The sequence below is a fragment of the Oryctolagus cuniculus genome, chromosome 20 (genome assembly GCF_964237555.1).
Source record: "Oryctolagus cuniculus chromosome 20, mOryCun1.1, whole genome shotgun sequence".
NCBI classification, from domain to species: Eukaryota; Metazoa; Chordata; class Mammalia; order Lagomorpha; family Leporidae; genus Oryctolagus; species Oryctolagus cuniculus.
In genome coordinates, this window is record NC_091451.1 from 31,328,084 (window position 1) to 31,472,262 (window position 144,179).

The 144,179-nt window shown below is 39.7% G+C and overlaps 1 protein-coding gene across 5 annotated transcripts; it reads left to right on the forward strand.

The window, feature by feature from the left end:
- Positions 1 to 3,388: 3,388 nt before the first annotated feature.
- Positions 3,389 to 106,647, forward strand: FLRT2 (fibronectin leucine rich transmembrane protein 2). 5 transcript variants are annotated; one of them, XM_051825963.2, is made up of 3 exons: positions 3,436 to 3,898; positions 58,676 to 58,804; positions 99,835 to 106,647. In XM_051825963.2, exon 3 carries the CDS (start codon positions 100,214 to 100,216, stop codon positions 102,194 to 102,196), a length of 1,983 nt encoding a protein of 660 aa, XP_051681923.1. In that variant the 5' UTR covers positions 3,436 to 3,898; positions 58,676 to 58,804; positions 99,835 to 100,213; the 3' UTR covers positions 102,197 to 106,647. The 5 variants fall into 5 exon arrangements, with proteins under 5 accessions (XP_008270175.1, XP_051681923.1, XP_069921769.1 ...); XM_070065668.1 differs by lacking the exons at positions 3,436 to 3,898; positions 58,676 to 58,804 and adding exons at positions 6,699 to 7,352; positions 7,457 to 7,607; XM_008271954.4 differs by lacking the exon at positions 3,436 to 3,898 and adding an exon at positions 6,699 to 7,352.
- Positions 106,648 to 144,179: the final 37,532 nt, after the last annotated feature.

The window sequence follows — 144,179 nt, forward strand, 5'->3', positions numbered from 1 at the left end:
GATAGTAAGAAGCTCCCCCTCTGCTCTTTTTTCCCAAGACCCATAAACATGAAAGAACAGACAAACCCAAACTCAGAAATATACTACAAAATACCTGGCAATTATTTCTTGGAGTTCTTGAGGTCATGAAAAATAAAATAAAATAAAATAAGGAAACACTGAAGAACTGTCAGCCCAGGAGACACAGTGACTAAATACCATGTGGTGTCCTACATGGGATGCTGGAATAGGAAAAGGACATTCATGGGAAAACTGATGAAATATGAAAAAAATCTACAGTTTAGTGACTTGCAATGTATAAATTTTGCTTTTTCAGTTTGAGAAATATTCCAAGATAATGTAAGATGCTAACATTATGTGAAACTGACAATATCTAGATGAATATATATTACTTACATTTTGAAGACTGGGACTGTGCTGTTATCATTAACAATAACAACATGTCAAATTTTAAAGCACTTCCACATATGCTGACTCATGATGGAACAATATTTTTAGGGTAGTAGAGTAGGGAATTTTTTATGTCCACTTTATAAATGAAGAAGCAATATCAGAGTTGAACTTACTCAGCATCGGAATTGTTACTGCCTTGATAAGAAGCTATGGTGTTATTATCCAGATACTGTTTTGGTTTTATTTTCACCATGTATTAGAAAGACAAGGGAAAGTGTGTGTGTGTGTGTGTGTGTGTGTGTGCATGTAAGCTGATGAGGAATTATATAACAAAATTGTGTGTATGGGGAGGTGCAAAGACTTTGAGATTGCAATCAAATTTTCATGAAGGGACCTGGGGCTTTGTGGCATAGCAGGTAAAGCCACCACCTGTGACATCCCATATGGGCACCAGTTCATGTCTGGCTGCTTCACTTCTGGTCCAGCTTCCTACTCAAGCCTAGGAAAAGCAGAAGAAGATGGCCCAAGTACTTGGGCCCCTGCTACCCACATGGGAGACCTGGAAGAATCTCCTGGCTCCTAAATTTAGGCCTGATCCAGCCCAACAGTTGTGGTTATTTGGAAGATCAATCTCTCTCTCTCTCTCTCTCTTTCTCTCTTTGTCTGTCTCTGCCTCTCTCTCTGACTTTGAAGTAAATAAATAAATCTTTTTTAAAAATTTCAATTGAAATGAAAACTCCATTTTAAGGAGTGAAGTTCTAGGAATAACTAATGAACTGACCTCTTTTTTTAAAAATATTTATTTGTTTGTTTGAAAGGCAGAGACACACAGAGAGAAGATACAGGGTCGGGGTGGGGGGGGTGAGGTAGAGATCTTCCATTCACTGGTTCAGTCCCCAAATGGCCACAACCTCCAGGGCTGGGCCAGTCTGAAACCATCAGACAGGGACTTCTTGAGGATCTCCCATGTGGGTGCAGGGGCACAAGGACCTGGACAGTCTTCCACTGCTTTCCCAGGCAGGGAGCCAGATGGGAAGTGGAGTAGCTGGGTCTCATATCGGTGTCCATCTAGGGTGCCAGCACTGCAGGCAGAGGCTTAACCTTCTACGCCACAGCGCCTGCCCCGACCCTCTGCTTTCTGAAGTTCAAAAATTTGCCTTTTGTTTCTTTCTTGCCCATCTCTCCCTCCTAATGTCAAAGTGTAATTTCTCAATAAAGTAACCTATTTTTAACAGTTTTGAGAGTGTGCAAAACGATTAAATTTTGGAGCCCTTGAACTACACATTTCCTATTCTTTTGCCTTCTCTGGCCCTATTGTCAGTTTCTAAAGCTGACTCATAGGTCCTGTGGATAAGAATTTTGTTGCGATGATTCTGTTCATACATACGATGTGGTATTTTCCTTGTCTTGATTACAACCACAGCACCAATAGTCTTCCATAGGGAGCACATCGTAATATTGTTTTCTTATAATGTAAAGAAAGCAGCAATTTAAAATACAACTCTGCAAACAACTTCACTCGCCTTTTTGGTCTAAACATTTTCCAGCAACATAAATCAGAAAGTAAAACCTATACAGGGCTCTATTTTTGCTTTAAGCAAAAATGTCTTCTCAAAGAGGAAACCGTTACTGTGTTATCCCAAATCAAGATTCAGAAGGAAGGACCTCTTGGATAATTATATACATTTACATAGAAAAATGGATGTTTAAAAGCAGGTAGATGAGTATTTTTCCAAAATGTGGTGTTCCTTGTCGAATCGGCTGCCTGAGAAGCTATTCCTATGCTCTGCTGCCACCTTGGTAAAACAGAAGGATTTACAACAGAATTCTTCCCCCGGGTGGCTGGAGGCAGCCTCCCCACTGCCTCTGTGCACCGGCAAGCTTAGGAGAGGCATCTGACGGCTCTTACCCCCATTGGCCGGGGATACGTTGTACAGATAAGAACATCCATCCGGTGGGGAAGCATGCTTTCTCTTTTCAAAATGCCTCGGTTTCAGCGAGATTCACTTGTTCCTGTAGAAAAGCTTTTCAAAGGCTCAGTAATTATTTCTTTAGTCCGGAAGGGAGACCAAGGAAGCCGTCCCTGTGAGGATGTGAGTTTGCCCTGGCTCTTATGTGTGCGTCGGTGACAGCAGAAGTGCTCTGCCCACGGGTTTTTCTTGCCTAAGTTTCCATTCCGCGTCCACGAGATGACTCGCTCCCGACCCCAGTTAACTTCTTGGGAGTTCCAGAGCACGGGTTTGCAAAACACCACGGCTCTGGGCGCCCAAGGCGGAGGTGTATTCTGTGTGAAGCCTCTGTCCCAGAGTTAGGGAAACAATCTCTGGTTTAAATCTAGGCGCTAAATCTGACCTACTGCTTTCAGTGTTGGGACTTTTTCTTTCCTTTTCTTTCTGCGTCCTCGTTCTGTTTCGTTTCCCCTTGGTTATTCCCTTCTAAGCCTCCTGTCTCTCCCTTTCATCCCATTCACAAGTCAGACTGACTCATGTCCCCGCCGCAATCTTCCAAATTTGTCAGATATTTCAATATGTGTTATCTGGCTTACTCTGGCACTGAATGCATGGGTGGGATGCAGCTTTCCTGGAGGGCTCCCTTACATTTGGCATGGACAGTTGAGTGCCGTCCCCAATTCGCGCCACATAGGGTTACGAGCCAGAGCTAGAAGGAGCGAAGAGTTCCAAACCTTCAAAGCGCATCTAGAAAAAAAAAAAAAAAAAAAAAAAAGGAAAGAAATATTAAGGAGGGGGAGCGGAAGAGCAATAAACGAATAAAGACCCAACTTCGCTGGCAACTTCAATAAATCCGGTTACTGGAGGCAAAAAATAGATTCCGAGGGCTGGGTCTGGTCCGGATGAAACGCTCAGGCTCCTTCCCATCCCGGAGTCTGGAGCTGGAAACCCGCCGCTGGCGTCTTGCCACGCGAGTGCCCCTAGACAACCACACAACCGCTGGAAACGCACGTGAACAAAGCGCTCGCTCCGGGAGCGGCCGCCTGTGGTTTGCTATTCCATCGCTGCTCCTCCAGGGAGTGCGGGGCGCACACAGGGTTAAGTTAGTTCCCTCCTTGGTAGGAGGGAGAGGAGGGGGATGGGGCAAAAGCAGCCTGGAGTTCGCAAGCTCTGGTACCTCGCAGTTAGTCCTACGTTCCAAACCTGCCGCCTTCACTTGCGAGTCTGAACCCCTCTACCGTCACCGCCGAGGAGCCAGCGCTCGGAGATAACCTCAGTTCCCGCACTCTGCGCCAAGGCGCTGCGCTGCTCCCGCCCCGGGGTGCGCTTCTGGGGCCCCGGCTGTCCAGCGGCGGAGAGCCAGCACCTCCGCGTCCACCGGAACCCCGGGACCAGGGCGGCAGTTCCAACGATGGGCAGGAGGGACCTTGGCGGCGACCCCTAAAACAATACCATGCCCCGGGAGCCCCGCTGCTACCGCGCCGGCTTCTTCCCTTTCCACCTCCCCGACCCTGTCGGATTCGGATGAGCCCATTGCGAGGAGACGTGGCCGCCAGGTAAAGGGGCTGCGGTGCAGGTGAAGTTTCCAGCAACCGCCGGAGCTGTGGCTACGCAGGAACCACGCTGTCGCTTTGGGAGAAACCGCTTCTTATTTATTTATTTATAACCAGCGGGGCGGGGGGGCGGGAGGTGGGGAGCTGGTCATCCAGGTGGCTTGTCCTAGTCTTTTCTCTTTCCCTGGGAAAGAAAATATTCTGCTGAGCTCTCCTCCGACTTCGGGGGACATCCATCTATCTGCGGGTCGAACCCAGCTCCTCCGAGGAGTTTTATAACTGAGTTCTGGGTCCAGAAACAAATGAGCTTGCCCGCTATAAGCGCGGATCCTAAACTGGTGTTGCTAGAGCCCCTTACGCGTGCAGGAGTCCAGCCTCTCACGTGCCAAGACTGAATCTCCTAACTTCCACGAGTAACAACCCTTCCAGCTCCCACCATCTGCTGTTAATGCCACCGGGGTTATTAGCAAGTATCTGAAGCCGCGGCCACGCACCCCTCCCCCCCTGCCCGCAATCCGGGATTGATTAGCGGCCAGGACGATGCGGGCTGTGTTAATTCCTTTCCCTTCGCGTTCAGCGGGGTGGGGGTGGGAGGAGGAGTTGCTCTTTCCAAAAGCAAGTCCCACTAGAGTCCCGCGGGTCGCTGAGCCGGGGCCACCTCCCCTCCCTGGCTCCCAACCGGGGTGGCCGAGGCGCCCAGAACACAGGAGGCTGAGCTAGAGCTACTTTTCCTGCGCCGCGTGCGTGGGGCATAAAGGGGGGGGGGGGCATGTAACGCTCCCACGCGCCGGATACACGGGCGAGGAGGAGATGAGGGTGGCTGGGTAGGGCCTAGCCAGCTGCCACCGCGGCCCTGTAGGGTCTCGGGGGCCTCCTGGAAAGATCCCTCCGCCGAGCTGACCAGTCCAGGGCTCGCCCCCGCGCCTTCAGCGCCGGCGCGGTCACTTCTCGTAATCAGGCCCAGGATCACGGTGGCCGGGTTGAAGTCGGGGCACTACCCAGGGCAAGGAAGCCCTTGGGGAAAAGGTGACAGGAACTGAACCGGCTGAACCCATGGAGGAAGCCCGGAAAACTCCCGGAGCGTGCGGGACTCCCTTTGAGCGGCTGCGGCTGCGGGTGGAGGCTGAGGCCACCGCTCCTGTCGTCGTGGACCCCGGGCTTTGGGCACCTCCCAGCAAGATGGCACTCACGGTTCCCCTCCGATTAGCGTCCCCAGCCGCGCCCCCGTGCTCCCCGGGAGAGTTAGTTGGTAGTCTCGCATTTGAGTTTGGAGAGAAGACGGTCTGTGCATGCGTAAGTCAACGCGTTTTCCTCGCCGCCATCGTTTAATGGAGCAGGAACAGCGCGCGGCGACCCGGGGGCTCTGTGAGCGCGTGTGAGCGCCGGTGTCAGCGTGCGCCTTGGCGCGGGCGTGCGTCTGGGTGGACCCTTGCGTGGCCAGGGAGGCAAATCGGGCGTTTCTCCAAATCGTCCTAACAGGACTTTAGGCGCTTGGATTTGCGAAGGTAATAGACACAACAGGGATGCGGAGGAAATACAAACAGTCGGGGAAGTGGTGCCAAGTGACTCAAGCTTTGAACTGAAGACTGGGAGTGCGGGCGCGCCTGCCTTGGGCGCGTCAGGAAATCATCCCTAGTCTGTCTCGGGCCCCGCCCCACTCTCCTAACCCCGAGAGCTGAGCGGTGTTAGGTCCTGGGCTGGTTTAAAACTCGCCGTTTGCTTCTCGCGTGGCCGTACCGAGAGCGCGACTCGGAGCAGCCGAGCGCTTGGCGCGGGCTCGCTCTCCCTCTTCTGTTCGGATCCAGTCTCTCTCTCCGGACTTGTTAAAACATGACAGCAACTTACCCGAGGCAGGAGCAGCAGCAAAGAAATAAGGCGAAAACCAGCGCGCGCGCGCGCACGCACGCAAACACCTTCCCCCCACCCTCCCCCCCACCTGATTTTCCTACATTACTCTTGAACCTTTGAGAAGGGATTGCAAGGAGAAACGTGGCCTGTGTACCAATGAGGCTTCTTGAGCTGTCAAGCTTGTCTCCCCAGTCTTGGAGACGGGGTCTTCAGTTGTCCGCTGCCATCCTTGGGGACAGGGAAATGGTCCTCCTAGCAGTAGCCAAGGGTGAAGAGAGCAAGACGAGTTGACATCATCACGTTAAATTCGGGATTATTTCCTCCAGTTAAAGTTATTTAAGGAGGTCCGGGATGAGGGACCCAGCGATGGGGTGGGGCACATAGCCACGGTTGCCTGTATTTGAAATATCGCCATTTTGGTTGAGAGGCTTCTATCAATCCTTACCCTCTAATCTCCCGTTTCGATCATTTCTCAGTGTTTAGGTAATCTCCTGCCGGGAAGTACAGTATTGGGCATGTACGGGCGAAATCGTCTTTCACGGCTCCATTGGTGGTGTTTTCCTTAGGAGCTGGGGGTAGGAAGTGCAGGACAGAGCGGGAGAGCGAGAGAGCGAGAGAGAGAGAGGGAGGGAGAGAGAGAGAGAGGCGTGCAGGGTCAAGGTGGCTTCCGCAGGGGTGGCCCCGGAGCTCTGCGACTCTCTTCAGGCAGGACAGGGTTAAAAGCCGAGACCGACTTTGCCTCTTAGAAAGCTTTGGGTTGCAGCCGCTCCTCCCAAGCATTCTTGAAACCCGAAAAGTGGGAGGGACTTGCGGGAGGGAGGGAGAGAAAGAGGGCTCGCAGAGGGGAGAGCGCCAGAGCGCGGGGGACGGAGGGAGAGGAGGAGCGCGGGAGCGGCGGAGGCCATCCCGCGAATTCATTACAGTAAACATCTCCCGGGGGGTGTCAGGAGGGGTGGGGCGGGGGCCGCAGCGCCTACATTAGCCGGACCGCGTCGGATCCAGACAGCAGTGTGGTCGGAGCCGCCTCCCGCCCCGCGCCGGGCGGGCGCAGCACTTGGAGCGAGCCCCGCGCCCGCCCCCGCGCAGTCCGGCGCTGCGCCGCGGTTCGCACACACGCGTCGGAGGTCCTCCGTCCGCGAGAAGCCCCGGCGCCGCGGGCCCCTGGCTGGCCCCGCTCGCCCTCCTCGTTCCGGGGTCCGTTGGCTTGTCGGAGGCGGAGAGGGGGAGGCGGAGGAGGAGAGGAGGCGGGAGCCGCGGCTGCCGGATCCGAGAGAAAGTGGCATGCCCGAGCCCTGGAGGCGGAGGTGGCGGAGGACGGGGGAAGACGATGCCGCGGCTCCGTAGGGGACGTAGGCGAGAGCGAGCGAGGCGAGCGGGGCGCCCGGGCGCCAGCAGACTGCGGGGAGGCGCGCGCCGCTCCGAGGCTCCGGCCTCCGCTCCCCTGCGCCCCGACGCTGCGGGCGACAGGGCTCGGCTCCAGCAGCAGCCGCCGCCGTCGTCGCCGCCGCCACCCGGACAACCCGGCAAAAGTTTGGATCTGGGGGAGGGAGCGGCGCTGAGCGGGATTACCACCACCAGGGCTGGAAAGAGACCTCGGGAACCTTCACAGGTAACGCGCACCCACCCCCACCCCTACCCCCACCTCCCTCCGTCCAACCTCTCCCCTCCACTGCGCTCCTGCTCGCTCTCTGCTCCTTTCTTGGCGCTCGTCAGGTCTGACCCAAAAGGAAGAGGCAGGCGAAGTTCAAGATCCCGGGGATGGGCACCGAGCGCTCGCAGAGCCACAGCTACGTTAAAAGAGCCCGCGGTGCGCCTCTGCCCGAGGTGGGCAGCCGTGCGGGCCGGCGAATCCCTCCAGGAGCGGGTGAGAACCCTTAGCCCCAGGTGGTGTCTCGTCCCGCAGCTCTTCCAAAATCTGGAATTGGGAATTCAAGGCCCTTTAGTGTTATTCGTCCAGGGAGTTGATTGATGGGCTTCTCTCAGCCCCCCCACCCCCAACTCTCTCCTTCTCTCGCCGCTGTTTAGCATCTTGAAAAATTTGATTCGAACCCATACTCATTCCCCCGCTGCGACACGGGACCCAGGACTGCAAATTTGGGGGTGGAGAGTTGGGGGTTGAACATTGCAAGCTAAGGGAAAAATAACCTTCTCCCCTTTGGGCATCCCTAGAGTCCTCCCTCCGTTCGCATTCCGGCGTCAGAAATACGAACTTTTTAATTGAGAGGGGAGATGAGTCGTGCTAGTCGTGGGTGATGCGAATTCGCAGTTTGTGTGTGTGTGTGTGTGTGTGTGTGTGTGTGTGTCGGGGGAAGGGGGTGCGTGGCGCTGCAGAGAGGCCGGCTTTCCTTGGTGGCCCTGATGCACCCTGGTGCCGGGGGCAGTGAGAGGCCCCGGGTGCGCGCCCAGGCGGGGGTCCACAGAGAGGGACAGTCAGCTTCTCTCCAACAGCAGCCTTATCTAGGCTGAGAAAATCTGCTGCTCACTCCCATGGCAGAAAGATTACAGCCCCAAACCCCAGCACCTCCTTCCCCACCCCCACCCCCACCCCCGCGTGGAGTTTTGCCGCTGCTATCATCTTTATGATGATGGTCATTATTTATTCACCTGGAAACTCATCGCGCCCTCTCTTATGAATGGAAAACAGACCCCGAGAGTTTTTGATTAATTTTAATGGAGGGAATCTCTTGTAGAGCTTACAGTAAGCTAATCAAGGAAGTGCAAGGCACAAATCCGTGTAAATGCTCGCGCAGGAGTGCAAGGTGCTGATTAGATTTCTTTACATGCTGCATTTGCTATGCAAAGCCTCTTCTAAATGGGAGCTATTGCTTCCTACTCAGCTGGGAGGCTCTTTAATCACACAGGGTTTCAGGGAGCTTTGGAGCATGTCCACTCGCTCACAGGCTTATTGCTGAATTTATTATGTCTAACTTCCCCAGCCAAAAGCTAATATGAAGCTACCCTGCGTATCGGGGAGATATTGTGTGTGGATTTAACTGGTATGACCTTATTCAATCTCCAATGAAAGGATCCCCAAAACATTTTTGAGGTAAAGAGAATGCAGGTTGGCATTTGTCCAAGGATATATTTGGTTGTTGCAGTGTGAATGTGAAATTTTAGGTCGGTATCTGAAGTCTTCAGACTCCCATTATTAGTACATTTTTTAAATCACTAAGCAACCAACATGCACCAAATACATATGATCGACAAGCCACCATATTAGAAGAGAATCAATCTCTGGATATTACGTGTGCCCTGAAAAGGTGCTTTTTATCCCTAGGACGTGATTCCTTCTGAAAAGACAACTTTTCTTCCTTCCTTCCTCAAAAGCCTGACACAGGATAGAGTTAAACTGTTTATGGCTATTAATAATCACAAAAGGCAGTGCAACATCATGCTGTCATGTGTGCTTGCAAATATCTGTGACTGAGGAGGTCCTGAGATGAAATTTCAAGCATTACTCCATGTCTCTGCCAGGAGGTTACGAAAATTGTAAAAAGAATTGGAGTAGCTGTACTGTAGGAGAACCTATTAGAAACCTAGCATGGAAGGAATGCTTTTTCTTTTTAAAGCCCATGTCCTAACACTTCAGTAGTTTGCTTGCAGTTTTAGAAATTCCAGAAGATGCTGTTAACAGAAGAAAAGTAGATTCACAAATGACACCATGCTGGGCTACCCTGGAGTACCCAGGACAGCCATGGGTTTTCCCGCATGCTGGGTTTCAGGTGATGTGATCTTAACAGAGTTTAACTTTGACTGGCTGGATCTAATTTGAACCTTCTCTGATGCCCGTTACATTTATCTTCGGGCCTGCTGGAGAGTTTGATTTAGGATTTAGATGTGTCTCCCTAAAGCAACTTTATATTTTCCCAGTTTGAAGCTGTGGTTTCCAGGAAGGCTCAAGTATGCAGGAGTGCAGAGTGCAGAAGCCTTACTCTGCAGGGACTCAGGGTGAACATCTGATCTAGGGAGACTCTTCAGCCTTGCACTTTGGAAGAGAGAATTGCTGCTTCTGCCATCAGCAGTGTCTAAAGTTAAAAACCAGCAAGGATGTTGGGCCTATTTTGGTTTTACTCTATTTATATGATTCATAAAAGGCCAAGGTGATGGGGAATATTTCTAATCAGGGCAGACCTTTTTAGATAGTCATCTTTTGGCACCTTTAATTTCAATTCAAGTTCATTTTTCACTAGATTACTTTAATAACTTTGTGGTTTCTGCCACAGTGATTCAAATTCAGTCCATTAGTGACCTCTATCTGTGAGAAGTGAATACTCATTGTTTTTCTTCTCATCAGAGAATGCAGACTATGTGGTGGGGAAAAGCCCCACCAATCCTGTAGTTCTTTCTGAATATTTTCATTTTTATAATATGATTTTTCTAATACTGAGTTCAGTATAGATAATGATATTTGATGACAGTAATAAAAATGTTATGGGCTAAGAGACTACTAAATGGTTATTCTATATAGTACTGACATATGATCAACATAAATAAAATGCCAGGGTTGTTCACTGCCAATAAAAGGATTGTACAGTTGGGTAGACTGTTTTTTGGAACTCACAATGCTGCTGAATGAAAGGGAAATTATATGCCCCTGAGTGCTTACATAACAAGGGAAACCTGAGACTAGCTCAGAACATATCCGTGGTAAGTAGACTTTATCATAGTAGTGTGCATATGTCTTTAAATTGAGCGGTGCTTCTCCTGTGAACCTACAGTGCAGATCAAGGACGAGGTGGAGTGTGAGAAGGGTATTTATAAACAGATGGTCCTTTTAAGGAGACTTTAAAAATCTGATTCTAACCCAGTTTTGTCCTCTGACTGTGTTCAAATAGAAAAATTTAATTTTAGTTGATTATTCTAAAGGCTAATTGAAGACAAAGTTTACTGAATTTCTTAGATGGGTGGATGCCATTATTTGACATTTACCAGATGATTTTATTTCTTTGCCCTTGTGCAGGTTTCCCTCAAAATACATTTTAAAAACCAATTATTACTATTACTACTAAAGATAAACAACATAGTACCCTAGGCAACTCTCTTACATTTCCCACCCTACAAATTTCTTTGCTTTCTGTGAAATTATGTTTTTCTTCCCAAACTATATGTTCGGGAGAACTATCAGTATCTTTTTACTCCTTTCAGTAATAAGTGACCTCCCATTAAGAATCTGTTGATGATAAAACACACACACACACACCCTAACAGCCATGTTAAAACAGAGATTCTTTTCAAGGTTTTAAGTATGTTCCTTTTTTAAGGGCTATGACACAAATATTGTAATAAAAATATCCTGTGTTCTGATGAATACAGAGACTTATTTCAGTCCCATGAAACAGTAAAACACTGTATTAGCAAAATAATCAGTGGTATTTTGAGTACATGGTCAAAATCTGTTAGAACTTTCAGGTTTTTTTTTTCTTGGCGAGTTTCACATCTACTGGTCTTTTTGGTTTTCTTTGATTCCTTCTACTGTGGCTCTTTGAAGTGATTCAAAATTAAACAGTAGCTACATTTTCAGGGAAATTCATCACGTTATGTTCAGGATTCCAGAAGAGTTAATGATGCAGAAAAAGTCCTGTAAAACATCTTTCTAAAAGAAGTCCTTCTCTTGCAGGCTTCCCACTTACTGGCCTCCTGTACCATTTGCAGTGAATTGGAACTCCGTTATTTATTTATTTTTTAAATACCAACTCTAACTTAATTTAATGTGGGATGTGTTCCTGCAAAAGTGAGCAGCGCCTTGTGTCCTGAGTCGCCTGAACAAAGCAGTGTCCTTGTTACTGATCTGTCATAAGGGAAGGTCAAAGAAAATATCCTTGTACAATTTGGGAAGTCAAAAGGCCACATTCATGATTCTGAAACACTGGTCATTTATTTTGGTAATACTTAGTGAGGATGCACTTTTTGGGCAGTTTAGTGGTTAAAAAATTATTCTGGAATAATTCACAAAATAAATCGCTGGTGCTAGTAACTATTATGTGCTCATTAGAACTGGATGATTTTTTATTTTCTTCTCAAGGTGCTTTTAAGGGATTATATGAGGAATTTGGGGAAAGGTCTTCTCAGTTCACAGATCTTATTGTTATATTTTAGTTCTCTTTATTAGAAGTTTCAAAACTTAGATAAGTGAACCTCCCCCTCTGAACCTTTGAAGAACATGAAAGTGTTTAGTCCCAAATCCATTGAAAAATTTCAGGACTCAGAATTCCTAGATGCTGTTAGGCCTCAGAAAGCTGAATCGGCTGCCATCAGGAAGTGAAAGAACAGTGCCTCCCTAAACCAGTTCATGAGGATACTGTCTGTTAAAGTCAACAGAGGTCATTTGACTGAATGGAAAACATTAGACACATATCAGTCCTGAAATAGGTTCACATGCCGGTGTCACTCTTAGCCCCAGCTGCCTTTGGGTGTCATTTCCATAAGAATCCAGTGTCAGAACAGCCTTGGTCAGAGTTTCTTTTCCCACATTGCTCTTGAACTTAGTTTTGATACATAGGAGAAGGAAAGGATGTGTGGAATTGGACTGCTCATCACACATGGTAGATAAAGAGGAGGCGAGAGGTTAGGGGAACAGTTAAGGTAAGTACTGTCCATGAAACTTCTGAGGGAGCTCTTTTTTAAATCTAATATTCATTTGAAGTCAGAGTTACAGAGAGACACAGATCTTCCATCAGCTGGTTCAATCCCAAGATGCCACAGTAGCCAGCGCTGAGCCAGACCAGAGCCTGGAGCTTCATCTGTGTCTCACATGGGTGGCAGGGGCCCAATCATTTTTGTATTTTACTACTGCTTTTCTGAGACCATTAGCAGGCAGCTGGATCAGAAGTGGAGCATCTGGGACATGAACTAGCGCCCATTTGGGATGCCAGCATCTCAGGCAGTGGCTTTACCCGCTATGCCACAATGCTGCCCCCGCCCCCTGGGAGCTCTTTTAAAATTTGATTTACAACTACATTCGTATGACTGCTTGTTCCCTTGACCCCTAAATTTTCCAGTTCTCACAAACAGGATTTCACTTATTCTTCACAACTCCCTTTGTGCCTTGTTCAAGAAAAGTCCTACCTACCTAGCTTCTGACTGAGTAACTAGAATGAGAAAGAAGGTAATGGTTCTTAACACTGTGCAGAGTTAATGATGGACATTTATTTTACACTTTATTACACAGGTGTAGAATTCTCCAAGTGCAGTGTGGAAGTTTCATTCTTTACGAACTCACTCAAAATGATGAAGGTAGATATTTTATTAAAACAGTAAAAAATATTACAATCTAGAAATACGTATGCTTGAAATAATCGTATTTCACTATCCCTCCAACGTTATATTGGATTATAAGTTTGCCTGTTTTCAGTTCGCTTAAGTTTATGGTGTAGGCATTTGGCACTTTAACTGCGATGAGGAATGAGATATAGAGGAAATTTTCTTGGAGGAAGGAAAGGAAAAACCTACATTCTCATGTCAGCACACTCCTTTCTACATTTGACCTTGTATGAATTACTTAATATCCTGGAGACTTAATTTCCTCTCTGCAGAGTTCAACAGAGTTGTTGAGGGGTCAAATAAGATTAATGTGTGTGAAAATGCCTCAATAACAATACAGTGTTATATTCTCATAAAGAGGCATTATTCAAATTGATAACATTTATCACCACATGACTACCATGTAGTCAGATAAGCAAGGTGTTGTCTAATTAAAATGGTAACCAAGCCAGAGTATCCTGTCCTGCCAGAGTTTTCCCTCCTGTAGGTGGGGTAGCCTCCAATCAGTGAAGTGTCTGGTGCTCCCTGCATCATTTCTCTCACTCCTTTAATGATGAGTTACTTCCTTTTGTGGATTTGATCTATCTTGACACACGTATCCTTTTCAAGGATGAAGGGTAATTAGGATGAGTCAAGTTCAAGGCCCAAACTTCCCTCTCTTGACAGCTTGGCATAATGTTGGAAACTGAATATTTCATGAATGGATTCCATGGAGAATCTTTTTTGGAAGAAGTGAGTGTTCCCTCAAATAAGGTTGTTTCTGTTTGCCATTGGCGTTTTACTTTAGCTGTTCTAGTTACCTTTTGTGAAAACACTGTATGGCAAACTAGTGCAAAAGACTATATTTTTACTACTTTGGCAAATCCATTACCAATGAATAAGAAGACCTGATTCATTACACCAGCACATATTCCAAAGCTTGTGTTATTTTGATGATGTTAGTATCATTGAAACTTTGATGAACAGTTCCTTGCAGCCTCTTTCTGAATATTTTTATGGTTTTGAGATTTGAGATGCTTATAAGTGTTCCAAGAGTGAGCAGGTTCATTTTACTTTTTTATTTGTTTACATTTAGACCTTTGTAAAGGTTAATTGTTTATTGTTTTGGATGTCAGAAAATCCACATCTGTGTGAAGTGTGTGCTTATGTGGTTAGATCATCATTCTTGATAAGAATAAGTATTTCTATCAGTGATTGGATCTGTGAGTCTGTATCAAACTTCTTTTCAGTTTCTCATTTGCTACTTGCCAAAATCTTCCTTTTTTCCGCCCTCAATTGAGTAGTGCATTGTAAAGTGCCTCACCATAGAACTATATTTTAAAATGAAAGATAATTTTTGTAGTTTGGTAAAGTTTATCTGTGTTCCTTTAGTTCTGATAGGGATGAATAATATGATACTAATTTTTTGCACCAAAATAAACTTATCTTTTAATTCCATATTCTAGAAACTTTTTTGAAATACCCCCTACTTGAAGAAGGAAAAAAAAAATCTTTGCTACTATTTGGAAGAGTTCTAATAAAATGAGAAAATGTGTACATACAGAATTGGTGTGTGTCATGTATCCTTGAAATACAATGCAAAAGTAATTATAAGTCTTAGATACGTTAAGATGACCTCATGCAGCGGGAGTGGGTTACATCCTGAAGTTAGGTGGTGCCAATTTAGCACATATGCCCCTACTTCAGTAAAATAATGAGATTTAAATTGGAGGTGTTCTTTTCCAAGTTGGTCCCAGGGAAACTATAAATGAAGAAAAGCACAACATTGAATAAGAAAGAAACATATTTTGTATGAATGGCCTGGTACTCGTGAAGATGCTGTTACTCCTGTAGAGGTAAGAGGTAATCTATGGACAGCAAAGACAGCTTATTTGTTCATTCATTTTTTTAGTACTTACCACGTACAAGGCATAGACTTCCTTCCAGACCAGATAATCCAAATGCAGATAATGTAGGATCCTTCCAGCTGAGACTACTGAGGCTAATAAGGAGAGTTGGAGACCTAATTGCATCGCGGTTCCATACTCGGTTGAACACAGTGCACTCAACACCAAAAAGCATGCCAGGAATATACAGTGAAAGCAAAAAGAGCTCTGTATTTGGAGAAGGATAGTCCCAGGTTCTACTGCTGGCTCTGCCACTTGCTATTTTTGTAATCTTGGCCAAATTTTAAAATGCCTTTAAGTCTTTGTTTCCTCAAGTAGAAAATGAGGCAAAGCACTTTATGCTTGTAGAGCTATTCTTCAGAGGATTGCAATAATTATGTAAACTGTCTACCTGTTCTGGCACATAGTAGAGGCTTAATAAATACTGACAACTGATCCTTTCATCTTCCAAATGACACTGATTTCATTGTGTTACTTTTATTCTCTACACATATTTTCTTGCCATTTTCTCTGTAATCCCAAAGAATGCTTTTGACTTTTTTGAGCTTGAGACAGCCTCTTCTGCAGAATAAAATTTCATTATTTATGCATGTAGCAAAGCATGAAAAGGACAGCAAAGGAAATGAGCGTTTCACACAGTGGCAAAAGGAGCTTACAGCTAGTGGTGTGTAACATGGGTGATGGTGTGACAGAGGAAAAGGGAAGGGAGAGAGGAGAAAGGAGAGCTTGTCTCAGTTTAGGGAATCACGGAGTGATGTCAATGAGGTCCTGCCTAATTTTTTTTTTTTTTTTTTTTTGGCTGTTGTTTTTCATTGTAGTCATAGCTTTTGGCAGTTGAGAGAGTCATATCTATGCTCCCTGCACTCTGGGCCCTGTGTCCTTCCTATAATAGCCAGTGCCTGCCGATTGCCAGGAGCCCTGTGTCTAGACCATGATGCTGAGCACAGGGCCTGTGATCAATATGCCCTCACCAAGGGACAGACATTTTCATCAAGATGACTGTTAAGCACTTGCTTCACACAGTTGATCCCATGATTCTTGGTGGAGTCATGAAGATATTTTATTGTAGAATATTAATGTGAATTATTGGTGTGCTTATGCAATGCTTATTCTGACCTTAGAGGGATTTTCCTTACGTAACGATGTATGTTAGAATCAGAATGTATTATTGTGTTATCAGTCCAGTGTGGAAGTATTTCTTTCAGAACATAATTTCCAGTTCATTTAAGTAAAGGAGCATCTCATCACCTCTCTGGAAGATACTTCTAAACCAGTACCTGCTCAAAAGCATTGGTCAAAATGCATAATACTGGGATTAGTTTTCATTTATCATTATAATTACATGTCTTCATATTATAATTTCTAAATTCTACTCACCAGGTAATGTTTTCTCTTTATCTCTCAAAGCTGAATTTTTAAATTATGGATGCAGGGAATTTATATTTAATTAGCACAGATCTCCAGGTTGGGAAGCACATCACAAATTCTTCCAGTTAAGATCACATAGTATGTAACATATAATGATATGTAACATATATACATATCATTAATCATAGTAGAATAGAGAAATGCAGGACTATAGTACATTTGTAAGCTGTTAACTAAGTAGCTTCTGAATCAATATTCAACCCAACATAAAACAATAAGACCTTGTTTTGCTACTTTTGAAAATCTAAGAGATTAAAATTCTTTGTGAAATAGTTTTTATTTTTTTTAACCAGATAGGTAAGGAAAAAGTTCAACAGTGCTGACAGTAATGGAATTTAAAACTCGATTCTAATAATCTCTGAGTCCAGAGGAATGCCAAGCCAACATCCGTTGGAGTCATGAGCTTATAACTGAGGATTTGACAAAGATTGAGCCCTTGCCTTGTACCAGGCACCATGCTAAGTTTTGTACTAGGCACCTGGGATATTCTTTCAAACAAAACCTGGTTCCCCTGCTCACAAAGAAGTCTGATGGGCTATCATTTGATTACCCTTTTCCTAAACTGACACATCCATTGACATTAACTGGAGGAACTGGTTAAAAACACAGATTCCCAGCCTGTAGGCCTGGAGATTCTCATTGGTCATGTCTGCAATAAAGCCAAGAAATAATAGATAATTTGTAGATACTTCTTCTGGTCCAGAGATTTCAGTGATTTTACGTATCTGCTCCGTATCACTTGTGAATTTCTGGGAGAGGTTTTTTTTTTTTTTTTTTTTTTTTTTTGATTGTATTTTATCACATAATTTAACCCCACCCTTCTAGAAATGGATCTTCAGAGGAGCTAGATAGCAAAATGTCACTCTTGATAACCACAGTCTCCTGTGTGGTCTTTCCATCATCACTATCCTAGTGCTTTACTGTTCTTGGTGTTGTCAGAGTTAGTTTCCTTAAAACAGATCACATCTTGGAGGTCATTATTCACTAACGTCCTGGATCCCCTCTCTCTGTGTGTAAAGCTGGTCCAAATGGATCAAACCAGCACCCAGACCTCAATCACAAGCACCCATTCCCTGCACCTCTGCTTTAACGACTGTAAGGCAGACACCTTTTGGTCCCAAGTCTTTCCCATGTGATTTAGAGACATTTTCTGCTCACTCTCCTTTTAGATAACTCTTCTAAGAGTTTTGTAAAAGAAGAGACATCATTTTCTCTCTTAATATTATTATTATTAATTATACTAATCACACTTTTCTTCTGGCTTCTATAGCATTTTGTTTGAACCATTGTTAGCTGATTTTTCCTGGTTTATCATAAAGTGCCTATTTACATGTGTGTCTCTCTCATTAGACTCCAGGAACCTTGGCTCATTTGTTTTGCTTCCTTAGTGCTAACAAAAGAGCCTCAAACACATCAGGTTATGCATAAATGTAATTAAAGAGCAATTGTGTTATTGTAGCAGCCAGTCTTAGAAGACAAGATCTCCAAAACCTGTTGAGAGGGACTGCTTCCACAGAAGTGCTTTTTGATTTCCATAGATTGATTGCCTAATGGGCATGATACAACCACCTTTCTGGCTTCCTGTAAGCAGGTTTGTCAGGCAAATGCTTGCTGGTTAACCCAACCCTGATCATATCAAGCTCTCTAAACCACACATGAAGTAATTCAGATGCCACACTGAATAGATGTTTAAAGAACAAATAATGTCATTTCATGATATATCTTTCTTGGCACTGATTAAAAACTGTTGGTTAAGTAGATGTTCACACAGATGTGGTTTTCCATAGAATGAGAAATTTTAACTTATAACATTAACTCTGTGTATCTGCCTTAAAGAGAGCAAAGGAAAGAACTTGTGAAAATTTGTGCATGTACTCTCTTTTGTATTTTTTGCTCCTTGTTTTTGTTTATTTTATCCTAGGTAGATTATTTCCTGATGGAGATCTCTGAGGAGTCAGAGACCTCTAGAGAAGTGAAAAGAAGACTAGAACTGACAACTCCTTACTCATTCTGTCTCTAGAAAGCAGGATCCATCTTAGACTTCAAGATTTGCACATTGAGTACAACAAAGAGAATGTAAAGGTTACAATAAATTCTAAACTTTTATAGTTTAATGAGATCATGGTGGCTACAGAAGTTAGACTTTGGGTCTTTCCAGTTGGCCAAAAGACATTTTTAACAATGATTTGTTACTTTCATGATGGATTATCGATTGATGGACAGAGATGACTTGCGTGCAAGAAGTGTGAAATGTTCAGTGTATTCCAGTCTGCTCCCTCTTCCAGTATACCTCTTTTTCAGTGGCTAAAAATAGTAGAAGAAAATGAAGTACATTTTGATGTGTTCCATTCTTGACCCCGGTCACCTCTTAGTTGTCTGTGTGTTCTCATGTCCACACCATGAGACAGACATGAAATAGCAAGTCAAGTGATTTTTGATAAGCATTACCCTTTACCACTGGAGGTTTACAACACCACCCCGGTCTTTCAATGTTAATTTATAAAACTGTTTGGGTTAAATAATTTGCTCTCTTGATTCTTTATTTATATGGAGTATTAGTCAGGATGCATTCTCATCCAGGAATTCCATATAATAGTAACAACAGCAACACAAAAATAATGCAATTGATTGTAGATAAAACTAGAGTGCTATTTATTTAGTCCATCTATATTATCATATGAAAAACTTCAAAAAGACCCTGTAAAGTAGGCTCTGTTGATTAACTTTGTTAATTAGTCTCCATTTTACATGCAGGGAAACTGAAGTAGAATTGCCTTGGGTTGCTTATTTTATAGTTATTGTTAATTATCTTTATAGGACAGTTAAACTCTGGGTAGTTTTCAAAATCAACTCTAAGTTTATTTATCAGTGATTTCAGACCTAAAGTCAGACAGTGGCTCTGTGTCCACTGAGTACAAATGATAAGCTGCTGACCAGTGGTTTAACTTTCCATATTTGACTTTGCTAATAGATAACTAAAAATTCACCATGTAGCCTTTGCCATTTTTGAGTGAAAAAGATTCTTGGGTTTCTCAGTATATTTCTGTATAATGGGAAGAATGAAAGAAATTACTATTTGAAAATGAACATGAGAACTTTTAGCACATTTTTAGCACTAATGGAAATCTGTGGCTAAGTGCCTATGATTAAGGACTACATTTATTGTAAAGAGCACTCTCCGTTCTTTGCCTCTACCCTTTTACCAGCACTACTAATAAATAGTTAAATGGATTGATTTGAGTTTCACCTCTTTTTCCCTGTGGAGGTGATAATGGACAATGAAATGACCAGAGGGCAGATAATAGCATATAGCAAGTAGCTTCTCAGAGGACTTGGAATAATGGAGAATTGACTGTGTTATAAATAGGTCAGATTCACTCCTTTTCTAAACCTATGTAATTTCTCAGCAGTAGATTTTTATTGGGTGAAAAAAATGGCTCATAGTTGTGCTGGGAAAAGCTTGTTCCACATTGATAATTTGAAAATAAGCATTCTATGTGCTTGTGAGTCTTAACCCTGTTGAATTGGACTTTGAATTTGGGGTTGTAATTACGATTCTCTAACCCATGGACACTATTATCTAAATTAAGTGATCCATACTTTATTTCTTTCACTTTCTTTTTGGTAGTCAACTCTGGTTTCTGTTGTTTATATGTTCTTTTGTCTCACGTACTCATTTTCTGTCATGAGGCAGCTTACCTAGGTCAGTCTAGATGGCTCTTTGATGGGGTTGTTTTTGGAAGTAGGTATCAACCGGGTGTGGTAGCCATTTGGTGAATGGTTCCTTAGCCAACCAGCTCCACAACCACATGAAAACATCAACGTTGTTTAGCCCTCCGGTGAATTCTATGGTGTTTCTTTCTATGGTTGTGCAAGTCTATCTGAGTTGAGTGGAACCAAAACATCTACTACCTGCAGTTTGCAACTGAAAATTCATCAACCTATGTAAAAGAAACTTGTACAATACCAGTGTTGGTCCTGCTGGAAGTGGCCGCTTGGTTTGTTTGGATCACATGTACCTGCAAAGGATCAGCATATGTCATAGTATCTTACTTCCCTCCACATTTTGGGTACTGAATTTTCTGCTAGAATGCAGTGTTTGTGTGGTTTGGAATGAGCTAATGTTTCCCAACAAAGACATACTTTAAAAAAGAAAGTACTTATTTACTTGAAAGAGCTGCAGAGAGGGTGGGGGGAGAGAAATCTTCCATCCATTGAGTCACTCCCAAGATGGCCACAATGGCCAAGACTGAGCTAGGCTGAAGTCAGGAGCTTCCTCCACGTCTCCCTCATAGGTAGGAGGGGCCCAAGCACTAGGGCCATCTTCCACTGCTTTTCCCAGACCATTAGCAGGGAGCTGGATTGGAAGTGAAGCCGCTGGGCCATGAACCAGTGCCTATATGGGGTGCCAGCATTGCAGGTAATGACCTCACCTGTTACACCACAATGCCGGCCCCAAGATACATTTCTGTTTAGTTCACATTTCTTTTTTTAATCAAGATATCCTGCCTAGAACCACTATAAGTAAATTTTGATTACTCTGTTTCACTCATTTTCATCAATTCTGTCACCTGTTTTATGCATTTTAAAAATATTCTGTTCCTTCTTGGCCCTTTTGCTTTGGTTCCACTTGGCTATTATATTAACCCCGTAGGAGTGTCTCCTTTCATCTTTCCCCTCCTGACCTACATGCCAGTTACATTATCTTCCTCATTCCTGTACTGATAACTGTGTATCCCATTGCTTGCAGAGTCAAGTCTAATTAAACTCCTGTATCTGACACTTCAAGATCATCCTTTTTGAAGCCTTTCCTAATCTTTCCAAAGAAAGCTAATTTTCCTATCTTCTGAACTAGCTTTAGGGTGTTCCCTTACTTTTATCTCCGTGTGTTATTAATCTCCTCTGAAGGCTTTGTCTCCAATGTCTATGAGCTTCTTCATGGCAACCCAGTGAGTTTTGAGGAGTTGAATGGAACTCAAGTGTTTGGCTCTAATCTACCTCTGTGAAAATTACATATAGTACAAGACTGTGTTCAACCTTCTATAAAAGTAGTTCTCAGATTTCAAATATTGGGTAAGTAGATATTTACAAAGTTAGCACAGATAACTCTTTATGTATATGATTTTTAGATGATCTCATAGAAAAAGTTTCTTTTGTTTTTTCCATAGAGCACTTTGTCAAAGCAGTGCAGTCTCTTACTTTGAAAACAGGAAGGTGGAACATTCCAACAGCATCACAAGTCCTCCGTTCATGTTTGTGCAACCTGTACCCTTTCCAGGCCTCTAGGCAAAAGCAAATAGAAATAATCAGAGGCATTAGAACTTGATTATGTTGAATTGGATTCTTGTAACTGAGGCTTGATAGCCAAATTAGTGGTGTGGCAGTTTATACTGAAGGAGATTCTTGAGATATTACACAACCATAGACTTGCCGGAGCCTTTGAAGACATCTGGACATTTTGAAAAATGCATCTCATGCTTTTCATTATCTCTGTGATTGTATTCTTAAGAGGAAGCTGTATCACAATGGCGGGTGGGGGAAGAGGGAAAGTCGCAGAGTCTGCATTCAGATATTTTGGATTTGAATCCTCTTCTGCCTCAGCCAGCTAGGGTGACTTTAGCATGCTTCTTCATCTTTTTCTGTACTGCATTTATTGTACTCATTGGCAATATTTTAAAATTTTAATTGAAAGGCTGAGAGAGAGAAAGAGTGAGAAAAGAAATGCCTTCCATCTGTCGATTCATGCCCTAATGCCCACTACAGCCAAGGCTGGTCCAGGTGTAAGCCAGGAACCAAGAACTCAATTTGGGTTTCTCACGTGGGTGGCATGGACCCAATCACTTGAGCCACCACTGCTGCCTCCCAGAGTGCAAATTAGCAGAAAGAGCTGTATCAGAAGTGAAAAATGATAGAAACAAATGCTACTTAGAGGATTCTCTGATCAGATTGGATGGTGGCACACATCAAATACTGGTATGCATGAATTCCCTTCCCGTTTGTCTTCTAACCTGAAATTATATGTATACTGTGGCTTATAAATACCTATCTATATATTTTTTTTCTGCATAGGTATGGAAGTTTTGTAATTTGATGGTATTGTTTCCCTAAAGGATTCATCCTCTGTGGGGTTACAGTGACTCTGACCTAATTCTTCCATAGCGGTATTTATTTCTAGGGTACAGAGAATAAGGTCTAATAGTAATAGTCACCACTGTGTTCCATTAGGACACTCATTGTTCAAGAATTCTTAAAATCCCTTCTCTTTTTGGAAAAACAATATATTTTCAGCAGACTAATCAATTTAAAAACAGTATGTATCATGGATTACTGAAAGGAATTACCAAAATAAAGTGCTCTTCAAAATGACTGCCTGTGGAGAAAGTTGGACACGAAAATTTTTTTCTGCTAAATTTCATCTTGACATTAAATACAAGAAAAAGAGCAACGTTCGTAATATATTCTATGGGGACAAGGCTGTGAATGTTTCCACTAGGTGGAATTAATCAAGTAGGATCTTATGGAGTGAACATTTACTCTTAGAAAACCCTGGGGAATGTCTATTAGGAGACGGATAAACAATAAAACGCATGCTGTTGTAAAGAAGGAAGCAGAAAAAAAGGCAAATCAAGCAAATAAATTCATTGCAGACCATACTGTGGAAAACATTTCTTGATATGACATGCATTTCATTTAGCATGAATGACCAATGTCATTATAATGGGCTAATGGATGTTTTTTTCTTTTCTTTCTAATTTAAAATAATTCAATGTTACAAAGCTGTCTTTATAAATCAAAATCTCACAGTCCTGAAATTAAAGATATTTTTATGCTACTTTGATAGAAGTTAGCATTGTTTTCGTCTCTATATGGATTTCAGTTGAACAGTGTGTGAACTGAATGTTAGAAGATACAGAATATTTCTGCTAACCTCAAACAAATGCATCATAGAGCTTATGGTTGGTTATAATTTTTCTTGTGTAGAGATATTATCTCCCTGTGTGCCACATTTTGGAAATATAGAAGGGGTTTCTTGGGGGCCAATTTTAGGATTTTCTTCATTAGAGAGCTTTAAAATAACAAGAATAAGGGCCTTTCTTTGGATGCAGCAAATTAAGCCACTGTTTGCTACTCTGGCATCCCATATGGGAGTGCTGGTTCAAGTTCTGGATGCTCTGCCTGGGAAAGCAGCAAAAGATGGCCCAAGTACTTGGGTCCTTGCCACACTCATTGGAGACAAGGATACAGTTCCTGGCTCATGGTGTTGGCTTGGTTCCTGCTGTTTTCACCATTTGGGGAATGAAGCACTGGATGGAAGATTCTCTGTCTCTCTCTCTCTCTCTCTGCCTTCCAAATAGATAAATCTTTTTTAAAAAGAAAGTTGATAATGCTTCCCTCCCAGGTCCATGATTTTAGATTGCTAGACCACTAATGGAATTGCTGTGAATCTATATGGCAAATAGATTCCTGAAAAAAAAAATAGTGTTTAGATAATTCTTCATTCTTAAGTGACAGATACTTGTTAATCGTAATATCTAGTGAGAAATCCCTCAGTTCACTTACCACTAGTTTGGATGTGATTATGATTCTACATTTTTCCAGACCTCCGTACAAGAAGATAAAGGATTGTAAACTTCAAGATCCATTTCCTTCTCTCTTCAAAACTAAGAGCATCTTGCAGATGGAAGTGTGGTATTGAGTATCTGTGAAACAGGGTAAATGAAATCATATGATAATGGAAATGATGGAAGGGACGGAGTTTCTGGAAAGAGAATGGAAATATTAGAGGAGAAACTTGAAAAAGGCGGAGGCCTGTCACTGGTAGAAATAACTTTCTAGGGTCTCCTTTGTGGTTCCTTACTCTGAAAAGGGTAAGTAACTCCCACACTGCAGCAAAATATTTATTTTCTTCGTGTCCCTCCAGAATTTAGCTCTTTAAAACTGAAATCATTCTAAAAAATAAATTGAGCTGTAAATTAATTGTAATCTTAAAAAAAAAACCTGAAATCATAACTTTTTTAAAACTAACGCGTCACCTCCAGTTGTACTGTTTGCTATGAGGGGGAAGGGAGAATGTGCCAGTGATCATTGGCATGGCCAAGCATGACCCTATTTAGATGGAATCTCAAGCACAGCATGGTTAATCATTGTTGTAATTCCATGAGCCTGCCTTTGAGTTCTGCTACTCTGGGACTGTGAAACTTTGGGCATATTATAGATTTTATCTGTTCCTCTTCCTTAAAATGAAGATACTAATACTTTATAGAGTTCTTATAAAGACTAATTGAAATAAACTGTGCAAAGTGTTATGCATAGTAGGGTTTTTCTATATCGTTGTTGGCATCATATGTGTTTGGAACAATATCTTATTCCCATGTTCTTCAATGAATAAATGCATGCATTTTTTACATGATAGATGCATGTGTTAAATTATGTTATAATTGTAATTAGTTAGAAAGTTTATTTACTGAGAAATTAGAAGATGGGAACTGTTCCATTTTTGTAACTTTTTTTTTATTTTTTAAAGTTTCCAGCCTGGCTTTATCATTTTAGTTTCTTATCTTCCATAGTAGGTAGGGCATATGTAATTATCCTTATTTCTAGATTCTCAAAGAGGAAAATGAAATGCTGAAGGTGATCACCCTTTCCGTTTTAGGCAAAGTATACTAAATATGCTTGTTAGAAACAGTTGATGCCATGAATTGTGAATTGGATGGTATAAACAGTGTAGTATACTTAAAAAGTCAATAATATGTGGGCAAGAGAGCAGAATTGTAGGGTTTTGTGCTACCTTTAAAAAAGAAATCTTTGATTTCTACCACGGTATTTCACTGTGAACCTCAATTTGTTCATCTGTACAAGGCTCACCAGTTCTAATAATTCTCTGGTTCTCAGAATCTAGGGTGCTGGCATTATTGGCTTGGAACTTGGCTCTGGGTTTAATCTCTTTGGATTTGGATTTGCCTTCACTGCTTCACAGCTTTGTCACTTTAGCAAGGTATTTGACTTACATAAGCCTCACTTTTACTTTTTTAAAAAATATTTGATTTATTTGAAAGAGTTAGAAAGAGGGAGGGAGGGAGGGAGGAAGAGAGAGAGAGAGAAGAGCAATCTTCCATCCACTGATTCATTCTCCAAATGGTAGCAACAGCTTGGAGCGAGCCAGGCTGAAGTCATGAGCCAGGAACTCTATCCATGTCTCCCACATAGTGTAAGGAGCCCAAGCAGGTATGCCATCTGCTGCTGCTTTTTCAGGCACACTAGCCAGGAGCTGGATTAGAAGTGGAACAGCCGTGACTTGAATTAGTGCTCATATGGGTTGCTGGTGTTTCAGGCAGCAGTTTAACTCACTGAGCCAAGCCTTACTTGCTTCATCTGTACAGTGAGGATAACAAAAATAACAGCACTTTAGTACCTTGTCTTGAGGATTAAATGAGATAATACACAGGAAGCACTTAGCATTCTGCTTGGTGCATGAGAATGCTCACTGAATGTTAATTAGCAGATCACCCAACAGGGCTTATTTTTTTAAAAAAAGATTTATTTATTTATTTGAAAGAGTGACACAGAGAGAGAGGAGAGGCAGAGAGACAGAGAAGTCTTCATCTGATGGTTCACTTCCCAATTGGCTGCAATGGCTGAAGCTGCGCCAATCCGAAGCCAGGAGCCAGGAGCTTCTTCCAGGTCTGCCACGCGGGTGCAGGGGCCCAAGGACTTGGGCCATCCTCTACTGCCTTCCCGGGCCACAGCAAAGAGCCGGACTGGAAGAGGAGCTACAGGGACAGAATCCAGCGCCCCAACCGGGACTAGAACCCGGGGTGCTGGTGCCGCAGGCGGAGGGTTCGCCTAGTGAGCTGCGGTGCTGGCCTTGGGCCATCTTCTACTGCTTTCCCAGGCCATAGCAGAGAGCTGGATCAGAAGAGGAGCAACCGGGACTAGAACCAGCACCCATATGGGATGCCGGCACTTTAGGCCAGGGCATTAACCCACTGCGCCACAGCGCCGACCCCCAAACAGGACTTATTCCAATAAAAAAGTAAATTATGTATAACTGATGCCTCCAGGAAGCAACAGACATGAACATGTTCCAGTTTTGCTGGCCCAATAGCCAAACTTGTGGCCGGCAAAGCTCCCCAAAGGGCAGAGCCATCATGGCTAGTCCTGGAATGTCCCCGTGGTCTCTTCAAAGAGAAAAAATGGAACTCAGCAATTTGAGGATGATATTGGTGATTCTGTGGGGGTTTTCTGGTGTTGACAGGTAAGCCATGAAGACCTTTTTGGGTTTTTGACAGGATTTGAAGGGCTGACTGTGACACCTTTGATGTGAGAGAGCTATTCCTGAAATCCTTCTGAGATAGCTAAGCCACTGTAACTAATGAGTCTGGTTGTTCATCTTTTTGATGCTTCTGTCACCGTACTAAGTCTCTGAAAAATTTACCAGCCTAATAATATCCAGGATGTGGCTTTAGAATACTGTAGGAATGATGATATTCTTCATGCAAAGCGTAACATGTAACTCCCACACTGAATGTGAGTGATGGGATTTTGTGAGTTAAAGACCTTCAGGCAAACAAAATACAGTGAACAAGACAGAGAATAGGTAGTGAGACTCTATCCTCTACCTGCTGGCTCTCTTCATTCAATTCTAGTAAGAGAATCTGCATTAGTCATGGTTGTGAAATGTGTATGTATCTCTCCTTTGAAAATGTTCAGACCAAGCAACAGGATTCAGTGAATAGTGCAACAATTAAGGTTTGTTAGCCAAGAAGCATGATTAGCCAAGCATGTTAGCCAAGAAATCTTAGAATGCAACAGATAAGTTTTTAAGTATCTTCCTCCAATAATCCACTTGCTCTACCTCTCTCTTAGTGGGGCCTTGGCACTGAGATCATCTTAGGGCTGTTTGTCCTTGTTGAACTCGTTGGGTTCCATGGACATCGGATTCATACTTTTGTTCCTAGATCCTAGTGCTGATTGACTGTTCAGTTGGGAAGGGAAGAAGAAGGAAGGAAAAATTGAGGGAGAATAAGAAAAGGGAAATGACTTCCGCTTGTTTCCAACAGGTGATTATAAGTAGTTTATTATTGTTGGTTTTTCATCTGCTTTGTAATTTTGTAGATGGGTAGAGTCTTCGTGTTATTAAGAAGTAGCATTGACCAACAAGATTGAGTACATTAAAGCTCAGCCTTCTTATGTGCTAGATACAGTTATCCAAACTACTACAAAAACATTTTGGATCCCATTTTATGTCATTAGGTTTTAGAGACAGATAGACACTTGTCAAATGTGATTTTTGTAGGGTTAGATTTGGAAGAATCTCATCATACAAATAAAGCAAAGCATTCCTTCTTTTCTCCTATAGAAAAAAAAAGGGGGAGAAATTATTTTTTTCTTTTTCAAAGAGCTTAGTAGAGGGGTTTATATACACTGCAAGATAGATACCATGTATATTTAAGTAAAAAAAAAGTTTCATGATTGAGCCAGCAATTTATTCAAGTTTCAAATACTGGAAAGTTCTAAGCACCAGTTTAATAGTCTTGCATAGGGATTTAGCATTTTCGTTTTGCAAAATACTATGTAAAAGATAAACATTTATCAGCAAACTTTCATAGGATGCAGTGCCCTTACTGCAGAGTGGGAAACATGTACTTCATTTCCCATATATGTGAACATGTAAGAAATAGTTGTCGCTCCCCGTCTTCGTGGAGGAACGACACAGGACCCTGTGTTGTTCTTTCGTCTGCTCGGCCCTTCCCGGGTTTGCTGCTGGTTCTTCCCGGGTTGGCTACCGTCCCTTCCACCTCCGTGGAAGGGCGGTTCCCCCTGCCACATTCCCCACTTCCGCGGGGGAGCGGCACACCGCCGGCCGGCTCTCTCGGGGGCTGCACAGGTGTTCCTTCAGATAGATGTTCCTGGTGCATGTTGTCTCTCTCCTCCTTTATAGTCCTCTTCCACCAATCCCAACTCGGCTGCCCACACGCCGAGTATGCTGCTCTCCTCCAATCAGGAGCAGGATCAGCTCCTGGAGGTCATCACTCAAGTTGGCAAGAGGCAGCTGCGTAGAAGCTGTTTTCTCCTCTCCCAGCGCCATATTGTGGGAGAGCAGATGCATAGAATAAGTCTTAATTCCAGTAACTTAGTCTAGTCCGGGTTGCTCCCCACAATAGTCTAGGAAGTACAACATTTTCTATTTTCACTTCCTTCCTTCCTCCCTCCCTCCCTCCCTCCCTCCTTCCCTCCTTCCTTCCTTCCCTCCCTCCCTCCCTCCCTCCTTCCTTCCTTCCTTCCTTCCTTCCTTCCTTCCTTCTTTCCTTCCTCCTTCCCTCCTTCCCTCCTTCCCTCCTTCCTTCTTTCTTTCCTTCCTACCTTCCTACCTTCTCACCTTCCCACCTTCCCACCTTCCCACCTTCCCACCTTCCCACCTTCCCACCTTCCTGTGGAGAGTGACAGTGGCCTACAGCTGATTCTCAGGTGTTGTTAAAACATTAGTGTGGTTTGTGTACCTCTTTTAGATCCTTCCTCCTCTCCTGAAATCTGTTATTCCAATAAAACCTGACTACATGTGAGTTTCATCACCCCCTCTAAGGTTGAAAGTGCCTACTCTTTAGGTTGTGATGTTTTTATTGGATCCGTTGTGTGAAAAATTTAATTTTTTGAACAAAACCGTTCAAATTATTAATGTTAGTGTGGTTTTTTAACCCAATCCAAGGAAGGGTTACCTCTCTTCTATTATTCTTCCCTAAATGTAAAAGTACAGAGTTGCTGCTCTGAATTTCAGTAAATTTAACCTGGTTCAAAGGACAGTTCCGTGTCCCTGCACTATGGCTGATAGTCTGTCCATTTTTCCTGTTGCTGAAGATAGGGCTTGCTGTCCTGCAGAGCCAAGGGTCAGCATCACAATACCCTCTCACCTTGGGTAGGCATCACACCCCCCATAATGCCCTGATGTGAATTAAAGACCCATAACACCATGTAATCATGCCTGTCTGATAGAGATAGGCATTGTTCTGGTAATGTAATTTGGGTCCCTAGAGACTTGGTATGTACGTTAGAAATTTGATTTTATTCCTTGTATGAAAGCTATCTTTATTGGAAGGGAGAGAAGGAAAATCTGAAGTAGTAACATTGAAGGTTAGTTTTTTACTTCATATTTCACCAGACGTTCAGTTCTCCATCTAAGGGGCAAAGAAGGCCAGCAGTTCCAATCATCTTACTATGTGAGTGCCCTCCGAATCAAGCTTGTTGGCATGTCAGGCTATCCCTAGACTCCTGGAAGGCATGACAGATAAGCAGTGTAACTATTTCTCCTGTATCTGAGATCTTAAAATGAATCTGGTAAAGAGAGAAGAAAATTGGAAGAAAGCCAACCAGAAAACTAGAAGCCATTTTTAAGGAATAGAGGCAGAAAAAAGCACAAGTATGTAAACATGCTTCTATTTTCCAGCAATGAGATGTTAAGGAAAATACAAGTAGAAGCAATGTAATTAAGAAATTTGCTACTAAGTAAATTCTATTTTGTGAATATATATTTTACTTACATGAAATGGCATAGAATATACAGCTGATTCTCTTAAAGTTAAATCAAAGCAATAATAGTAAGCTTTCTGGAAGTTTTTAAAAGATTTTTATTTGAAAGGGAAGGACAATTGGAGGGAAGGAGAGAAAAGGGAAGAGAGGGAGAGAGATAATACTTTTGTCTACTTCCCAAATGTCCCCACTGACCTGGAGGCTGAAGTTGGATCTCAGAACTCAATCGGGATACCCAGGAGCAGGTGGCAGAAATTCAACTTCTTGAGTCATCACTGAGACTTCCAGGGTCTGCATTAGAATGACAATGGAATAAGAAGCCACAGGCAGGAATCAAACCCCGGCACTCTGGCATCTTGACCACTAAGTGTACACCCCATAGTGTTCCTTTTAAAGGCATTTTTAATGAAATGACGATGCTACTAGCTATACCTAGAGAGCAGAAGTTCCAATCATATTCATCTCATAGTATTTCTGGAGCACCTGAGCACTGAAGTGATGACTAAATCTTATTTATGTCTTTCTGCCATTTACATTATGAGTATGAGGTGTCATGAGTAAGGCAACACCTTGATTTTCAAAAAGGAAATAGACTAGATGTACATACACAGGCCCAGACAGAGGATAAAAACAAAGCAATCTCTTCTCAGAACCACTTTACTTTTACCACTAGTTTATATTAGAAGAAAAATGATGATTGTAGAAATAGTCAGAAACCCTTTTCAGGAAATGAAGCGCATAATGGACTTCTGTGGAAATGTTTTAAGAACAGATCATAAGGCTAATGAAGGCTCCATGTATTCTGCATTGCCCTTGGAATATATGTGGCTATGCATGTGTGCATACATACATGTGCATGTGTATGTCTTCAGTTGGGTTATGTTGATGTTTCTATTTTGTAGGCAGAATGAGAGACAAAGGACTCTCATTTGTCCCCATAATTATACTCCAGTTTTTTCAGATAACTTGTGTTTTTACCCCGCAACATTTATCCTTGCTTTAAAAATAAATTTTAAAAGTAAGTGAATAAGAATAAGCAGAACAAAAACAAACTGGGCAGATGAAGGGAAAAGGGAAAGTTGGATCACAAGAATGGGTGGGTGCTTAGCTGTTTTCAAATGAGAAGTAAAGCAATGGACGATGTTCCTGGATAAATGTCGATATGCATTATTAAATGAAAAAGCAGTAAAATATAGACTGTCAAAAGCATTTTTCTTCTAGAGACACGGGGAGAATTGAAATGCAGTTTCAAAGGAGAAGTCTCTTCAGTGTTTCTTCAGTCATTTTCTGTTTGAAGCTTTAATTACAGTGCTCCTTGCTACCTAATGTTTTCAGTTTAAAAACGTACCACAAAAGAGAAGAGAGGATGCAGTTGCTCAGAAGAGCATCTATCGCAATAGCATCAGGGTGTTTACTCTCCAGGGAGTTCCTGCTACATGATTCCTTTCTAGATCAACATTCTGTTTGGGAAATGTTTTTGTTTCATGCATATCTGACATACTGTTTCGTTAGAGTGATGGCTGTGATACTGCTATTGGCAGAGCAGATAATAACCTTTGGGAAATAATGTATTCTGAAATAAAGGAGCTCAATATTTGCATAGCCTTTTCTGAATTGGATAATGTGCACAGGGTGGCTATTGGCTCCAAGGGATTTAGTGTTCTAATAAAAGAAATTTGTGTTTAAAATGTGTTTTCAAAGGTAGAAGCCACATAGAGGCACTTGTATACACATTGATAGGTGCAAGCACATATACATACATATGTGCACACATAGATAACTGCCACCATTACTTATATGGAATAAGTTGTTATTCAGCCACACCAGCTCTCAGCCTAAGGATGCAAGTATGCAGAGGACTGAGCCCTGTCTTCAAGTTGTTCACCCCTGGTGGTACAGACATGGGTGTAAGAACCATAAGCTGGATTGGGTGTGAACACAGCAACCTGGGAGGAGAGTAGAAGTGGGGAACCTTAGGCAGATTCCAGGAGATGATCTTTGAGCTAATCCTTAAGGAAGGAATAGGAATTAGCTAAGCAGAGGAACAAATAAAAGGTATATTAGAAGAGGCAGGTAATCACTTTGGGTGAAATTTACACTAAAACAAAAATGAGTTCTTTCATTTCCAGATAGTTCAATGTTCTTGGAATGCACTGTCCTCCCTGCTCAGAGGAGAAGGAGTCAGGGAGTTAAAATATAGTTGCTTGTTACAAAGGCTATATCAAATATATTGTATGTAGTAGATACATAATATGTCTCTACAAATGACTCTATATATCTGTAATATATATCACATACTTGCAATATATATTATGTTGTTTATAAAGTGCTTTTATGCTTCTTTTCCCCTGTAAGCTCACAGCAGCTCAGTGATCAGGTTAATGTGAACATCGTTTTTCAGATAAGGGAAGGCAGGTGCAGAGTGAGGGTCACCTGGCTTACTGCAGCCTCCTCCATCCCATGACATCCTGGATCTCGTTACTCTTGCACAGGTCTGTGCAGTCCATTATGACCTTTAGGTTAGGTAGCAGGTCCTGACCCAGAATCTCCTGAAAGCATTTGCAGTATTTAGTTGGTGACTTTCCTGAGGCTTCCTGGATCACTGTCCCTTTATCTCTGTTGATCTGTACCAGGAAGGCCATAGAATCCGACCAAAATGTTGACTTCCTGGGAGCCCTGCCAGGGCTCTCCCCTTGTCATTCCAGGAATTTCATCAACTCTTAGCTTCTTTATTTCTGTGTTTCAGAGTGTTTCTGCCAGGCATACCTTGTCTGTTCCAGGTCTGACTCTTGGAGGATGAGTAGATTCATTTTTTAATTCTCATATGTCTTCTTCCACATGGGAATTTTTCCTCATTTGTGTAGGTGAGGAGGTTTGAATCTACAGTTGATGGAAATGAAGTCTAGAATCAGGAAGAATGCAAGAGAAACACATCTTAGCCTATCAGAATTAGAAATGATACTATTCACACAAAAAAGAACTGACTTCCCATGAAGACAGTTTTCCCACATAGAACCTATGCTTTGTGACCAAGAATTTGAAACAGCTAAAAGAGAAATAGTTATTCATAAGAAGAAAAAAATGGAAGGAGCTATGTGCTGATGTAGCTTGTCCACCTGCTTCTGGGTTTTGTGATGCTTGTGGGAAATGAAAAACAATAATATGAAGAATGTTCCTTTTTCTCCTTTTTTCCTACAGTTAGGTCTTCTGACTAACAAAAAATGCAGAAGAGCAATTACTCTGTTACTTTAATTACTCTTCTAATTATAACTATAACCTTGTCATATTATCATAATTCCTGAAACTTTAGAAAGTGCAAGCTCCAAATTGTACCAATATTTGGTAATTTTACCTTGTTAACGACTGTCAGTATACAGAAGACTACATTTTTTTCTCATTACCTTTCTGTTGCACAGTGTAAATCTCTTTGCCTTGGAATATTCTGAACGTGTTTATATTCTACCACCCCATGATTTGAATACAGCTTTTTAACATCACCTCACAGTTTCTGAAGCTATCATGAGCAGTAGGTGATTCTTCCCTGGCTGTTTGATGGTAATGGGGACTATGGATGTATCCGGAAAGAACAGAGAACAGCCTGTGGTGAGAAAGTAGCTATTTATCAAGGTATATTATAATCTCAGTTTATGTTGTTGTAAAATGTTACTGTGCATGTTTTGTGAGATTGTATCCACTAGAAATTTGTTAGCCATTGTCAACATACTGTAAGGAATAAGGATGTGTATTATTCTAGGCAACTTAATTTTATTCAGCATTTCTTTGCCTTCATTTTCAAAGAGAGTAACTGTTAGGGACTCTTGCTTAATGGAGCCATTTGTTATTTTGAGATATACAGAGTGGGCACTGGATATATACACACCCAGAATCCTGGCAGGTAGGTTGTAAGGCATCTTGATGGTAAGGCTCCTGTCAGCATGAAAATTCTCCCACCATTATTATAGCAGATGGTATTGTTGACAGCCTATAAAGTTGCAGAATAACTGCCTACTATACAATGGTAAGGTAACAATGAGATAAAATAGAAATATGCCAAAAGCCTTTCCAAATAGAGTAGCAAATTGTCCTTATTTTTGAATGTATAATAATGTAACCTTCAACATCCTTAGTTCCTCAGGCTCCCCAAGACTTTGGTAAAATTATGAAATAATTTGTTATCTTTGTATTGTGGACATGTTGGTGTTTGGTTTTTGTGTCTAGAAAATTCCAGAGCCCCCCATTCTTTCACCTGTGGGACACATTGTTCATCATATGTTTCTGTCCCAAATTTTTTTTACCTATGAAACTGGTCTCAAGATAAGTTGGAGACACGTTCCCACTGAATGTGACTGAAACTGATGCTGTTAATTTCCTAAAAGTATTATTTCAAAATCATGAATAAAGCTGGGGACCAAATGTATCTGCTGAAGTGGAATGCTTGGTAGCTGCTCAGCAACTGGACAGGAGTATTAGGGGAGGGCAAGCATGGCTTGTTTTTTTTTTTTTTTTTTGACAGGCAGAGTGGACAGTGAGAGAGACAGAGAGAGAGACAGAGAGAAAGGACTTCCTTTGCCGTTGGTTCATCCTCTAATGGCCGCCGCGGCCGCATGGCTTGGTTTTGACCAGGCACCTGATCAGCTTTGTGAGTCCATGTGACCCACTCAGGTTCCCAAATGGACATCCCATTTTCACACATACATGGACATTTCTGAAATTCAAACCAAAAATAATTGGAATTCTCTGTAAATGATTGATGATGATGATGATGGTTATTGGACTTTTGGCTGTTGACATCAAGATGACCCAAGTTTTGTACAATTTCTGCCATGTTTTGCTGTGAGGATCTAATGCAGGTTGCTTGACTTTATAGAACCTCAGTTTCTTCCTTTGTAAGTTGACTTAATGATACCAATACATGAACTTTTTTTAAGGATCATATGAAATGCTAGAAATATCAGAGTGAGTAGATGAGTATACAGTGTCAGCTACATAGGGTGTAATTCCTACATCTCTTCTTATACTACCAGTTTTTTTTTTCCTTTGTAATCTAGATTCAAGGTCTCTAATTTATTTCATTATTACCTTAAAGACTATGATGCTATTGGGCATCAATTATTTTTCTGTTCTTTAGTACATTCCCAGGTCACAACAGTTCAGTAACAGGAAAACATCATCACATGATTGTATCATGTACTTCAAAATGACATCTACTGATGGTTGAAAAGTATAAACAGAAAAGAACATAATTGGTCAGAATGACCCAGGGGAAATAGCCCAATGAAATTAAGCAAAGGAAATTTTATACTGTGGATTACAACAGAACTGTGTAAGAAAAGACAAAACTCTTTTGAGTCCTAGAGAAACGGGTGCTTGCGGGTAGTGGGGATCAGGGACCAGTCTTCTTGTTCCTTTTCTCCAAGACTGTTTCTAAAGTGTTAAATATAAATATAAATACTAATGGCCGGCGCCACAGCTCAATAGGCTAATCCTCTGCCTGCGTTGCCAGCACACCGGGATCTAGTCCCGGTCGGGGCGCCGGATTCTGTCCCGGTTGCCCCTTTTCCAGGCCAGCTCTCTGCTGTGGCCAGGGAGTGCAGTGGAGGATGGCTCAAGTGCTTGGGCCCTGCACCCCATGGGAGACCAGGAGAAGCACCTGGCTCCTGCCATCAGATCAGCACGGTGTGCCAGCCGCAGCGCGCCGGCCGCAGCGGCCATTGGAGGGTGAACCAATGGCAAAGGAAGACCTTTCTCTTTGTCTCTCTCTCTCACTATCCACTCTGCCTGTCAAAAAAAAAAAAAAAAAAAAAAAAAGATACTAATGACATGTGATGAGAAGTTTTTTTTTTTTAATAAGACTTCCAGGAGCATCTATACAACATCCACTCCCTAAAAGGGACACATAACTTTTTTTTCAAAGATTTATTTATTTATTTGAAAGTCAGAGTTACACACAGAGAGAAAGGCAGAGAGAGAGGTCTTTCATCTGCTGGTTCACTCCCTAGATGGCTGCAACAGTAGGAGCAGCGCCGATCCTAAGCCAGGAGCCAAGAGTTTTTTCCAGATCTCCCATGTGAGTATAGGGGCCCAAGGACTTGGACCATCTTCTACTATTTTTCCAAGCCATAGAAGAGAGCTAAATTGGAAGTGGAGCAGCCGGGACTAGAACCAGTGCCCATATAGGATGCCAGCAGTGCAGGTGATGACTTTACCCACTACACCACAGTGCCAGCCCCAGACACATTACTTTTTTTTTTGAACAGGTAGAGTTTACAGAGAGTGAGAGAGAGAGAGACAGAGAGAAAGGTCTTCCTTCCATTGGTTCACTCCCCAAATGGCTGCAAAGGCCAGAGCTATGCCGATCCAAAGCCAGGAGTTTTCCTGGTCTCCCATTTGGGTGCAGGGGCCCAAGGACTTGAGCCATCCTCCACTGCTATTCCAGGTCACAGCAGAGAGCTGGATTGGAAGAGGAGCAGTAGGGACTAGAACCGGCACCCATAGGGGATGCCTGCACCACAGGCAGAGGATTAACCTAGTGCTCCAGGGCGCCTGCCCGGACACCTTACTTTTGAGAATTAGAATTTTCTGCACACTGCTACCTTTCTCAACTATCACTACAGAAGCCCCGTGAAGTCAGAATTATAACAGTTGCATCCAGTAAGATTACTGCAGATCCTAGCACCAGCAGATCACACCAAGATGTGGTAAAGCTTGAAATGGGACCCAGATGTCTTTGACTCTGGCGTCTATGTCATTTAACAGGTGCCAGATGGCACTGAATCTTTCCACCTTTTTTTGAGTCTAAAATATTTCTGATTTTCTGTTATCACCAAACCTTCATACTTTATGTGAGCTTGGCAGAGAAAAACAAAAATAAAAAAATAGTGTAAACATCTCAAAAACTTAAAATGTCTTACACATTTCTTCCTAGGCAGAAACCATGGATATATCTTTTATTTGTACGTAACTCAATGGACAATAGTTGACTCTTAAGTCCCAGTGAAGTGCTGTAGTTGAAAGGGAGATAGATGATATTTGCTACATGTAAAAGTCCTAACATGAAAAAGCCATAGAAAAAGATAGTCCTGCATTTGATACTTGAATGGACTGCTGAAATCAGGGCATTGGTAACCTTCCTACGTAAGATCCTTCCTTAACATGGAAAGGACAGGGTGGGAAAAGGGTTTTGCTCTTCAGTGGCTCTTTTATCAATGTTTACATGGCACAAAATCAAAGTGGCACTTGGCTATCTGCTTTTTAAAGACTGTACATGGAGACTATGTCAGCCAAATGGTGTTTTTTCCCACTATCTTGTGAATTGATTTGGACAGTGACTATCTATTTCTTGAATGTGTGTTGCTTGGATTGGCTTGAATTGCCTATCAGGTTAGAAGCTTTATCATTCTTTAATCCATTTCTCAAGTAGCAATTGGGGACTGTTAAAAAGAACACTGGTTTCTCTCATTTTACTACAACTGGATTGTCTTAGAGAAATAGAGTATAATAAGAAAATTAAACCAGTGGGGAAAAAATCACTAGCAACCTGAGTTAGAAATATATTTAGGGGCCGGTGCCGTGGCTCACTAGGCTAATCCTCCACCTAGCGGTGCCGGCACACCAGGTTCTAGTCCCGGTCGGTGCGCCGGATTCTGTCCCGGTTGCCCCTCTTCCAGGCCAGCTCTCTGCTGTGGCCCGGGAAGGCAGTGGAGGATGACCCAAGTGCTTGGGCCCTGCGCCCCATGGGAGACCAGGAGAAGCACCTGGCTCCTGCCTTCGATCAGTGCGGTGCACCGGCCGCAGCGCGCCAACCGTGGCGGCCATTGGAGGGTGAACCAACGGCAAAAAAGAAGACCTTTCTCTCTGTCTCTCTCTCACTATCCACTCTGCCTGTCAAATATATATATATATATATATATATTTAGATAATTAAAAGCTTAAATCATTACATCAACATTGAGCCAAATTGGGCCATTCCTAATATATTTATGGAAGATCTATTTGAATATATTTTGCTGTTGGCATATATGGCTAGTTTTCTGGTGTGGAACACTCTCCACACTAACGGTATTTGAAAGTAAGATTTTTATCTTACACACCATTTTCTATGTCTTTTGTAGACACAGGTTACACTATTACAGAAAAATGATGCTATTCCTATCATGATTGAAAGAAATGATACATAATTTAACACAGTGATTCTTAAATTGTGCAGCTCTGCACTCTCTCTGCAAATCATCTGCTTTGTGTGTATGATGAGGATTATACTAGTGCTGATCTCAAAGGTTTCTTTGTAGTATTATGAGATTACATCTAACAGTGATTTGTAAGTTGAAGAGTCCTACTCACATGTAGGTCCTACTAGTGATAATTGCTCTGATTCTTTTGTGTAGTTCATAAATTAAACCATGTTTCATGTAGCTGATCTGAAGTTCATATAGTAATACTCAATTTAAATTTATTGCCTTTTGTCTCACAAGATTACTCTCTCATCTTTCCTGTATAGTCATGAATTAGTTGTCAAGAGCAAGCCTAGCCTTACAAAAACAATTTCTTTATTTTTAAATTTTATTTTATTCATTGGAAAGGCAGAGAGATAGAGAAACAGAGATCTTCTATCTGCTGGTTCCCTCCCCAGATGCCTCCAAATATCCAGAGCATGGCCAGAAGGAAGCTAGGAGCCAGCACTCAATCTGGATCTCCCTCATGGATGTCAGGGACCCCGGTCCTTGGGTTATCCTCTGCTGCCTTCCAGGGTGAACCTTAGCAGAAGGCTGGAATTAGAGGCTGAGCCAGCGCTTGAGCCCAGCACTCTGATTTGGGATGCAGACATCTTTGTGTCTTTGGGGACTGTTAAAAAGAACATTGGTTTCTCTCATTTTACTACAACTGGATTGTCTTAGAGAAAGAGTATAATAAGAAAATTAAACCAGTGGGAAAAAAATCACTAGCAACCTGAGTTAGAAATATATTTAGATAATTAAAAGCTTAAATCACTACATCAACATTGAGCTAAATTGGGCCATTCCTAATATATTTATGGAAGATCTATTTGAATATATTTTGATATTTGGAGGCATTTGGGGAGGGGACCAGCAGATAGAAGATCTCTGTTTCTCTTTCTCTCTGCCTTTCAAATGAATAAAATAAAATTTAAAAATAAATGTGCTTCTCCAAACATTGCCCTCCCCCCAAAGCAATTTAATCTTGGTTCAATCAAGTCTTTGGGATTTTTTTTTTTAAACTTTTATTTAATGAACATAAATTTCCAAAGTACAGCTTATGGATTACAATGGCTTCCCCCCCATAACGTCCCTCCCACCCACAACCTTCCCCTTTCCACTCCCTCTCCCCTTCCATTCACGTCAAGATTCATTTTCAATTCTCTTTATATACAGAAGATCAGTTTAGCATACATTAAGTAAAGATTTCAACAGTTTGCTCCCACACAGACACATAAAGTGAAAAATACTGTTTGAGTACTAGTTATAGCATTAAATCTCAATGTACAGCACACTAAGGACAAAGATCCTACATGAGGAGTAAGTGCACAGTGACTCCTGTTGTTGACTTAACAAATTGACACTCTTGTTTATGGCCTCAGTAATCACCCTAGGCTCTTGTCATGAGTTGCCAAGGCTATGGAAGCCCCCTGAGTTCACAGACTCTGATCATATTTAGACAAGGCCATGGTCAAAGTGGAAGTTCTCTCCTCCCTTCAGAGAAAGTTACCTCCTTCTTTGATGACCCGTTCTTTCCACTGGGATCTCACTCACGGAGATCTTTCATTTAGGTTTTTTTTTTCCCCCCCAGAGTGTCTTGGCTTTCCATGCCTGAAATACTCTCATAGGCTTTTCAGCCAGATCTGCATGCCTTAAGGGCTGATTCTGAGGCCAGACTGCTGTTAGGACATCTGCCATTCTATGGGTCTGCTGTGTATCTCACTTCCCATGTTGGATCATTCTCTCCCTTTTTTATTCTATCAGCTAGTATTTGCAGACACTATTCTTGTTGATGTGATCCCTTTGGTTCTTAGTCCTATCATTATGATCAATTGTGAGCAGAAATTGATCACTGGGACTAGTGAGATGGCATTGGTACATGCCACCTTGATGGGATTGAATTGGAATCCCCTGGTATGTTTCTAAGTCTACCGTTTGAGGTAAGTCAGCTTGAGCATGTCCCGAATTGCACATCTCTTCCCTCTCTTATTCCCACTCTTATATTTAACAGTGATCACTTTTCAGTTAAGTTTCAGCACTTAAGAAGAATTGTGTATTGATTCCAGTATTCAACCAAAAGTATTAAGTAGAACAAACAAAAAAAAATACTAAGAGGGATAACATATCAAGTTGCTCATCAACAGTCAGGGTGAGGGCTGGGATTTTAAAATGTTACTCTCTTATTTTTATAGAAAATTAAAATCCATAAATTAAGAATTCAAACTCCTAAATATATTTCTTCAGTATAAAGAGAATTACAACACCTAATCTATATGATGTTAAGAGGGAAGCTATTGAATGTATGCTGGTCATTACATATTTTGTTGTTGTTGTTCAAGATTTATTTATTTGCTTAAAAGAGTTTTTGCTGTTTCACCCCTCAGCCACAACAGCTGGTGCTGGGCCAGGTCAAATCCTGGAGCCAGGAACTTCATCCAGGTCTCCCATGTAGGTAGCAAAGGGCCCAGACACTTGGTGCCATCTTATGCTTCTTTACCTGGGCTATTAGCAGCGAGCTGGATTGGAAGTGGAGCAACCAGTACACAAACTGACACACATATGGGATGTGATGTCACAGGTGGTGGCTTTAGCCACTACTCATCATATTGTAAGAAGGAGGTAGGATAGTTATCTTGTGATCAGTAGTTTCATTATGTTTTTCGTAGGATTTCTGTGACATCAAGAAAGGAATAGCAGAGTTATGAACTGTGTCAGTCATAGGTTCAGATTTAGAAAGACAGCATATGGAAGAATGAAGGTACAAATCCACAGAAACTCTAAACTGTATTTTAAGCTAGACTTCCATTTTTGTCACCCCCATTCCTTTTAGGAATCTCAGAACAGGAAATGAAATATCTTACTCTAAATACTGGTTTTTGTTTTTGTCTATTTTCTGAATGAGGGTGATGAGAGTCTTCCTGACCCAAATGACTTGCAGCCTGGAATGTCTTATATTATCTTTTACATAGGAGTGATATTAATAACGTCAGTATGTATGGAGTCATAAAAATAGCCTTTGTCATAACATCACTTGTGTGCTATTACTTTTCTTATAAGAAATCTGTCACATTTATTTCAATTTAAAATGTGATTATGACACAAGTGGAACCTACAGTTGTTTTAATGGAGTGGGTGTAGAAATAATGACCTTGATGTAGCTATACAGAGTATTCTGTAGGATCTGAAGCTCTCATAGTTTCTTAATCTTATTAATAGGAATGTCACCACCTCTATTACATGCACAGTTTAGTGATCCAATTTGTTTATTTTTTCTAAATTTTCAAATGATTTTGAGAGACAAGTTCAGGCAGCTATATTAATGTATATATACTTAGAGTCCTTGCCCCCAGGTTATTGGTTTTAAAATACAGCTTGTTAACTTTTAAAATAAAAGTAGCTATTTTGGGTTGTCATGTTTGAAAGATACTTGGAAGTAACATAAAAAAGCTTCTAAAATGAAAGAGCTGTTGCAAGCCATGAGGGAAAATGTGCTTGATATAACACTTTTGTGTTCCTACCAACTGAATCTATGGGACCTTGGATCCTGTGATGGAATTTGTTATAAATACCCACCAACAGGCATTATCTTAAGGGAGAAAAAAACCACATTTTTTTGTTAGTCCCTCATACAGAAATGTCACTGTTTCAGGAGAGACTTCAGAAGGCAGTGAATTGGCAAAATGTACCAGCTTTTGTATGATACCCCCCATCCCAAATCATTAGAATGAGAAAGATTAATCTTTGCCTAGTGGTAAATCCACGTCATGCTAACAAATAAACCAGTAGAAAAATGACAAACTCAAGGAAATTTGCAAGTGCTACTATATCAGCAGTAGTGTTTTCATGAATTACCTAATGATTCACACTTTGGAGACTGGAGAGCAAAGTTTGTTATACTTGGGTATAGATTCACTTTCATAATGATACTTGCTTTCAATTCCAGTTTATGGCTTTATTATTTTTTTTGACAGGCAGAGTGGACAGTGAGATAGAGAGACAGAGAGAAAGGTCTTCCTTTTGCCGTTGGTTCACCCTCCAATGGCCGCCACGGCTGGCCCGCTGCTGCCGGCGCACCGCACTGATCCAAAGGCAGGAGCCAGGTGCTTCTCCTGGTCTCCCATGGGGTGCAGGGCCAGGGCCCAAGGACTCGGGCCATCCTCCTGTGCACTCCCTGGCCACAGCAGAGAGCTGGCCTGGAAGAGGGGCAACCGGGACAGAATCCGGTGCCCCGACCGGGACTAGAACCCAGTGTTCTGGCGCCGCAATGAGGAGGATTAGCCTAGTGAGCCGCGGCGCCGGCCCAGTTGATGGCTTTAAAGAACACATGTGAGCCAATAAATAGAGTCCAGGTGTGTTAATGGGAAAAGTGTTTTGTCTAAATGTTGTGTCTTGAAGTACCTTAATGAGGCATGTAAGCATGCAAGGGTCAGGGAAGATGGTATCCACTGGATCATTGTTGAGTTTGGAGAAATTACAAGGGAAGGTTTTACTAAGAAAACACAAATGGACGTAAGACTAAAATCAGGGACTGTTCTTTGCGAATAAAATTACTTTCCAAAGGAAGGGAGAAAACCATCTTAATTTTTCAGCCCATATTATGAACAGTAGGTAAATTCTCAAGTCTAATCCTGAAAGAGCAGTCCTCACCAGTCTCGTGTGTATGTGTGTGTTTGTGTTTATGGTAGATAGTGCTGCTGCTGTCTTGGAGCAAGCATTTTAGAAAATGCAATATCTGTTATTGTTCAGTAGTTGATCCAAATATACAAGGATTGTATTCTTGGCCTAATTGCAGGGAAAGGAAACGTCATCTGGTGGCTGGAAAACAGTCTGAGTGTTGGATACTCAAAAATCTTTGGCATTAAAAAAGGGAACATATCCCTTCTGTGTATCAGCTTCCAGGGAATGAAACAAGCGTAAATATTTTTCAGTTTGGTCTTTTCCGTATTAGTCATGATGAAAAAGCAGTCCATTTCTGCCAGAGGAAGGATGGTGCACCACAAAACTTTGCGACAGTGTTAATGTTTGTATTGTGATGAAAAAGTAATGAAAAGAGTGTCTGTAGAGCACACACCATTTCTCATGATCCAGTGTTGTTGAAAGTCAGAGGAAGGACTTGTCTGTTAGAACCTGTGTAAGTGAGGAATCTGTTAGTATTTGCACTGAGTGGTAATTTTTTCAAAGGTGCCGGGATTTGAGAAAGCATCAGCAAATGTGTACAGGAATTACGTTTATAGAAGTGGTTGAAACCATCCCAATTCAGTTCCTATACTTGATATGTCCTCTTGGAACTGCGTGGACACCTAGACAGTTTGAAAACCTACGACATCTCCATCATCAGCATGATGCTCACATATAATAGAATCTCCAAAAGTATTTGGGAACTGTGAGCTTCCTTCTGCATCCTTTCTTTATGGGACCAAGATGGAGTTTTCTATAATTGTGATGTGCTTGTTTGTCCTATCACCATGTTAAACTGGAGTCAGATTGCCTTGGTTCCTATTTTAACTCTGTCACTTAGTTAAGAGCTTGTGCAAGTTTGTTTAACACCCTGTCTTGGTATCAGTACAATGCAGATAATTATAGTATGTAACCACAGAGTCCTCTTGATGATAGAAGAAGTTAATAGTATCTGTAAAAAGTATAAAATAGAGCCCAGCACACAGAAAGTGACTTTTACATGTTTGTCCCCCTATGGAGATCAGTTCCAGGTTTAGCTTGATCAGCTTTTCTGGTGTGATTTACCCTCCTCTCTTACAGCAAGTTACAGATGCCCTGAACAGTCCCACTAAATAAGGAGCCTATTATTTATTTGGAAATTAACTATCTGCACTTTCTTGTGATGAGTTCCCTGAGAATTTCTCCCCTTTTCTTCTTCATAAGTGGATGAATAAGAAAAATGTACAGAAAGGTGGGTAGGTACTTCCTTTATTCATAAAACCTTGCTCATGTGCAGAACAGAGGCTGCTGGGGTTGAACATGGACCTTAGGCACAGCACAAGATGTTTTTCCTAGTTTTGCCCTAAGTAAGTAATGAGAATGACATTGAAATCGTAAAATGATGGGACAGTCTGAGAGGCCATATGTGAGGCATTAGTACCCAGACAACAGTCATTGCTGGGAAAATTTCTCAGTGAATTTAATTTTCTTCTTGTTATTTGATGGAGGTGTAATTCATATTAAGGACGTACTCTTTGTATGGGCAGTGTAGCAAGTTAAGCCACTGCCTGCAATGCCAGCATCCCATACTGCTGGTTTGAATGCCAGCTGCTCCACTTCTGATCCAGCTTCCTGCTAGTGCACCTGAGTAAGCAGTGGAAGATGACCCAAGTCCTTAGGCCCCTGAAACTCATGTGGGAGACCTGGGAGAAGCTCCTGGCTCTTGGCTTTGGTCTGGCCCAGCCCCTGCTGTTGGCTGCCATTTGGGGAGTGAACCAGTGGATGGAAAATTTCTGTCTCTGTGTTTCCCTTTTTCTGTAACTCTGCCTTTCAAATAAATTAAATATTTTTTAAAAGGGAGTTATGCTGTCATTCAAGAAGCCTGGGCCAGCTCTGGAAAAAGAAAATGGTAAAAGAATTGGTATTGGGCGTCAAACCCAGTTCACCTCCTCTTTTCTTTTTTGTCTTCTCTTTGTTTCCATGAACTTGCTCAGAAACCAGTGTCCTCATCCTGATCCTTCCTATGGATTCCTACCTTGACTGCTCTCTAATTCTGTTCTTGGGATATGTATCTTTGTCCTGCAGTGATCGAACTTTCTGAAACCCAGTTTCAGTGTCTGGAAAGTGGAGAGGCCATCATTGCCTTCAGAGGTTAATGAACATGGTGCAGTTGGCTTTCTGCATCTGTAGGTTTCACAGCTATTGATTCAACCAATTCCAGGGTGAAAATATTTTGGGGAAAAATTGCATAAGTACTGAACAAGGACAGACATTTTTCTTGTCATTATTCCCCAAACAAGATAATGTAACAACTATTTTTCAGAGCATTTACATTGCATTAAGTACAAGAAGAAATCTAGAGACGATTAACGTATACAGAAGAACTGCTTAGATTATATGCAAATATTACAGCATTTTACATAAGGAACTTGCATATCTGTGGAGTTTGGTGGCCATAGTAGGGGGGTCCTATAATCACTCTCCTGTGACTACCAAGGGATGACTGTATTGTAAACTGTCTAGCCTAGCACCAGGCATGTACTAGCCGTATGTCCCTCCCTCCTATTTCCCCTTTACATCAATCTCCCATTCTCTTGAGGATTTATAGCTCAATCTACCCTTTTTTTTTTTTTTTTTCAGAAATCCTAACTATGATACTGGTTTATCAGTAAATCTTTCATGGAGGAGGTTTTAGCATTGTGACAAACTATTGAGGGCTGTTTAGGGGGAAGGAAGGTGCTGTGGTTACTACAGCTGACTGCTATTTTGCATTTGAGCTCTGTTATTGGATTTTGCCTGGGAGAAAAAAGGAAATGTGTCTGCCCAAAGCAGCTCTGTCATTACCCCTGCATCCTTGGCAGCAGAACATTTATTGTCACAGCTACAACTGTCAAAGCAGGGTTTCTTTTTCCAGCGTGGCATGGAGTGAAGGGAAAATTTGAGCTCTTCTGGTTGCCCTGGGTGTCCAGGAGTTTGCACTAGAGGCAAGAAGGTGGACAGTTTGGTGTGGAGTCTTCTGTCCTGGAAACAGTAGGACCAGGGCAAGGCAAGGACAGCAGCAATGAGAGACTGTTTCGTGCATCCACACTAGCTGTATTCAACTCAGCCCTTAGGGATACAAGGGACCATTAGGAACCAGGACATTTAAAGTGTGCGTTAGAGTTCTAATAAAAATCTTCAGAGAGTCATAGTGAAGGGTGTGATTTAAGAATTTCAGATGAAGTTCATTTTGTTCCTATTTGCCTTGATTACTATGATTTGTTTTGGTTTTATCAGAGCTACTAAAAATATAGTTATCTTGCTAACCAGTGATGAAATAATGGCAGGATACCAGTTTTAAATAATGTTATTAAAATAATGTTTTGGAGGGATTTTTGCATGAATGGTAAAAATAAGTCCAAGTGTTGTCATGACCAAGCTGTTTTCTTTTAAATATTTTGGCCAGATTAAATTTCAGGGTCATGTTAATTAAATGTGACAGTTAGTCTTAGTGGTTATTTATCAAATGCTGTTAGGTCCATTTTGTCTACCATAGTATTCTTTAAGTAGCTTTTTCACAAATTGGGTCTATCATCTTTCAACCTTAGAAAAAATCAAGAATAGAAAATGACAAACTTTTGTACCGAACGAGACTCCGTATTTCTACTACCTTCATTCCTCAGCTTCTGGTATTGACAGCTGTCATCCAGGAGGGTAGAGTTGTCATTTTGACACATAAATTATACCTTGGCTCCTTCAAAGACGTTCTCTTGTTTCTTTGCCAATTAGTATTGAGTGTTTTAGGTGAAAGGCCTTGGTTTTCATAGGTTTCAAATTCCCACTCTATGTTAGAATCTGTGTAAGGATATTGTAAATAACTCAGTAAATATGTATGTAAATTGAACATTTAATAATTCAACTCTTTTTAGGCATTAAAATTCAGTCTTACTCCTCAACCTGAAGACAGTACTGGAGGCAGCTCAATATTTTCATGTTTAGAGATCAATTATTTTTTTAAATGTTGCATAGCTGTGTTTTAATTTTCTCAGTTAATGAAGGAGCAGATGGCAAAGGGCATGGTTTTAAAGAATTTTTTATGTTTTCTCCTTAATTTCTCATTATTTCATTGAAAATAACTCTAACAGCTTAATATATTCCATTGTACTTTTGCTTTCATCACATTTCAAACTACTGAGTCATGAGTTTGTTTGTTTGTTCGTTTCTTTATTTATTTGAAAGGCAGAGTTACAGAGAGGCAGAGAGAGAGAGAGAAAGATAGAGAGAGAGAGAGAGATCTTCCATCCACTGGTTAACTCGCCGAATGGCCGTAACAACTGGGGCTGGGCCAGGCCAAAGCCAAGAGCCAGGAGCTTTTTCTGGGTCTCCCACAAGGGTGCAGAGGCCCACAGACTTGGGCCAAATTCTGCTTTCCCAGGCCATAGCAGAGAGCTGGATTGGAAATGGAGCTGCCACACTCAAACCAGCACCCATATGGGATGCCAGCACTGCAGGCAACAGCTTTACCTGCTATGCCACAGCTCCAGTCCCACCAAGTTTAGTGTTAAGACATTTGGGCCAAGCATTTAGTACAGTGATTAAGATACTTCTCAGAAGGCTTGCATCCCATATTCAAATGCCTAGGTTTGAGTTCCTACTCTGCTTTCCATTTGACCTTCCAGGTAATGTTCACCCTGAGAGGCAACAGTTGATAGCTTAAGTGATTGGGTCCCTGCTACTCTCACAAGAAGATTGAGGTTCTGGGTCCTGGCTTTGACCTGACCCAGCCCTAGTTTGTTGTAGGCATTAGAAGAGTAAAATAGTGAATAGGAAATCTCTGTTTTTCAGAAAATAAATAAATAAGAACTGAAAAAATTTAAGTGTGTACAAGAATTGTCTTTTAAGCAAATGTCTGTTTATAGTTGTCAATAGTATTGTGTCTAGGTGATGTAAGATAAAAAACAGTGGATTTGGGGCCCCTGATGATAACTTAAGGATTTGTAGTGCAGGGCTTTCCTTCATCTGCTTTTCCCAAACTAATGTTTAGAATGGAAATATTTTACTTCAGCACATTATGCTGTCTGCTAATGTGTTTCTATACGAGTTTGTCACTTTGAATGCAATGACATTAACTTGCTGTCTATTACAGTTTTTATGTTCTAGAATTTATTCTAAAGTGGAAATTACCACATTGTTGTATATTCATTTCAGAAACATTTTTGTTACATATTTTATTTTAAAGAACATATATGTGTCCTTTAGACTATAGTAATGATACAATAGTAGTTACAGTATACCTGTACATGTGATTCTTTAAATGTTAAACTCAGGGGTGACCATTTGGCAGAGGGATGAGGATGTCTGTCTGGGTTCTCACATCCTATATTAGAATGTTGGGTTTGGGTTGCAGCTCTGCTTCTGATTCCAGCTTCCTGCTAATGCACACCCTGGGATCCAGTGGTGTTGATTCAAGTGCTTAAGTCCCTGCCACTGTGTGGAAGATTTGAATTGAGTTCCTGGCTCCTGGGTTCAGCCTGGCCCAGCTCTAGCTGTTGGGGGCATCTGGGGACTGAACAAGTGAATGTGAGATCTATTTATCTCTCTGCCTTGTAAAATTAAAAATCATGTACATTACAATTTAAATGATGCAGTAGGGGGCAGGTGTATGGTGCAGCAGTTAACTTGCCACTTGAGACACTTGCATCCAGTATGTGAGAGCCTGAATGGTGTGCCAGCTAACTGCCCTGTCAAGCTTCCTTCTAATGCACACACTGGAAGAAGGCAGCAGATGATACCCCAAGTACTTGAGTACAGATTGAGTTCTTGGCTTCTGGCTATGCCTGACCCAGCACTGGTTGTTGCAGGTTTTTGGAGGACTGAACCAGCTGCTTTTTAGTTAAAAAAAAAAAAAAAACTTGAAAAAGAAGGCAATAAGAGTGTCAAAAATACAAGGAACATATACAGTAGGAAAAAATATCCAATTAAGATAAAGAAAGATTTTTCAGAAACTCTTAACAAAGAGTTAACACAAGGTTGTGGGGTAAAGTAAATATTTAATTACTAGATCACACCAAATAATGTGTAATGTGGTATTTTCACTTAAGTGCTCATGATTAGCGATATAAAGAGTGTAACCCAGTAGATAGGTGATTGATGTAGGCATAAAAAGTGAGAATTGATTTGTCTAATCTCTGACCTTTTTCCTTCCCAAAGGCCACACCAAAGTTTTATTTGCAGAAATAGAATCAAATGCAATGATTGCCCATTTGGTATTGAATATTTCCTTAAGTTTGCACTGTGGTAGAGTGGGAAGAATTGTAAGAGCTAGACGTGGCTGGATCAGCGGCAGGGCAGAGACCTAAAGCCAGTCTCCTTTTCTGACTCTCTGTGCATTTGATGTCTGAAGAACACAGTTAACACCTACTTCACTTATCAAGTGTCTCACAATTTGGATCTCTAGAGGTCTTAGTAGCTTCTGTTTCTCACAGCAGCAGCATAAACTCTGTGTCCAGATACCAGTGTGTTTAAATAAGTGAGAGAAATGTGACTATGTGTGTATTCTGGGGGTTGGGGTAAAGGGAAAGGATAATGCCTGTTTACCAACATTTCCATGTAGTCTACCACCAATGTTATGTATGCAATCTCAAATATTTTCTACTGGAGCCTGGAGCATAATCACTGTTGTTATCTAACAGTTGCACAGTAGTGAGACAGAGTGAAATGTTGAGAACCAAAGGTCTAGATAGCAATGGTCCAACTCTTTGGCCTGACATTCAGTGCTGTAAGCAACTTGATAATGCTCTATCTGTCTCCTAATCTCTGAGTCCTGTGTTTTCTCATTTGCTTGACTATTTGTATCATAAACCTAGGATTTCCTCTTCTCTGCTTATCTAAATGCTATTCCCCTCTCAAGGCCAATCTCAAGTAACTTATCTTCCACGAGGAGTTCCCATACCACTGTAACTCATGGCTATTTTTTCCCTCTGTGAGCTCATAGTCTTTATCAGTTATACAGCTTTTGGTTATGCATCAGAAATTGCCATTTGTACTTGTATATTGTCCTATTGTAGTTAAATAACCATAATTTTCATTAACTTCTCAAGCAAGTATGTATTATCTCCTTAACGAAGACATGAAGAGGAGAACAATGTGTCTCGGAATTTTTGCATCATGTACATAATCAAATCCCATGTTCATAACAGTGGTTGTTATTGAGCACAGATTAGTTAATTGATCATAAGACACTTGTGGGTAGATGATGGGTTTTGGTATTCTTTTGTAGCTCATTTGTGCTATATGCAACTAGGCACAGAGTACATTTGTGCTAAGTACTGGCAAATACATGAAAGTCCTTCAAGAAGTTCATGGAAACATGGAATTAAACAATACAGTGCATTTTTCTGTGGGTGTTTTGGAGATGTCTTATATGGTGGCCAACCCACTGGACCCACAGAAACCAACATTCTTGCTTTTCATTCCTGTTACTTACTGAGCCTTGTGCCCTGACCTGTGGTGGGTGCTTTCCATGTTGACTTGCTGTTCTTCACAGTGTCTCTTGGAGTTGGCTGCTGGTATTCATATTTTACAGATGACTGTAGGGGTTTGAGTAGCCTGCTCAAGATTTCATGGCTAGTCAAGGTAGAATGTGGAGTTAAGCACAGATCCAAGTAGCTTTCAGGAGAATGCTCTTAACACTCACTGCCTTTCCCTGTCCTTAATTCTTGCTGTGTACACACTCTGCTTCAGTTTTATCTTTTCAGTTCCTGGCCCCACATATCACTGATGAGCTACAGGTTTTGTGCCTATATCACAGGCAGTGGCTTAATTCATTATACCACAACACTGGTCACTAGTGCAACATTTTTTGAAATCCATTCACATGAGATGTCTTAAGAAAGCTCATGAAAAATGCATATTGGGAAAAGAAGTATGCATGGATTTCAATAAGTTTTGCACCAAAGTAAACATTTTTAAATTTCAGTTTCCATCAGCTTTTTGAAGTTCCTCTTTATCCCAGAGATGATATTCTGCTGATGGAAAGAGGAGACACTGTCCTCCACAACGTCATTCCTACCCACTCGCCCTCCATAGACACACACACATACAGTGCATAATATTACAAGTAATGGAGTTTCATGTTCAGTGTAGTGCAATTAGATTTTTCCTTATTTACTTTTAAATGTGGTGTTAACATTTACTGATAAAATGAAGAGGCAGTTTACATCTGTTAAGATATAATTCCTGATTCAGACGTGGCTTTCTTCGTGTTTTGCTGTGTTTGGGCAGTTACTTTGCAGTGAAGTAATTTGCACTTTAGCTAAGGGTAGAAAAATGTCTCAGCTCCTTCTGTTGGGTGTGCCAGCTCCTTCAGCTGTTCAAGAAACAGGATGAAGGAGGAATTGTTTAGCAGTGAGAGCATGGGGTGAATTCTGGCATCAGGTGTCAGAGGTTCTATTCTTGGTTGCACTTCTGAATGGCTAATTTAGGGTGAGGATGAGGTTTCCCTTGGCGTCCTCATCTGGATAATAAAGAGGTGGTCTCACAATATTTTCTCAATGAATATCTGGGCTTATGTTATTTCCTTTTAACATTATCAAATTAACACTGTCTTAAGGTTTGTGACTTCTAAACCACCTCTAAAGCCTGACTTGAGCCATCAGATAAATCTGATTCTGACTTTCTCATTTCTTTTTATTAGTCTGGGCTATAGAAGTCATTCTTAAATGAATGCGCATCAAGAATTACCTGGGGCTGCGGCTCTCTAGGCCAATCCTCTGCCTTGCGGCGCCGGCACACCGGGTTCTAGTCCCGGTCAGGGCGCCGGATTCTGTCCCGGTTCCCCTCTTCCAGGCCAGCTCTCTGCTGTGGCCAGGGAGTGCAGTGGAGGATGGCCCAAGTGCTTGGGCCCTGCACCCCATGGGAGACCAGGATAAGTACCTGGCTCTTGCCATTGGATCAGCGCGGTGCACCGGCCGCGGCAGCCATTGGAGGGTGAACCAATGGCAAAGGAAGACCTTTCTCTCTGTCTCTCTCTCTCTCACTGTCCACTCTGCCTGTCAAAAAAAAAAAAAAAAAAAAAAAAAAAGAAGAATTACCTGGGAGCTTTTAAACACAGTGATGTGTGGCCCATTAGGAGACCTGCTCTTAAAGGGAAGATCCCAGTAGTCCTCATTGTCCAAGTGCTTCCCAGGAAACCAGAAACACATGAGTGACGGTTGCACTGTTAACCAGCTCAAAAATAGTTCATTCAAAAGTTGACCAGGATTGTTTCACTATTCTATTATCAGGGGCAACAGATTTGATAAATAGAAAAACACAAGTCCAATTTTATATAATTTCTGATAAAGAATAAATAATTTTTACATACATATGTCCCATGCAGTTTTGGCACTTTGTTTTTATCTGGCAATCCTTTATGCCATAGATTCAGGAATATCTCAGTTCTTTCACAAGTATTAATATGCTTAGTGGTCTGAAAGGGCCCCAAGACAAAAGGGCTTTAGTGGAGTTTTTGCTACTGCCCATTAGCATATATCATGAGTCCTTTTGGAAAGTATTATGTTAGAAATTTGGAGATACCATTTTTTTTTTACTTTTCTGCTACATTTTGCCAGGATAGCATTCACTTTTTAGTCTTTAAATAAATTGAAGGTTTATTTTTTTATAGTGCAAAGGAATTTAGCCACATGGCTTCTATTAAGCCATCACTTCATATGGAAATATGTTCCAAGTTTTCTCAGGTGGGTACAACCACCTTGTCCTAAATTGTGTAACTTTATTTTGACGTGAGGCTTATAAGGAATCTAAGCTTTCCCCATGGACCAATTTGTTGTCTTCTCAAATAGTTATTCTTTAAAATGGAAATTTTGCACAGTAGTTGAATTGTATCTCTTCAGAATCCTTTGGAAATGGATTTACCCAGGACATACAGGGCAGTGAGGGAAACAAAGGAATTGGCCATTGTTCAAGAGCAAACCAGGTCAGCACCAACAGTACCAGGATTCATTTCCACTTAAATGGATCCCAGGGTACCACCTACACGTATTACAAACTGACTTGGCAGAAAAGGGCTGTGGCCATTAGATAAGCAAATATTTTTGCTTTGGGTTTTATTTAATAAGTTATCAAATGTGATTTTCTGTATACTTAATAGGCTCATTTGTCTTGTGAAGATGACAGATACTAGTCTGAAATAGGTGTCTGGGATGGCCAAGATAATAGTTCGGCTGATGGACCCAACCTTATGATCAGTATAAGATGGTTTATTTCCAGCTTTTGTCTCAAGCTTTTACCGCCTCACTGTGATTGAGAAATATAGACCCAGATTAACCTACACAACAATGCCTGTGTCTAAAACAGACCCGAAGTTAATGTTATTTTCAGGTAAATGTTAATTGTGTGTATCTGCTACCTCTGAGGGGTGAATTAGAGGACTCTGTGACTCTTAGTACTCTATTCTCCACTTTCTGGGACTGAGGGCAATTTGATTAGTTCTTATTGAAATATTTCTTCAGACTCAAAAAAAAAAAAAAAACAAAAATCACTAACTCTGTTTTCCCCTTAAATATTGTTTAAAAATTAATCAAGAGGTTTATGCACCTTTTTATTAAATGTGAGTTAGGCTGGAACTAGGGAAATGAAATACTTTTCTGCTTTGGAACTATCACATTGGCCTCCCCAATGATAATTACCTGCAAAGTGTCACTAACTGGAGTAATGAGAGATTGACAGTTTGGGTCCCCGAGGCCCTGGTCCAACAGCTTTTTTATAGCAAGTATTGAAAACTATGCTACAATATATACCTTTCCATAAGGAGAATGATATAATAAAGAACATTCAGTGAAAATTTAAAATCTTTTCAGGCTGAGTATCTCGTCTCTGAAATGGTTGGGATCAGCTGTTTTTCAGATTTTTGGATTTGTTTAGATTTTCAAATATTTTCATGTACACCATGAGTTGTGTGAGGATGTGACCTGAATCCAAGCATAAACTTTGTTTATGTTTCAGGTACATTTCATACACCTGATCCAAAGATAATTTACAGAATATTTTAAGCAATTTTATATATGAAACAAAATTTTATGGTGTGGAATTTTCCACTTATTTTGTGTTGGTGCTCAAACATTTTTAGATTTGAGCATTTTGGATTTTTAGATTAGGGCTGCTCATCTTTTTTTTTTTTTTTTTTTTTAGAGAGAGATTTGTTTTATTTATTTATCTGAAAGAGTTACAACGAGAGGTAGAGACAGAGAGTGAGGTCTTCCATCCACTGGTTCACTCCCCAGATGGCTGCAATGGGTAGAGCTGTATTGATCCGAAACCAGGAGCCAGGAGCTTCTTCCGGGTCTCCCACGTGGGTGCAGGGGCCCAAGGACTTGGGCCATCTTCTACTGCTTTCCCAGGCCATAGCAGAGAGCTGGATCAGAAGAGGAGCATTTGGAACTAGAACTGGTGCCCAAATGCGATGCCAGTGCTTCAGGCCAGGGCTTTACCACTGCGCCACAGAACCGGCCCCAGGGCTGTCAAGAGTGATGGTGTTTAAGAGGAAGTACAGCCCCTTTGGCAATGTTCTAGCCATAGTTAGAGGTAAAATTTAGGTGAAGGCCTTCACATCTGAGTGTCAAATGCTCATTTGTGAGGAAATGATAATACTGGGCTGTGGAGAACATTAAAGCAAGTAATACGTGTTAAGTGCGTAACATTGACCTTTAAGGAATTCTATAAATCTTCATTCTCTCTTGCCTTTAAGGCTCCATTTGTGAGAACATATTCTAGAACTGGAAAGGATATTTATTGTACTAACTCTTTTTTTTTTTTTTTTGACAGGCAGAGTGGATAGTGAGAGAGACAGAGAGAAAGGTCTTCCTTTGCCGTTGGTTCACCCTCCAATGGCCGCCACGGCCGGCGCGCTGTGGCCTGCGCACCGTGCTGATCTGATGGCAGGAGCCAGGTACTTATCCTGGTCTCCCATGGGTGCAGGGCCCAAGGACTTGTGCCGTCCTCCACTGCACTCCCTGGCCACATCAGAGAGCTGGCCTGGAAGAGGGGCAACCGGGACAGAATCCGGCGCCCCAACCAGGACTAGAACCCGGTGTGCTGGCGCCGCAAGGCAGAGGATTAGCCTAGTGAGCCGCGGCGCCGGCCTGTACTAACTCTTTAAAAATTATTCATGGGCTTGTGTATTTATACACTGCATTTCCTGATTAATGACCTACCATTGTATTCACCATGACCAATCATTGGGTAAACTGGTCTTCCTTTATTTGTGATCTACTATATTTGAAAATTCTATATGTCAGAGGAAGTCTCAGAAACTCATGAAAAATCCTTCAGTTATTTGGGTGTCTTGAATTTAAAGATGTTTTGAATTTTGTGTGTGGTGTGTGTGTTATTTTCTTTTCAGGATGAACACTGTATTTTCATCACTGTGTTTATCATTTGATGCCTCAAAGTACTTGGCTCTTTCTCTCTAGTTGAGCATAGAGACAGAGACATTATTATTTGTCTAAACCTATTTACTAACTCCAAACAGCAAACAGAATGACTTGCATTTATAAAGTACAACATATTAACATTGTTTTGTGTTTAGTGCTTGCAAACTCAGAACTTTATATGTTATTAAAAGCTTTCAACACTTTCTTTTCCTCCTTTGAAAAATAATCACCATATTGCTTGCCTCTAGCATTTTTTCACAGAAAGCCAAAGACAGTGATTTTCAATTTCTGAAAATCTAATTGCAAATGCAAAGGCAGTACAAACCAGTTGTACCTATTGAGGATCAGCTAATGAGCCATTTGTCCTTTTAGTTTTTAAACTCATTTTAGATTTGTAGCACACCATAGTAAAACATTACTTGCTTGATGTTGGAAATTTCTTGATGACTGGAAATTGGAGAAAAGATATTGAAGATACACCTTAAAAATATTCCAGGTGCTCCCATGAAGGCATTGACACAGTGCTCAGAGGGCAGCAGGAGCTCTACTGACAGACTCAAATTCTTGACGGGAAATTCACACAATGTACACATGTTTTATATTTCTGTAGATAAAGTGGGAAGCCAACTCTGCCCATGTGTGCTCCTGATCTTAGATATTGTTATTCCTCCAAATATAGTTCAGGACACTTGTCAGCACACTGTGAAGCTCTTGTTAAAAATAAAATGGAGATTCAAATCTCAAAATAAACGAAGAGCAATTTGTAATACATTGCCACTTGCATTTTTCATTGTGGGCTGGTGAATCCGAGGCCTGTGAAATTCTGTTATGAGTGACCCCATTAAAATAATTATTCAATGGTTAATAATTATTCTGGGTATGTTTGCTATTTGAGTAGAAAGCTACAAAGCTGAATTGATTTTTAAAGGGTGTATTTTTATATTTTGTCAATATATATAAAAATTAAGGAGAGGAAGTAAAATGATTCATTTTAAATGACATATGACTCCAATTCTCTGTGCTTTGCTGATACAAAACTCCTATTGACATTAGAGTTGAGTGCACGCATGAAAAGGAGAATTCTAGTCACAAGCTCATTGCTGTTTCTAAAAGGAGATGCATGGATTTTTATTAATTCCCTGCAGCCATACCCATCTTCAATATTTTTCTTTCGAGGCAGTATACTCTTCAATCTGTTTGTCAGCCTACAAGGACCAGCTCCTGTATTCCATACATGTGCTTTGCTTCTGTTATTTTCAGTAGGACTGCAGTGGGAAGATCAAGGACAGACTTTGTCCTTTACTCAGTAAATGACCATCACTGTCCTTGGAGAAGTTGTCAGACTGTAGTTGAGGACAGAAGGGCCAGACAATTTTAATGTTGCATTCCGTGTCAATTTTTTGTTGTCAACTGTGCACAAAGGGTCATCAGTTTGTTGTTTCAAAAAATACATCAGCACCTGTTTATTTTCCCTGTTCTACATGTAGCCATTCAAGAGGCTTCTAAAATTCCATTGCAGCTAGCTTTTGTGACTTGTGCCAGAAAAGGAATCATGGGCATGTGATATTAACTTGGCAGTGTAAAAGCATATTGCAAACAGTATTATGAAAAGAGAACACCATTGCAGGTCTATAATCATTTTGAATAGTAACGGCAGCGGTAATGATGAGAACCGATGGATGATAAACTGAGAATGAATGGCTAAGTGGCTCTTTCCAAGAAGTCAGCTTGTAAATCAGAGGCACAGCGGAGGGAAGGATGCATGGGCTTGACGTCCAGACACAGCCTTTGACATGGGGCAACTGAATATATACCATAGCAATATGCAGTACAGGTATGGGAATATGACAAAACTATTTTAAGAAATTTTCCAATTATCTCATGATTTTTGTTATGTAGCACAATCCATGGGCACTCTTTTACAAAAAGAATGTGGCTTCAAATTATAGAAATGCACAAAATCACAGAGAGCCAGATTGGAGTATGACATACTGCTCGCCTGTCTTGGTAGAAGTAAATGGAGTCTAACTGACACCTGGTTGGTTTTCCTTCTCCTCAAACACAGACTGACACTCCAGAAACTGGGGTCGTCTGACAAATTTAGGAACTACCTGACCAGCAGAAACGTATTCTTCCTGCTTGGATCTTCATCCCTTCTGATCCACCCCAGTATCCCGGCTAGAAATCAGCTTTGTGAAAGCACTCAGAATTCTTGTTTTAAGATGCCTGGCATCTGCAGTGAACCCCTATTCCTCATTCATCCTCCTCTCTAGATAAACTCCTTCTTCCTGCTAGGCCTCATTGCCCCTCTTCTCAACGGGAGCTGGCTTTGAAGTCCCTGGGAGCTGTGCCCTGGGCTGGGGGAGTGGAATTTGGAGGGGAGGAATAGGGGCTGCTGAAATTCATGCCGCTCCACTGGATTGCATGTCTCTCCTTCTCCCTTTTTGCATATTTTATTTTAAGTGCATGTTTTCTCTTGGCTGAAATGAAGACAGAATTGATTTGGTTTTAAAGAACCCACTGGAACTAACTTGTTTATGTACACAGAGTTGTCTGTGACAAGCAGCTGCCACAAAAACCACCAGTGCCAGGATTTGGAAGTTGGGTGTAGAGCCACGTCCTGCAAGCTTAGGGCATTTCAGAGGTGAGGGAGGGCCGGGAAGCATCAGGGAAATTGTAAGTGAATCCTGGTGTTTTCTTTCCTTGTAACTCAGTTTCCAGCTGCTTGGAGCAAATTACTTCCCCTCTTAAAAACCAATTTTCATTATCTGTGAACTGGAAATAAAACTCTTAAGCTCATAGGGTTGTTTCGAAGAGTAAACTACTTGGCATTCTTTTTATAATTTTTAATTTTTTGATTAATTTCCTTTCATTTTGTTTTAAAGACTAAAAGACAGATACACAGGTACAAACCTTCTATGTGTTGGTTCAGTTGCCAGTGCCAGCAGTAGCTGCAGCTGGGCCCAACTGAAGCCAGAAGTCAGGAACTCAGTGGGGGTCTCCCATGTGGGTGACGTGGACCCAAGAACCTGCTGCCTCCTGGGATGTGCTTTAGCAGGAAACTGGATCAGAAGTCAGGTAGCCGTGTCTGGAATCCAGGCACTCTTATAAGACATACAGGCATCCCAAGCAGCAACCTAACTGCTGTGCCGCACGCCCTGCCCAGTACCTTCTTAAACATTTTCCATCATTTCAGGTCCATATTAACTGGTTAATGACTTGAATTCTTTGTCATTTCCAGGATTGTATTTATGGTACCAAAAATACAAAGACAGTTTCAACTGAGTAAGCATAAGGGTTTAAAGGGCAAAAAAAAAAAAAAAAATCTTTAAAAGCAACACTGCTGGAATAATTGTGAATATTTTTTGTGAGTATCCAGCTGGGAAGGGTCTGGTCATCTCATGTGTAGGGTGCTGGGATTTCCTAAAATAAATGGCCATACAAAAGAGATTCTTATGTCATTTGTAGATTTGTCCTTGAACAGTCACCAGTCTAGTTTGGGTTGTCTCAATTTTGTCACTCAGATTTGCATCTTGTCTTTCTCTCTGTTTTTAGTTGTTTGGATTCCTCCCAAAGTATTTGTGGCCGAAATTCCTTTTGGACTCTGAGCTGCCTTTTTTACATAAGCTTTGGATTGGAATCAATAGAATGTCAAGATGCCAGGCACATTCAGCCTAATAGCAGGTGGGTGTCTGCTGGACAGGGTGCCTGATTTGCCTGACAGTAGCAAATTTAGGCAAGAATTAATGAGCTATAGAAGGTACTGTTGGTGTTGCAGGATTTTTGCAGGGTTTTCAGAAATAATTTTGTTTTTCTCTTCTAATGGAGTGTTCATGGTTGTGTGTGTGTGTGAATGTTTGCACACATGCGCACACTTGCACCTTGATATGGCATGAGTCAGTTTACTGTTGGAAAATAAGAGTCACACGGAGCTAAAACTCAGGCTCTTAAATCTTAATAGAATTGCGTGTAAATTAATTGTTGGCATTAGTCTAATGTTCAAAAAGAAGAAAGCACTGCAGAGGCTGAGAGAATTGTTGAAGGTTTGCTTACCCTTGCTCAGATACAGTCCTGTAGTGCCTTCACATTACGCATCAGAAAACAGCTGGTCAGCAGAAGGCAGGTCATGTGCAGTGGTAAGTAAGGTGTTGGATTTAGAATTAGACACTGCCACGTTTCAATTGTGACTTTGCTCTTTAGAAGATAGCTAACATTGAGAAAAATGCCTGCCTTTCGACTTTCTTTATATATTGAGTCTCTCGTATATCAGGAAGTTAAAGAATAAAACCCTTACTTTCTAAATCTTTTTAGAGATTAAATGTTGGAGTACAAGTAAAATGCCTGGTATCATCATAGGCCCTCCCTAAATAGTGGCTTTCAAGCTAATCTATAGAGTTAGATGAGTCTGGTTTCCCCCATGTTTATACTGTCTAGCTGGCCTTTTTAGTTTTCTTATTTTCTGTGATACAGTAGACTTCCTATTGTTTTAGCTTTTCATCTCAAACATAAACTCAGCTGTGGAGTCCATACCTTCTAATTGTTGACCACTAATGCCCTTTAAATTTGCTGGACCTCCCATGGCGGGATGGTATTAAAACAACCTGATCTAGGATGGGCAAAGGATGAATAAAATGGAAATGAGGCCTATGCAAATTAACTTCCCATTTGTTTGGAGATCCTCTGGAGGCAGCAGTAGTCCTTAAGTATTCCAGATTCTAGACTAGAGCAAGCAGTGCTCTGAATGACAAGCCTGTGGCTTCACAGGGCCCATTACGGGATGCTTCCTACCCGGGAGAAGACCGACCTCTATATTTAGTGGTAGTCTAAGTAAGGAAAACACCAGTTTGATGGTACCGCTCTAGAGTTTAGAAAGCCCCACCACGTCTCTACTTCTTGGAAAAATGTGGTGGTTGTTCCTTTCCCTAGGGCTCACAGCTTCCGTCTTTGAGAAAGTTCATAGTCACGAGTGCAGTATTGTCAGCATTGCAGACCAGTCCGGGATGAACACCTCCATCTTCCTCTGGGATAAAAGGTTAAGCTCTACCTATAAAATACATTCTTCCACAGTTGTTGCAGAGTATTGATTATTTTTGAACTTATAGAAATCAATTTTAAAACCTGAAATTATTTTTGTTCAGGAAGAGAAGTGTACATTTGTTAATGGGGCTTATGACAATGATGGCCCAATCTTAGTTTTCCCTGTTTTATTTGAGTAAGTGGTATAATATTAGGGATCATTTTGCAGTGTTAATTTTTCATCTAGAGATGTTTTTCAACCCCACTCACTGATTTTCATTTGTAATTAGTGAGTGTTTGATGAAGGCAGTATAGAAAAGTGGCTAAGAACTCTAAAATCAGGCCAACCTGGGTTTAAATTATCACTGATCTTGAGTAAGTTACTTATACTCTCTGTGGGACCAATTTATTCATCTGTATAGTGGGAGTAACTGGAGACACAACCTCAAAACCACTGCATGTATTGAATGAAGGAATCTTAAATAACGTGCCCAGCACATGTTTAGGTACTCAATAAATCACAGCTGTTGCTATTATAATCATTACTGTGATATGTATAATGAGAGTAATAAGCAGTGCTATCTCATACAGTCCTTGCAGTGATTATGTGAGATATTTGTGTGTACTTTTGCCCTGCAAAAGAAGTGCTCAGTGATGTCTGTTTTTTTTTTTATTAACTTAGGATGAAAGCATGTTATTTTGAGAACAGTTAAGAAGTAACTATGAAAAGGGACATTATGTAGAGGGTTCTGTGTATTTTATATATATTTTAGTTTCTTAGCATACATTTCTCTAGTTGTCTTCCCCATGATTCACTGCACACCTCTGGAGGTTAGAGCTAAACTACCTCCTCACTTTCCTTGCCCTTATTGAAAATAGCTGTCTGAAAGAAAAGATCCTAAGGATATTCCCATGTGAGGAATGAAATTGTCCTTGTGCAGGGTTAGGCCTCTAGGAACTGAACTGAGTGCAGAACATCATTGAAAGATAATCTTTATTAGATGCTGAAAATTACTGGCAGAGATCAATGCTGAAGGTGAGACTGTCTTGCCTGTTACTTCCAATAGTGAATACTTAAGGGACACGTATTTATATGGGATATCCACCTTCCTGTTTTATGCTGTATCATAATACTAAAGAAGAAAAAGTAATTAAAGGAAAATATAAAGTACACCATTTTAATTTTAAATCAGAAATTTAGAAAACACTCTTAATCCCTTTGAAATCATTGCTACTGGTCAACTGGGGTAGCCAGATTTCCCCTAGCAGTAGCTACCAAGGAGTTAATCTATTGAGCAACTGATGGGCTCTCTGCCCCATGAACAGAATTCAAATGTGGCCTAAAGCAATGAATTTAAGGAGCAGAACACTCCTATTTTGGCAACAGTCGCTAGAAACCCCAAGTACTCTCAGAATCAGGCAGCAGGTGCCGTGGAGAGATGCTCCAAGCACATCCCAGGACTCTTACAGGATAAAGTCAGAATCAGAGCTCCTGTACCCCTTAAAGAGCATCTTCCAAAGCATTGTGCAGAAAAAGGACTCACTTTATGTAACACTGAGGGCTGCATGTTGATTGCCATGCTCTAGAGAGAGCTGAAAGCAGGAGCCCCCTAAAAGTCAGGCAGAAGGAAGAGAAAATGGGGCCTTTTTTAAGCTAATCAGAATCTGACAATGGCTTGATGTGGATGTTTTAAGAATAGATGGTGATTGGCAGGTTTTTTTGTTGTTATCAGTTGGCTCCTCTGGTGCAGTGAACTTTCTTTATCCCTGCAGTAGGATTTATTTATTTGTCCCCTTTGGAATATGTGCTTCCTCAGTGCCTCAGCAGTAAGTCTGGAGGTTCCAGAAGGCTCTACAATTAAATCACTGTATTGTCTTAACCTGTCTATTTAAGCGTGGGTGAAGTGGAGCTCCTTAGCTACTTGCCTTGCAAAATGCGTGAGTTAATTAATATTTGCACAGCAGTAGAAAATGCCTTTTTTTTTTTTTCTGAATGGATTGTGCACGTACCAAGCTATACAGTGTTGACTCAGGACATTGCACATATTTTTTCGTTTAAATAATTAGCAGAAGAAATTACATGACAAAAAAAATGCTGAAAAGAAATGAGAAAAACGGAAGTCATGAAAGGCCTCTTTTATGATGTTTCTTAATTCTGTATTTCTGTAAAGCAGCAAACATTAAGTGCCTAGATAAGGTAATGCGGTATAGACTTTGAGGTTCTTCCTTAGACATTCTGCAGTTCTGTCTCCCCTTCCTGTCTCTTAGGACATAACAATATGCCCTCCAGAATCACAGAAGACAGACATTCTTCTCTGGGCTCACATGCCTGCTTCTGTGCTACAGGCCAATCCTGCCTGGGTTCAGCAGAGAATTACTTACTGTGCAGTAGCTGGCTGCTGCTGCAGATGCCCACTAACACAGGGTTCTAAGTGGTGCTGAAAGCTGCTTTATGAGCCCTGCAGAGGCGGTATGCATGTATGCAGCTGCACATCTGTGAGAATACTGGTGGGTTCAGGCATCGCTGGCCCTACCTTATAGTCAGGCTTTCTGTGTGGGAGTTATATGAGGCTTTTGTACTCTTGCTTATTTTTCATTGCAAATGGGGCAGTGTCCAAAAGGCATCTAGTAGAGGTGGGTTGGGGCGGCGTGCATGGCAAAAGCAATGAATACAGATAGAAGAGGGCTGAGTGAAGGCAAGAGTCAGGAGTGAGGCTCTCTGGCCTGGTGAAAGAGTGTTTAACTTAGTGCCAAGAACGGCATTTTGACACTGCCTCTGGCAGATATGTGACCTTGAATCCTGGTGTCCTTCTTTGTGACATGGTGGCCCTAATAGCTGCCTCCAAGATGGGAGTGAGATGAAGGGAGGTAACATTTGTCAAGTCGTCTGTCATCAACACGCAATCAGCCTCCCTCTTTCAAGCCATCCCTTCTCAGGTTTGACTGAGTTGAGTATCCACCCTACAGGTTGAAAGAGCACATGCATTTGCTCAAATGTTAATTTCTTTTACAGATCTCTTTCAGGTTTGGTTCATCTCGTGTTATCATTTTTCAGAGCAGTATTGGTATTATCACTACAGTCAGTCTGCCTTCCCCACTGGAAGGGGGCTGCGTGGTATTCAGGCATAGTGGTGACTTACAAAGTGTTAGCCTTTTTATTTCTGATCAAAAGTGTAAGCCAAGTGTATTGTACCTAATTTAGAAAAATCTAAACTTGATAAAATAGCCACCAATTATCATCTCAGTACACAGAATCTCTCTCTGTGTGTAGTGTGTATTGTATATGCTTGAGGATGTAAATAGAAGCTATTCTACTATTTGTCATATGCACTTATATTATTTAGGATTTTTGATGCTACAAGTTCAAATTTTGACAATGGATGAATAAATGCTGCTTTTTTCGTGTTTATCAAAATCTCCTTCACAAAAGAGGTGGTATGGAGAGACATAAAGTTAAAAGGGTCCTTGGAGTTCTTCCAGGAACCTGACATAAGGTCCAGGGGAAGAGCTGAGAAAACAAAGCTAAACAATTGAATTTCCTTTCTTAATGATCCTCAGGGGATTTGCACCAAAATAAACTTATCTTTTAATTCATATTTTCCACAAATTTTTGAATTATCCTTGCATTATAAAATTTATATATCACACATAATTAGTGTATAACATGTATATATAAACAAGTATATATGTACATAAATGTATGTATGAGTATACACACATACATGGTTCATCCTCACACCAACACTATGGTGCAGATTTTATCCCCATTTTACAGATAAGGAAAAAGAGGCACAGACAGGTTAATCTGCCCACAAGCTACACCGCCTGAAAACACTGTAATTGGGCTTCAATACTAGGCAACTCTGGACATTGAGCTTTTTTAAATAAACTACTCTGCTTACTGCAGTGGTAATGCTGGTGTAAGAAAGAGTGCTCAATCAGTGAGCATAAACTTTCAGTCGTGCGAGATGAATGAGCTCTAGTGATCTGTTGTGCAACAATGGGCCTATTGTTAACAATACTGTATTGAACACTTAATTAGTTAAGAGGGCAGATCCCATATTAAGTGTCACTGCTACAATAAATTGAAAATTATTTAAAAATGCTCAAAATTGGTGTTCCATATTATTTATAAAACTCATTTATATTTATATGCCAATTCTGGCGCAGTTTACAAGTTGAAAATGTGTGTATACTATATTTACATTATACATTTAAAGATATATGTAAACCTCATATGTAAAAAAGGAAAAATGAGAATTAATATTTATTTACCTGTTTTTTTTTAAAGAGCTGAAATTTCCACAGCAGTTGGGCAAATTCATTTTTTTTCTTTAAAACGATCTAATTTTTTTTTTTTTTTGACAGGCAGAGTGGACAGTGAAAGAGAGAGACAGAGAGAAAGGTCTTCCTTTGCTGTTGGTTCACCCTCCAATGGCCGCCTCGGCTGGCGCACCGCGCTGATCCGAAGCCAGGAGCCAGGTGCTTCTCCTGGTCTCCCATGGGGTGCAGGGCCCAAGGACTTGGGCCATCCTCCACTGCACTCCCTGGCCACAGCAGAGAGCTGGCCTGGAAGAGGGGCAACTGGGACAGAATCCGGCACCCCGACCGGGACTAGAACCCGGTATGCCAGTGCCGCAAGGCAGAGGATTAGCCTATTGAGCCACGGCTCCGGCTACGATTTAATTTTTTATTTGGGAGGTAGAGTTACAGACAAACAGAGTGTGAGAGACAGAGAGAAATGTCTTCCCTTTGTCAATTCACTCCTTAAATGGCCAGAGCTGAGCCTACCCAAAGCCAGGAGCCAGGTGCTTCTTCTGGTCTCCCATCCAGGTGCAGGAGCCCAGGCACATGGACCATCTTCTACTGCTTTCTGAGGCCGTGGCGGAGAGCTGAAAGAGGACTCAAATCTGCATCCATATGAGATGCTGGCACTGCAGGCAGAAGTTAGCCCACCATACTCCAGTGCCAGCGGCCAGCCGGCCCCAGGCAAATTCTTATTATAGTGTAGATAGAATCAACTTAGTAATGATCTCATCATTTGAACAATGGGACTGATTCTCCCAAAGTCAGAAGAAAGGTTCATATCTAAAAGATAGACATAGCAAGGTAAGCTGGTTCCGGTGGAATTTGAGTGGGACAGCAAACTGCTCAGGGAGAATATGCATGTTTAAAAAGTAGAGTTTTTGTTGTTGTTGTTGTTGTTGTAATTTTTGTAGTTGAATTTCCTTTATTGGCTGATATTTTCTGGTTTAGCCATAGGGAAATCTACACTGGTTTATATAACCAATATTTAACTTGGTATTTGGCCTGTGGCTTTCTCTTAGACAATGTATGACTACCCATTTTACCATCAAATGAGGAAGCTCAGTTTTACTCTGATTTCAAAATGATTCTTGAATACACCCACCCCCACACTTATATTTGGTCAGCCTTTCAGGAAGTAGGCATAAGTAGATTTTAGCCTTGAAACTGCTTTGTCATTCAGTTTGTAGCTGGCTAAGGAATGGAACAAAAAAAAAAAAAAAAAGAGCAGAGCTCATCTTGGTCTAATTGGCACTGACAGCACACACCAGAGTGCCAGTAGTTCCAAAGAACCCTGCAGAAGACCTACTTCAGCTGTCAGAGGTCTTTCTGATTTGTTTTGTTTGTGTATTTGATGTATAATCTTGTGGTTTTTGGCCCTCTTCACCACCTAAAGCACAAAAACATATTGGATTCTTAGGCTGTTTTAACAGGAACTTGCTCATCAAGTGCCAGCTCTTTCAACAAATTAAAGGACTTGACCGTGAATATTTTTTCTCCAAGTGAACATTTTGCTGTGACTCAAACCCTACCACAGATTCAGCAGACAAATGAAAACAGCCTCTTTAGATCTAGTCACGGTCGACAGTTCAAAAGAAGCAAGTCAAAACCCTTAAGACTTTAAGTAAAAACTCATCCTTGGCGCAAGAGCTTATATTTCAAAGATGATATTATATGATAACAATTTTAACTGCTTCTTTTAACATAAATTTCTCTTGAGTAAGCACTACCCACAGTGTTGTATTGTCTTAACCACTCCATCAGTAGGATACCTGTGAGATACAACTGGGCCTGGAGAATGATGAGGGAATTGTGTGTGTGTTTGGGCAGGAGGTGGGATGGGGAATTAAATCTCTTATTATTTTTTTAAAGATTTATTTATTTGAATGGCAGAGTTACAGAGAGAAGGGGCGATGGAGAGGAAGAGAGAGGGAGAAGAGACATCTTCTGTCTGTTGCTTCACTCTCCAAATAACAGCCAGGATGAAGCCAGGAGCCTGGAACTGCATCTGGATCTCCCACATAGGTGGCAGGGGCCCAAACATTTGGAACATCTTCCACTGCCTTCCTAGGTGCATTAGTGGGAGCTTGGTTGGAAGTGGAGCAGATAGGACTAGAATCAGTGTTCATATGAAGGCCAGCATTCCAGGCAGCATCTTAACTCGCTGTGCCACAACTCTGGCCCTGAACTTCTCTTATTTTAATTTTCTTTTATATTGGTGATGCTGAGATTAGATTAAAATATTCTAGAATGAACCAAGTATGACCATTTAAGTACTAAATTTTCTTTTCCTAATACTATTGTAAGTTTAAAATGGGTATTTATTTTTATGACCTCATGTTTTCCATTCCTTTCAATATATTATTAAGTGAAACACATATAGATATAATTCTCAATAATAGTAAAAAATACTTTAAGAAGCATGTCAGTAACTGGATGAAATGCTTTGAATTACCTCTTGTGGTACCTTCACCTACCCTTCAAGACAGGTGCTGGTATATTTGATCTCTATAAAGTGAATCACTATAACCTCCCTTCTCCCTCCCTTGCCTGCCTACCTTCTCTGCTTGCTTGCTTGCTTCCTTCCCTCCTTCCTCCCCTCCTTCCTTCCCTCTTTCCTTCCCTCCTTCCTCCCCTCCTTCCGACCATATTGTTTTAGACCTTAGAAAGTGAATCGCTAGTGTCTGCTTGTTCATCTCAATGGTGGGATAAGAGAACTGATAAAGACCTTCCTTTTCAGTTTGTGGATTTAACCAATTAAAAGTGCTACGTAGGTCAGTATATTCATATTGTGAAGGCCATCGTATTCACACAGCATCATGCATGAAGGTAGATAGTAAACACTTCCTGAGTTACTCACCTCTCTTATTTGCTGAGTGTGTGGTTGGGACATGCGGTAGTCACATGTTCACCGAGTCAGACTTCTACATACTATTTCCTCTGAATTGGTGAATGACGTTGAGCACATAACTGAATCATTCTTGGGTTTTTTTGGGGGAAAGTGAGAACAGTTTTTCTGCTGTCATACCTCTTTAATTTTGAAGGCTGAAGTGATGTTAACTATGAAGTATGTTGAAGTGAATTCTAAGACATCCAGTTCATTGAAAAGTAAGCACAATTTTTGAAAATAGCATTGTTTCTTGGAATTAATTTTTGGGATGAAGTAGTTCTTTTTTCCATGATCAATATTTAAGATATTATAAGAAGAAAGACAAGAGGTGGTAACAAAAGGCCTTTCCAAGCTCACTGTACGTTTGCTTCCATTTTCTCAGGGGTAGATAGTTTCTTAGGTCTTGGAGTTGCTGGGATTGGGTAAATACAAAGCCATTGTAGACAGTGGAGTGAAGCACACATCAGTGGTGGTGATGTTGGTGGCACTTACTCATTTCACAAAAGCTGAGGACACATCTTAATCTCTCCCAGTAGCAAGTACATTGTCCTGTGAGAATGGACACATTTTCCTGGTTGGAAAGCCTGCAATGAAAACAGATTAGGCCTCTGAAGATCTGAATGTGCACAGGCAGGGGACAGACCTCAGCCTTGCCTCTTTCTTGAAGAAGTCACAGAGCAGGTTCTTATTCAGCACTTGAAACATAACTTATGGGAATGCTTACATGAGGAGGACACCCATCACCTCAAGCCTGCAAAATAGCTATCAAATTTTGTAGCTGATTAGTACATGAAATAGTTATCTGAGAATAAAACAAATCTTCGTATGTCTAGGACAGTAGGTAACTAAATCCTTCTTAGTTGCTCTTGATTTACTGAGTAACAGGGTGTACGTGGCTACCTAATTTATAAATGAGGTGGTTTTTCTGATGAACACATAGCATTTTTATTGCTTAATAAATATTTCATGAGCTAAGCCCTAAATCTTAATGATGTGGGGAATAAAGGAATGTTATGCTTACATAGAATGCTACATAGTTTTAATATGCATTGATCTTATTGTTTTAAAAACATATAACCATCAACAAATGAATAATGTTCTCCACTAAATTAAAAAGTAAATTGCAAATTGATTTTAAAAGATTAAAATGGCTTCTTTACATATTGCTTGATTTTTATCCTGCTTGCAATGAGTCATTAAAATATATGTGACAAGAGGAAAAAATATTTTATTATTTTATGCTTTTTAAAGCAAGTGATAGAATAAAGATGTTTTTCTCATTTCTTAATGTTCACCAACGTATTTTTGTGATGATTGAAAATAGAAAGCAAAGAAAATGATCCCAGTGAAGGAATTAGGTAACACCTTCTTTTTCTGCTCATTAAGTCCCAGTAACTACATTCCTGGCTTCTCTGCAATTCTGGTAGTAATCGGCCTGTAAATTGTGGGACACAGTAAATGGAGACCTTCACCTTCCTTTTTTATCAGGCAAATAGAACTGGTAGAACATTTTGTTTGGTGATAAAAATACATCAATACTAAGAATAAATAAGGTTTGCTGTGTGCAAAGAAGCATTGGCATTATCTGCTCATTTAAAAACTGCAATAACACAAGTTCTGCATGTTTATGCAGGATGCCATGCAGAGTGCAATGGGGGACTCAGACGTGGAGGACATACTGCATTGTTGATTCTATGAGCACAGGGCTTTCTTTGCAATCATTCCATAATAATTTCACATTCCACAAATATTTCACCTGTTATTTTCTAATCTGTGAATTGTGTGGGTCAGAAATACGGAAAGTGCATCCTCATCTAATATATACTGAATTTCAATTTACATCTGGATGAGTCACATTTTCCTTTTACCCTTAGTTGAAATAATTGCCATTGGATTATACTCTGTTTCTTTAAGGACCTTTAGGGCAACTACAGAAGGAAAGAGAAAAATACTATTTTACCAAATGTCTATGTAATATCCCTAAGTTATCTTTTTATCTTTTTTTTTAGCATTGGCTAAAAATAGTTGGCTTTCAATAGTTAAGGTGATTTTTGAGTTTTCTTAAAATTTTTGGATTTTCTGTGATGCCGTTGTGCCCAGTCATGTGTTACTTTTGAAACTCCATGATGCTAACTGTTACCTCTTTGGGATCATCTTAACTTTTTCCCACACTCATCTCCTGGCTGCATGACCAGTATGTTCCTTTAAGGCTTGTCCTGTCTTTCATGTGGTCTCTCCTTTAAATGGTATTGGAATGCTATTGATTGGATAAGACTGAAAATGTATTGAGCCAAAATTAGTTAAATGTCAGCAGTATTTTATATATGTGATATACTTTCTGAGGATAAGAATCAAAGGGATATTGTTGACTTTTTATTGACTACCTGGGAACCAATGAGTAATGTTTTATAGATTCTTGACTATTTACATCATTATACACTTTAAGTATTTCTTTTGGTTGTTTAGCAACAGTCATATGGCTCTTTGTTACCAGGGTATGTTTTACCTTTAACTGAAATAATTTTATACCTGGCTTTGAATTAGATATTTAGCATTTGATTTTTATAAATGATATTTTTAGAATTCTTAGTCACCTTTCATACTGTGGGTCAGAGCATTTGTCTGCTTATTTAAAATACTCAAGTCCAAGTATTTAGTTGTATTTTTTTCTCAAATGTACTAAAAAACAGTGTGAAAGGATGGGCATATGGCACAGCAGTTAAGACACCAGTTGAGATACTTGTATCTTGTATCAGAGTGCCTCAGTCTGAGTCCAGACTCCACTCCTAATTCCAGCTTCCTGCTGAGGCACACCCTGGGAAGCAGCGGGTGATACCTCAACTGCTTGCATTCCTGCTGCCCACGTGGGAGACCCGGGTTGAGTATCCAGCTCCTGGCTTCGACCTGGCCCAGGCCTAGCTGTTGTTCAGCATTTGAGAAGTGAAACAGAGAATTAGAGATCACTGTCTGTCACTGTTCTTTTTAAATAAATAAATATTATTCTCATAAACCACTATGAATAGGGGCCGGCTCTGTGGTACAGCGGGTAAAAGCCATGGCCTGCAGCGCCAGCATCCCGTATGGGTGCTGATTCCAGTCCTGGCTGCTCCACTTCCAATCCAGCCCTCTGCTTTGGTCTGGGAAAGCAGTAGAAGATGGCCCAGGTCCTTCGACCCCTGCATGCACGTGGGAGACTAGGAAGAAGCTCCTAGCTCCTGGCTTCGGATCAGCTCAGCTCTGGCCATTGCAGTCATTTGGGGAGTGAACCAGTGGATGGAAGACTCACTCTCTTTCTCTTTCTCTCTCTCTCTCTCTCTCTCTCTCTGGCTCTACCTCTCTCTGTAACTCTGTCTTTCAAATAAATAAAATAAATCTTTAAAATAACTCACTATGAATAATGTTAAGCATATAATTTTTAAATATTCATATTATCATTTAAATAATACTGAACAAAAAAGTAAGGATACTTCTGTCAGTGAATGAGCATAGTTATCTTTTACCTAAGAGAAAATTTCTATTTTCAACAGTAATGAGGTTTTAAGTCCACTCAGATTATGAACATTTATTGCACTGGCTCTAGAACTAAACTCCTCAATCCAGTTCCTACCAGAAATTCAGTTGAAGTTGGTAGACCCAGATAATTCACCAGCTGTATCATGAGGCTGTGTCCCCTATGGTTTAGAACACGGTGTGTGTCTGAATGGGAGGAACCTACTTCCACTGTGCTGTGCTTGGAGACACACGGTGTTTGGTGTCCTGTTCCAAACACCAACCAACTACCTGTTATCTGTTAGCATGGTTTCCTTCCTTTGGATCCCCGGGGCTATTCTGTAGATAATAGTACATTTTAAATGTGTCTGGGGGGGAATCTCTTAATTTTGTTAAGTCTTTAAAACAAGACATTATTGACTGACAACTTAAAAAAATAGATACCCTGGAAAGGTGTCTTTCTGAATGGGAAGGTGAGATGAAATAAGGTACCTGACGCAAGATGTGAGCCACAAAGGAGTAATAGGAGAAGGTATACCCTGTGTACGTCAAGAGGCAGGACCTTGTCCCTAAGGAAAGTTAAAATTCTGTAAAAGGAAGCAGCTCTTGAGCAGAAGATTGGAAATGCAGATTGTGATGGATTGACTATAGCAGGGTTCAGGGTCTTGCTCAGATCCTGCCTCTGTGTCATGTTTGCCCTCAGAAGAGGAGGTTTAGGGGTCCTTGGTCACTAAGGGTGCAGAGGTCTGGAGACTTGTGTGTGGCAGTGTGTACACGTGTGTCTTTAACATGGTTTTCTGTGAGTGAGCAGAACTTCTTCACTGGACAGCTTTCCCTAGGTACATGTGTGTGTTTCCAGTGCACTCATGCCTGCAAGTCTCAGCTTGGATGTCCTGGGTGAGCCTGACCCTGTCTGTTTAGAACTGCACTCAATTGGTCCTTCAGCTAATTCCTCCTCACCTTAGTAGGTGCTGAACAAACATTTGGGAGCTTTTTCCCTGAGCTCTGAAAAAAGTAAGGCCATTACAATTCTCCCAACCTCACTGATTTTCAGCTGGCAATCATGCATAGTTTTAGTCATAATACACATTTTTCATGAACTTTTGGAAGACTCTTCATATGCTCAGATTTCACAAGATTTTGCACCAAACACCACTAATCTTTTAATCACATTTTACACAAACATTTTGAAGCACTGTTGTACATGATTATTATGTTATAGTACTTTAGTATTTAAGTCCTTCTATCATCTAGGTTTCTTACAATTGTGTAAAGAATTAAAGTTTTCCTAATAGTTTCATACAAGCCTACGGTAATTAGCTAACAGGAGATGCAGCATAAGGTTAGGATGACCTTAGATTTGGGAGTCACTTAATCCTAGGATCAAGTGCTAATATTTATAATCTGTGTGAGTTAAAACAAATATATTTTACATTCTTAATTTTAAAAATACCTTAAAAACAGGTAGTGATCATGACCTGCAAGAATTTGATCAGAATTAGAATAATATCTAAAAAAAAATAGTGAAGTGGTTGGCTTTGAGAAAGGTGCTTGGTTGTTGGTGTGAGTATGTATGCTTGTTTGTTTATGTAGGTGTACATGCATGTTACCATGAGAGATCATGATTCCTTTCAAAGATGGGGAAGAAAAGAACCTTTTGAAGTCTATATGAAAAGAGCTTAGGAATTAATGTCCTGCTTTTACACCCAAGGTATAAGTGCCTGCCCTGTTCAAAGGGCATCAATAGGATTAATATTCAGAATTTTCTTTGAAGTCCTAATACAGACAGGCCTGGAAGTAAAACCCACAGATATTTCTATAGGGGAATAAGTTCTCACTATCAAGTAACAAGCCCAGTGGGAAAATGAGGCCATTTCTGGATTATTGCATTTTCTTGTCTTCACATACATAGTTGTATATTTTCTTAGTTTCGTGAAAAAGGTCTGAAATGGTTCATCTGACTGGCAAGAGGTGATTATATTCCTAGGTCTCTTGTTTGGAGTTGAGCTCTACAAGTCCCCCTGGGGTGGGTTTGGAGGTCTTTGAGTTTTTTGCAGTTGAAATTGGGCTCCTCTTTTTATTTGCTTTTGGAAAGGCTTGTGGCCGAATCTCTCAGGAAATTACAGTTCAGTTTTTGACTGTCCAGGAAGAGCCTTTTAAAATACCAGTGCCCAGAAAACAAACACCATCTCCCTGCACAGGGCAAGGAGGCCGCATCCCACCCAGAGGCCAGGAAACAGGTTCCTCTGAACCTTTGCTGCTGTTTGTTTTTACAGGTCATCTTCTCTTTCAGATCTGGAGTTGAACACAGAAATTATCCTCATGGATCTAGGCGGAGTCCGTTTAGTAACCATCCACCCTCTTCTGAAAGAATCAACCATTTCCATAAGGATGAAAATAGACATAGACTTTTCATGGAACATTTTTTTTTTTCCTTTTTATTTTTTTGTAGTTGTTTTGAGGAGTTCCAGACACTTATTACCTATTTTTCAAACCAGATACAAGACTAGCATTAGATGGGCTTTTTTGTTTGTTTTTGATGTATTGTGTGTGTTTGTGTGTATGTATGTATGTGTGTGTGTTGAAAAATTTTCTGGATTTGGACAGCACATACTTAGATAAAAGAATTTTAGATTTAAAAATTTCCAAAGTAACTGAACCCATCATCTTTCTAGAGACTTTTAAAAAACATTTTCACTGTTTAAACTCTTTTAGCCTATCATCATAGTACCTGGGGGAATTCAGATGTTTCCTGAGCGAGCAGTTACCATTCAACTGCACAGATCAGAACATGCTTGCCGTGTCTTGTTATGTGATGTGTTGACTTTCAATTGATTTTAAGCACATTTTAAATGGTAATGAGAATGCTGAGCTGGGAGATAGCACTTGGCTATTAAAGACTGGATTCTCAGAAAGCAAGCAAACATTTAAAAATGATAGAGTTCCATGATAGTGAAAGTCAAGGTGAATCAGAGTGTTTCTTCTTTATATTTTTAGATGTGCTTTATTATATTTTATTGCATTGATATGAAAAAAATAAAGAGGCCAACTAGAATTTGCTATCCAAGTTTAGATCAAATTAAGTATGACATAAGGCTTTGCTCAAAAGGTATAATTTCTTTGGTGCTTTTGAACTCAAATCATCCTTTCAAGCAAAATTTAATATGAAAAAGTCAATTAAAATATAATAAGGAAAAATGTAGTTCAAGGAGCTGGAAAATTAGGGAAAATATATCAGAGCATAAAAGAAAGATGAAGAGAAATATTAGCTATTTAGGCATTGCACTACATTTATATTTTTCATACTCAGTATATTCTTATTAACTAGAAAAATATGTAAATAAATGAGATGAACGACTTAGAAATATTTGATTTCCATATATGATCTCACGTCATGGACATGCTCTCACAAATTTGTTTTCTTTGTTCTATTAGGTTTTGCTGGCTGCCATTCCCAGCTAAACGGCCAAAGTCTATGAAAAGTTTTCAAATCACACTATTTTCTTAGTAAAAGTTTTATATTGGATCTAAAAAAATGCAATTCATTTTAAGATAGTTAGTGGGTTTAAACAACTTGAGACAAGTTCATTCTGTTCAAAGAGACAAATAGTTTTCTCCCATTCAATTATTTCTACTTCTGCAGAAATCAAAAGGCATTGGTGAATTGTTCAAGCACTGTATGGCTTAAAATTATATACTGAGCTGGCGCCGTGGCTCACTAGGCTAATCCTCCGCCTTGTGGCACCGGCACACCCGGTTCTAGTCCCGGTCGGGGCGCCGGATTCTGTCCCGGTTGCCCCTCTTCCAGGCCAGCTCTCTGCTGTGGCCAGGGAGTGCAGTGGAGGATGGCCCAAGTGCTTGGGCCCTGCACCCCATGGGAGACCAGGATAAGTACCTGACTCCTGCCATCGAATCAGCGCAGTGCGCCAGCCGCAGCGCACTGGCTGCGGTGGCCATTGGAGGGTGAACCAACGGCAAAGGAAGACCTTTCTCTCTTCTCTGTCTCTCTCTCTCACTGTCCACTCTGCCTGTCAAAAAAAAAAAATTATATACTGATAGATGTTATGGCTGAGTGGGACTACAGAGGTGATGTGTTCTGGTGACATTCTTTTCCATCAGCAAAATAAATTTATTTACTGCCATGAAAATAATAGTGTGCACTTGGGGACTAAATAGTCTTTCTCTCCTTAGTTTCAACTCACTTTAATGGTATGTCTACAGTATTCACTATTTCATTTCAGTTGTTTCACTCAAACCTGTTAATCTAGTCACTTCACATAGACACAGCCTAAGTCTAATGATGAAAATAATGATTGCCTTTATTGAGCACTAACTCCATTCACACCATTTACTAAGTAAAGGCTTTGCCTAAGTGGCCTCATTTAATCTTTACAACTATGTTGGAAGGTTATAGAAATTAAATGATTTGCTGAATATCAGCCCACAGTTCATTAATGGCAGAAGTGTTTGGACATACAAGTCTGTCTGACTGCATTTCATTTACCCTGGAATTAAACATGTTTTTGTAGTTGAATAAAGGCATTATATTAGAATTATAAACTCCTACATGTGCAGGTGGTTTTTGGTTGTAGTACATGGGTGATGCCAAGCTTCTGGAAGCAGATGCAGGAAACCAAGTGATCTCTGTCATGCTCATCACCACTTCATATCTGTTTGATTCATCAAACAGGGCTTGACTTCTGATGCTGACATTGGAGTGCTGTTTAAATCTTAGAGCTCTTTCTCTTTGAACCCAGAGTGTGGCACTTCATTGCTATGACTCATAGGATTTTCAACTAAGTGAGTCCTTCTTCTTGCTGTGGTTTTAATACTCAAGTGCCTAACCTCAGAGAAATGATATGATCACACATCTAGATAATGACAGAACTAAAACAAGGATCCAGATCTCTGGAATCTGTTTTCCTTTTCTAGTTTTCACAGTCTCTCTTTAAAAAGGCATGTTGAGTACAAACAGCTTTTGGCCATATAAAACATTCTTTAAAAAAAAAAAAGAATTATTTATTTTAAACGCAGAGCAACACAGAGAGGGAGAGACCAGAGAGGGACAGGGAAGGGAACAGACTGGATGGAGATCTTCCATTCTCTGGTTCACTCCCCAAATGGCTGCAACAGCCAGATCTGGGCCAGACTCAACTCAGGAGCCAGGAACTCCATCTGTTCTCCCATATGAGTGACAGGAGCTCAAGAACTTGGGACACCTTCCTTTTCCTTCCCAGGCTCCTTAGTAGGAAGCTGGAGTAAGAAGCAGAGCAGCCAGGACTCAAACCCATGCTCCAGTATAGGATGCTGTTATTGCAAAGAGAAGCTTAACCCGCTGCTCCATAACACTGACCCCTCAAGGGAAGTCTTAATGAGGACTACAGAGAAGGTGGCTCCCAAAGATACTTCATGTTGCTACTTCTGATTTTAAAGTAACCCTTTAAGGTAGGTATTATTACCCACATTTACTGGGAATAAACTATGACTTGGTGAAGTTAGGTGAATTTCACAACATCACGTAGCTACTCAGAATGTTCAAAAATTGACCAGATTTCTCTGTGACGCATATGTGTTTCTCCCAACACCAGACCAACTGAAGAAGCATTAAGTTGGCTTAACAGTGTCACATACAACTGAACTATTCCTAAATTCCACTGTAACCATTCAGTTCAGTCTTTCTCCCTCTTCCTTTTTCCCCCTTCCCTCCCTACCCCTCCCTCCCTCCTCCCATCCCTTCCTTCCTTTGATTAAAATGCATGTGTGTATTTTGCAAATACATGTTGAAAGATACATATGTGTGTATTACTGGTGAGGAAATCAGCTCATAGGAAGAGTCTGCCATTTCCCCAAGTTCACACAATTAGGAAGTGCTAGGTCTAGGATTTAAATCCAAGACCCAAATTAAAAGATGGTAGGCTGCATACAGGCACAGAAAAGTTGAAATTATATGATTACTATCACAGTCAGTAGAGATAACTGTTTGCAGCAAAAACAGTACAGCATTCCTTCAGAATATCATCTGCAAGCAGTTGAGAGTGATTAGAAAATAGAGACTGGAGATAAGGAGATGTGAGTCAAGTGCAGTTTAGCTCATTCATGGGTGTTGCCATATTTGAAGAGGAAGAAGCACATGAGAGATGTTGTAAAGGAAGAGTCGACCTCATGAATGAGTCATTTGAATGATAAGAGGAACTGAGGGGCAGTGACTGCCTGTTTCCTGTGGGTAGCTGAGGGAATGTCTTTGGTGAAAATAGACAAGTCAGGTGAAGAGACTGAGAGAAACAGTTTGAAGTTCCAGAAGGGTACATGGTCACCCGTATCCATACGTTTGGAAACATAGAACTTATTTCTGGCCAGAGGTTGTACTGGGTTAAAGATGAAGGATCTAGTTTTATAGGCTGAAGTGGTAGGTAGCATTTACTCATGTTTCACAGTTATGGTGTCCAGGAATACAGCTGTGAGTATATTCCACATTTAGGAGTTTCAGAGAAGACAGGTGTGGTCAGAAAGTAGATAAAGATTCTGACAGAACATCAGAGAAACTGATGGAAGTGGGAATTTAGACAAAGGAAAAGTTGGGAGTGTCAGTCCACGCAGAGAAGTCAAGTAAGGGAACACTGAAAGACATCCTCCTGTTGTGTATGATGAAAACTGCTACCCCCTAGTAGTTTCAATGGTATTTTAATATACTATACACTGGAATGTAAGAAGCCAGAGAGTAAGAAAAACCGTATATAATTTACACGAAATCAAAGAGAAAGGTAGAGAGGGAGTTTAGTGAACTTCAGTGCTGGGGACATTTTTGGAATAGGGAAGACCTGCTCATTCGAGAAAAGCTAGTACGAAAACAAGGCTCTGAGTGATGCATGCTGCTTCAGAATATGTTAATCTTCTCTTAAGTGCTGAATAAGTATTTATTGAATTAGTAATTTGGCTTTTTATCAACCCAGATAGATATTACATTTTTTTTTTTTAAATTACTGAATCAAAGAAACCAATAGAAGCCATGATCTATAATAAGCAGAATGGTGGGACGGGTGGGAGAGGTAAGATGAGGGACACAAGTTTAGCCTCAGGAAAGCGGAAGTCCAACTGCTGGACCCACAAGAACTGAGGCACACAAAGGCAGCAAAGATGTGGAACAAAGATGGGCAGACAGCAACTGGAGTGCTGAAGGTGATTTTGGATGAGGTTGAAGGGAGATGCCATGTGAGAGAGACCCACTGACAGAATGTGGTTCCAGGGCAGGCAGTCAAACTCACAGGGCCTGGTTGGACTCTCCATAGACTCAGACCATTGTTGAACCAATTTGTCTGCATTGCTTACAAGCCCCTTTGAACTTTAAATGACACAGCATGATCCTAATAAAGTGGTTCTGGAGCACAGCCAGACTTCCAGGAGTAAATGGATGCTGAACATCACCAATTCCCTGGGGAGACTGCAGGCCTTTGGATAATGGAAGACAGCAGGCTGCCCCAGCAGCTGGTGAATGGCAAGCTGCTGTGGATTAATGACCTGGGGAGAAAAGCCCTACAGAGGTTCCCAGCCCAAAGGAAAGAGCATAACCATGGCCTCAGAAGTGTGGCTTTGAACCCCAGCTTGGCTACCTGTCGTCCAGACAAGCTTGAGCAAATCTTTCCTATTCCTTGAGCTTTGCGTTTCTTCATGTATAAAGGGGGACCAATGAAATTACATAACTCAGAAATGTTGTGAGGATCAAATGAGATTTTTCAAATAATATTTTGTAAATTGAAAATTCTAGGCATTTATTATCTCTTTCATCATCATCATCGTCATTGGTCAAACCACGGAGATGTGGATGGCTTCTGGGGAAATATTACTGGCAGGATTGCTCTGTATCTGACATACAGTATTCAGAAATAGGAACCTACTCCTTGGGGTCACTGTGAAATGTGTTGAGAATCAGGCTTCACAAATACTTGCTTCCTGGAGGTCAGGTATGAGTTTTATGTGCCACAAACAATGCTTCTTGGTCTGTATGTAGGAAGTAACTTTTCACAATAGATACTCACCATTTAAACTATATCTTAAATGTGAATAAACTTTTCATTATATACTTATTTATCATAAAGGGTAGTGAAATATCTGCTCTGATATTAGCTTGGCTGTTATATCATCACACATATATATTTATACACCCATGCTATGTAAATACATATGTATGATACAAAAAATACATATACAACTACTTTATTTTCTTTGTTGTCTTCTGACAAAGTTATCTTTTCAAATGATTATACATTTATTCTAGTTTTTCCAAATAATCATCTTGCTTAAACAGCCTTAGAATAGTCCCTTTGCTCTGATTTGGAGTTCCTTTTGCAGACTTATTCCTGGTACCATACTGGCTTATCTCTGCCAGGCTTCTCCACTGGAAGGCAAGATGGCACTTCTGACATTAAGGGACTCTATAGCTCAGAAAACAAATTGGAAAAATAAGGATTGTTTATAATCAGTGGTCTTTTGTCTTCATCAGGGTCAGTTCAAAAATCCAAGTTGGAGTTTTCAAAGCATTAGTATCTTAATGGAGCTCTACTCCATAAGAATTAAGATTTGGCCACAGTCCCAAAAATTATAAAGAATGAGATGAAAAGGGTGTTTTTTTGTTTGTTTGTTTTTTTTTTTTTTTTTTTTGCTTGAGGGACTTGTACCTTTGCAGGAGTGACTTTTGCATTGTTCACTGAATGGATTTCAATAAGAAACAAGTTATTATATCACAAATGGATGATGTATCCTTTGATGCACATAAATTGTGTGAAGACCCTTCATTTCTACTTAAAATGAAAGTAATAACCCTTTGGAAGATATATTGCAGATAAATCCATCAAAACCTCAGATTAGTGATCATCTCTGTTCTGGGGCCGTTTCATGGGTGGGGGGTGGTCTGGAGGAGTATGAAAATTCCCAACGAAACCTGTCTCACATGCCATTTTCTCTCTCAAGTCTTTTAGATAGTCCCATTTAAATAGAGCCAATCTTTGTTTTGTGCCTGGATATAATTTTATTATTACCTCTAACTGTGGCCTTTAGGACCCGTTGCCTTAAATTATTCATTGAACCATCATCCCTGTCTTCTTTCCTAAGTAATATGAAGGTGAGGAATTGTACTATTTCTGAATTCCCTGAAGGTACTTAGGAGGAGCTCACTGAGTAACTGCTGCAGTTGTTTCCATTAAATTTAAGGAGATAGAGCCCCTTTGTGTTTCTAGGGAAGAGCAAGTCCAAGTTCTGGGCATCAATTATTAAGGGTGAGGGGCAGGGAGACTTGTGTCATATGCTTTCCAGAATAATGGGATTGACTAAATAACTGATAACCTCGAAACAGCGTGTAAAAAATGATATGATGCTATCTTATTGCTCATTGCTGAGTGAAGCTTTCTGACAAGGTCAAGATAAGGACAGATAAATAACTTCTGACAAAAGATGATGGGAGTCCCTCTTCACTCTTTTCTTTTTTTGTCTCATCTTTGCAGGTAATGAGACTTAGATTAAAGATGGAGAAAAGGTCAGAAACTAAAATTCTACACGTTTTTCTCTTTGTCTTTATGGAGTTGCTTTGACCGTGTTAAAGTATACGGCTTTCATGGGAGTCCACATCTGTTGCTTTCTTCAATGTTATTTCGATGAAGTCAGGAACTTCAAGAAGTCATCCTAACTAAATTAATTCCACCCTGTTATGAATTAATAAAAATAATTTTTGTAGTGTTTGATTGTTTTTGCAGAGTAGAATTGGTTGGAAATATTGTCATATATATTAAAATTGAAGAGGAGCTTTAATGGAATCAAGTCTGTCCCCTTTCATACTGATGAATGACGTGCTGCCCAGGGAAGTTAAATGATGTGTCTGCATTCACAGAACATTCAGGAATAAAAGCATGATTCCCTACTTCTTGCCCAAATCCTCCTTTAGTTGCACCGTAATCACAGTGCTTTCCACATGTTTATGTCACCCATTAATTTTCTCTAATGTGTTCATTTTATTTACCCAACTATATATAAATTTTTCAAGGGTTCTTGACATTTTTCAAGGACATATCTTTGACTTCTTTTAACCTGTCCTCTCCTAGCCCAGATCTTTGAACATTATTATTCGTAGTAGGTCACACTTAAAAATAAATGATTGCTGTGGACAGTATTTGCATAAATTGCTATGAGTAAATAAACAGTACTATTTTGAAAACTCCACCAAAAAAAGAAAAAAAGATAAATAAACCTAGGCTTGTTCATCAAACTGTGATTTTTTTTTCTTAACGTTTCTGAAATAGGACTAATGGTAGAGAGAATAAAAGAATGTGGATAAACTAAATTGCTCTAAATAGCTGCAGTTCAGAGCAGTGCTCAAGAAATACCTTCAAAGACAGCTTAGAAAATGGGCAAGAAATTAGTCTTTCCTGCTGTGTGTGTTTGCAGAAGGGTGGAATGAGGGGATTAGGAAGGAAAAAGCGAAGACAACAGCATCCCTATCAGCCTCCTCTGACTGTCACTGCTGTTAGCACGGAGGGCTCGGAGTCATCACAGGTCACAGAGAAGATGCCACTAAGAATTCATAGCCCTTCTGGGGCCGTACTGCAGTGACCCTGATCAATAATTCAGGAAGTCAGAAGTGCCTGGGTGTGGAAGACTTACTGAGCTTTTTCATCTTTTCCTTTAATATCATCCCTGGCCTTTCAATCTGATTCAATTAAAACCTGCACCTTCCCACCTCCGCTCCCTTTCTTTTGTTAAGGAAGACCATTTGGGTAGCCCTGGGGTTTTGTTTTTTCCTAGCTACATTTTGCTTTCAATAACTCACAAATATCACTGTACCTTGGTAGCATAATTTCTGCCTGTAATTGTAGATCTCTCTATTGGGTCATGCATATTCCTTTTGCTTGAGTTTTTGCTATACCAAGTCACAGATTTTCCAAGTTTTGGGGCTGGTAGAACCAAAGTATGCATTTGAAATTTTATGTAATGTACAGCTCCCCTAATATCAGACATAATTGGGACAATTGCTTCAATTAAATTAAGAAATCTTAAAAATATTAAATAGCAACTTGTTCACAGAAAGTTTAATTGTACGTTAATTTGCCAATCTTCTGATGATGTAAAGCCAAGATTTTTGTATGAACGTGAAACCAATATTTGGGCAGGCACCGCGGCTCACTAGGCTAATCCTCCGCCTGCGGCGCTGGCACACCGGGTTCTAGTCCCAGTTGGGGCGCCGGATTCTGTCCTGGTTGCCCCTCTTCCAGGCCAGCTCTCTGTTGTGTCCCAGGAGTGCAGTGGAGGATGGCCCAAGTCGTTGGGCCCTGCACCCCATGGGCGACTAGAAGAAGCACCTGGCTTTGGATCAGTGCGGTGCGCCGGCTGCAGCGCACTGGCTGCAGCGGCCATTGTGGGGTGAACCAACGGCAAAGGAAGACCTTTCTCTCTGTCTCTCTCACTGTCCACTCTGCCTGTCAAAAAAAAAAAAAAGAAAAAAAGAAAAAAAGAAAAAAAGAAAAAAAAAAGAAACCAATGTTTGAATTTGTATTGTTTTTCCCCCCAAAAGCATCAGTTCTTATTTCCAGTTTGCTTTGTTATCTTGGAATGAATGCTTTTTAAGACTCTGCCTTCCCTGGCTCTCCTTCATATTCTCACAATTTGCCAGCAACTTTGACCCGTCATTGATGAGTTTTTCTAACCAATCAACTAAATTTTCATCCATGAATAATTCCTTTTTGTATTCCTAGTTTATTTTTTTAGATACAGCATTTGTTCATATTATATAATTACAGTAGAAGGTGTAAGTGGCATCACACAATTTGGGACTCTTGGTAAGCATGGAGTATAACAGTCAAGTGTATAGACATTTGATGTAGCAGTTGGGACTCCTGTAATCCATATCACAGTGGCTGGGTTTGAGTCCTGGCTCTGCTTCTGATTCCAGCTCCCTGCTAATGCACATCCTGGGATGCAGCAGGTGTTTTCTCAAGTGGTTGGCTCCCTATCATCCACGTGGGATTGAGTTCACATCCGCTGGCTTTGGCCTGGTCAAAACTGGCCTTTGGGGTATTTGGGGAGTGAACCAGCACATGGAAGATTTAATAAAAAGACAATTTTTTTTTTTTTTTTTGGAGAGCATGTGTAGAACTACTAGACAGTTACTTGGGCAAATGCAAACATGTAATATGCCACGAGTTGCTGAGAACATGAAAGCATAGGTTTTTATTTTTTATTTTTGGTATATTGATTAAGTGGACTATTGGGAGAAACACTGTGCAACATGGCAGGGTTCTTCAACAAGTTCTTGGAGAATGCTTATTATGAAAAAAGTATGCATGAACATCAAAACCTTTTTGCATCAAGGTGAACTTATATTTTCATTTTTCCACACACAAAGTACATTCTCCTCATATATCTGAGCTACTAATTCTAAGCTGTATAAAAGCTGTATAATTTTGGTAAAGTTACTTAAATATTGGCAATATAATGACATTTACATCATAGAATTGCCAACAGAATTAAATGAGTTGACAAATCTCAAACACATGATACAGTACATTTCTGTTTCACATAGCAATCAGCACACATTAGGTACTATTATTCTTTCTTCCCATCTTGGTGGCCTAAGCAGTGTCTCTCAAAGATTCTTTCATTTTTGTTATTGTCCGCTGCCAATCCCTTCCCCATGGGAGGTTGCTTAGATATTTTTTCTTGCATATCTATTTATGTGTGAGGAAACTTTAGAAAATTTCTGTGAAAATGGAATTAAAAGATAAGTTTATTTTGGTGCAGAAAGTTTGAAATTCTTGCATATGAAGAGTCTTCAGAAAGTTCATGGAAATATATAATATACAAAATTATGCCTGGGTTTTTGACTTCTTTGCACTAAAATAAACATTTTAATTCCATTTCTCATAGACTTTTAAGGTAATTCCTAAAACTTTTAATCAACACATAAAAATTGTGTATTTTGGGGATACTATGTGATATTTCAAGACATGCATACATTGTGTGTTGTCTAATCAGTTAAATGAATATCTCCATGGACTTTTGGATTTATCCATATTGCAGCCACTTGGAGGAACACAAGACCATGGTGTCTCAGGTTTTTATTTTCTTTCCCCAGTAACCAATTTTTATCCTCTTGGGGGTAATGTCATCCTCATGGAAAATGCATGATATATTTCAGATGACTGCTGCCTCTAGCCCAAGGCACCAGGGTACTGTGTTGGACTAGGATAGACACTCTCATTTTTTAAGATTTATTTATCTATTTGAAAGGCAGAGTTACAGAGGGGGGGGGAGAGAGAGAGAGAGAGAGAGAGAGAAAAATCTTCCATCCGCTGGCTCACTCCCCAAATGGCTGCAACATCCAGAGCTGGGCTGATTCGAATCCAGGAGTTTCTTCCAAGTCTCCCATGCAGGTGCAGGGGCCCAAGGAATTGGTCCATTTTCTACTGCTTTCCCAGGCCATAGCAGAGAGCTGGATTGGAAGTGGAGCAGCTGAGTCTCCAGTAGGCACCTGTATGGGTTGCCGGCACTGCAGGTGACGGCTTTACCTGCTACGCCACTGTGCTGGCTCCAGATAGAATCTGTATGGTGTGAGATTGGACCTAGAAGTCATGTCTCTATCTCCAAGGGATCTTTTCTTCCTGATATGATAGAGAGATTTGGGAGCTGTTGTGGATGATATGGTAGAGGACTGCAATGATAATTTTTTAGGGCCTGAGAAAGCAATTAGACTCAGGTAGTTTTACTTAGTTAACCATTTGGCTGTAGTGGTTTTTTTTTTTTTTTTTTTTTTTTTTTTTTTTTTTTTTTTACATGCAGAGTTAGACAGATAGACAGAGAGAAAGGTCTTCCTTCCATTGGTTCACCCCTCAAATGGCCACTACGGCCAGCACGCTGCACCGATCTGAAGCCAGGAGCCAGGTGCTTCCTCCAGGTCTTCCATGCGGGTGCAGGGCCCGAACACTTGGGCCATCCTCCACTGCCTTCCTGGGCCACAGCAGAGAGCTGGACTGGAAGAGGAGCAACTGGGACAGAATCCGGCACCCTGATTGGGTCTAGAACCTGGAATGCTGGTGCCACAGGCGGAGGATTAGCCTAGTGAGCCGCGACGCCAGCCGGCAGTAGTTTTTGTTACTGTTTTATTGTTATAATAGATTGTCACCGATGCTATGAAGTCCTTATTCATCAACTTGAAAAGCAGAATTCTTGACCTGTTAGAACTGAAATCACAACACCTGGGAATAGACCTTTTCTCAGATTCAGGAATTTAAAATATTCTTGAGGAGACATGGAAGCTGAAATTAGGTTCAAGGTAGATGTTTAGAAGTGAGACTTGTCCTTGATTTACAGGCAAGTTTGCTTTCAGTCCTGCAATGAGAATTGGATCTAAGTGAATTGCTTCTTAATTACCTTATGCTATCATTGGTTAAGCATGCTTTTCTTGTATGTCATGTACTTTATGAACTTTTCATTGTATTATGAGATGAAGTAATATCTGTATTGTGGCAGTCCAAGCTGATCAGTACAAAGTACGGGGCCACCCTAAGAAAATAAATTTATTTTGTCACAATTCTGGAGGCTAGAAATCCAAGATAAATATATTGAGTAGGCTGGTTTTTGAGTCACCTCTACTTGGATGGTAGATGGCCATCCCTTCTTTCCTGTATGTTCACATGCTGTTCTCTTTATGTATCTGTGCCTGATTTTCTCAGTAGAACATCATCCATCTTGATAGGGAATCACTCTAATGGCCTCATTTTAACCTAATTACATTCTTCAAGACTCTGTCTACAAAATGTATTTATATTCTGAAGTTCATGGGTTTAGAACATCAACCCATGTTTCTCAGAGTTACACATTTCAGTTCATTGCAGTCTACTCTCATTTGGTATATGATTCTTGAATGAGTGGATGGATGAATAGATTTTATTTCATTTTAGTAAGCCTGGAGTTAGTAGTTTTAGCAACACTTAGTTAAATAATAATAACGATGTTTATTGAAGTTTTTGTGTTTATTCCAGTCTGAAGATATGCTTAGAAGATACGTTCTTTAGTGATGTTGCTATTCTTTCAATAACAATGCATGATGATGGAAGCAGATCCCTTTATCATGTGAGCATCCAATACCATCAGCAGACCTGCCCCAAACATTCACAAGGTTCCATGTAAGGACATGGAGAGAGGCCTGATATAGATTAGATATTTTAAAAGTTATAAATCTTATTAACAGTTTGTTTTAAGAGTATGTGCAGTTCTGTGCTGTGACTGACCTGCCTTTCAGAATGTCTTGGATGGCCAGACAGGCTTGACTTAAGAATTTCCAAATTCCACCAAGGGAATGACAGTACAAGGTCAAACGTCTGTCCCTTTTCACCCGGGATCTATCCTAAACTCCAAGTGGTTTTACACACACAGTCGCTCAACTTTGCACTCCCCTCCTGTCTTCCAGATAAGCCTGGCTGTGTCATAATCTCAGGAGATGGATCTAGCAGAAAGGCCCTGGGATATTTTAGGCAGGAATTTTTGGGAACTGATTATCCAGGATGCAGCTAATACTGAGCAGTACGAGATTTCAAATGGTCATGCCACTTTGACCCTGAACATCCCTTGTCCTTGTAAGAGGTGTAGGTTGCAGATAGATCTAAGGATGGTGCTATGTCAATTTCAGCTCCTTCGACACTCGTTTTGAGATTATTCTTGTACTCTGAATTCCCTGAAGAATGGTCAAGAGAGCTGTGGAGTAAAAAGATGCTGAGAAGACGTCAAGGACAGAACTCAGCCACATCCAAAAGTAGTTAAAGAGAGCTGACTGTTTCCTTGGGAATTCACGTCAGTAAATCCTGACCCTAAATACAAACAGTTTCTGCATCTGTGAATCCTTCAAGAGAAGCTAACTACTTGTGAGGAGACTTATTTTAGAGATGTGTCAGCAGATTTCACGTAGAAGTAGAGTAAGCTTGCTCCTGCAGCCCTGAACTCGGCTCCTCACTCGTGTGCATCAAGTCTGGCAGCAGCCCAGAGCCCCTGTACTCAGGTGAGCCATCACAGCCTCTTACGCCTCTACCAGCCCAGACTGCCTTCAAAAACATATCAGAGCCTGGACTGCAAAGGCACTTTCTTTTTTTTTTTTTTTTTTTTAAATCACCAGGGTCAGTAAAAGCCCCTTTTCAGATTATCTATAGCTGTGTAGAAGGTTGTGCATGAAGCTTCAGAAGAAGAAGAAAAAAGGCCAATATTTTTCTTTGCCACATAGAATAATTTATAGATAGAAACCAATTTACTTGCTAGGGAACAGTGGGTGGCCTATGCCTTCCACTGTAGAGGGGACATTATGCTAGGCAGGGTGGCAGGCTTCAGTGCTCATGAGAGAAGGGGAGAGACCCGACTAATTAATTACATGAATGTCTACCCAGCATGGGTACCTGACTTTGTCATCAAAGTTCTTGTTTAGTCAAAGCTGTATTTGGTTAATTTATTTATTACATGTATTTGTTTCCAGTGGGAATTTGCAGCAGCTGAAAAAAATGGGAGGGAGTGTTCGGGAGACATTATGAAGCAAGATATTTGAAGAGAGAATTCTGACAGGAAAAGCTTGGAGCTTGCTTTTCCTCTCCAAGTGCCTTTTCTCAATAAAATGTCCTGTCCCACTTCATCATTCATTCCCCTCTGCAAGAACTTCCTTCAGCTCTTTGCTGTATGAGACAGGTACTGTCTTTGGATCTTTTCCCTCCCTCACCACACTCTCCTCCTCTAGTGTATTTCTTTGCAGGCTTTCCATCACCCTGAAAATAAAATCCAAAAGGTTACCAAAGCCACAAGGCTTTTCATGATCAAGTCTATTTGAACTCTTGGCCCTATGTCTGTACCCTCTCCTCTCCTTGTTGCTAGCAGCTTTGGTCTTTCACATCCTGAAAGAGGTCAGCCTCTTCCTTGTACCTTTGTGTGTGCTCTAAGGTCTGGGCCATGGTTTATGCCTTTCTCCTCTCATGCACTGTGTTTCTCTCCCTGGATTCCCCATTCTTAATAACTCATTCATTGGGAGCCCATTTCTCCAAGGCACCATCTGTGACCCTTATAATTAACCCCTCTTGACCCCTCTCTGTCACACTCATTTACTTTCCTTGATGACACTGATCATAGCTTTATCATTTCAAATCTCAATTTGGTAGTTTCCATTTGATTTTGTTTTCCATATTGCTTTTTAGATACATAACCTTCCTGACTTTATCTTTCTTGGTCCCTTTTATATCACATAGTAGATCCTGAACTGTTGAAGAAATGAATGAGGAATGCTAGTGTTAAGAAAAGCTCTGGGGGCTGCCACTGTGGCATAGCAGGTAAAGCCACCACCTGCAGTGCCGGCATCCCATATGGGCGCTGGTTCGAGTCCCTGCTGCTCCACTTCCTTTCTAGCTCTCTGCTATGATCTGGGAAAGCAGTAGAGGATGGCCCAAGTCCTTGGACCCCTGTACTCATGTGGGACACCCAGAGGAGGATCTTGGCTCCTGGCTTCAGATCTGCACAGCTCTGGCCATTGCAGCCATCTAGGGAGTGAGCCAGAGGATGGAAGACATCTCTCCCTCTGCCTCTGCCTCTGCCTCTGCCTCTCCCTCTCCCTCTCCCTCTCCCTCTCTGTAACTGCCTTTCAAGCAAATAAATAAATCTTTAAAAAAAAAGAAAGAAAAGCTCTGATACACTTCATTTGATTTAAAGAATCTGAGAAAAATAGTTGTAGTTCTGGAAAGAGTAGCCTTCTAATCCAAAGGAATGAGTTAATAGTTATACAATGTTAAGCATCAGGGAACCAGCAAGGGAAGTCTTTTGATGAAGTGGAAGCCCATTGGAAACCACAATATATGAACTTGTTGCCCGTTCATTTTTAGAGTGTTTTGCTTCAGATAGCAATCTTACCATTGAAATGCAGTGCTTCATAATATCACCCTTTGCAAACCAATGACAGTACTCCCAAGGACAAGTCTGTACTTCAGTCGAACATGGGCAAGTAGCTAAGGAAGGAATGAGTAATGCCGAGGAGTGATTATCTGAGCATCACCATCAGTATGTTAAATTTGCTTTATCACCCCAAACCTCACATTACTCTCTAATGCTTAGATTTTATTTTTACTCAGTAGGGAAATTTGGAACCCTTTTCTAATCAAATACTAAGTGCTTGCAACAATGATGGAAAAATCAATCCAAAACCATGTTCTCACATGAACTGTGTGTGTATGTATGCATATGTGTGCATGCACACATGTTTTGTGTATGAAAACATGTAACATGTATGTATGTGTGTGTACATGTGTATGTGTATGTGTTTTCCTGTGTATTTGTATGTACTGTTGAGAGTGCTTTTCAGCTTTGTTGCCTCCCTCTCGTGATAGTTACATGCACATGAGTCCGGGTAGCCTTGACTGAATCAGGATACATGTCGCATCTTTTTTTTTTTTTAAGATTTTATTTATTTATTTGTTTGAAAGGCAGAGTTACAGAGAGGCAGAGAGAAAGAGAGAAGTCTTCCATCTGCTGGTTTACTCCCCAGATGACCACAATGGCCAGAGCTGAGCCTATCCGAAGCCAGCAGCCAGGAGCTTCCTCCAGGTCTCCCACATGAGTGCACAGGCCCAAGCACTTGGGCCATCTTCTTCTACTTTCCCAGGCCATAGCAGAGAGCTGGATTGGAAGTAGAACAGCTGGGACTCGAACTGGTGCCCAAATGGGATGCCAGGACTGCAAGCAGCAGCCTTTCCCTCTGTGCCACAGTACCAGCCCCATAAGATGATTTCCTAAAACTGAAAAAGTCATTACATTCTCTTGATTTTTAAAATTTTTTATGATAGCTTTTTTTTAAGAAAATTGTTGAAATTCATTGGCAGTGATTTGTTCAGAAAATAAAAGCTTTGGGGTAAAATTTGAAAGCTGCAGTGTCCATAAATGAAGGTAGTGACCCAATTGGCTTAAACCTGCAAAAGGATTTACTTGAATGTTTAAATTCCCCTTTGTTTGATGAGCATATCTCAAAATTCATTTAAATGAGAGATGATCAGTACAGATTGTTTAAAAGTTGTTTATAAGATCTGATGTGCATTTTTAATATTTTCCTTTGCAGATATAGTGATGCAGCTCATTTGGGCTTTTATTTTGAGCTGTGAAAATGATTTGCTCTTAACCCGTGTCTAGTCATGGTTGGCAAGGATGTCCTTGAGAAAAGAAGGTCAAGGATAAGAAACAATAATCTGTTTTCTGTTTCTGATGTCCCCCTTAAGTCCCTAAATCTAGACATAGTTTCCCTGAATATAGCCTGACGCCTCAGTAAAACAGGTGTTCTGAAGATGAGAAGGCACTTTGTAAAAGCCTATTTATTCAGTGAGAAAATCTTGTACCATTTGCATTCAGAGTCATCCCTATGATACCAGAATAGGGTTAAGAAATGGATTTTTCATTTTTTTAGACTCAAAACCAGATAACTCACCAGGAAATATACACTATGTAATTTCATTTCATGCAACTAATCAATATCAGCAACAAAAATATGTATTCTCCTTTTGAAGAAAGCAAAAGATTTTTTTTTCATTATGTATATTACATATGGGGTGCAATACTTTGATGAGGAAGTTGACTGTATTTATATTTTTGGATTCAGTTTATTTTTTGAATAAGCTCTTTTTATAGCTCTAAAGATACTGGCCTATTTTGTATTGATTCTATGGAGAATGGTAAAGTGGTATGCAGTTAAAACTCAGTTGAACTGTCACAGTAAATTTAGTTAAGTATTTAGAAGCTATTGATATTACATGAGCAGATTATGTGTGTGTGTGTGTGTGTGTGTGTGTGTGTATGAAAGAACACAAAAATCTGATTTCAGGTCACAGTGACTGTGGAACTGAAGTGTTAGGTATCAAAATTTCTATCAAAGTTTGTAGAAATGGTTCAAGTTAGTCTCATTTCAGAAATCATGTAGGTTAATAAGGGTATAGAAACTTGATGTTACTCTGTAAAACAAGTGTACTGCTGCAGTAGCTGCATTTATTGTTTAATTGCCTCGTCTGTGGCTTTTTGTGATGTCGTCTGGTTTCTTTATGTTCCAGAACTACTCATCCATCTCTCTGTCCATCCCTCAGTCTCTGTGGACAGGTTGTGTAACTTAACACCTTTGGAAGCTGTTCTGAAAGATTATCTCACTGATTCTTTTTGGGTCCTCAGACTGAAGATATTGAAGAGTTTTTACAGACTGCCTCTTCAAACAGAGTAATCATTTGAAGGTCATTCTTTGATTCGTTCATTTATTTTACAAACGGTACTTGAATGCCTGCCACGTGCTGCCCTAGACTCTTGGGAAATAACAGTGAGCAAAAGCAGACCAGCCTCTGCCTGCATGGAGCTTGCAGGGCACAGGGCAGGGGATAGGAGCAAGGCTCTGCAGCCCGTGCCTGGGTCCCAGTCCCAGCTGTATCACTCATTCTTTGATTGATCTAACAGATGTCTCCACATGTTTACAGGATTGATGGATAGGAAGATGTATATATGTGTCAGCAAAAGAACTCTAATCAATGAATGAAAAAGGTTACCCTGTAGGGACAACTGTTCCCTGGCACAACAGTTTTTGTTGTTATTTTTCTTTAAAGCTAATAGTAGAAATGGCCAACATAATGAGTGTGTTCGATTATATTCTAAGTGATTTACAGCCTTGCAATAACTGTGAGAGATAAACGCTAGTATTTTTTTCCATTTATCATGAGTTAACTAGGGCACAGAGAGGTGAAATCATATGCCCAGGTTAACCCAGCTGGTAAGTAGGGCAGCTCTTTATGTCATCTGTGTCCAGAGCCCATCCCTTACTCATTACACTTTCTCTACTTTTCTTAAATCAATTTACTGAGTGCCTAATTGGCATGCTTATTCAACTTAACATATTTTATATTTACTCTTCCCACCAATCCTGTAGGCAGTTTTCTTTGACATGAAAAATTGAAGTTCAAAAAGGCCAAGTTGTGTATTTTCACCGTGCTAGTAATGAGTGAATGAACCACGACCAAAACTAAATTCTGACTGACTCCAAACCCTCTGCTTTTCCTACAACATCAGCCACACACTCACATGTTTTTTGATTCAGAAGAGAGAAAGATCAGTTATTGCTATGCTCTGAAAGCTATGCCTGAAAGGCTGGGTCATTGGACATTTTTAGTTTAAAAAAAAATGTTTTTATATTTGAAAGTCAAGTTAGAGAGGAGAGAGAGACGTCTACCATCTGTTGGGTCACTATCCTAGATGGTTGCAATGACTGGGATTATGTCAGGCTGAAGCCAAGAGCTTCTTCCAGGTCTCCCATGTGAGTGGCAGGGGCCCAAGGACTTGAACCATCTTTCTGCTGCTTTCCCCAGTCTATTAGTGGGCAGCTGAATTGGAAGTAGAGCAGTCAGGACATGAACCAGAGCCAATATGGGATGCCAGTGTTACAGGTGGTGGCTTTACCCACGACTTCACAGTGCCTTCCTCTAGATCATTGAACCTTAAAATGAATGTCAGATCCAGCTAGGGAAAGTTGGCAGCATGCCCATGCCCACCCTTCTTCATGGCTCGGATCCAGAAGCCTTTGTCTTTCTTTACCTTCCTCTAGTATTTTTAATGACCCTTGAGAATGGGGAACCTTGGGACTAAATGCTGCAAAGAAATTAAAAATTTTCCCAGGGTCCATAGTTGTGATACAGCAGGTTAAGCCACCAGTTGGGGTGTTGGTACCCCATATCAGAGTGATGTTTTGAGTCTTGGCTGCTGTGCTTGCAGTCCAGCTCCCTGATATTGCACCTAGGAAAGCAGCTGGTGATGGCCCAATTACTTGGGTCCCTGTCTCCCGTGTGGGAAGCAGGGATAATGTTCCTGGCTCCCGGCTTTGGCCTGACCCAGTTCTGGCTATTGCATCCATTTGCAGAGTGAACCAGCAGATGAAAGATCTGTGTGTGTATGTGTTTCTCTTTCTCTTTCTTTCTCTGTGTCACTCTTTCTAATAAAAACAAAATTCTCAAAGGTAAAAGCCTAAGGAATCAGTTATTTTCTGTGAAACATGAGATACTCAGTGTATGTTTGAACAAATCAATGAATGCAATGAATCCATTTTGAAATGGATTGAAGAGTACATCAATAGGAGCTATAGTAGGTCCATTTATAATGGACCATATACTTTATATCCCATTAATACTCTCAATTCATGTTTTTCTACCTAAAATTCTGCTCCACTAGTTTCCATTCATTTCTTGGAACCAGCTCGCAAGCCAGTCACTATACGAGTTGATTTCAGGCCTTGAAGACAGCTGGCCATTCTACTGTCTGCATTTGGGTAGTGGCTGGTGCACAGAGACCTTCTGGCAGTCTCAGACTTTAAAGGTGTCATAGAACTATGCCTGGGAGCTCCTAGTGGATTGAGAGGGATATGTGGCTGTTCTGAATGTGTCCTTAAAGTTTATGCATTTGAGATTATAACACTGGTTGTTTGAAACCCACCCCTATTATTTGGATCCATTGGAAACCACTTAAGAAAAATTCTTCAAATGTTTAAGAGTATTTTGTACTTGCCAGGACAATTGCTTCTTTTTTGGTCCAGTTTTAATGTTTTCAATTGTAGACTGACGGGAGCCAGGAAATTGTCAACTGTTTAAATAAAGTTTAAATAAAGTGTTTCCTTTCTTACTTTAACCCCTCATTCCCTCTTTCTTCCATCCTTTCTTTCCCTCTTGTCTTAGTAAACAAAAATTTTCATCTAAGGAGAAACTTCAAGGGGCTCATTTGAGGTTCAGTAAAGGGCATGGGAAATTAGTTTCCAGTTAGGGGATGACTGTTGTTAAATATGTTTCCCCAGATTCCTGTGCTAATCCCCACATTTTGGCCAGCTAAGTAAAGCACGTTCCTGATTGTTGTATGAGCAGTATTTATACCCTGTCTTCAAGAATGTGCATGAGATCTATAAAGTGCTTTCCTGTCTCCAGATTGTAACAAAGGCTTGTGTAGTGCAGCTATGACTCTGAATTCCACACCTGATTTTAAGCACAAATAGCTTAACTCCAGAAATTCCAAGGCAGATGGTGACCCCTAGAAACATCCCTCTTCAGTTGAGCTTTCTTGTTTTTATCACTGCTTTCACTGTGCAGTCTTATCACAAGATAGCCAATGCTGAAACCATTAAGATTTGATTAGGTTTATCCTAGTGTCGTTATAATATGATATTGGCAGTTCTTATTGACAATTCTTATTTTCTGTACCATGATTTTTATAGTCTCAGTTTATTAAGCTCTCCTGGAATACAGGCTCCTAAAATTAATTAAGAAAAAAAAGTCTTAAGCAGCAGTAGGAGAGAAAACTTTACAGCAAGCTTTTACGTGATTTATTTGCTTAGAGTCTCAGTTCCTATGAAAAGAGTTAAAGTAAAGTAAAGTAGCCTGGAATAGCTGCTGCTGTTGCTCTCATCTTTAAGAGACTGGCAGGGCCAGGTTCTTGCTATCCCCAAAGAGCATTAGTTACATGTTGATTTACACTTATGCTTCTGAGACTTTGAATGAAAATTTCTGTTGCTGCCTAGCATTTTCCGTTAACCTATTTTTCATAATCTTTAGTTTCCTGGAGGAAAAACAAATTCAATATAATGTTCAAACAAATACAGGACAAAAGAAAAGAAATTTATCCCCAATAATTGAAATTCATTTTTAATCCCACCATTTAGAGACATACATGAAGTGCCTGATGATTTGGAAATATGAGCTTGCTCAGTGTCTTCTAGAATCACAGGCGACTCAGTGAGAAACACAGAGTTGGGAGAAAGTGCTGTGCAAAGTTTTGTTTCTTAGTTGAGCTGGGTTTCCTCTCTGGAATCCAATGACAAGAGCCTGGATTCATATGCGCAGTTTCTTCAATCTCTTCCACAGCTTGAGCCTTCTTTCCCTTTAGATATTCACGGTTCCCTGCTGCAGCTCTCCCGGATACCCCTCGGGCTAGATTAAAGCTCTTTAGCAGCACTAAAATCACCCAGTGCTCCAAGACTAGTGCTCCTTGCATAGTACCCTAATTCTCTGCTTCCTTAACTCTTTTCTCTTACTAAACTTTAAACCACAAAAGACCAAAACCTACATCAGCTCTCTGTATACCACTGTGTCTTTGTCCTAGTTCTCAAGAAATATTGGTTGGATAAACTAAGGAAAAGCTCATTGCATTTCATGCTTTATCCATGCCCATGGCAAAAAGCATTTTTAGGTAATGTATCTTAGAAACTCACCTTTACTTTTCCCTGGAACACTACAGTGATAATATTATCCATCCAAGACACCTGAAAAATGATGCAGGTCCCTGGTTCTCAACTTGGGGTGATTGTGCCACATATATATGGCAATAACTTGAAAAGTTTTGGCAATAACTGGAAAAGGTACATCTGGCAGCACCTTGATAAAAATTATCTGCCCCTAAATGTCAGTAGTGCCAAGGCTGAAAAACCCTGGGATAGGTGAAATTCCTTGGAACTTGACAAGTCAAAGGTGATGCTATTTTCTACATACTACAATTCACCTCTCTGAATATCATAGCAACAAATGCATATAAAATAATAGTTTAGATTTATTACATTCTTACTGTGTTCAGGCACCATGTAAACTTTTCAGAAGTACTGTTTTATTTAATTTTCTCAACAATGTTATGTGTTAGGAACTATTATTATTCCCATTTTTCAGATAAGAACACTAAGACTTCAAATGTTAAGTAATATATTCAGGATCTTGCAGCAATTCAGTGTCCTTGGGATGTGAAGAATTCAGGGCCTTGGCCCTGTTATATTTTGAGATTTGTTTTTTATTTATTTGAAAGGCATAGTGACAGAAGAGACAGAGGGGGAAAAAGAGATCTTTATGCTGGTTCACTCCCCAAATGGCTACAATGGCAGTGGCTGGCTCAGGCCAAAGCAGGAGCCTGGAACTCCATTCAGGTCTCTCAGGTACTTGGCCCATCCTTCCGTGCTTTCTCAGGCACAGTATTAGCAGGGGGCTGGATCAGAAGCGAGCAGCCAGGATGCAAACAGGTGCTCCAATATGGGGTATGTGGGACACCAATGTTGCAGGTGGCGGCTTATCCCACTGTGCCTGGGCTGAAGCCTCAAGGCCTGTGTTCTTGACTGGTGGACTGTACTGCTTTCTTTGTAAGTATAGTCTCCTGTTTAAAGTCTCAAAAGAGTTTAGCCCTCAGTGTCAGTAGAAACCACAATTAAAAAATATAGAGGAAATTTAAATTAAAAAAAATGTAAATTAAAACTAGCACTATGAACTAGTTTTGTAATATTATACTTGCACTAATTTGGGCAAAGATAGTCATTAGCTGACACGCACAGACTATTGTTGATCCAAGGATCAGAACAAATCTGCTACATGCCATTATTTTGTAGGATTCCCTACTGAGATGCTCAAAGAAAGATCTGAAAGTTTGTTTTCATTCAAAATTGGACTTGTCATAGCTGATCAACACACTGATCCGGATAGGGCTTTTCTCTCATTATGATGTAGCCACAGTGACAATTCACCCCATGCCCCGTGTAATCTTATTAGGAGCTTTCTTCGGGACTGCAATGCCTTGTCTTCTTGCATAATTATAAATGTGCCCGCAAGAGAGCAAGCCTGGGGGCAGAGCATTGGCTGATGTCGCTTTTTCTCTCTTCATAGAGGACGCAGTTCAGACAAGTGGAAACCTTACAATTTGGATGCACAGTAATGTCTATGTCTGCCCCTCAGTGCTTGATTAATCCCCAGTGTTCATTTCTTTGGGGCTCAGCTATGAAATGCCATCCTCAAGTATTGGTTTGTTGTTTCTTAGGCCTACAAACTACTTTTTTTACACAGGAACTTAGGTTTTTTTCACATAGGAAATTCTGTTCACTGTATGTCACCACCACATTTTGAGGATTATTATTTCATTGTAATATTAGGTTCAATTATTTTAATCAGATGTCCCTACATTTTCTACAGAGTAAATGCTAATAGCACCATTTTTTAATGTTTTATAAAACTGGGCTCTTATGACTACAAATAAGTATTTAAGGTCCTACTAGACACTACTACTTGTCATTCACATAAACATTTTCCACTGAGGCCAGATGACATAAAGTTATGCAGATGTAATTTACATATAAGATGTAATTTGAGACTGTTTCCTAGGGATAAAAGTGATTAGTATGTCTTATACCTTTACACATCTCAAAAGAATCAAGGGATATGCTCTTGCATTTATTGTATATTTAATAAATGAAAACATGAGTGATTAAATAAGACATCACTTTGTTTAGGGAAATGCTTCTCAAATTTTAATATAATCACCAAAGGTTGTCTCTGACATTCAGATTCTAGCCTGGAGGTTCTGAATGTCTACCAGCTTCTTAAGTCAGGTTCATGCTTCTGGACCAAGGCCACACACACGTAGCAAGAGATCAAGAAACCTTAAGATTGTTTGAAACCTGAGCTAAATGTTGCTTCAGCTGATTGCATTAAGCCCATTTTTTCCTGTGCTGCTATTAGTTGTATAAATTATTCTTCAAGCACATAGAGATTTCTTCCAGAAAGACTGGCTTCCTTTCAGTGGTAAGACATCTATTTGTACTTTTAAAAAAATCCGATAACTCTTGATTTTTAATAAAGTCTTACATCTTCTTTTTGCCTGGGAAAAGATCTTTCACCCCTTTTTTAAGTTTTTCTAACAACAAACTATGAATTTTACCATTTCTGGTCACCAATGGCATTTTTAGATGGTTTACAGTCTTTTAAATTATAGAACAAATTTACAATATCCTTGACACTTAAATAACACTTATATAAGTGCTTTTTTTCTTTTTAAATTATATTTCTAAAGATAGCTGAGGGGACTATTTGAAATAATATCTCTGTGCTTTAAGATGTAAGTTGATTCAATCTCTGTGTATTGGTGAGAATTGAGAGACTTGCAGCTCGCCATGTCCTGTCATGTTGTCTTACTTTGTAGGGAAATCAAATCTGGCACCTTTCAATTAACTTCTATACCTCTCTAATCTAAAAGCAGATGGAACACATTCGGAGCAGGAGGCATGATTGCTATCTGTAGATTGCCTTTACTTCCTCAACTGTGTCTTCTATCATTTTTTAAATTGGCTAAAAGTCCTATATAAACAGAAAAGCACTCACAGACAGGAAGGTGGTGTTGTTGAAAGAGAATTTATTCCCAGTCATGAACTTGGCAATTCTTAAAGGGATCACAGTGGTGTGTCTTATCTGTACCTGGAGGTCCCAAAGGAGGGGATAAGTGGGTATGTGTCACTCAGTGGAGTTTGGTCGTTCTCATTGGAAATGCCAGTGAAAGCTATTTTGGAGGAAGACAGAGGAGGGGAGGTAAGAGATGGAGAAGGACAGAGAAGTCTTCTCTCTGCCTTCACATGTATGTTACATGTGTATTTCTCTCTGCCTTCTTTGTGTTATGTTTGTCCTGTTTTATCATAAGGTCAGATGGAAAGGATGCATCTTTTTTGGAAATGATTTCTTTCATAGCATGGAAATAAAAGGTCACAACATACCATTAGGTAACAAAAAGCAAACAATAATAATTCCAGTTTTAAGTATTTGCATAGAAAAAAGAGTAAGTAAAGTTGTAAGATTGGGTGATAATATAATAAGTGATCTTTATTATTTCATCCTGTATTCTTTATATTACATATTCCAGAATTCTCCATTAAAGATGAAATGCTTTTGTATCAGAATTATAAAGTATACTTTAAAGGGACGCAGAAAGTTAACGTAGCTACTTTTTTATTGCCTAGGATCTAAAAAATTATATGATAAGTGTATTTAGAAAAGTATTAGGAAGAGCTTCCTAACAAGGGTGCATCTTTTAAAATACCTTTTTCAGTCCATCATTTTTGATGTTTAACCTTTATAGCTCTATAGGCTTTCCCCTTAAGTTTCACTGTTTTTTTCAGTTTCCATCGCCATCTTAGAAAAAGACCACGACCAAGAAGATTTGTAAGCGGTCAACCTTAACTGATATTGCAGATTAGGCAGCCTGTGGCCATTTTCTATTTGAATATGAAAATAGATATTTAAGAGAATGTACTGATTGGAATGTGAAATTCACAGTGCAATTATTGATAGAGATAAAAGTATGCTTTCCTCTTGTAGATTGTAACCATTCATTTCTTGAGTAACATTTCAACTAAATTAGTGTCATTTAAAATATCATTTAAGGGGCCAGTGCTGTGGCGTAGCAGGTAAAGCTGCCACCTGCAGTGCCAGCATCCCATATGGGCGCCAGTTTGAGACCCGGCTGCTCCACTTCTGATCCAACTCTCTGCTATGGCCTGAGAAAGCAGTAGAGGATGGCCCAGCTCCTTGGGTCCCTGCACCTGTGTGGGAGACCCGGAAGAAGCTCCTGGCTCCTGGCTTCAGATTGGTGCAGCTCCAGCCATTGAGGCCAACCAGGAAGTGAAACAGTGGATGGAAGACCTCTCTTTCTCTGCCTCTCCTCTCTGTAACTCTGACTTTCAGATAAATAGAATAAATCTTTTAAAAAAATATCATTTAATGTCAATTCCTGTCTCATTACTAAGTCCCAGTTACATTGTTGAACTTGGCAATTTTTGCATTGTTTGCTTTTTAAAAAATATTTATTTATTTTATTCATTTGAGAGGCAGACAGGGAGAGAGTCCCCATCCACTGGTACACTCCTCAAATACTTACAACTGACCGAATTGGACTGGACTAAAGCTAGGAGCTCAAAACTACTTCAGCAGTCATCCGTGGCCTCTCATTAGGAGGAAGCTAGCATTGACTGTAGAGCTGGGACCCAGCCCCATTAGCAGTCATCCGTGGCCTCTCATTAGGAGGAAGCTAGCATTGACTGTAGAGCTGGGACCCAGCCCCATGCATTCTGACCTGGGATGTGAACATTCCAATTGGCATCTTAACTCCTCTGCCAGATGCCCACCCCTCATTACTGCTTTTAACTGACCCTTTTCTCTATTGTTTCCAACAGGTTGTGGACTGAGTTTAATCGAGAAGTGTACGGGCTGATCAATGCTGGCCTGACCTACAGCAGAAGAAGGGAGCTCCACCTGCCCAGGTGCACTTGTGTTGGTACCACTGATAACTTGGCGTCATCCACTGCCTGTGTGGAAAATTCTCCCTATTGAATTGTTTTGCACATGGAGGACAACAGCAGAGAGGGCAACACAGGCTGATAAGAGTAGAGACAGCAGCAAGATAATTTTACTGTATGCCCTCAGGACATTTCCCCCAGCTGGAGTTCTGAACTTGGACCGAACCCTATCTAATCATTTTGATTTTGCTATAGGTTTTTTTTTTTTAATTATTACTTTCCCCGACACATTGTATTTTATTTCTGTACTTTAGAAATGGGCCTAAGGATCACAAAGTGGCCCAGCCATGGGGCTTTGTTTCTGAAATCTTGGCTCATCGTTACCCTGGGGCTCTACTCACAGGTGTCAAAACTCCTGGCCTGCCCTAGTGTGTGCCGCTGCGACAGGAACTTTGTCTACTGTAATGAGCGAAGCTTGACCTCAGTGCCTCTTGGGATCCCGGAGGGCGTAACCGTGCTCTACCTCCACAACAACCAAATTAATAATGCTGGATTTCCTGCAGAACTGCACAACGTACAGTCCGTGCACACGGTCTACCTTTATGGCAACCAACTGGATGAATTCCCCATGAACCTGCCCAAGAATGTCAGGGTTCTCCATTTGCAGGAAAACAACATTCAGACCATTTCACGGGCTGCTCTAGCGCAGCTCTTGAAGCTTGAAGAGCTACACCTGGATGACAATTCTATATCCACAGTGGGGGTGGAAGATGGGGCCTTCCGCGAGGCTATTAGCCTCAAATTGTTGTTTTTGTCCAAGAATCACCTGAGTAGTGTGCCTGTTGGGCTTCCTGTGGAGTTGCAAGAGCTGAGAGTGGATGAAAATCGAATTGCTGTCATATCAGACATGGCCTTTCAGAACCTCACAAGCTTGGAACGTCTGATTGTGGACGGAAATCTCCTGACCAACAAGGGCATTGCTGAGGGCACCTTCAGCCATCTCACCAAGCTCAAGGAGTTCTCAATCGTACGTAATTCACTCACCCACCCGCCTCCTGATCTCCCTGGTACGCACCTGGTCAGGCTTTATTTGCAGGACAACCAGATAAACCACATCCCTTTGACAGCCTTCTCCAATCTCCGTAAGCTGGAACGGTTGGATATATCCAACAACCAACTGCGAATGTTAACTCAAGGGGTCTTTGATAATCTCTCCAATCTGAAGCAACTCACTGCTAGGAATAATCCTTGGTTTTGTGACTGCAGTATTAAATGGGTCACAGAATGGCTCAAATACATCCCTTCATCTCTCAACGTGCGGGGTTTCATGTGCCAAGGTCCTGAGCAAGTCCGCGGGATGGCCGTCAGGGAGTTGAATATGAACCTTTTGTCATGTCCCACCTCAACCCCAGGCCTGCCTCTCTTCACCCCAGCCCCAAGCACAGCTTCTCCCACGACTCAGCCTCCTACTCTCTCTGTTCCAACGCCAAGCAGAAGCTACACACCTCCAATTCCTACCACATCGAAACTCCCCACGGTTCCCGAGTGGGATGGCAGTGAAAGAGTGACGCCACCTATTGCTGAACGGATCCAACTTTTTATCCACTTTGTGAATGATACTTCCATTCAAGTGAGCTGGCTCTCTCTCTTTACTGTGATGGCGTACAAACTCACGTGGGTGAAAATGGGCCACAGTTTGGTGGGTGGCATTGTTCAGGAACGCATAGTCAGTGGTGAGAAGCAACACCTGAGCTTGATTAACTTAGAGCCCAGATCCACCTATCGGATTTGTTTAGTGCCACTGGATGCTTTTAACTACCGTGCTGTAGAAGATACCATTTGTTCCGAGGCCACCACGCATGCCTCCTACTTGAACAATGGCAGCAACACTGCTTCCAGCCACGAGCAGACGACATCCCACAGCATGGGCTCCCCTTTTCTGCTGGCAGGCTTGATTGGGGGTGCAGTGATATTTGTGCTCGTGGTCTTGCTCAGCGTCTTTTGCTGGCACATGCACAAAAAGGGGCGCTACACTTCCCAGAAGTGGAAATACAACCGGGGCCGGCGGAAAGATGACTACTGTGAGGCAGGCACCAAGAAGGACAACTCCATCCTGGAGATGACAGAAACTAGTTTTCAGATTGTCTCCTTAAATAACGATCAGCTCCTTAAAGGAGATTTCAGACTGCAACCCATCTATACCCCAAATGGGGGCATTAATTACACAGACTGCCACATCCCCAACAACATGCGATACTGCAACAGCAGCGTGCCAGACCTGGAACACTGCCATACGTAACAGCCACAGGTCCAGCATTTGTAAGGTGGACAGTAAAACTTGCGAACACACACGTGTGTGCACATAAAGACACACAGATTACATTTGATAAATGTTACACAGATGCATTTGTGCATTTGAATACTCTGTAATTTATACGGTGTACTATATAATGGGATTTAAAAAAAGTGCTATCTTTTCTATTTCAAGTTAATTACAAACAGTTTTGTAACTCTTTGCTTTTTAAATCTTAAAAAAATATATAGTTGCTGAAGTACTGTACAGGGTTGTACAATGAGAACCCGACGACAAGGCAAAAGAACGAGTGATGCTTCCTTCTGATGCACATTAACCACTTTGCTGTCGAAGCTGTCAGAATAAGTTGTTTTCATAGAGCTGGTGGTCAGGTGAAAGGGCCAATTAAAACGGACTCATCAGGGTAAGATGAATCACATGGGTAAAAGAAGAAATGGCCCAGATATTTTTTATGCTCTTTCTATACTTCCTGGTCAGGAAGAAATGTGAGAGATCCCATCCTGCAAGAATGGAGGTAGTTACCCTGATTAGACTCAGTGCAGAAGATGCAGAAAGCGTCACAAGGAAGCTGGTTCCCTTGAGATGAGTTAACCCAACCTGACAGAATCAAGAAACTTGAGATGAGATTTGGCAAGATCCTCAAGCCCAGGGGTTAGCTTTCTGACTGGGAACTTGATAATCACTCTTCATGCTTCCCTGGCCCTATGTGATAACAGAATTAGAAGCTTGAGTCTGATTTCAGTCGTCTTCAGGGACCAGTATAATGTCCTAGAAAGAAAACTCCCTTTAAAAGTGTTACTATTCAAATCATATGTCAGGTTGAATCACATTCAACAGAGATATATTCTAGAATACTTTTTTAGAAGAGGCTAATAAAATAATGGGAAGAATTATATTGAATGGAATTATTTTTGATAATGAGAATTATTTGGGTAGATTCACTGAAGCTATGTCAACATGGTATTTAGATCAACAAGGGATCAATGTTTGGAATATATTCCAATGACTTGTTACTTAAAAATTACCAATACTAGTTAGACAGAAACACCTGATTGGTGATTCTCTTATACAGTATCAACTGGCTTTGTTAGTATCATGTTGAAATAGCTTGAATTAATATCTTTATCCCCCTTGCAAATTCTTGTCTTCCAATCATCTAGCATATATTTTTGTAATTAGTTGTTTATGCCACCTTTGTTTTTCCACCCTCTGCTCAGAATTTCAGAAAAAAAAATGGGTGCCAGTTGTAGTTGCACAGAATATCCGTATGTACTCATTTCACTCTAAACTGCATACTGATTTTCACTGCTAATAATTCTATAAGAACACACCAAAGGTGGCCAAATGAGTGTATATTTTTAAAAGCAATCTCAGATTTCCACCTTGGATTGGTTTTGATCCTGTTCCACTTTTGAAATTTCATTTGCTCCTTCTCAACGGTGAATGTTCCTGTACTTTGGAAAATGGTGGAGGGATCATCAGTCTTACATGATGAAAAGTGAACAGGTCAGAGAAGGAAGTGCTTCTCCCAATCTTGACAGAGCAGGAAAAAGAGCAGAGGGCATAGAAAAGGATGGATGTCCACACTTAATTCTAGACGTTTTTGAAGCAATGTCCATCTTCAGAAAACATGACTCATTTACTCTATTCCTTGCCATCCCTTAGATGTAGAAGGGCTAAAAATCCACCTATATTATCTAAAAAAAATACACCCATTGAAAACTCTTCTCCAAATAAAATTTAGCCATTTTACTATGTGAGGTATATTTTCTTTACCACTGACCATTATGTTAGAGACTCATGAAGTAAATGTCACTATCATCTTGCTTTCTCTCTAAGTAAAATAAAACTGTGATGTGTCTTCTTTGTAAACGTTTAGCTATAAAACGCTATGCAAGTTTTTCTTTATAGTAAGAGCTTTATTTTCTTTAATAATGTACCCCAACTTATATGTTTTAATCTCCCCCATCCCTCAGAGTAAGCCGAAAATATAACTGAACCTATAATGTTGTAGACACAAGAATTGAAACTGTGCAGTCAGTAGAGCTGAGCTTAGCTATGAATTAATTTAAATTAATTCTAAGGTGACTCTAGTTTTCATGTTAGTCTATTAGCTAGAAAGTTTTGGCTGTTGTTTCTTTAAAGCTAAGGTCCACACAGTGAAGGGATAAGACAATCCGTGAAGGTGATCCTAGTAGCAGTTAAGCCATCTAAAATCAGACAATGACATGGGGGTTTGTGTACTTAGATGGATAATTCCCTTCCACTGTCCTCTTCCCCTTGGCTGTGTAGATAAAACTGTGTGTTCAAATGATGGTACTTTGACTTTTGACGGTTTTTTATTTCTGTTATTCACAGAATAATCATTCTCATTTGTTTGTATTGTATTTTTAACTCCCAGTGGAATTTTTGGCTGCTGAAACTTCATTGCTTTGGACCATAAATAATAAGGATGGAGAGAGTCCTATTATGTTTTCTGGGATTCACAAAATCCTTTGGGGCTTAAGTGGTACAAGGGTGACCAACTTACATTAAGTGGTTAGAATGATCCAAAAAGTTTCCTCTTCTAGAAGGTGTTCCTGAAGGGACAGAATCTCTTGATAGGCTTTATTTTGATGTTGCATTTTGATATTGATGATTAGCAAGGCTTATCAAATTAGCACCAGTTTCCAATCTATAGTAATATACCTGGGGCTGTACCTACACCAGGATAGAAAGCACATCATAGAATCTATAATGTCCTGTGTGTCTTATGAAAATTGCTGAAGGAACACCCCTGGTAAATTATGCTTTGCTTTGCATTTCTAGCCATGGGAATGTGTTTTTGCAGATATATTTGCTCTGCATTTGGGCCTCTCTTGCTGTGTATACCATGTATTTTGAAGTGATTAATTCAGAATCAAGGTTGAAAGGTACAGGCCAATCCCATGGAATGAAGAAGCCATGCTCACTGGCTTTCTCATAACTTACGCTCTCTTACCAAATGAGATAATCTCTGAAAGTATGTGACCACTTTCAGAGCTCAGTCACTGTCATTGTAAAAAGGACATTCCAAAGGGAAGAGTCATCGCTATGATCACACAGGTATCACTGGCACTTAGTCATACCAAGGATAATCTTTACTAAGTACTCATCTAGGAAGGTATTTGATCAGGGGAATATCATGAGCTTCTCTCAAACAATTCAGATGCATTGACAGCCAATCACATGGGTCAATCACAAGCAGAGACAAGGAGAGGAATGTGTCCCCATGCCTACTTTCCTTATGCAACAAATGGAAAATACTCTACCTTGTGAAAAATAATGCAATTTATAATTATCTGGATGTTTGTTGAAAATATATTAGACATTTTCCCTGAGGTTAAACAAAAAGTGTAAAGGTTAAAAACAAAAAGTGTAACATGACCAGTCTGAAGTAGCTAATATCACAGCTCCATTTCTTACTAGTGCAGATCATAATGGTCTTCGTCATCTCACACAACTCAGAACTTACTTCCCATTGGGAAAACAAGCACTTCATGTTGTGAACGAAGCATCCATTCGAAACACAAGGCAATATTTTGGTTCACCGGGAGCAGATGTTGCAGTTGATTAGCAAACTTTAGCTTCAAAGTCCAGTGCAGCTTTTGAAAGGGACGTGGTTAAAAAGAACACATTACACTTTAGTTTAGAACATGAAAATAATGATTTTGCTCAAGACTTACCATTTCAGCTGCAAGGGAAAGCAGAAGCAGGAAAGAGCTCCCCCCAAAGAACAAAATACCTAAAACAAAGCAACTTCTAATTCTTGGTCTTGTCAGAACTTTCCTGATGCTCCTTTTAAAAATCTGAAGTACGAATGGTAGGAAGCTGTAGCTTACATCTTTTCTAATTTCTTCAGCAGGGTCAAAAAGACTATTGCTGGTAAAGAGGAATGCTTGTCACTGATTGTGGGGGGAAGTTTTTATACACGTATGATCCTGTTATTATATCAAGTCAGATTCTTTTGCTATGGTTTTTGTTTCTATTTTTTTTTAGATGCACACCCACCAAAAGAGCACAAGGTCATTGCCACATGCATTTTTAAATTAGTATGAAACACAAACTTGTTCACACGCACCCATAAAAATGGGACATTTGTAAAGGGGTCCATGGAAGGTTCAATTTATAATCCTTTGAGGCCAGGTAAAGGCTTTTGTCACTGCATGTTCCCCTATAATATAGGACTGGTATATATTCATGGAAAGTTAATCCTGATGATTTGTTATTGTTTGAACCATATGTTGATTTGCTTCTGGTTTGTGTTTAGTGTGTTCTCTCTGACAGGGGGCTGAAAGATTCTACATCACACATCCTCTGGGACCTACCATGTTGCACACTTTGTTAACTAAAAACTTCACTCTACACTATACAGTACCTTGTTGATATATTCAGTAAAGGCTTATTTTAAAAGAAAACCACATTGTGTTTATCTGAGTAAGTTCATTGGGACACAGCCCATACTTGTGTTGCAAAAGAGAAATGAGGGATAACTTCCTGATGAAGCAAGATAATGAGACTGAAGGTGACAGTACGGTTTTCATATCTTTCTATTGTCAAGACAGCTTCTGTTGAGGACATTTGATCCTATTTGTGTGAGGGATTTATATAAAATCCTCATGTTCTTTTCTATATTTTAAATTGTGAGAATCTATAAATATCCTCTAAGTATATGCACATATACAGAACATATGATTTTGTATTTGTGAAATCCATGTTGATTAGCTTAGAGATAATGCCAACACAGTTATCTAATGAAAATAGTCTTTTTTTTCCCCCATTATATACCCTATGGATTTTAAATGTAATTTTTCTTTAAGAATTCTCATAGTACTTTTCTACTCCAGAATTATTTATATCTCATCCACCTTTACTTTCAGTGGCCACTCATGAAAATGCATCTACTCATACACTCAAATTCAATTTTGGATGAGTCTCATAGGATTTTCCAGAACCCTCTTGCCTAACCTTTCCTGGCAATTTCACTAATAATGAATTTGACAGAGATTGAATCAGGAAATAAAATTATGACATTAAAGTTAACTAGTATTAGTTATTTGTAGAATCTCAGTTGGAAAATTAGCTATGAGAGACAGCAGTAATCAGTGATTCATATTACACTAGGGGGGTTTATGGGAAATAATGTCCGTGCTATTCTTGGTTACTCTGGCCAAGAGTTACAGACATTACTCTATGGAGATTAGACCCCTAGCCAAGGGAACAGCACTTGTTCAAAAGGATTTATTCGTGTCCTACTCTGTTCCAAGCACCAGACTGAGTTCACAGGCCTCACAGAAGAAGAAGAAAATGCAATCTAAGCCAAATCAAGCATATCTTCTGCTCCACTACATCCCTAAACAAATCTGTGTGTTGATCCAATGTATTTACTCTTCATCTATTGTCTACAGAACTATGTTAAGTTCTACTGAGGATTCAGAGAAAAATGTAGCTCCACCATTAAGGAAGTCACAGATTGTATAATAAATGCTTCTAATGCATCCCAGTGTTTCAGAGCCATGTAATATCTTTACATGGTCGCATGAAGCTTTCAGGGAAGGCTGATGTTGCATCTGCCTTAGATGATCTAAGTTTTTAATAGAAGAGACAAAATGATAGTAAATTGATAAAATCAGAACTCAATTTGGATTAGATTTTCAAGTTTACATGGAAACTTAGTAATTATACTTGGTAATTGCCATGCAATGTTTTAAATTTTCAGTTGAGTACCAGAAATCAAAACAATCTGAAATAATAATTATGACATCTGTTAATTATTGATCCCCTTTGTATATGTAAGATGATTTGCAATGCATTTTGATAATGTTTTATTTTTTTCTTACAATAACTGCATGAGGCACATTTTCTAATTTTTTGGACTTTAAAAATCACCTTCAAGAGAAATCAAGTGACTAGTTTGCAATCATAAACACTGTAAAAGGCAGAATCTGGAACTAACCACAAACATTACTCAATGGACTGTTTTCCCTACTTCTAATACATTTACTAGCCTTATGACTAACTTTCAGGACAAATTCTTAGCCAATCTTTGATGATGAAGCTGCTATTTTTTATGATGATGCCCTCTCGGTAGACATACACATTATAATTAGTTCCTTTGGAGAAATACAAAGGGCATTTTTAAAATCCCAAACATCTCTCTCCTTTAAATCCTGAAGTCATCCATTTCTATTTTTTTAGAGAGATTGTGTTTTCATGATTATTTGATGACTGCACATTTATCTGATTTGAAAGTTTTAGATGCAATCAAGATATGCCTATACCCATAGGGTGAACTGAAAGGCTTATTCAGAGAGCTTGAGTTGGGTTATTTTTAGTAATGCATTTGTTTCATACTTGAGAGGTTGCTCTAAGTATTTTGTAGATCCTGCTGAAGATGCACATATGTCAGGATCTATTAGGGCATTAGCAAGTTGGCTTCTGGATTTATACTCATTTTTTCATACCACAAATAAAGTATGCTTAGGAGATTTTATATGAGTTTTATTTTCATTAGTTATACCAAACATTAGGAATACAGAATTTTTATGTTATACTCCAAACAGATGTCATTTTAGCATGCACATCAACTGTTGATCTTATTTGTCAATTTTGTTGGTACTTCATACCATACTTCAAAATTAGCTGAAAATTTCCATTTTACCACTTCAATCACATAATGAACCTACATACTGGGTCAGTCTTTTCCTAATCAAGTATAAAACTGTCCTGGCTCCAGAATATGCTAAACTCCATGATTTGACAATAAGTCTTTGTTTAAATGGTGGTTTCATTTCAAGATATTTATTGAGGCCTGGTAAGTTTTGTGCAGAATAAAACTGGGAAACCAATTTTACATCATCAAAAATCTTGTCTAGAAGCTACTAATAGTCAACATATGGCCCAGGCTATTCCTACTTCATTGCTTTCTTTGACAAGTCATTCCTTGAAATTATTGGCCAAAATCCTGCTAATTCAGGCAAATGAATTTTCTCCTTGATCCCACTACACTGATGTGGTTATGACCCATCCTTTAGTCTTCTCATTTCAGTCTTTCCTACACCTCAGGACAAAGGATAACCTATAAAGAATCTGAGAGTGTGACACTATCTTGCTTTCAAAAACTTGTCACCATTACTTGAAACTCATATGATACTGAATATCCTCCCACCCATTGCTCTTGGCATTCCTTACCCGTATTGCCTTCAACTTCAGTACACTCTCTAGATTAGGCATGCATCTAATGTGAGCAAGCAAACAAAACCTTTCAATTTACCTACTAGAGATCTCAAACTCATTCACACTGCCATGCTTCTACTCAAGATATTTCATCCTGTGACATTCTCCTTTGGTGACATGGTCATCCCTTATGATGCAGGACAAATACTCCCCTTTAGAAAGCTGCTTGAATCAGACCTGTCGATTATCTGTCTTCTCTGTGCATTGTATATAACCTTAAAAAGACTTATTTTAGCACCAATATATTATAATATTTGGGGGTATGTTTTATGCCTAAACTCTGGGCCCCCAAGAGACAGAGAACATTCTGCAGTTGTTTTTTTTTTTAAGATTTTATTTATTTATTTGAGAGGTAGAGTTACAGTGAGAGGGAGAGACAGAGAGAAGGGTCTTCCTTCCACTGGCTCACTCCCCAGATGGCCACAATGGCTGGTGCTGCGCCGATCCGAAGCCAGGAGCCAGGTGCTTCCTCCTGTTCACCCATGCAGGTGCAGGGGCCCAAGGACTTAGGCCATCTTCCACTGCCTTCCCAGGCCATAGCAGAGAGCTGGATTGGAAGAGGGGCAGCTGGGACTAGAACCAGCACCCATATGGGATGCTGGCGCCACAGGCAGAGGATTAACCTATTGCGCCGTGGTGCTGGCTCCCATTCTGTTAGTTGTATGTTGTCCAGTGTTAAGTTCAGTGCCCTGTCTCTAATAGATGTTCAGCACGGAGAACAGTCACCTGATCAGTCCTATGGCCAGATGGCTTTTATAATAACCTTCAAGAAGAGCTGTGGAACTCTGAATTATATAGAATTAGCCTTGATCAAATACAACGATATGAATTTTAAAAGAAAAAAATGTATTTCCTAAAAATATCTCTTGGCTATTTGTTACTATTTTTTAGCAGAAATTTTATTTTTTTGGCTAATTTCTAGCTACACCTTTACCTGATTTGAAATCTACACTCACAGGGTGAGCAGAGAGAACTAGGAAAATGACTTACAGAACATCCTTTTACTATGCTCTGGACAGCCTCAAAATTCTGGGCCAGCTTGCCAAAAAGTAAAGAAAGAGATATCTTTAAAAATCATCTTGCAACAAAGCATTATCATCATGAAAAGTCCACAAAGGACAGGTAGATACAAAGTTGAACATTTTGGCAGGTTGCTAGTCAAAAGGAATTCCCCACATGTAAAAAGCACAGGTAATTTATGTTTCTCATATCCCTCTGCAGAATCAAGAAACCAATCATTTTTCACTGTCATATTCTATATTAAAAATACAGCACATATAATGTCAGGGTTTATATGGTGTCATATTGGTCATTGACATGAGAATAAATACTATCTTCAAGAAATTCTGTGCCATAAACAAGGCAATGGATAGTGTTGGTTTAGAACTCAGACTTGAAGTCAGGTCACCTAATTTTTGACCCCTTGGCAGTAACTCACAAACATCAAATTCTTTCTTTTTTAAAAGATTTATTTATTTTGGAAAGGTAATAGCGAAAGACGAAGGTACAGGCACAGAGAAAGATCTTCCATCCACTGGTTCACTTCCTAGATAGCCACAACAACCAGCACTAGGCCAGGCCAAAGCCAAGAGCCAAGAGCTTTATATGGGTCTCCCATGTGGGTGGCAGGGGTCCAAACACTTAGGCAATGTTCTGCTTTTTTTTCCAGGCTATGAGCAGAGAGCTGGATCAGAAGTGGAGCAGCTGGGACTCAAACAGGCACCCATATGGGATGCCAGTGTCTCAGGTGGTGGCTTTATCCACTATGCCAAAATGCTGGCTCCATAGACATCAATTTATTTTTCTTTAAATGGGAACAATGATTTTTAACACATATGGTGGTTGTCAGAATTAAAGGCATGTGGGGAAATTGACACAGTATCAGATACTGAGCAAGCACTGACTAAATGGCTTTGAGTACCATGTATTTTTCATACAGAACTAATTCATAAGCAGAGGGTGACATAATACCTCATTAATTTATGTTTTAAACCAAACCTCTTGAGTATTAAAATCAGAATTATATGTCGTGATTAGCTAATGAAAGGTAATTAACATCCAAAATTCCATGTCAATGTGCCCAACTGTTGTCAATACAGGTCCATTTCTTTTTGTTGTTTTTGCACAGTTGGGGAAGATGAGGTGCCATAGAGAACACAAAAACCACATTAGGTACTTTGTCTCACAATGAGTGGGACCACTGAACAGTGCAGTTGAAAGAGAACAGATTTCTTTTTAATATTGTACCCCTTGTCTGCATATGTAGGTGTGGTTATTGCTGAAAGCTAATTAAGGAACTGTGAATATGAAATGAGCCCTGAGAGTGAGTGCTCAGAAGACACTAGAAACTTGAAGCTTTTTAAAAAAAATTTAAGTAATAACATTTCTATCAGGAACCTATAGTTTCAAATACCATAGTTTTATTATGTTCTACTAAATCACCAACAATAGCATTTAAATTCACATTTGGTTTGCAGATAGGGGTGGTGGTAACAACCAAATGGAAGAACAGTTACAGATCTCTACCATGCAGATGTTGTAGTTGACTACATGTTACACAGCTCCTTTTTGCAATCAATATCATTCTAAATTTTGTCATCTGCTTGTAATTAAGAGCCATGCATCCTCTTCTGCTGGGTCATGTTGTTTTTTTCTTTCTATGCACTTCCTATTTGTAATAGCTAATCTCAGTGCATATTCCTCACTGTGGTCTGTATGAGCATTTTTCCTTTATTTTTGTTTCCTTGCTCAACAAATTGCAGAAGGTCAGATGTTTGAACACTGGATAATACTATTTTCTCTCCTAGTCCTTGACTGCATTGCTTAATTTATTTCATGGCAGTTATTTGATGGTCCAAAACCAAGCTCTATTCTGTTTGTATAAGTATCTGTTTTTGATTGGTCAGCCCCCCAGATCTTCCCATTTCTAAATAATTTAACTGTTAAGTTGGAATACAGTAGGCTTCAATAGTATATCTGAAATAAGGGAGAACAAGGGAGTCTGTTATTTTGTAAAGGAGGCAGTTGTATCAGGTAGAGTAGCCCTGCTTACAGGATTGTTGCTAATTGGATGGGAAGCTAAAATGGTCAAATGTTGTGGAACTCTTTTTTATTTATTTATTTATTTATTTATTTTTTGACAGGCAGAGTTAGACCATGAGAGAGAGAGACAGAGAGAAAGGTCTTCCTTCCATTGGCTCACCCCCCAAAAGGCCACCACAGCCGGCGCGCTGCGCCGATCTGAAGCCAGGAGCCAGGTGCTTCCTCCTGGTCTCCCATGCGGGTGCAGGGCCCAAGCACTTGGGCCATCCTCCACTGCCTTCCCGGGCCACAGCAGAGAGCTGGACTGGAAGAGGAGCAACCGGGACAGAACCAGCACCCCAAGCGGGACTAGAACCCAGAGTGCCGGAGCCACAGGCAGAGGATTAGCCTAGTGAGCCATGGCGCTGGCCGTGGAACTCTTTAATTCTGAGTTCAAAGCTGTCTAGAGCTAGATTCAAATACCTGCTCCAGCCCATATTAACTCTGGGAGTTCAGCAGATGTATGCTTTAATTTTCTCATCTGAACATGGGGTTATAACAAACACCAACTGCACAATAACCGTACAGTGCAGTGCCTGAAACTTGCTAAGTGCTGAATCAATGTCAGATACTTTCTGAAAATATGAGGAATTGATATAGAAATTGATATAGCCCAGGTCTCACTTATATCTTGGGTGAGGTCACTTCTCTCTCTGGCGTGTTTCTTATTGATAAAAGGTAAGAGTTTGGTTGATCTCCTAAGTTCTTTGGGAATCAAAATTCTATTTAATCCTTGCTGATTTTCCATGAGGTTTAGCTTTAGTCAATTGAAATATTATTCTTATAAATTCAAGATGTGTATTGAAAAAAGGGAACACTCAAACACTCAGTTCCAATGACATTATTATACACTTGATCTTAGCCAAAGGCCGAGACGCGATCCATTGACATTATACAGACTGATACCTTTCCTTCAAAACAGGGAGATGCAAACTGTATTACTACATTGCTATACTTATTTCAGTAAAACTAATCAAAGATTTACAATAAAAATTGAATAAAGCAAAAATTATTTCTTAAAATATTAAATATATCTTCTGCTTTTGCAGATATTTTATGTACTAGTTATTAAACTTAAAATATTCAACAAAAAAGGAATCATGAGAAGAATACCCCAGAAAACATCAAATGATAAGTGTGGCTTATTTTTGATTGAATATAATAGATTTTAACACTGGTTTGCCACGTCTTTTTTCTCTGAACGTTGAAAATATGCTCAGTTATGGTCTGAAAATTTGATTTTTTTTTACTATAATTGGATAATTCTTATTTTTAGGATCTTTCACGCACTCATTGAAACACTGCTTAAACAGATAAGAATCGAATGCTAATTTCAAAATATTCAGTCTTTAAAATGGTTGCCTGAGAATACTACCTCTCAGTAAACATTAGCTTCTTTTTTTAAAATTAAAATTAAAATTTATTTGAAAAACACTGAGAGCTAGAGAAAGACAGAGACAGAAACAGAGACTTCTCATTTCCTTTTTGTGCTCCAAAGCCTGGCAATAGCTGGTGTTGGGCCAGGCAGAACACAGGAGCCAGGAAATCAATCCAGGTCACCCATGTGGGTAGTAGAGCGCCAAGTGCTTGAGCCATCGTCTGCTACCTCCCAAGGTGTGCATTATCAGCATGCTGGAAACAGGAACAGAGCTGGGACTCCATCACAGGACTTCAGTATGGGATGCAGGTATTCCAAGCAGCACTTATCTGCTATGCCAAATGCCCACTCCAACATAAGCTTCTTTTGATCAGACCATACTCCTGATCAAATAATGAGATATTATTTTATTAAAGATGTTTATATAATGCAGACTTTCTAATAATTTACAATAGTCTAACAATTGATATTTAAACTAATGCTTTTTAATTGTGTAATTTAAAAATGATACTTGAAATTCAGATTGAAGTATCACTATTGTTTTACAAAATATTATTTGTGTATCTCATTCTTTGTTACAAAGTTTTTTGAAGTTTATAGTTCTGTGAAAGGAATTCAACAAAAAGTAATCAAATTAGTAATATAATTATTTTTAAAGATAGAGCTGTATTATGCTACCCCTAAAAGAACCAAATTTGCACTTCAAAAGGAGTTTATAAAAGTAAATATAATGGAAATATTTTATTGCAAACATCACTAACATAACTTAAATAGAACTAAAAATTAATTCACTTGAAGGGGGAAACACCTTCTTAGTAATCTCAACTAATTTTCCATGATAAGATAAATTCAAATTTTGAAAGAGACATGTTTTTGAAACAATTCATTTTAACATAGCTTTCTCTAATGACTGAATTACTATAAATCAAGTCTGTTTTTAAAAAATTAATATAAAATTAAAAGAAAGTAACAAACATGCCAGCATAAGGAAGAGAAAAAGAAAAACACAAATATTTTTTCATACAAAAATTGCTAAAGTTTGGCAGGCAAAAATCAAACAATAAAAAATCCACAAAGTATGATTCACATAATGATGATTAAATGCAGGCAGGTAAATTGTGGCTTGACATACTTTTTTTAGGGAAAAATATGGAGCATATTTTGTGGACACACAAATAAACATTTTAAAAATAGAAATAATTTGTGGCATGGATATAAGTTTGAATGATCAATATATTTTAGAAACTATGTACAAAAGCTTACATCTAGACCAAGGAGTTAGCAAAAGAATTAATGAGTAGCTTAAAATATTAACCTTCCAAATATTAGAAAGATGACTTCCTGTTATTAAAAACTGCTCAAGAGGGACTAGCACTGTGGCATACTAGGTTAAGCCTTTACCTGAGGTGCCAGCATCCCATTTGGACACCAGTTAGTGTCCTGGATGCTCCACTTCTGATCCAGCTCCCTGCTAATGGTCTGGGCAAGCAGTGGAAGATGGCCCAAGTGCTTGGCCCCTACACCCATGTGGAAGACCTGGAAGAAGCTCCTAGAAGCATTTTTAAAATTTGAAACAATTTTTAATACTTTACCATATTCATTTCATATGTAAATATTTCCCTTTGCTTCAGTCCTGGTAGATTTCAGTGCTTTTCCCTGTTCCTGTAATGAGAGTAAATATTTCACAGTTTATCAAAAGATGCTCAGGAAGAGAAGGGAACCTTCTCATGTGATTATGAGTGATGTGGCTTTGAGCTTGTACCCTCCTTTCCTGCCATACATTGAATATGCTCATTTATCACTTCCACAAACTGCATATTTTGTGAGAATAGCAATGTATCTAGTGGAGTAATGGTCCTTCCAACTTGTTGGCTACATTTAGAATCATACAATTATTATTTAATGCAGATCATGGCTGAAGTTCTCATGTGAAGTAAAGCTTAGTCATCAAAATGTATATTGCAAGTATTAGATATCTTGACTTAAAGGAAGATATAAAACGAAATTGTTCCTTTTGCGTTTCTATGAAAGAGGTTGTGGCAAACATTTGTGCAAATTTTTCATAGTTTACTTTCTTGCCAGTGGTAATACGGGTGACCTATGTGTTTCCACATAATGGTGTCATTCAAAGGAAGCACATATCCATTGCTATCCTTAATCTTTGCTTTGCTATGTTCCAGTTTGCTTGTAATGCCCATTATACTCCGTAAGCCTTTGAGTGCAGGAATCCTAGCAAAATGTGCACATTTCTTAAATTTTCAAGAAGTAAAGTATGTCCTAGCCATTATGATGACAGTTGGGACCATGTGTCTTATACAAATATAAAAATTGCCAATAGATGGGATAAAAGACAATTGAGTGAGAATAAAAAAAAATGGGAGAGTGGAGCAGAGATACTAAGAAGACCTCGCATTTAGAGGCAGCATCAAAGATAGCAGCTTTACCGTGTGGTTGTCATTCCAAGAAGAGCTCAATGAAAGCCTCCTGCGGCCAGCACCTTTGGATGGTGCTCATACTGAACGGAGAGTTCAAGCTGTGTCCTTGTTCCCAGAACACTCTCACCTCCAAGCTGCAGGAGGTGATGGAAAGCCCAGGCATCTTACTCAGCTCTGATCAGCTCTGAAGAGCTGTGCCATCTACCAAAGGGATGGTGTAAGATTTCAGCATGGCTTTACTTCTCCCTCCTCCTGGTACTTCTTCCTTCTCAAGCTTTACACAGTCGTCTGTCACAGGGCCCTCTAGTGTGCTTCTTGCAGGCTAACAAATCTCTGTCTCTTCTGGGGATCCCACTGCCACCATCCACCAATGGGCTACTTCACCTTTCTACTCAGGCTGTTTTATAAGTCACTAGATATAGAACTATAATTATGTGAAGGTGTCAGACTCTGCCCCAAATTCCCCTTATTTATTGAGAAAAATGACATGAAATGAACTTCATGTTGTAAGCTTTTTCTGTTCTTCTAATTCCATGAATTTGAATGGTATACCACCATAAATGAGGCCCGGATTTTGGTGCATGTTTGTTGCAAACCTATTTCGGTGATTCAGTACCGTACCTTTTCTATTGTCTGATGACTATCAGATTTCTAGGGAAAAGACCTTAATAAATCCCCAAAATGAAAAAAAAATGTAAAGCACAAAGTGCAAAAAAAAAAAACTAGTTAATATTGAATTTTTAATGAAACCGAATGAATCCAAGTTTTCCAACTCTACATGAAAATAAAAATGTCTAGGAAAATGGTAACCAATATGAGTGAGGCATTAGCACAAGTGTCTGCTGTGAATAGAAAAAGAAATCTGCACTAAAAGCAAGAAATTTCCAGAGCTGGCAGTCTATTTTGTAACAATTTTCTCTCATGAATCAATTATGTTAAGGATAGCTTCAGGATCCCACAGATTTTCTCAATCACTGTCTGGAAGCTGAAAAAGCAGTGACTCTCATTCACTGGTGCCTGGTTTTCCCTTTAGTCATTTCATCCCTTGACAAATTCAGTTAACCAGATGGCAGGTTGTTTATGAGCATGCCTTCTCATTAAGTCGAGAAAACCTTGACAGGAGTTAAAGAGAATTTAATTCTCTTTCTGAAGTGTTTATGGTTTTAAAATAAGTAGCTTTTCTTGACAGTAGTCTACCTGCATGGACAAATAGATGAGCACTGAAGGTCATTGGGCATTCAAGGCACCAGATTTACTCTTAATAATGCAAGTAGGAGTAAGATCCCCTTCAGTAATTCTGAGACTTCTTTTTCCACTTTCAGCCTCCTACTTTTTAATGAGCTCAAATGATTATAGTAATGAACAATTTATCTCAATCATCTAGGACAAGTGCTGATTTTTTTTCTGATGATGTTGGCTAGAGTTAGCATGTTTATTAGTAGAATTTGCATTTATAAACTCTTTTGGTGTCATCAAGTATATTATCCAGTTTTCAAATGGGAAAACTGAAACTCCGGCAAAGCACTGGACAGGATTTTACGATAACTGATGGAGTGAATTTTGAGACACAGAGGTTTGGATTTCGAGTCATGTTGCTTCCTCTCACTGCATCCTATTGCTTCACTAGTAGAATGTCTTGCACTGATTATTATTGCCTAACTGTTTACATAGTGAAGACTCTCCCAGGAGCTTTGCATGGATCATTCTGGAGATAAAGCAAAAGAAAGTGGCCAGTTTGAACACTTTGTCCCCCAAACAGCACATTTATCCAGTCTGATAAGGCACTCAGTGGAGTAATGATCCTTCCAACCTGCTGACAACATTTAGAATCACACAATTCCGAGTTCTTAATGTGGATCATGACCAAACTTCTCTTGGGAAGTAAAATTCAGTCACCAAACATATATTGCCAAGTATTAGATATTTTAAAAGGTTTTTAAATTGTTTAATCCCTAAGAAAAATCACTCAGTCTTCTCTATGAAAGCAAATCAGGCAGGGTAGAATAATTTAATAACACGAATAATAACTGTGTTCTCTCATCAAAGTCTCTGCCATTTTGAAACCATTCACTTCCATTATGTACTACTTTTTTAATAGAAGTTTTTTTGGGAGCATTACTACATCTATATAAAGGTACTGGAGCCTCACTGGTCAGCTAGAATCTACCAACTCCACTAAGGGAATTAAGTCCCTTGTCTAGAACAAAGACAACTTCACAGAAAGCTTGGCAAAATCATCATTAGAATCTACCTCTTGTTCTGTCTCACAAGTAGCTTTAGAGAATTGGCTTAGAAATATTTCTAAAGTACAGACGCTTTTTGTATGCTTTCCTATAGCATACTGAGTTGCCTGGGTCAAATTGTGACTTGGCTTTGTAACAGCCATGCCACCTCGTGTAAGTTGCTTAAATGGAATTCCTAATTTCCTTGTAGAATTGGTGCAAGTACTAAATGAGTTTAAATTCCTATAAAGTATGTGCTACATTGAGTACAGTTCCCCATGTGTAGGTGGCAATTATTCTAATCCCTCCCACAAAGTATTTAGTCAGTGACATATTTCTGCTAAAACTCACTAAAGTGAAAACATTAGACAAGACTTTTAAACACATAACAGCCTCCAAGAATTAAATAACAGAACATGGTATTTAATGGTGGGGTGACAAGACGTGAATTACCATCTAAGGCAAAGTCCTGGATATGGCTGACTGGTATTCATTATTCTCAATTCCTTCCTCTCTGGAAAGAATCAACCACATTCACAGACCCTTTGGCATTTTGATTCTACATGTGAATTAGGCTATCTCAATTAAATGTATAAGTGCATAATTTTCAAGCCATAAGTGAAGTGGACTTTAACTTCCTTTTAATGATTGAACTTGGGCACAAGAGGCCATCAGGCCACCTAGCCCTAATCAGTTTTCCTGTGTGTGACTGCCAGCTTCACCAGGGTCAGGAGGCAGTAGCAGGAGAGACCCTAATTATGGGTAAAGGCTACAGAAATATGTCTTTAGATGCAGCAATTTAGGAAATAGCTCCTGATTGCTCCTCCCACTGCCTTTTTACCAGTATGGTGTCTATTTAATACTGAAAGTCCTTGCTTACAAAGGTTCCAACTTTACAGTGATGTGAAAATGAATTTTGAATTTGTTTCTTTTCCTGATCTAGTGACATGGCCTATAACCCTTTCTAGAGATTTGGGGCAGTGACAGTGGTCCCAGCTGATGGTTAGCCCCATAGTAACAGGGGAAACAACTGACACTCTTCATTGTACTGTAGTGCAAAGCTATGCTGTCTTGTAGGTGAGGTGTAGTAAATGTATTGTTGTCTTATAGTATTTTTAGTTTATGATGGGTTTATTTGAACATAACCTTGTTGTAAGTAGAGGAGTATACTTATGTTAAATACTCTCCTGCTTGAAATAGTTGGAATAATTTCTATTTCCTGAATGTTACCTTGATGTAGTAGTATTTGGTACTAAAACTGATTGCAGTTCTACTTACTCAAGGATATAAATTTGGTAATGGTTCCTAACATGGCTAAATTTGAAAGAAGAGACAATCCTATTAGTGCATAATTGATCACAAATAATTTGTGGCTTTCAGTGAAAAAATAATCAGCTATTAAAATTATTACCTGAGGTCACTTGGAATGAAAGCCTATTAAAACCAATTTTTTTTTTTGCTGGATTGTGTGATTACTTCAAGAGAATTTTATGATAAGAATATATACATAATTATGCATTCTAGCCTGTTTCTTTCTGACTGGACTTAAAGTATACAGAAAGGAAAAAACAAACAGGATTTTTTAACCACGTGGTTCAAGGAAAAATCATAGATCCAAAAACTATGCATGACTACCTCTCACAATCTTTTAGATATCATAGTTGCACAACTGCTATTTGCAAAAAAAAAATAAAATATAGTAGTATGTCTGATATGATTTTTTTTTTGTTGAATCTTAACATAAGTTGTATCACAGCTTCATCAGGTCACTTCTATGAAAGAACATTGATCCAGAAAAGTCAGATATACAGGGAATTATAATGAGGAGGCTATATAGATTTAGATTTTCTAACTACACTGAACTTCCAAGCCCACTGAGCCTTCATTTTCAGGATAAGCACTTCAGCTCTGTTGTATGAGATTAATTCTTTCTTCAAAAATGAGAGCATCACTCCTTATGGGCTATTAACATCTCACTGCTTTCAGGTCTAGAGTTAGAACTGGTTCCTAGTATGTCCATAGAGCATCAAATACAAAGTATGAACCAGGAAGAAAAGGCTAAGACAACAAAAAATGAGAATAGTGTTTTACTATTTATTAACAAAAGCCTGAGGTAGACGTGTTGCAACAGAAAGGAGCTACCCTGGAATGGAAAATTCACAGCCAAATTGTGTCAAGTTAACCAATACAAAGTAATTCTGAGTAATTATCACCCTTTTCCTTTTTAAATTGGTTGAATGGAATGTGGACTCAAGGGTGGCTCATACTAAGTGAAGTTGAAATGCAAAAAATTCCATGACCTATCATAGAATCTGAGAAGTATTCATCCATTTTCTTTTGCTCTAACAAAATATCTGAATTTGGGTAATATATACAAAAAAAGTGGTATATTTAGCATATGGTTTCGGAGGTTTGAACTCCAAACAGCATGGTGTTGGCTCTTATGCAGGCCCTCTGGCTGTCTTACATCATGACAGATGGCATCTTTGTTTGGAGGGCATGAGAAAGGGAGAGACTACATGATGAGACAGGAAGCCTGAGTGACCGGAGAGGGACATGTCTTTCTCTTTTATAACAATCCTCTTGAAAGAGCTAAGATGCCAAAAGAATTACATCAATTCCTTCTTTTTAAAATATTTATTTATTTGTATCTACTTGAAAGAGCCACAGAAGGAAGGAGAGAGAGAGAGAGAGAGAGAGAGAGAGAGAGGGAGAGAAATGAGAGGAAAATCTTCCATTTTCTGGTTCACTCTCCAAATACCCACAACAGCCAAGGCTGGACTTCGGAACTCCATCCAGGTCTCTCACTTGGTGGCAGGAACCAAGTGCTTCAGCCATCATCCATTGCCTCCAAGGATGCACTAGCATGAAGCTGGATAGGAAATGGAGCAGCCAAGACTTGAAGTGGCATCCCAAATAGCAGCTTAATCCATTATACCACAATTCCTACCTCTACACCAATTCTTTCTAAGGGCAGTGTCCTGTGATCCAGTTAATGTACACTAGGCTCCAACTCTTAAATACTCCACCATTCTCACATCACTGCATTGGGAACCAAGCTTCCAACACTTGAGCCTTTGGGAGACACACTTAAACCATACCCAATCCATAGAAAAGTATTTGTCAGTTCTGGGTGCTGTAATAAGTAGGGTGGCTTAAAAACAAATGTGTTTTTCATGTTTCTAGTAGCTGGGAAGTCCAAAATAGGGTACCAGGAGATCTGATATCTGGTTAAGATCCTCTTCATGTTTCACAGATAACTGCCTTTTTGTTGTGTCCTGAGATGGGAAGGGGGGAGAAGAAGAGAATGGGAAAAGAGAGAAGAGAGGAGAGAGGGTAAAGGAGAGAGAGAGAGAGAAAGACAGAGAGAGAGAGAGAGAGAGAGAGAGAGAGAGAGAGAGAGAAAGTTGGAGAAGGAAAGCAAGAGAGCTGTCTCCTGGATTATTTTCTCATGGTGGAAGTAACTCTTATCATGAAGGTTCTCCTTTCATAGCCTAATTATCTCCCAAAGGCTTTTTTCTCCAAATATCAACCTACTGGTGGTTAGTATTTCCATATATAAACTTCAGGTGAGTGGGTGGATGTGGGAGCACAAAATCATAGTCTATAACATGCAATTGAAGCATCGCAGTATCTTATCACATGACTCACCTTAACAAAAATTGATGTCTCCTAAGAGAGACCACAAGATATTTATTTCATTAGGACATTTATCAATACATTGATGAAGGCTTTCCTCTATTGCATAGAGATAAAGATATAGATGCTGCTGTAGAAATGGGCTCCATTTGTGGCCGGCATTGTGTCATAGTGGGTAAAGTCACTACCTGTGATGTCAGCATCCAATATGTTGGCACCTCTCTCTCTCTTTCTCTCTCTCTCCCTATCAGTAACTTTTCCTTTCTAATAAGTAAATATATCTTTAAAAAATGGGCTCCATGTTAAGTGCATATAATGGAATTCTGTAGTAGCAAAGGACAGATGGCAACACTTACTGCAAGTAGAGGGTAGATATGTTTTCTATAATAATCAAGAACATAGTATTAGAAACATTTTAATCCATTTTTAAGAATAGATAATTGTTCATTATAATTTTGTGAATAAAATACATATTCATCCAACATGAATTATACCTGAGCTGTGTAGCTGATGAAAAGATCAAAGTATGGTCATTTCCCATCATCCAACTTCTAGGCTTAAAGGGTAAGTATGGATATTTCTATGATATTTCCATTTAACAAGTTTCTTTGACACAAGAGGAAATTGACTGTGTGTGAAGAAAACCAAGTCAGCGTAAGCTTCCTCAGGCCGTGACTCCAGTTACTACTGTTGTGGAGGATGTGTTCTCTACCAAAACAAAACCAACTGAGCTGTGGCCTCTTGTATACAGCTATCAGTTTAGAAATTTCTTTCTTTTTGTATCAATAAATAGAATACTCAAGTAGCTTACTTTCATCTTCATTAACTTTTCATTTAGAGATATCATGAGTTACTTCCAAGACACTTGATTGTTACATACCAGAGGATGTCACACAGATCTATTGAATAACATCATGTGACTGAAGTTAGAAAGCTGGGAGTAAAAGCCCAGATAACTTGGTAAATTATATGCTCTCAAAAAAGTGATAGGAAGTTCTCACGAAAACTTAGGGAACTTTTGCAAATGTCTAGGAATATCGTTAGGCATGTCTGAATATCTTTTGCTAAGAAATAAGCCTAGTTCTTAGTATGGGCAATATATACTACTTTTATCAAGTACTCTCTAAATATGTGAACTTTAAATTTCTTCCAAAAAGAGTACACACTCTAGGTTGTCCTGGCTGTGGTACAAGCTGTTCTCTTTGCCACTTGGTCATAATTATTTAGTAAATTCAGTGGTGCCTAAAGTGTTTGAGGCAGATGGTCATGTAGTTTGTACAATCTTGCAAATATGATAGGAAATTAATAGTTTAGACCTCTGGGGTTATGAGACAAAATCATGCATTCTTCCTCAGATTATTACTCTCCTTTTAGGAAACAGATCTTGCTCGCTAATAGGAGTTGGGAGAGAATAAACACTTTATCTTTTTTGTCAAGTAGTTGTGCAACCATGGTTATGTTTTTTGATTAACCAAGCCTAAAGATGAGCTTGGGCAGCGGAATTCACACATCAAATGGAAACAGTGTATATAAGATTGACTGAATGCTCAAATCTGTTGCTTGAGCAAGAGTTCATCCTCCCAATGGACTATATCTTGCTGCTTTACCACTTCTTCTTCAATCTACACCTACTTTCCAGAAAAACTACAAAGAAGAGAAGTCTTTGAGGTGGGCAGATCTTTGGTGCATTTGTACATCCACTTTGTTTGGAAACAAAGATTGTCCTTAATACAGATAAAATTTGAAATATCAATAATACAGAAAATTAGACAAGACATTTATTAAGGACAGTCTGTAACTGGTATAACCTAGAAAGTTATCCACATCTTATATGATTTCTATTCAGAAGACATTCTTAGCAGAATAGTCTTTCATTGAGTAAATGGAAAAGATGACCTATTAAAAGAATGTCAAGAAATTTCTTTCACAAGAACCCCCCCCACTTTGTCTGATCAATGAATTCATGAATACAGATTTCATAATAGCCAGTATGTAGGTTAAACATAGATTCAACAATATGGCTTATTTTTTGCATCAACATTGAATTATTAATCTGACAAACTCAGAGACAAATGCTAACATTCTCACTTTGCATCATTCATTAGGGAGTCCAGCAATCTCTCTGATGGGAGAAACTGGACTCTTTTCATTATGGAAAAAGTAATTATTTATCTTGATTGGGATAGACAACTACTCTGTATATGGATAACAGATATCACAAACAACTGTGATCTTGTGACCAACTGCAGAATAGGGAATTAATAATGACTTCTTTTCTACCTTGCTTTGTTATGAAATCTATACATACAAAAAATCTCCGAAATTTTGTGGAAAGTGCATATTGTGAAAGTATTATGCATTGATTTTAAAAAAAAATTTTTCATGGCAAAGTAAACACTTCTAATTTCATTTTCTCCACAACTTCTTGAAGCATCCTCATATGAACTTACTTCTCTTTTCACTTCTTTCTTTTCCCTGCCCTTTTACAAAAATGTGAGGTTTGTAATTTAATCCTCATGTTACAGACTGTCAGGCTGATCTTAGGAGTGGAGTAGACAGACAAGGGTAACCCAGCTACAGATACAGTGACTAACAGAATTTGGGGAGAAGGTAAGACTATTTAGATGTGCATAAAGGATCATTGCTGTATGTATATGTTAGTCCACACATGTTGTACTTTTTAAAGGTTAAATTATGGGTCTTGAGTAGTAAATGTGTGCGTTGTGCTGAACATAGTCCACTGACACACTGAATGTACTGTTGTCCTCCTGGGTGCCATCCTGCACTAAAAAAAGGTATAAGATTAAACATGAATCTTCTAGACTCTCTTATTGCTTGGGAATGAGGTTCCACCATTAAACATATTCATGCATTCTGAAGACAAAAATGGGGCAGGGCCATTCTTATATTGCTACTTTGGTTAGAAAGGTACTGATGCATGAGCATCACAGTGATTGAAAAACAGATTGTGGTTGTGCAAGGTAGCTCTGTTTTCCTAATTTCCATACAGCAATCGCTCAAATGTGCACCTAAACTTAATACTTCCACAAAGACCCCTTTTTTAGTTCACTCAATATTTCTTATAAATTTTTAATTACTCCATTTCCATTTTTGCCTAAATACCTAGAGTAGGTTTTATTTTCTAAAGTGACCAACTATTTCCTGTATCTGGCTAGATACAGCTAAGTTGTTCTATTGCCTCTATAACTCCCCCAGATCACACCAAGGATATCAGCTTGAAGTAATCATTTATCATCATGGTTATATATTTATTTATAAGATCCATGAATCTAAGTATTTGTTGTTTTGACTGAAACTTTACACAATGCTTGGCATACCAGAGAGCCTAAACAATTGTTATAAATGAATACATTTTTGAAGATGTATTTAATAATTTATTTGAGTGACAGAGAGAGGGAGAGGAAGACAGAGTTTCCATCTGCTGGTTCATTCCCCAAATGCCCACAAAGGCCCAGGCCAAGCTAAGCCAGGAACCTGGAACAAAATCTGGTTCTCCCACATGTGTGGAAAGAACCTGATTAACCTGAGTCATCACCACTGACTCCCTGGGTCTGCATTAGCAGAAAGCTAAGAATCAGGAGTTAGAGGGGGGTTGAGCCCAGGTATTCTGATAGGGGATGCAAGTATAGTAAAATTGTTGTTTTAACTGTTGCTCCAGAAGCCTGCCTCAGAATGGATAGATTTTTAAATCATATCTGAGTAGGAAAATAATTTTTCTCTCTCTTTTATACCTTACCACTTCCTTTGAACTCAGAGAACTTATGAAGAATATTTTGCCCACAGGCAATGCCCATAACTATTGTGAAGGGAATTCCATATCACCGGGGCAAGTTTGATATTATTCCTGTCAACATGTGCTTTAACTCAGTGCAACTTAATACTGCCCTATAGTTTGGCTAAGTAGTCATAAAGGTAAAAGTGCATATTTTAGAAATTAAGAATTGAGAAATTTGCTAATTATTAATTTTCTACTCCACAATTTCCTCCAGAAAGCCTCAATATATTTATTTTGGGTAACAATTTACTTGAGTAGAAATCACTTGACCCAAATTTTGATGATTTAATAGCTCATTGAAAGAACTAGCCTGAAGCAGATAACTGAATCTGTTGCAGACGCTGTAACTCCCATTCACATCCATTGGTCTTTTGGTTATGTACTTTAATAACTTGAAAAACAAGAAGATAATCAGAAACCAAGATAGATATGTGTGTCTTGAAGCAGAACTTAATTCAAAACTGCAGGAAATGTTTTGTCAGATGAACTCCTTCACCATGTTTATTATCAGTGCTACAAATTATATTGAATTAAATTTTTGAATAATGTGCAAGGATGATGCCACATTGATCCTCAGAGACAAAAATGTAACGTTTTTATTGTACTGATTTTAGACAAAGGATGGTACGATGAAATCTTTAATATTATTTGTGATATTGTCCATACCTTTTCTCATTATAAAATGTAATGAACCTTGCATCATTAATATTTTGATGTCAACTTTGAATTCTTCACTTATCTTTTCTTGAGTTTTGCTCATAATTTCAAAGAAAGGACAGTGTTTTTGGTAAAGGTAGTAACTTGCTTTTATTTTCTTAATGTACACCTTGTACACATAAGAAATGTTAAAGTCTGAAAGATACTGTATTTAATCTTAGGCAATTATAGAATTTATTGCTTTATTATTTCACATTTTAGGAAATACTTCAATATTTCAATTACACAGGAAGATAAGAGTAAAAAATAACCCTTGCACATCCATCACCCAGCTTAATATTACCTTAAATTTATATTAACAGCTTAATTTTTTTTTTTTTTAGAGGCAGCGTGGACAGTGGGAGAGAGAGAGACAGAGAGAAAGGTCTTCCTTTTGCCATTGGTTCACCCTCCAATGGCTGCCGCGGCCAGCGCACTGCGGCCAGCGCACCGCACTGATCCGATGGCAGGAGCCAGGCACTTATCCTGGGGTGCAGGGCCCAAGCACTTGGGCCATCCTCCACTGCACTCCCTGGCCACAGCAGAGAGCTGGCCTGGAAGAGGCGCCGCTAGGTGGAGGATTAGCCTAGTGAGCTGCGGTGCCGGCTAGCTTAATTTATTTTTAAAATTACAAATTTATTTGAATCCCTTGTGTAAACCCTCCTCTACAAAATCTTCCCCTTTGCTTTTTCAAATATTTAATGGTTCAGATGTAATGCTAATAAATAGTACCACATTGCTTCATGCGTTTCCAATTTATACATAAATGATTTCAGGATCTATGAAATCGCCTTTCTTGTCTATGTTCCACTAGTTTTTCCCCACATGCCTACAACAACCAGGCTGAGCCAGGCTAAAACCAGGAGCCTGGAACTCCATCCAGGACCCCCACTTGGGTGGCAGGGAACCAAGCACTTCAATCATCATCTGCTACCTTTTAGGGTGGACAATAACAGGAAGCTGGATTTGAAGCTAAGTAGCTGGGACTTGAACCAGGCACTCCAATATGCAATGCAGGTGTCCCAAGTGGCATCTGAACTACTGTGCAAAATGCTCACTCCCAGTATCATGTATTTCAAATGTAATGATATTGCTTTAATTCATTCACTTTCAGTACAGAATACATTTTAATGCATACGTTATATATATAAATTACAAGTACATGAGGATTTTAGTTTCATTTATTGTATATAAGAACTCTAAAGTTCTTTTACATTTTCAGTATCATAAAGTATCCTTCAGTGGATATTCTCTTAATTTCTTGTTGTGTAATACATGGGACTTATATTATTAGTATTATATGATTTAATTGCTATAATGAACATTAGATTTTCATGTTTAGCATTAAAGTATCAACATTTTTGTATGCTTTGGTTACCACAGGCAATAAGTGTTCACATTTCCCTGTCCTTGATATTTCTGATTAATAGATGCTTACATGTTTATTTCAGACATGGAAATGGAGTCTCATCACGGTTTTAATTTGAGTTTTCCCATTCTTGAAGTGTTTAACTTTTTTCCATTCATTATCTCTTCATAAGTTTGTGCATTTTCTGCTATTGTTTCAAATTTCAAGTAAATGGGGCTGGGAAATAATAGCTTACAGTAACCTGCAAAAATTTGTTTTCCTTAGCATAAGACTATCAATTTCTTTCTAACTACTAATTTAACTGCATCACTCAAATTTTGTATACAGTTAAAATTAATATTCATCTCTAAAACCTCTCCAATTCAGTTACCTCCTTTGATTCATAAATAGTATAGGAGAATATCTCCAAATTTGCTTTTGTCTTGTATTGTTTTAAACATATCTTTAATTACTTATTTTGAATTTATTTTCAAGTCAAAGTATATGACCTGGAAAATATCAGGCCTTTGGTATTTGTTTGGATTTTGTTGTTGACTTGTAATTTGGTCAACTACTTGAAACAAGTATTTTTTTTTTTCCTGATAAAAACTCTATGTAATGCCATTAAATTAAATTAATATTATTTTTTTTTTGTTTCTTACCACTATTTTTGCCTGCTTTTCTATTAGGATAATGTGTTAAATGACTATACATCTGTCAGTTTCTGTCAATTGTGTCTTCTATTTTGATTGTTAATAAATGAGTAGATTTTTGAAGAGATATACATTTTGAGTATATTCCCTTCAGAATTAAATAGTGACCTACTTAATTCTTCTTAAGGATATTTTGAATTGTTGCCTTAAGCTCTGATATAGTTATATCAGCTTTTTCGTGGTTTATATTCTGTTGTTATTTTCTTCTGCTTATTTTTAGCCTTTCTATATCTATATGCTTAAATTGTGTTTGTTGTGAGTTTTTTTCTCTTTTCAACTGATTTGGAAGATACATGTTCTATTTCTATTCTGGTTAGTGGTTTCCAGAAAAATCTCAGCATGCATAATTCAGTTAAAGTTTAAAATTAATCAACTCTTTCTCACTTTTCCTGAACAGTAAAAGGAATTTCAAACATGTTGTTGGTGTTCACCAGCTGCTTACTTACACATATGCTTTTCTAGCTGAGAGGTGATGGATGCTATGTGTAAAAAAGCCTTCTATATTAAACATGGTATGCAAAACATTATTAGGAATAAAATGTAGACCTGATGGTTCTTTTTGAATGAGTTGTTTATAAAGAAATCAATGAGAATAAAAAACCACAAATGTTCCTTAGCCATGAGATGAAACAAACTATTATTAGAAGTAGGTTTGATGTTGCTGAAGAGCCTCCCATAAACGTGTTTAAAGTCAATTAGAATCTATTTTTTTTTTTTTTTGACAGGCAGAGTGGACAGTGAGAGAGAGAGACAGACAGAAAGGTCTTCCTTTGCCGTTGGTTCACCCGCCAATGGCTGCCACGGCCGGCGCACTTGCGGCCAGCGCACCGTGCTGATCCGATGGCAGGAGCCAGGTACTTCTCCTGGTCTCCTATGGGGTGCAGGGCCCAAGTACTTTGGGCCATCCTCCACTGCACTCCCTGGCCACATCAGAGGGCTGGCCTGGAAGAGGGGCAACCGGTAGAATCTATTTTTAATGACCTTACTAGGTCAAGTGATATTTTAATGATTTTAGTTGATAGATTATTTGTAGAATCATTAAATGTTTTATTAGGTTTTTTGACATGCAGCAACATGTGTACTGAAGAGCAACTTTTTTGAACCGTTTGGGGAAAATCTTGTGTTTCCTGACACGAGTTGTTTTTTTTTTTTTTTTTTTTTTTTTTTTTCTGGACAGGCAGAGTGGACAGTGAGAGAGAGAGACAGAGAGAAAGGTCTTCCTTTTGCCATTGGTTCACCCTCCAATGGCCGCTGCGGCCAGCGCACTGCAGCCGGCGCACCACGCTGATCCAAAGCCAGGAGCCAGGTGCTTCTCCTGGTCTCCCATGGGGTGCAGGACCCAAGGACTTGGGCCATCCTCCACTGCCTTCCCGGGCCACAGCAGAGAGCTGGACTGGAAAAGGAGCAACCGGGATAGAATCCTGGGCCGTGACCGGGACTAGAGCCCGATGTGCTGGCGCCTCAGGCAGAGGATTAGCCTAGTGAGCTGGGGCGCTGGCCCCTGACACCCCTGACATGAGTTTTTTTTCACTGAAATCTGTAAAGATAACATAATTTCTTTTAGAACTAATTTGCATTTTCCACCTTGAAGTGGGATATACTTCTTTATTGCTTCAGAATTTTTTAACAAAAATACTTCAAAGTGTTGTCCATCTGATTAAACTAACAGATAAAACTAACATAAGCCCATATTTATTTTTATATTAATATCTCCTAAAATATTATTTAACTAAAGAAGTTGAAGAATGGATTATGGTTTTTGTTAGGCTACAATTTAAATGTAATTTTTATCAAACGGTGAGCCAGTCACAAGATTTGAGGCATGCTTTAGCTCATATTGATATATTAATTGAGCAGTTCAGAATAAAAATATCAGCAGGCGCTGCAGCTCACTAGGCTAATCCTCCGCCTTGCGGTGCCGGCACACTGGGTTCTAGTCCCGGTTGGGGCGCCGGATTCTGTCCCGGTTGCCCCTCTTCCAGGCCAGCTCTCTGCTGTGGCCAGGGAGTGCAGTGGAGGATGGCTCAAGTGCTTGGGCCCTGCAGCCCATGGGAGACCAGGAGAAGTACCTGGCTCCTGCCATCGGATCAGCGCGGTGTGCTGGCCGCAGTGCACCGGCCGTGGCAGCCATTGGCGGGTGAACCAACGGCAAAGGAAGACCTTTCTCTCTGTTTCTCTCTCTCTCACTGTCCACTCTGCCTGTCAAAAAAAAAAAAAAAAAAAAAAAAAGAATGAAAATATCAGTAGTTTAACAAGCACTTTCAGTAATTTATACAAATCTACATGCATAAATTATGTGTAATTTGACTTTTTTATTACTTCAAGCAGTTTTTTCAAATTTCCCTCACTCTTTTTTAAAAGAGGCTAAATTAATTTTTGGCTATAAATCAATGCAATAGTAATCTAAAATCAATAAATTCTAAAGCTGTGGAGCTTTTCACCCATTGACTTTTTCTGCTTGGAGAATGTCATTGTTCATGTTGTGAATGGAAGCTGTCTTTAACCACATGGGAACCATCAGGAAAGTCAAGGTTCTAATTCACATCAGCTGACAAGCCATGGCTAGGAAATGGCCATTGCCTACAAGAAAGAAAGCAAAATAAATGGATTCCAGACAGTTATGTGTTGCAACTCAGAACACATTTTCTGTTTAAGTAGTTTCAATTTGTGATCCACTCTAAGACTTGGCATCAATAGGCTGGAGATGTTTCCAGAGTCATATATACAAATGGAATGTTTTGAGCAAAGCTGCACCCCTACACACAAACTAATTTTGCTAGGGAACAGATGTAACTTGGAGAGGTACCAGTGTAGTTGTTCTAGATAGATGACAAGTCTGGTAGCATCATTTGGCTCATCATGCCTGGGTGAAGAAAATCCAGAGATTCTATGGCTAGTGACTGAGGATTTTTCATTAGGTCATTTCAAACAAATTTCCTAGCAAGTGATCTCTTGAATCTCAATTGAACTGTCTCCTTCAGAGGTTTAAGAAAAATTTCTAGCAAACCTAAAATACTTCTGCTAAGGAGCCTATTAGTATTCTCCACAGTGTGACTCAAGCTTGATGCCTTTCCCCAGAAGCACATGAAAGAAACTCAGATCCAAAAATACTGTGCTCTTCACCAAAGCCACCTGGGAGAGAGACTGCCCTGAGATATGAGATGTGGGCTTTATTAAGAGATCAGCCTCAGAAGTACTTTGATTGAGTCACTTAACCTCTGTGCTCTTCTAAGCTCCATTCTTGGCCTGTGTGGCAGGGATGTTTTGAGGATAAGTCTCTTTGTATGAATCCTTTTCTGTGAGTTGCTGTTCTGTCTGGGGACTGGTCTGAGGGACAAGCTTTCTAAGAAATGAATGACAGAAATATATGAAAATGATACCTATTTTTCTTTTAGATTTCAATTCAAAGAAACTGTACTTTCAATTGTATTTCTTAACGCTAAGAGCATATGTTTCCAAAATGCTATTTTAAGAAAACGTTACATTATAGTAACTGATTTAATGTTATTTATTGTCTTGTTTCTCAAGGTCATGTGATGAAAATCAAAATGATTTCATGTAGTGCAAGGAACATTAAAATATAAACTGATAAAAATAACTTCTTCACATTTCTGTCTGTGGCAAACTTGTCTTGTTGAGTTCCTAGGGGAACTAATGTAATGAAGACAATCACTTTTTGCTTGTGGTATTTTTTTGAAAAGTGACATAGGTTTGAGACAGCTATGAAACTATCATATTAATTTGTAAATAATTTCTCTACACATATAATTATAATATATATTTACAGTTAAAATATGAAAACCACATAAATGTAAAACAAAAGTTATCATCTTCTCACTAAACAAAATTAACTAATTTCACCACTTTCATGACTTGTTTTTCTGTTTTAAAAAAATTAGAGTCAGCATAACACAATTATACATTTTAATTCTACTTGAGCAGTTTATAAAATACCTAATAAAGAATGTAGTCTGTATTATGAAAGGGATTTTCATTGAATCTGTAGATTACTTTAGATAGTATGTATATTTACCTATATATATAATATATAATCTCTATATATGGATGTTTGCCTATATATTATATATTTCATATATAATACATATAACATATTTGCAGAGAGAATGTGCTGTTTCACTTCCAAATGGCCACCACGACTGGGGCTGGGCCAGGATGAAGCCAGGAGCCTGGAACCCCATCCTGGTCTCTTACATGAGTGTTAGGGGCCTATGCACTTGGACTACCTCACACTGCTTTCCTACACACATTAACAGGGAGCTGGGTGAGAATTGGAGCAGTAGATGTTCTGCTCCACAATTCTGTGGAATCTGGTACTGCAGGCGGTAGTTTAACCTGCTGCACTACAATGCCAATCCCAGACATTTTAACCTTATAATTATTTTAATAAATGAATATGGAATAACTTTCTATTTGTTCATATTTTTGGTATTTTCTTTCATCAGTGCTTACAGCTTTCATTGTGGAAATCTTTCACTTTTTTGGTTAAATTTATTCACAAATATTTAATTTTTTTAAGCTACTGTGAGTGGAATTTCTTTCCTGGGTTCTCTTTCAGCAAGATTATTATTGGTATACAAAAATGCCACTTTTGTATGTTGATTTTGTATGTGTGATTTTACTGGATTGGTTTATCAATTCTAGCAGCTTTTTTATGTAATGTGTATCTTTTTCCATGTATAAAATCATGTCACCTGCAAGCATGGATATTTCAATTTCACCCTTTCAATTTTGATATCCTTGATTTCTTTCTCTTCCCTAATTGTTCTTGCTAATTCTTCCAATACTATATTGAATAAGAGTAGTCAAAGTGGAAATCCTTGTCTTGTTCCAGACCTGAGGGGAAATGATTTTAGCTTTCCTCCATTCAGTATGATACCAGCTGTTCATTTGTCATATATAGCTTTTTTATAAGTTTGAAGTGTGTTCGTTCAAAATTACTTTTTTCAGGGTCTTTATCATTAAAGTGTGTTGAATCTTACCAAATGCTTTTTCTGCATCTATTGAGATGACCATGTGTTTTTTGTTCTTCATTCTGTGGATGTGATTTATGATACTTATTGATTTGCAAATGTAGAACCACTCTTATTGATTTGCAAATATAGAACCACTCTTGAATCTCTGGGATAAATCCCAGTTGATCATGATATATGATCTTTTTGATGTAGTGTTGGATTCAGTTTGTTAATATTTTGTTGAGATGTTTTTCATCTATGTCCATTAAGAATATTGGTCTGTAGTTTTCTTTTTCTGTTGTATCTTTGGTTTTGGTATCGGAGTAATGTTGGCCTCACAAAAAAAAGTTGAGCAGAGTTCTGTCCTTTACACTATTTTGAAATAATTTGAAGAGTATTGGAATTAGTTTTTCTTTAAGTATTTTGCATAATTCAGCTGTTAATCCATCAGGTCCTGGATTTTTCTTTGCTGGGAGACTTTTAATTATTGTTGCAATCTCATTACTTGTTATGGATCTGTTTAGATGTTCTATGATTTTGTTTAATCTTGGTAAGTTATACATGTCCAGGAATTAATCCATTTTTGAGGCTTTCCAAGTTGTTAGTATATAGTTGTTCATAGTAGTTTCTTATAATCCTTTGTATTTCTGTGGTTTCTGTGACAGCTTTTTTAACCTCTACTTTTATGTATTTGAGTTTTTTCTCCTTTTCTTCTTGGTCTGATTAAAGATGTGCCTGTTTTGTTTATCTTATCCTAAACAGCTTTTTGTTTTGTTGATATTTTCTATTTTTTTAAATTTCAATATCATTTATTTCTGCTCTGATTTTTGTTATTTCTCACTTTCCACTAATTTTGGATTGGATTTTTCTTGGTTTTCAAAAATTTTTTTAAATAAATTTTTTTTGACAGGCAGAGTTAGGGGGAGAGAGAGAGACAGAGAGGTCTTCCTTCCGTTGGTTCACCCCCGACATGGCCGCCACGGTTGGCGCGCTGCGCCGATCCAAGGCCAAGAGCCAGGTGCTTCCTCCTGGTCTCCCGTGTGGGTGCAGAGCCCAAGCATTTGGGCCATCCTCCACTGCCTTCCCGGGCCACAGCAGAGAGCTGGACTGGAAGAGGAGCAACTGGGACTAGAATCTGGGATATCCAGGCGGAGGATTAGCCTAGTGAGCTGTGGTGCTGGCTGGTTTTCAAAATTCTTGACATATAGTATCAGATAGTTTATTTCAGATCTTTCCATCCTAAAATTCACACGGAACCACTAAAAACCCAGAATAGCCAAAGCAACCCTGAGCAAAAAGAAGTCAACTCATAGGCACTACAATCCCTGATTTCAAAGCATAATACAATGCTATATTAATTAAAGCAGCAAGATATAAAATTAAACACATAAATCAATGGAACAAAACTGAGAGACCAGAAATTAACCCATGTACAAACAGCCAACTGACACAGGTACCTAGAACATACAATGGAGAAAGAAGAATCTTTTCAATAAATGGTGTTGACAACAGTGGATATACTTGTATGGAATTTAGATCCTACCTCCCTCTCACCATATACAAAAATAAACACAGGTGGATCAACGACCAAAATATATAGCCTGATATATAATACCTCTTAAATATAAGAAAAAAATTCAAGACATTGGTATAAGCAACAATTTTTTTGGATAAGACCCCGGAAGTACAAGCAATGAAAGCAAAATTAGACAAATGGGTTTATATCAAACTCAAAAGGCTTCTGTACAGCAAAGGAAACACTAAGCAGAATGAAGAGACTTCCAAAAGAATTGGAGAAAATATCTGCAAGCCATTACTGACAAAGATATACTGTCCAGAATATATCAGATTTCTAAAATGTCCACAAAACAAAATACAGCCAACCAGTTAAGAAGTAGACAAAAGACCTTAATTGACAGTTCTCAAAAGGAGGACTAGAAATGGTCAACAGATATATGAAAAGATGTTCAATATGATTAGCCATGAATGAAGTACTAAGTAAAACCACAATGAGATATCACTTCACCCCTGTTAGAATAGCTATTATCATTAAGACAGAAAGTACCAAATGCTGGTATGGTATAAAAACATAGATCAATGGAACAGAATAGAGCGCCAAGAAATTAATCCATGTACATACAGCCAACTGACAAATGTTGTGGACGTGGAGAAAGGGGAACACTTATACACTGTTATTGTGAATATAAATTAGTACAACCACATAGAAAACAGTATGGAGATTTCGTAAATAAAACTAGGAACAGGGTTGTCATGACTGAGCAATCCTACTACTACAGGGTGTATATCCAAAAGACATTAAATCATGTGTCAGAGTTATACCTGTACCACTATGTTCATTGCACAGTCATTCACAATAGTCAAGATATAGAATCAACCAAGGTGTCTAAAATCTGATGAATGGATAAAGAAATGTGGTATATATGCACAATGGAATATAATTCAGCCATTAAAAAGAATGAAATACTGTTTGTAGTATATTGGATGGAACCAGAGGACATAATGTTAAGTGAAATAAGTCAGACATAGAAAGACAAATGCATCATTTTCCCCCTCATATGAGGGATTTAAAAAAAATTCAATATGAACACAGAATGTTGGTTAATAAAGGCTGGGAGGGGTGAGAAGTCTGGAGGGAGTTTGGATTTTAAAACAATAGTGAGGGCTGGCGCCGTGGCGTAGTGGGTAAAACTGCCGCCTGCAGTGCTGGCATCCCATATGGGTGCCAGTTCGAGCCCTGGCTGCTCCACTTCCAATCCAGCTCTCTGTTATGGCCTGGGAAAGTAGTATAAGATGACTCAAGTCCTTGGACCCCTGAACCCAAATGGGAGACCTGACTTTGGATAGGTGCAGCTCCAGCCTTTTCGGCCAATTGGGGAGTGAAACAGTGGATGGAAGATTTTCTCTCTCTCTCTGCCTCTCCTTCTCTCTCTCTCTAACTCTTTCAAATAAATAAATAAATCTTTAAAAAATAAATAAAACAAAACAATAGAGGAAGTTGGGTGTGGTTTATGAATTTTAACAAATATACTATATAAGATGTTCATAATAGGGAAGCTGGATATGTGGTATACGCGAATTCTAACTACAAATTTTGTTTTGTTGATTTCAAACTATTTTGAAATTTAAATAAAATATTCCATTTTATTGATATACCAACATTTATTTGATCAGTTGTATCCCCCAAAATATATAAGGGATTTTAAACTTTTTTTTTGATTCTGCATTTAAAAATTTGTGGAAAAATTGAATTGAAATATAAGCTTACTTTGGGTCAAAAGAATTTTGAAATCCATGAATAGTTTTTCATAACACATGTTTGTAATGAACTTTTTGATGACCTCTTGTGTTACATATAAGGTAATATGCACATGCTTTTGTTTGTAAATTTCAAATGAGTGGTAAAATTGGGCAAATAAATGAGTTTTTTAAAATCTTATTTCATATCACCTTTTCAACAAAGTTTGCATTCCTTTATATATTTACTGGCTGTATATGGAAACTCCAATATTAATATCTTCAACAATGCATTGTCAATTTAACAAGGTAAGAGATTGCTGTTTTCTGGTAAAATCATAAAATAGACTTAACCAGATGTTGAAATAACACCTGGCTATTAACAATCGTGAAACAAATTGAAGAAGCATCTTTAAATTCAATCCTGAAAGCGCTTCTTCGACATTTGAAAAGCTCTAGGCACAACAGAGAAAGAATGCGTTAATTTGAACCTTGGGGTCCATATGCTGTCTACAAATCAAACCCATTAGCTTTGCTTACCTTATGGTTTTACTATCATCTGGAAACCAAGGAGAGATAAAAGTGTACATTAAAAATACATTGTACCTTATCTCATGGAAGCAGGTGAAGGGGCTTTCATTCTTAAAGTAGACCAACTGAACCTTTTTGTTGAACGTGCTTAGTGGGGGACTCAACAAAAATGCTACAACAAGCATGCAATTTGAGCATGTTGTTCCAGGAGCAGTGTCTGCCATCTGCTTGGGCTGAATAGAACTAGCCCAGCCCTTGCTTCTCTGCCTCTGAAACTTGACTATTGGAATTTAATTACATGGCCTTATGATTAAATCAAAAGATTGAAAGGTTAAAGCTAATGTCCCCAGAGGTGGTGCAAGCCCCAGGCCTCTGAAACAGCTGGCATTGGGGAAGCAAGCTCCCTCTTGGCAAGTCAGAGAAGGAGAGTTAATGAACTCTTCTAGGGATGCTGCTGCTTTAGTTTTATTAGATGCAGTTCTAATTGAGAAGGAATTTTAACTTCTCAAGTACAGAAATTGAATTTGAAAGGACTTTACAATTTTTGCTTTCAATCAAAATGCTCAAACAATGTTGCTTCTCTGGATTCTTCTTCTTTATTCTTTTTACTCTTTTCGAGTAATTTTGAGAGCCTGGGAATTGTGAACCTATTTTCTGAAAGTTAAGGGATTAGGAAGGCAACAGAGACTCATTTTCCATATATGAATTGTCTTTTTATCACATTCAGTGATTCAATATAATGCAGGTGTCAGCCTCAAGATAAATATTTCCCAATGAACTTTAATCTTGATGATGAAATTCAAAATCATTTTCAGAAAATCCACCAGAAATTTGTGGATGAACAGAAATATCAGTTGTAAATGATATACAGGATGGAGCACAGCAAGAGGTTGAAGGGTTTAGATTCATCAGTAGAGGACTGGTTAGACAATAAAGTCTAGCTCTGTCACTTATTGGTGTTGGCATTTTACTTGACCTCTGCTTACTCAAATCTGTCACCTATAATTTGGGCTAATAATAACATCTACCTCATAGATTCGCTAGTCAGTATTAAACTAACCTCTGTAAGCATGTGTTCTTATTTCTATGATCATTATGGGGTGCTTCTGTTTTTTTTTTTTTTATTTGATCCTGTACCTGCTTGTAAATATTTCTATCCTGGATGTTTATAAGGTATCACTATGGCTCTTTGATTAACATCTATATATGCACATAATATATTGTGAGAATTCAAATTACCAAATGGATTTGTGACAGCATCATATGACCTTGTAGCTAAAGCTGTGAAAATTTCACATTTTAATATGAAAGCGTATTTTGGCAAGGAGGAGAATAACAGATAAGGAGGCTGTGTCAACCAGAATCCTTCCAAGTCTTCAACAGCAAAGCTCATCCCCTTTTCCAACTTGTACCTCCCTCAGTTTAGCTTTCTTGTATTCTATCACCATGAGGCATTCTCTTGGCACTGGCTACTTTTGTTCACAAAAATCATATTCATAAAGAATAGGGCAATTTGCTGGTTGTACCAAGAAGCTGTCTCTTTGCCAAAGCAACTGTTACTTACAGAGATTTGGGAAGAGGAGGTCTAACATGAAAATCAACTTTGGTGTGTGACTACTGAGATAAAAGGGAAAAGAGACTTTAAACGCAGAGTGACAAAGGCATGGATGAGAATTTCCAGTAGTGAGCATAGTGAATATTTCAAATGCCAATTCGTTTACTCACCTATTTTCTCCATCTTTTTCCTATGACACCTGATTTGAACTCATGCCTTTACAGTCTCAAAACTCTCCACTCTTGTCTGTGATTATATTTTGCATGGTGCAAAGTAATAGAAATGCCATAACAATAATTACAGCAATCTTTAGGCACCTCTTTCTTTGGCTGGGCTCTTCTAATGCACTGTAAAGTGCTTTGTAGATATCCTCCCACCAAACTCACAGTGAGATGAATGTGATAACAGCTCTATTTTATAGATAAAGAAACTGGGGTTTGGGGACCTAATGAAGCCGGTTAGACCCAAGCCCAGTGAGTAAAAGTCCATCCTCTTCTCTTCTTCTCCTTTTCTTTAAAGATTTATATTCATTTATTTGAAAGTCAGAGTTACAGAAAGTGAGGGGGAGATAAGGAGTGAGAGGTCTCCCATCTGCTGGTTCACTTTCCAAGTTGCTGCAATGGCCAGGGCTGAGCCAGCATGAAACCAGGCACCAACAGCTTCATCCGGGTCTTCTACGTGGGTGGCAAGGAACCAGGTACTTGTGCCATCTTCTGGTTGTTTCCCCCAGAATATTAACAGGGAGCTGGATGGGAAGTGGAGCAGCTGGGACTCAAATCAGTCAGAGCCACAGTGCGGGCTCCCAATCCTCTTCTTAATCATATTATGAACTACTAATAACTAGAGTAACATTATAGCATTGTTAGTTACCATTGGTGTTGCAGTTTCACAAGCACATTCAGAATCTCTGTGTATTCAAAAATCAGATTTAGATTTTAAAGTGATTCAGTAATATAACAATTGGATTCATTAGTATCTGATATAGCAACTCATGATCAAGCATGTTTTTATTTCTGTGTCAAAACTGACATCCATCCATACTACATGATAAATAAAGGCTGCCTGTTGATTCATGACCATGTAGGGAAGACTGTACTCTCAACTGAGTTACAAACATTTTGTTTCAGTAACTATTTGGATTTTGTGATTGGTAATGAGAGATTATTAATCTATATTCCTCTGACTTAAATATTAAATGATATTCCTTTTTTTTGGAAATCCATGTAGATTGCATGTTTAAAACATATTTATTCAGTCTTAACGTCTGTGTGAGACTCACTGGTTATGTTGTATGAATAATGGAATAGTAAAAAAGGAGAAAAAGAAAAATTGTACTTCACCAAAACTTGAAAAAAAATGAATTGAAGAATACTATCAAGAGAGTGATGACAACCCACAGCGTGGGAAAATCATATCCCTGTCTAATAAGGCTCTGATTTCAAGAATTTATAAGTAATGGCAGTTCCAAGAGCCAGAGAGCTCCAGAAAAAATACATGTCCGAGCTCCTAGACAAAAAGTGAGTCACTACTACCAACTTATAGTTAACAAAACAAAATAAAAAGAAAGGAAAGAAGACATGCTAAGTAGGAAGTAACTTTTAAAAAAAATTTTTTTTTATTTAAGAAGCAGAGCTACAGACAGAGAGGAAGAGACAGAGAGAGGTCTTCCATCTGCTGGTTCACTCCCCAAACAGTTCCAACCACAGGAGCTGGGCTGAAGCCAGGAGCTAGGAGCTTCTTCTTGATCTCCCACATGGTCTCCCACTTGGGCCATCCTTCACTACTTTTCCAGGCCATTAGCAGGGAACTGAATTAGAAGTGGAGTAGATGCTGCACTCAAAACAGTGCCCATATGGGATACCAGCACCACATATAGATGCTGAAACTGCTACACAACAGTGCCAGTGCCACAAATGTGTTATATAGTTTGTAATATCAAAATATCTGTGCCTTTCTCAATTTACTTCAGTTCAGGAAAATGGTTGTTCATTTAACAACAGTGGAAATCTCATTCTAACCAACAATAGACAGTCCTGATTGTGTGTTTCTCTGTTCCTTATGTAAGCATTGCTCCCTACTGAGTTTGACTTTTTGCCTCTATTGTCTGTCATATATACTTATAAAGCATTTCCAAATCGCCTTTGAAGGAAGCAGTTTGACATGCTAAATTAAACGGAGCTCCAGAGACATTTGTTTTAGGCAGCAAAGCAAACTCAACTAGACAAAAAAAAAAAAAAAAAAAAATGCCGAGTCCATCAGATCTGAAACCATCTTTCTTCTTGTCTGCATGTTAAGCGGCAATAATGTAAATGAATGCGAATCGCTTGGCGAGCTGTGAGAAAATAAGCTGCAAATTACTAAGCTGGCAAGTGAATGTTGAAATTGGTGGAATGTGATGATAATGCAATGGGTGGGGGGGGACCTGAGCCTTCATTAGAGAGTCTCATTTCTCACTCATTTCATTTCCAGTTATAAAGTCCACTGAAATGGATCTTGGTAATTGCAAAGCTGATTGCTACATTGGTTTAGGGAAATGGATACTGCTGTTAGTTTTTTCTCTCTCTGTTCTCCCTCTTTCAGTCTTTTGCTGCATCTATGGGATTTTCGGAGAACTCTTTCAAACTATCAACAGGATCAAACTGTTTAGTAGTTTAGACATTTCTATGACCTTTGGGCTCTGGTGTAATTGGCAAATCAGAGTAGAAGCCTTAGTACACTGGATATACAAATCTTCCTACTACCAAGAAAAGAAAAAGGAAAAGAAAATCTTTATTATATAACTAAAGACTCCATAAGGAAATGAAAGAGGGCAGAGGGTTTGTTGGATATTACTAAGGACAGGAAGTAGACTACAAAACCTATCACATCAAGGGTGCACATTAAATTGCATTCAAAGCTCTTTCTAAATTAAATTTATGACAGTCTGATAACAACTTTAAGTAGATTTTATGGGACTGATCCAGTAGTCAGTTTTTCAAATTAAACCAAGAGAAACATCATGCTAGCTGTTGACATCTGTTTCCTGTCATGCTCAGAAAGCATGTTAAGAATTGGCTGGCTCATGAAAACCAAGGTCCCACTCACTTTTTTCATGAGAATGGCCAGATTTCAAAATGAATTGTGCAGCCCTTTTAAGGTCTATTGGAGGCAAAGATGGTGAATGAGCAAGATGAAAAGGATGTGTGCAGATTATATCTTGGAATGACATTGGTGGATTCCCAGGTGAGTGTAGGGGAAACCTAGCAGAACTAGGTGGACTTCTGACCTATTACATCACATGCCACATGCCCAAGTTCCACTTAAATCTAAAGAATGTAATTCCATATCTTTTTTTCAGGAGGAGCAAAGCAAAATTTCAAGATATAGTGTCACACTGGACCCAGAAATTTGATCCTTTTGGACTCAATGATCAGGTTTAGGACATAAGAAAACTCAGTAGATTATATCTGACTTTACAGATGTAAGTGAATCTTTATTATCTATTTGGTTTGTGCTAAATTGTGTAAGTACAGCTTTTGCTTCTTTTATCTCTCTCTCCTTAGAGTAGCCTAAGTCATACGGAATACTCATACAGAGTCAAATTCTGACTTTGTCAAATTCAGAGCATCTATAATTTCATGGTGTGATAGGTTAGTGTATGTGTCAAGTTGCTTGGGCCACCAATGCCCAGACACTTGACTGAACATCATTTTGGGTATGTCCATGAGGATATTTCTGGATGAATTTAATATTTGATTTTGTAGGGGCCAGTGTTGTGGTACAGCAGGTGAAGCCACCAACCATGATGCCAATATCCCACATGAGTGCCAATTAGAGTCCCTGCTGCTTCATTTCTGATCTCTTTCCTCCTGTTCCCTGCCCCACTCTGTCTCTGTAATTATGCCTTTCAAGTAAATCAGTAAAATATTTTTTCAAATACATGTGATTTAATAAATTGTGTAAAGCAAATTGCCTTCCCTGATATGTGTGGGCTCATCTATTCAGTTTAAAGCCTACACAGAATAAAAATCAACTAAGAGAGGCTCATTCCTGCCTGAATACTTGAGCTGAGCCATTAGTCATTTGGGGCCTTAGAACTTCAATGGATGCATCCATTCATTCTGAGTCTCAAGGCTGCTGGCCTTTGGACTGGACCTTAAACCACTGAAAGTCTTTGTTCTTAGGCATTTGAACTCCCACTGGAAGGACATCACTGGTGAGCCTGTGTCTCCAACTTGCTGACTGCACATTTGGGACATCTCAGCCTCCACAACCACAAGAGCCAGTTCATTACAATAAATCTCTAAAAGATTATTTGTCCTATATAATAAAATATACATGATAAATAAAATATTATAATGTGTAAAAAGTGTATAAGTTACATAAATAGTATGAGAGCAGTTCAAAAAGCTTATGTAAAGTGGAATTAAACTACAAATTCATTTTGGTGAAAAGAGTTTAAAGTCCACATATAGTTTTTCATAAAGCATATTTTCCTTGAATGGTTTAAAGACTCCTCTTTTCTCTGTGCATATGTGTCTCCTCTTGATGATACTTTTTTGGAAAATTCCAATACTTTTGTTTAAAAGAAAGTTGGAACTTAAATGTAAAGGTATGCACACGTGGACTCTGATGTGGCCAGCTTGTAAGTTTGAGCTTCTTTTGGTTTTGTCAGAGAGTATGTTTCGTTAACTAATCAAACTAGGAAATTGAATGTCCATTATGAATTTATATAAGGATGCTGTGTGTGTGTGCTATGAATGAGCATTATGCCACCAGTAGAAATTTTCCTAAAGTGAATGTCTTTGTATATAATTCTGGTAAAAGTCATCATTGTTGAATATTTGCTATGTTCTAGGAATTATAGTGGGACCTTTCTAAATTTTGTAATCCTACCAGTAAACTTGCCTATGATGAGGTAATGAGATCCAGAGTCCCTAAGCAATTTACTCATAGTCATTCATTCATTAGTTGGAACAACATTCACATGGGTCCACATGATACAGTTAACCCCTGGTTCTGGTAGAAAATGGCTGAAGGAGCGAGCTGGGGATGCTACCTCTGATTAAAGTGGGAAGAAGTGACAAGTCGTTAGCATGTATTTGTCACTCAA

Excerpts from the sequence above, each read along its gene's own strand:
- FLRT2 (XM_008271953.4), top strand. The coding sequence starts at position 100,214 with ATGGGCCTAAGGATCACAAAGTGGCCCAGCCATGGGGCTTTGTTTCTG.